This window comes from Aptenodytes patagonicus, chromosome 7 (assembly GCF_965638725.1).
Source record: "Aptenodytes patagonicus chromosome 7, bAptPat1.pri.cur, whole genome shotgun sequence".
Taxonomy (NCBI): Eukaryota; Metazoa; Chordata; class Aves; order Sphenisciformes; family Spheniscidae; genus Aptenodytes; species Aptenodytes patagonicus.
In genome coordinates this window covers 8,089,842-8,234,020 of record NC_134955.1, presented here as the reverse complement: position 1 = coordinate 8,234,020, position 144,179 = coordinate 8,089,842, and the positions used below count along the sequence as shown (strand labels likewise).

Genomic DNA, 144,179 nt, shown 5'->3' with positions numbered 1-144,179 from the left:
GAATTTTTAATTACTCTTAAGTTAATTCTCTTATTTTAATTACTTGTCAAATATTACCTTAATTTTTGTCAGATAGCCTTTTTGGTATAGGTTTGGGTCAGGCAGAAATACAGAGGTGCCAGAACAGAACAAAGCAGGAAGCTGGCTGTGTCTCTTCCCATCCTTTTCTTGAGTGTAGGTTTTGTACACGAGGATAAACACCTGTCACATGGCAGAACTGTAAATATTGCAGAATTTTCTTTCTTAAACCTGGATGGTTTCAAATATCTTACTTTGTTTGAGAAATTCAATGATAAGAGGACTATGTCTTTCTAATGAGACTTCCTTTTAACACCTTTGTTCATCTCCAGAAACACTAGTCCCAAAGTAGCAGACTTTTTTTTTAAATCCAGAGATATAACAGCTTCCTGAAAGGCACGCAGCCTGCAATTAACTTTTTTTCTTTTCTTTAATTTTTTTATGGAAGAATCAAACTTTCTAACATACTCTTGACAGCCTGAGTCATTTGATGGCGGTCCTTCAAGGTAAAAGGGTCATGAAACATCATGGAAAAAGGAGACTTCTTCAAAAACCCCAGACCTTAACCTTTGCTATAACTATACTTCTTTTACTTCCCAAGAAGAAACACTGTGCTTCAAAATGAAATATTTCTATCATATAGTAATAAAGTAGTCTCAAATAGGGAACAGATATAAAATTGCTCATCAGTTCTGTTCTTTTTTAAAGTCTGCATTGGGAAAGATGATTAGTATAAGGTCCATAATAAAAATGATTTAATTTATTTTTTGTACCCTATTCTTTGGTCCAGTCTCTTCTTCCCAAATCAATTTTAAGAGATACTACTTGGGACTTCTGTTTCAGTAATACCCATAATACCAAGAGAATTTGCAAAGATGGACTTAATAGTACAATTATTAGGATCCACCAGATGCCAGCTAAACTAATAATAATGTGTTTGATCTCAAATATCGAACCTTGCAGTAGGTCTAATGCTTAACTGTACCACTGGTAGGAATGAAATCTTGATCCCATTGCCCTGAGTGGGGATTGGCTGCATTGCTCTCAATGCTCAGACTCTTGAGCTAATCATTATAAGCCATGTTGTCTGCTTGCTTTTCAAACATGAGTGTGACAATTATAGAAGTTCTTTTATACAAAGGGAAATGATATAAAGAAAACCTCTATGACAACTATGGCAGCTTACCTGAGTGTGTTAATATAGATATAAAGAACTATTGATAATTGTGTAAAATAATTTTATCCTTTAAATGGAAACTAAGGAGATGAAAAGTATACTAATCTATCATTAAAAGAAAGTGAAACTTCAGAAGAATTTATGACAATTCCCCTAGCTCACTGTAGCCTTGTGGCACTTGTTACGAACATTAATCGGGAAAGGCATAATGGTGGTGTTAACAATAGTCAGGTATGTGGCAAGGTAATTGAGAGAACTGTCTAATCTAATTAGAAAACTGGCAGATGCCATGAGGAACATCTGAAATGTTTATGGGCTAAGCAATGCCAAGGACCTCGACAGTAAGATGAATAGACATACTTAGCGCGGACTGGACACGAGACACTGTAGAGAGTCTAAAAGCAAGGTGGGGAAGCGGTGGTGTCTGAAACATGACTGTCAAAGGGTATGCTTCATTTAGGAAAGATAGAAATTAAAGTGATAGGTGATTTTCTGTGCTAATGAATCTATAAAGTAATACGAAAGAATGTTACATGGTTTGACAGAGAACTGAGAGACTTGTGATGTGGTGAAAAGGTTTAACATTCCACATGAAAATGGGTGAAAAACTGAGAAATTGGTGGTAGGACCCAATTTTAATTCCGTGTGAGAATGATGAGTTTCTTTATCAAGTTGTTACAGAAGAAATAAAAGGTGATACTATGCTATGGTAAGCAGTGAGTACATAATAAGAAGCTGTTCACAGATAAAAGCCTTGGCTTGGTTGATTATTTGATTAATTTCAAATTAAATAGAAATATATCTCAGACTGGTTTTGAAGAAATTACTTAAAGAAATCAAAGTAGAGAGCTATTCAGTGGAGTCACTTGGACTGTAGAATTCAGGACCTGGAGTTGCTCTCTACTTTTGGTTTAAAAAATGTTTGAAATTTGCATCTTAAGCAAGAGGGAATAAACTTGTAAGGAAGGTTTTGAGGTCCAGTTTTGTGATGTTAAGCTGGGTAACCATCTAAAAGATTATTAAGCGTAAAAATCCCACTAGAAATTAGGAAAGAAGCCGATGAACAGATGAAGAGATCTGTCATGGGTAGGAAAACTGTCTGTATGACATGACAAGTGCCAAAGTCAAGATGTCTTAGACTTGGGAAAGAAACTGAATGTAAATCAATGGTAAATAGTTCCTTATCTATATTTTTAAAGAAAAGAAGGTGGTGAGAGAAAGTGGGACTTGCATTTAATGTAAATGAGGTGTAGACTGAGGATAATCTAGTTTTGGCCAAACCAGTTGGAGCTGGGTGGTGGTGGTGGGGTTGTCGAGGAGGCAACACAGTTCTTAATGAGGACAGAAAGTATGAAAATGTAATCTTAGTAAAGCCAAAATAAAATGAAACCTTGGAAAGCATTATATACAAATTTGGCAGGGAGAAAGTAGGAGAGGAAAAAAAAAAAAGAATAAAATGGTATGTGAAACTATGGTTCCTGTAGTTCCTTTTTATTTTTAAAGATCAGTAAAATTGTATATGGTGCCAAAAAACAGGAGAATAAAATTTTTGTTTAAAAAGTTTATGCATGGTGATGAGGGTGGTCCTAGGTAACTGTCTGTGGTTCTAGCTTTAATAGTATTCAGAACTTTAGAAAAGAAATTCAAAGAAGATATTAAGAATAAACAAACAAAAAGTTCTGGGGATTGATTTAAAATGGGATAACACACACTGAATTTACCAAAGATAAATTATACCACATCGCTGATAAATTAAATTCTTCATGTAAAGGATTTTTTTGTTTAATCCTGACTTCAACAAACCATTCTGTAAGGGTCATGTGGGGAAAACCATGAAGGATGGGGTAGAGAGAAATAAGAGAATAACTGTAAGGTAGCTGAAGAAGTCTACAAAAATCTGTTCTAAAAGTAGAAAATTTTGATTGGAAGTAGATTGAATGGAGTTTTTTTTAAAGGCCACCTTTGAATCATTGTTCTATAATAACACTGGAATAAAAAGCAGGTACAGCATAATTGAATTATTGCAAAGCCCCAAATTATGAAGTCATTGTTATTAAAAAATGAACCTCATAAAGAAAGAATTTGGTGACTGAGGATAATGGAAATGGGAAGGCATTTAATACTACAAAGGATGACGCTATGCTTTTAAAAACTAGTCATAAGGATTTCTTTTGCAAGATCTGAGCTAATCAATTGGAAATGACAACAAAAAGAAGAACTTGAATATATTAGCAGATTACAGGATGGGGGTGAGCTACCACTGTGATGCGGGTTGTTGAAAAAAGCAATAGTTTGACACCCCTGGGGAAGTATTCCCAAAAGGGACAGCAAACTGCTAAGGTCATATATGTGACAGTGCTACACGTCATTTAAATTATTGCATGCTGTTCTTGCCCCTGTTTCAGTAATATAGTTCCAATTGAAAGAGGTGTAGGAAAAGGCTGCAAGGATTATCAATGGGATGGAGAACCTCTCTGCTGAGACGAGACTCGGATAGCTTGGTTTGTTTAACCTAGCAAAGTGAAGCTGTAAAAGAGCTTGCTTGCTCTTTACAAGTATGTTAAAGAAGCAAACACCAGACAAAACAGCTGCTTAAGAGAAGGGAGAATATTGGCACAAGAACAAATTGTTTATCACCTGGTCTTAGACGCATACATTTAGGCGGGAAATGAGGAGATCTCTAAGGATTCGACAAGGGAGATGCCAGAAATGCTGTCTGACAGTAGAAATGGGAGAGAGATGCCAAGGTACTGTTAAGACGAAGTATGATTAATTTATAAACCAGATTATATGATGATGTGGCTTGTGATAGCAGGCAATTAATTTTGATTTAGGAGGTTCCTTCATGCCCTGTGTTTGGGATTCATTAAATGGTCTTCCCACCTGCCTCAGAGCGCATGTTGAACGTGATGGCATGGCACTGAGGGAACACCAATGATGTCATTTTCAACGGTGTCATAAAATCAGGGGATATACCAGTTGAGATTGTTAACGACTGTATGACTGTTTTCTTGAGTTCTTTCTCACTGCTTATGACCTTGCTAGTTTCCTGTTTTTATACCTTCCTTCTGTCTCTTGCAGTTTTGCTGTGCCAATATAGGGCAGAATATTTGGCCAATTCGAGCCTTCCTTATAGAGCACTGGAGGGCAAGGAAGAAACCAGACTTCCTCGGCTGAGGAGTAGGTCTGAATTCCCTGACTCTGTTCAGGTTATGAGGTTGCATCCTACAACCCTCCTAAGACCGCTGGCACTGCAGGAGTGGATGTGGGAGTCAGAGGGCAATGACTAAAGTGTTCTTGAGCTTCACCGGTCAATGCAAGGTGGGGCATCCCTTTCGGGAACCACAGCCGGGCAGTTCTGTGGCTCCTTCTGAGACATGCTCAGACTCAAGTCTGGCGTGAAAACTGGTCCCAGAATCAAAAAGCCGTTGTGTTGCCGATTCCTTTTCGCAGTTTTCTTCTGGTAAGCCTTCAGTTTTTCTGCAATCGCTGGGTGAGAGGAACCTGGCTAAGCATTAATTCACTTTGTTGTGCATTAGTAAGCAGTAGCTGCATCCCTGTTCTGAAATATATATGCTTTAATGAATGAAATTACATTTATACATAAACTGAAAAAAGTATGAGTGAACATATCTTACACAAATGACAACTGATATTTTCTTATTGCATTTAGTAAATTAAAAGTGCATATGCTGATGGTAGGGTATTAACACAGATGCTTCAGCCTCAAGAAAAAAAGCCCACGCAGAAATGAGGTATGAAGAATAATCTGGGGGGTTGTTTTGGTTTGGGTTTTTTTAGGAGCTTGAATATTAATAATGAGAATTGGATCTACAGTGGGGTTTGTGAGGTAGGGTAAGTGTTAGATATTGCCTGCAAAAACCCATGCAGCTGGATTGTTTATCAATGTATCTTTGTAAGAAATCTTTAAAATAAGGAACCTATCTACCAGAAAGTCTTTTCATGTTTCTTTCTACAAAATTGTCATGAAGCTTTGACTCTAGATAAGGGAATTATAATGAAATAAAGGAAACATTGTTTAGTTGTCAAAACGAATTTGAAGTGTGACATGTGTGGGAAGAAAGAAACCACAGAAAATTGGATATTGGCTCCTTGAAATTTACGTATGTAATGTGATGACTGTGGATTGTCTAAAAGAATCTAGCCCTTCATGGCTGTAGAATCAATTATTTTATTGACCTTTCTGTTTTTGTTTTAAAGAGTATTAATATTAATGACACATAAACAAATACTGCAAAAAAGCTGAAGAAGTATTTATTTGTAATCAACTTGATATTCACTGTTTCTGCTTTTTTCAAGTTTTATTATCATGCTTGCTCAAATCTCTTAGTAAGTAAAATAGTAGATTTGAACTGAATGTTGTAGAGCGTCCATGAAACAAAACACTTTTTGCATCATAAACAAAATATTGGGTTTACTTAGATGATTAAGATTCGCTTTTATACAAATAAGAACTAGTCGTATGCCCCGCCTGTGAATCAAAACCCAAATATTTTGGTGTAAGAACGACTAGTGCTATTTCTCCTAATTACTGCTCAATAACCTTCACAAGGCTAAATAAACTATGTAATGTTCAAGTATGAAGGAACATACAGAAATATATTCTCTCTCTCACACCCAGAGATTTATATATGAGGAGAGTCAAATGATGAATGAGCATGTTTTAAAACACAGATACGGATTTAAGGCATTGTGCTTATCTTCTAATAGCCAAGCATTTGCATAATCAGAATCGTATCAACTTCACAAGAAATGTATGGAATCCTGAAGTCAGCTTTGACAGCTATAGCACAGGGAGCTACCTCAATTTTTTGTTTTTGATGTGCCTTTATAGAGAATACTAGAGTATGCGATAATGATAGTGCAAATGAGCTTCTGTAAGACAACTTGTTCTCTCAATAATACTGTTCAATTCTGAATAAACCATCAGTAAATTTTTAAGTTTCTTTCGAATTCTCTAAGGCCTTTATAAAATGGTCCAGGAATGTGCATATAATATGTTTATGTTGACAAGGCCAAGAATCTGAAGTGAGGTGGATGAGGGTCTGTGTTATCACAGCGCAGTGACAGAGATGGCTCTGTGAAGCTGAAGACAATATTATCTGATGCTTGGTTTTTTGCCATTTTATGCTCAAAAATTACTCTTGAAAACTAGGAATAGCAGTACTTTCCTTCACAGACACTAGTTAGAAGTAAAATTTTCCTTTTCCAAAAGGGTTCACATGAAAAATTTACTAATACCAACTGATCGATATCGGGGGGGGGGGGGGGAAGGACTGACTATTTGGTGATAGGCAATGTGTCACTGGTTAGCAACTGCTGGAAGCTGGTACCGACTGAAGTAGTCATTCTCTGACGGCTGTTTGATAGTTGTGTAAACCAAGTTTACACAACGGTTGTTCTGTAACCAAGTTTTTTGACGGTTGGACTCGATGATCTTAGAGGTCTTTTCCAACCTTAATGATTCTAAGTTCATACTTTATTCAACTCTTAGTTGACAAATGCCTTGAATTTCAGAAACTACTGTGGTGGTTGTCACCAACTGCAATGCCTTTTTCAGTAATTTTGCACTGAAATTCAAGAATGAATGAATTATAGAGACTTAGATGTTCCTTTGCTCCTAAAGTTGTAGTGGCCCTCCTCTCTACAGCTGAAAACGTCCATAATGGATTTATAAAGACTCATGGAATTTGAGCCTTAGCTCTGTTAGGCTTATGGTAGAGTCTCTTCCTTTGTACTTCTCTGTGCAGTTTTCTTTCTTGTGTTTTCTTAATGTGGGCTTACTGGCCAAAAGGAGATGCTGCATGAGACTCCACGTGGTTGGAGGAGCAGGACCCCAAGTGAGCTGTGGGTCAGGCTGACAGAAGGCCCTGCCTCCAGGCACGGTCCGAGGGAGAAAGGTCTTTCCCTCTGCTGTGCTCGCTCATGAAGAGAAATAATCTGCTGCCTCCTTAGTAATTATAGGACCCAGCACACACGCACCTTCTTCCTATACTATGAGGTGGCTGAAATGTTGAAGAAAAGCTTGAATTCATTTCTTTCAACCAGGCCTATGCCTTATCTGCATGAGGAATGCGAAACTGCGGCTGTAATCCCCTCTCTCCAGGTGTGCATTCATATGAAATGAAACGATTCTATGCAAGTGCATGGCCTCTTCAGGGCTGTGGGGGAAATGCAGGGAACCAGCCAGACAAAAAACCCAGTGCCCTCACAGAAATAACAGAGAACTTACACTAATACTGCGTGAAATGTTTTCAGCAGCAGCAATACTTATATTTAAACAGCAGTTTACAATGTCAGTTCAGCAAATCAAAACTCAGTGAAAGGAAGGGTTTGGTAAAAATTTACTTTTTATTGAATGCATGGTATTTTGAGACAATTAAAAATAATTCAGAACAGAATGCATTACCAGTGAACGAAACCTGTTCAGGAAGACCTACAGTTGCAGTTAGTCTGTGGGTGTGTTTCCCCACATGGCCTTTCACGCATCCCAGCTCTTTTTTCCCTTCCACTCCCTGTGCCTGGATGCGAGAAGTGATTGCAGCCCAGGCTGAGGCAGGCAGAGGCCCCGCTTCTGCTCTCTGTAAAAGCTAAAGTAGTTCCACGTACTTTAATGGTGTCAATCCTGATTTACTGTGGCACAGCTGAGCTTGTAATCTGGCTCTGAAATAATAAATTGATGCACACTTGAGGGAAAAACGGTCCTATGTAAAATCAGGAAAATTCTTTTGTTAAAGAAGGACCGTGAGATTTTTATTTTTGATTTTGTTTTGTTTTGTTTAATCTCTGGTAAAAACTTGAGTTTTTTCTCTGATCAGTTTGTCACATCAGAGTAAAATAGAATATATAGGTAATAATATTTTGGGCTTTGTGAAACTACATGTAAACAGTGTGTTGTTTCTATCAGTGAAATGCATGCCTTTTTCAACATGTCAGGGCACTTCTGATACACTTGTGTTGGCATCATTATACTGTGGTAGGAGGAAGTCATTTATTTATTCCCTTTTGGCATCCATAGGATTTAGAGATGAGACATTGCCCTTCTGGATACATAATCCAATTCTGATGCTTTCGTTTTTTCCAGTAAAACATCAATAATTTGATATGTTTCTATTGTCTGAAGCGGTTTTGTCTTGATGAAAGACATTTTAAGTGGGCAGTGTTTCAGAACAAAATTTCTCTTATGTAGCTTGTCATTATGTGTATAATATGTAAGTAAATCTTATCTATTAAATTAATGAGAATGTGGGGAGAAGGAAATATTTTTGATCAGCGGTAACCAAACTCTGAGAACAGGGAGGAAAAAAGATGTGCAAAAAGCTTCAAAATACAGCGCCGCATTGTTTGCAAAAAGCCTGCTGTTTCCTTTATGTCTAACTGATCCGTGCCAGAAGCCCTCTTGAATTTCTACAAGAATAGAGCTTCAGATCATCTGCATTCAGTGCCAGAGTCATGGCCCTGGAACCGATAATTGCCTCTGACAGGATTTAATTACCTTCTCCAGGACCTTTTCTCTGTTTGATTGGAGACCACCCCCTGCCTCCGATCAAATCAGACAGTAATAACACGCCGCGGCGCCGGAGCCAATCCTGAGCCCGGCCGGCGCGGTGACCTTGCCGAGCCGGAGCCGATTGGCGGTGTCGGCCTTGTCGGCGGTGGCAGGCAGCCGTCACCGGCCGGCCACCGGGAGATAAGAGAGCAGCATTAATGCTAATGGAGTCTGTCAGCGCGCCGGGCCCCGGGTGGCAGTTGGAGCGCGGCAGCGTGGGCAGGCACAAGGGCTGCGGAGCCGCCGCAGGCCCCGGGCGCCCAAACCCGCGGCCGTCTCGGGGGGCCAGTTGCCGTTCAGCGGCAGCCCCGGCAGCCGGCCGGCCGCGTGCGCTCGGCGTGACACGGTCGTTTTCAGGAGAGAGTCTTCCTGCGCTCCCCTCCCGAAACAAGTGGGGTGAATTTCCCGGGGTGAAACCCTCCGGTATTTCGTTACGTAGATGGAGAACGTCGCTACTTGGTATGCATCACCACAGCCCCTGTTTTTAATATTAACTTGACACGTGCAGTCACTATGTTATTTATGGTCATTTTAATGTAGAGTCTAAATGTACCCTTGGCTTTAAGAAAGAAAACTGCATTCCCTCAGCAGTCAGCTTTTGGAGACTTGATGCTTTCGAGGTGAAATAGCAGCAGAATGTAGAGTGTGGTAGTTTTTAGCAAATATTTTCTCGTTCTCAGAAATTAAGCAAAATCTTTTGCCCGCACCTCATTTAGCAGCTGGATGTCTTGACAGCATTACTGCTTTGAGAGTTTAATTGGCCGGACTTCAACCGTAAGGTGTGCGTAGCAGCCAGGAGTCAACAGAGATTCTTCTGGTTTTGTTCAACGTTATATTGATCTTGGTGCAGGTAAAGGGCTTGTCCCTGCTCCAGCGAAGCCACTGGCCGAGCTCCAGGTGGAGCAGGGGTAGGTCCAGGCTTATTTCGTGCTGTATTTGTTGCTTCATCTGTTTTCTCCTCGAAGGGAGATGTAAATGCCATGTAGCGAAATGGAGGGGAGGGGGTGATTTGATGTCATGGTAACTTCTCCAACTATCCGTACAGCTGTACATAAAATCCAGTGCTGCTAGAGGCAATGCATCTCATAGCACCTCAGACGGCAGCGGGGGGATGCTGATGCGATTCTTTTCCTTGCGGCTTCGCTGAGAAGAGCAGCAGTTACCCTGGTGAATGCCTTGCATCCCGGTGTTGTCCCTTCCGATATGAAAGGGCTACCAGTACAAACAGGAAAAAGGATCCCAAACAGTGCTGCGGAAGCAGCATTACCCAAAGAAGCAAAAGCCAGAAGGGTGGGGGCAGCACGTTCAGTTCTGCATTAGATAATCTAGCCCTTTGTGCAAATGCCCTGTCTTCATTTTGCCAGTTACCCTGGTTTTCCCTTTTCCTAAGTTTCCATATATCTGAGGATCCGAGGTGTTTTCATATGCTCCAAACAGGAATTACAGGGACGTAGGGCTCTCCTATCTCAAGGCTAAGAAACTCCCATAGGAAAGTATTGTTTGGTGAAAATAAGTTGTGTTTCTACAAGGCAGCCCGTAACCATGTATGTGTGACTCTGGTCTGACCGAAGGCCAATTTAGTTGGGAGTTATTTCACCCTTCTGTGGATGGCCTGGCAACACAGCTGTCTTCTGAGATGAAGAAATGTTAGAAGGAAAAAGGTGGAGATGCAATTTTTTTCTTTCAAACCTCTGCTAGCATATAGCAAAGTATGCAGACTGCTTGTATAGACTGAGACACCACACAAATGCTCTTAACTGCAGTGCAAAAGCTCTTCCCTTTTCTCAAAGCAAAGTACTGAAAGATCAAAGAGACAGCGAACCGTTCTGAGTGCAGGTGCCTCCGGAAACATGGAGGGAAAATCCACTAACCCCGACTCTGTAAAAGTTTTCATTTCTAGAATGGACAAAACCACTCAATTTTTTCTTATTTCAAATAGTAACAGAATAGAACCGAGTGAGCGTGTGTGTGTGTTGGGGGAGGGCGGGTGGAATCTGAGGCAAGTAGCATTTTATTTTTTTTTCATTTGCCCAGACAGATTCCACTGTGAACATGTAATGGTTTTCACTGAGGCACTGTGTTATTTTAAGGTAAATCTGCTGACTTCAGAATGCATAATCAGTTTCATGATCGTAATAAATTATATCACAGCCATCTCTGGTGGGAAAATGGAAGGAAATGCACAAAGCAAGAGCGCTAGGGCAGCTTGCTGGTTAGGATGCTAGCCTAGAACCATTTCTTTGTTGCTTTTTTAAGCAAATAATTTCAAAAGCATCTAGGTCAATTAAAAGCTCATTTTGAAAGCATTGTAGGCACTTAGAATTTAAGTCTCTCTGAAAGATATTTTTGAAAATGTTGCTGCAGTTCAGTTCCATAGCTATAAATTGGGAATTGCAGCACTTCTTGCAAAGGTGATGTGTGAATGAATATATTTGACAGAAATTGGAACAAAATAGAAGCTCTCTAAGGACCTAGGATAGACAGACAGGCTACATAGGCTGTGGTACTGAAAGCATTTATGCACTAGCAGTCATAGCTTAAGCAGCTCGGGCATCTATTCCCCCTCCTGGCGGGTTGTTCCCAGCTCTTGCGTTTGTTGCCACAACTGTTTGCACGGCGGCACAGTGAACTTGATCAAGGAATAGATCCAGCTGGTAAAAGATAAAATATATGCTGACTACATGGCAACACAAACGTCGGTGCCAGCCAAAACACTGGTTGGCACGTGGGGCGGAACGAAGGCTGGGAGGAAGGAGGATGGGAGCTACTTAAGCAACCTGTCGCTGAATGCAAAATCACAGTCTGTTCTTATTTTCCAAGTGCCTTATATGTTAATCTAGAACAGTAAAGGTTTTGTTCTAATGTGCAAAAAGGATTGACCATGGTCTGATGAGAAAACTTGGAGATTTTTGTCACTGATTTCTATACAAGCAAAACCGGCTCTCTGATTTATACATTAAAAAATAGAAATAAAATAAAACAATATTTGTTAACAATGGCAGTAGCCCATGAAAGAGATAATTTAGGAGTCATACTGTCAAGTATTATATTTTGATTTTTCTGAAGAATTTAATAGAAAACATACAAATGGAACACTGCCTTTAAAAAAGACAGCTATAATTTTTTACAACTTATCTTAGAAGCTTGTATTGTATGTCTGCTACAGTATTACTTTTTTAATTACCACTGCCTAATTGTGAGATAAATCATTGTTGCGTTACCCTTTTATATGTGAGATACAGATACTCATGCTTCAGGTTTGTTTTTCCAGGCTCCAGTGGCGGTATACTAAAGATGAATTTCATCTATTCCATGTGACACAGGTTGTTTAACAGGAAAATGTTTTTATTAGAAGAGCTGGGTTAAGGGTCCATCTGGAACCAATTGAATTCTCTAATGGCCTAACCTTCTATTTCTAGAGGGAGAGAGGACAAAAAGCAGGGAGGAAATTCAGGCTAACAGTGTAGTTCTGCAATTTGAATTTAAAAACTTTCCCGTCTGCTCCCGCCAGCCTCTTGTTCCTGCTCTCTTGCCGTAATTTGCCATGTCCTTAGCTTTGTACGTACAGCTACTTCTATGACTTGCTGTAAATTATACTGTTCAAATAACTGCTGTTAAAAGTCATCATCAAAAAAGGATGGGGGGGAGCACTTAAATAGGACAAATGAGGAAAGAGTAAATTGTGCTATTGGAAAGGAAAGGAGCATGGGTCTACGAGGGAAGCCCAGGAGCTCCTCAAGCCGTTATCCCTTGAGCCAGCCATCACTAAAGCCCATATGCCGTATAACTAGACTCGGTCATAGACTTTGATGATCAGCAGCCCTCTTTAGATTACCGAAGCATTGCTGCGTAGCTCCCAGGACTGCGTGCAAAGGCTTTATCAATATATGAAGTACTATGAAAATGGAAGGCTACGTATTGCAGCCTGATTCAAAGTCCAGTGATGATCCCAGATGTCTTTCCATTATTCCAGGTGGCTTTGCCAGAACCTCTGTGTAGCATTTCCACATCAGATGGGAGGAATTCTGCCCATCATGTGCTACAAATCAGGCAGAGCTAAAAAAAAAACAAAACCACCAAACAAAAGGAGATTTGCATTAACATATCTTTAAAGGACTTTTTCATATCAAAAAGACATTGAGGCAGCACTTGTCCTGATATTGTGTTGTTTATAAACCCAGAACTTACCGAGCTCCCCATTTTGTAAACCTATTCTCACATTCAGGCACAATGTTAAGCAATTTCTTTCTCAAATGCAGACAGCCTATAAGACAGCAAATGATTGCTACTTGTCCAGGACAAAAAGGGCCACAGTACATATATTAATATATGTCGTGGCATTCTGAACTTTTTTGATTGCATTGCTTGTTTAGTTTCAAAGCGAAGTATAAGAGTCATTATTGATATATCACTGTATTTGTATCTCCTGTTTTAGCAGCATAAAATAAGGTCTCTGCCCCAACCACCTTAAAATTTTGTTTGTAAGCGATACAGAAAAAAATTCTCCAAAAAGAAAATACTTTCCCTTTTTGAAGTTGACCGTTGAAAACATTTCATTTCTAAGTCATGTTGTATTATTAACTCATATCAGGGTGGACTGATAGCAAAATGTAGAAAAAGACTATTACATTGTTAATAGAAACAAACAGCTGTGAAGTCTGAAGCTGTGAATTTTGTGTAGCTTGTGTTCCTTAGCACCACATCCCTGGCAGAAACGTTATAGGGTAGAGCATAGCTAGAGGAAATTAATGTAAAGGTGTTGATTGTAAAATATTGGTGAATGTATTTGTGTATGTGTTTGGGGAGGAGATAACTGTGCAGTTCACTCCTAACACCATCTGCTTAAGTGTACTGCACAGTTATTTGAAAAACCTTATAAAAAAACATAAAATCCTGAGTGCAAAGAGCCTAAAAATGCATCTATATTGAGAAACTGTAGCCAATTGATTATTCAGCTGGCAAAATGGAAATTTCAAGTTGCATAGACAGCTAATTGTGGCCTGCCTATGGAATGACAGGTCTATAATTTTTAGTTTTGTGCACATTCAAAGCCAGTCACCTTGACACTTAACAGTCCATTATCTGCCGGCCACCGACCATATGATGATATTCAAAGAGTGACAGGTCTTTTCCATTACGGAATGATAAAATGCACTATGCTTTATTTGGATAAAGCTGTCTTCACAGACAGAACAAACCAGGTGCTTATCTGATCCTTGCATGCAACAATGACATTGGGACACCTTTTACTCCACAGGGCTAACCTTTTTTTTTGTTGTTGTTGTTCTTTTGGGATAAAGATGAGTGAAATGAGTGAAATTGGTATCCCCCGTACTGTTTTCTAGAAGAACAAGTAAGCTGGCATCCATATCTATGATTTCTTTCAGTATTAAATAAGATAGATTGTAGGAAGCATTGTACCCAGGTCATGCAACTACATGATTCATAATCTAGGGAGAAATGTTTATTTTTTAATAAAAAAGATTGTTGTGTTTTCAGCATGAATACAGAGCAAGGTCAGGAAACGTGTCCCAGGATACTTGCTGTCAAATAATAAAAACCAACAAATCACCACAAATCAAGCTGAGACCTAGCATTTAATTCAAACTTAAACAAGAGGCTGGATCTAGCCAGGGACTCTGCTGCACCTTCCCTGGACGTGGTAAATGTGTCTGTGGCTCTGTCCCTGGGCTGCAGCAAGCACACAAGACTGGCAACCATCTCTCTTTGTAAGAAAAACATAGCTCGAACAGCAGACAGTGCTTGGAGCTGGTTCTTTAGGTTAGGGCGTTCCCTGCCTGGGCATCTCTTCAGGGGGCTGTGTAATCCAGGGAGGGCAGGGAAGCAGTGCTTCTGTAACAAAAGCTCAGGCCACAGTAGACAGAGCGGGTCTTTTCCTTGTACCTTGCTGTGCAGGGAAAGCTGTACCTTCGAGCACTACAAACAAATTGAGTACAGGAGCTTGCAGTTTTCAGGAACCTAATGGGAGATGGACCCACGCCAAAGTCATAAACTCTGTTTTGGCCTCAGCACTAGTTTCTGTGCCAAATTGTTCTCAGTGAATTTTATTTATTTATTTCTAAATGTGACTTTTTTAGTTGGGAATTCTGAATGTGCCTTTAGAATAACTATTTTTAAACTGTTTCTGAAGTTTTCACAAGAGTCAGTATTGTTTTTCCTTGCCGGCAGGGCCTGTTTCAGCTCCCAGTGACGTTAGCGCAAAGATGCTCACCGATTCATTGTGTGCTGGAGCAAGTGCTATATGAGTAACCGTGCAGAACTTTGCAAGAGATAAGTTCTATCAACAGCTCATTTTCAAATGATCTTAAAATGATAAAAATCCTGTGAATTACAAATTTACAGAGCAATTTTCTTGAGCATTTAGAGTTAGCAATAGTAACCTTTGCCACTGGAAAAGATGATTTGTGGATTTTCCAAATGATACAGAGCTGCCATTTCAGTGTTAAATGTTATTCTTTTAGCTCCTTGCTTATTCAGTAATGATCTACAATACTTTTGTGATTTTTTTTTTTCCTATAAGAAATGCACTTCATCTGCAAACGTTCGGTCTCCTATGTTCTCATATGTACAGTATATTGCATGTATTTATAGCTCTGGAGAAAAGGCTAATGAAGAGAGCATACTCTGAAGAGAACAGTCATGAGACTTCATTTGTTCCCTACATGCTGCAATAATACTAATACACCTTTTACTCTACAGAATGGCTTGTACTTGGGGAATTGTGTTTCATCCAATTTTCTTGCAAATAATGAACAAGTTCCCCCAGGTTTATTGGCACTATCTTGTGCACACTTTTTTGGTGTAAATTATTTATTCTACTAATTTAACAGCAAACAGTCCTGGATAGTGAGCTTAGTGAGGCAATTTCATACATATTGGTTGTAGGTTAATTATTTAGGGATTGAGATATCTCTGGTAATGCCAAATAAGTACAGACCTAATCAGAGAAAGCAATTGAATGCATCTAGGTTTTCCAAATCTTAGATCATGCAACCATTATTTGATGGTCATTAAGTTTGGTGTGTTATTGCAAAAGAACACAAATGTGTTTTGAGGTAGCCCACAAGTTAACCCTTATAGTTCCTGTCATTTCCCAGGCGATCGACCCTTTGGTCACTATAAGCCAGCTAACCAGAATGTTCAGATCCGCATATCCTGTTATTCTGGAAATGAAGACGGTTAATGGTGTTTTTGGATATGCGTCTCATGGGATAGCTTAACAGTTTGGAGGCTGTTGAAATGCGAATGCTGAAGAATCAACAGATAAATCATATTTAGGACTAAAATAAACATCCCCGGCTGATTTTTTTAAAGGTGGCGTGCAGCCACACAGAGGAGATAGTTTAACTGTTATAATTGTCACTACTTTATTTTTATATAGAGATTTTGGTGCTAGTCATTTGGAAAACATGATACATCTCAAGTCCTATGTATCATCACTATGCAGTGCCAGTTTAATGGGAATGGGTATTGTGTATTTTTTTTTAATTCAATGAGGAAAACATTATTCTTAATTGGTATGAGTTTTTTGCAGCTGACATAAAATAAGTTTAGCAATTCATTGGAGAGAAGTGTAAGCTCTGAGTAGAGCCTGGGAAGACAATGAATGAAAAGCAGCGTGAGGAGAAATCTGTGAGCAATGCTTGGTGTGGATAAAATGTTGACATTAAGGCATAGTTGTTTCCATTCTGTCATCTTTATTTCTGCAACAAAATTACTGCTCTGTGCTGTACTGTGCTCGACTCCTTAAATGGCACTCAAAGCAGCCCTTCGGAAGGGCTAGAAACTCTTTATCTTATGTCCATGTTCTAGCACCTCTTCAGTAGCGGTTGGGGGGGGAGCTGTGTTTTATTTTTGAAGATACCCAATGGAGTAATCTGCTCTGTAGGCTGTTTGTTTTGGTAGGGTTTGTTTTTATTTTCTCTTTATGTTTGTTTTGGTTTGTTGGGTTTTTTTTAAATATGTGTGTAGATCCCTTTTTAAAGTTAAATTTAGAGCAAGTTCCTAAAATGTGCCTTGAAGTTGGAACAGATGGTGGGGAAGATTTGAGATGATCCCTTTTTTCTAAGGCAGTTCATTCCACAGTTTTAGGTCAGCCTTCATGGAAATGCTTGCTCCCTTCCAGATGAGCCCTGCCTTCTTGCTTAAGAATCTGTTTTGCTGGAGGAGTGAGTAGTTCATTGCAAAGCTTTAGGGTTCACAGGCTTTCCAGTATAGAGAGTGGAGGATGTAGTGGTGAAAGCACGAGAGTTTGCATTGTCGAAGGGATGTACTGAAGCATTCTGCACTAATTGGATTTTCTTGAGCACGAAAGCCTTCATGCCAGATGTGTTGCACTGGTAATAGAGATGAATAACTGAAGCCAGATCATTAACAAGCAGGACAGGATGGAGTCACTTAGCAGCAGATTGAAGGAAGCCCCATACATTGCCACATAAGGCCATTCTGCTAGCAAGGATTTCAAGAGTACAGCTAAACATGTTTCCCATTTCACATTCAATTGATCTGAGATGCGTCCTAACAATATATTATTTTTCTCTATTTCACTATGTAAAAGTAAATATAATCCTTCAAGGAGGATGAAAAGCTCGGATGCATCAACTGTTCTCTGGTAGGAAGGCATGCTAATCTGCTAAATTCTCCAGTTGCTGTGGGATTTTTGCATTTCTAAGGGGAGAGCTAATAAAACTCATGATTAGTGGAAGAAGATAAGAGAACCTTGGATAGTGCTTTAATGATGAAGTGCTTCAGGGAAGCAAGGAGGAGACCTGGGGCTAGAGTCTAACGGCCAGCTTCTGAAAAGATGCCCAAAAAGATGGGTGTTAAAGTCTGTCCAAGGTTCTATGTAGCTATGGCGTGGAATAAAGAGATACTTCCAGCCATGAGCTTTGAGATCATTCAGCAACTTGTATTTTATGGAACCACGGAAACTAAAAATTAAAAACATGAAAGGAAGACTGTAATAGTTGGACGAGTATATGAGGAATCTTGGCAAAAGTATGAAATAAAACATATACAGCTGTGTTAAGAAAAATATTTAACTCCATTTTAAATGCCATGAGTTATTAGGATGTGTTAAAAGGCAAAAAGCAGTAGTATGGTTTTCCAGCAAAAATGAAGAAGGAAAGCTGCATCTCACTTAATTGTAAAATGTTTTAATTATAGGACTATGCTGCACTTCTGCTTAGGTGCAGTCCCTGTGCTCTTAAATCCATCAGCTTAGAATTGTGCAATTACATGTGGAAATGGAAACACAGATAATCAAAGGCTTCAGAGTTACACAGGTGAATATAGGAAGGGCTGAACAGGTTAGGTGGAGGATTTGGAGCAATTGGACATGTGCTAGTTCTTGTTATTTTAGAATCTTACTTTGTTAAGAGAAGGTGCCAGTGACAAGTAAGAAAAATGACTTTTTCATAACTCAAGAATTATATGACCTGGTAGGCTGGAAGAAAAGAAAGAATCTCTTAATATTTGGCTTCTGTGGACTGTTCATGCAGTACAGCTATTTTTCCTACAAAGTTGAGAACATGTAAGAAATTGAGCTGTGCAGTGTAATTAGAACTGAGGAATAGCACATCTAATTTTGTGATACTGGTCTGGCCAGTGAGTGAGAGCAACAAATGAAAGACGCAACTTCATAAGACGAATGATTTTCTGTCTGTGATAAACCACTTGTTCATTCAGTACAAGGAAGAAAAATGGATATGGACTTAGAGAGCAGTGATGGATCGGTCTTTAAAAGCCTCCTAGTTTTGGGAAAAAAATTAAATATTTATTTTACTAACCTAGATAGGGACACTTTAACTAGTCCAGTGTTTAAAGTTATGCCTGTATTACACATCTGAGAGTTCTGTAAAGAGCTACCTGAAATAGAGGTAAATGAGCAAGCCAGGTACTGGAAACAATCTGGTTTCTAATAGTAAGGAACTCAACAAGCCTTATTTTATCCTGTTTAAGAAAGCACTGGGTTTGAATTCCTCAGTTTTTCTTCCATGCTTATACATTTTAAATCACCAGTGCAGGATACAGTGAAATTAATGGGTTATGAGGGTGTAATTTTGTTGGTTGTGATGCTGCTTCTGGGTGAGTATTTGGTAAGAAAACCCTGGATCCCACTCTGCCAGGTTCCTTGCTTCTGCTTTGCTGATCTGAGCTGAGACACGCTTGCTGTAATATGACATGAGATCCAGCACTGTATTTCTAGTGACAGATTTCTTCAAGTTCCCCCTTCTCTTCGTGGCATTGACTTGAATTTTTGCAAAAAGGATATTGTAGACAGGCACAGCAGTGAGGATTTTTAATCCTTTTCACAACAAAACTCAGAAACTCAACGTACCTTGTCTGCTAGGCTTTGTGCAGTAGTTGCTTTTTTACTTCTGCTGAGAAGCAGTTCTTAAACAGAGTGCAAACCAGTAAGAATGACTGTACAAAAACTGTGATGCTTTCCATTGCATTACTGAGCTGTTTCCCAGTTTACTTCCTGGCATCTCTAATGGCATGGAGACAAAGCTCACAGCCTGCCTGCATGAAAAGGAGGGCACAGGGCTGATTTGGATACAGCCAGACTGATCAGGGTAACTTGAAATAAGAACACCTGACAGATTCAGGGGTTTCTGGGTGGACTATGGCCTTTAAAAGTCCCAAGAGAATAACACATTGTCTTTCAATGACATGTCTTTCAATGAGTCCTCTCATTTTCACATTGTTCTTTAGTATGAAATGTTAAATGGAGATTCCACCTGCCTGTTCCACAAGTAGGTCAGCATTTGATAACTGCATTAAAATTGGCCTTCCCTAAATCCCCCCTCTCACTGTAATCCTTCCTGTTCCTCTCAGTTTTCCTATGTTCTAATGCTCCATTATGGAGAAAATGTTGAGTCTTTTTTCATATTATTTCCAAACTGTCACCCACAGTAGAGCTGTTTTGTTTTTGTTTTGCATCATGTTTCTTCCCCAAAAGCTTCCAAAGACAGACATCACAGATACGATGCCACATGGGAAAGAAGGGGGGGGGGTTATGCTCGTGCAAAATTCCGTGCCTTTTTCTATTGTTCTGAAAAAAAAACCCCAAACCATTTTGGGCTTGTGAAAATGTCTTAAAGAATATATTCAGAATTGTAAAATATATTTGGTAATTTAATTCTCAAGCCTAACATCCAGTTCATTTTCAATGTGGCCTATCACTTCTGGTGTGACATTACTGAAAACCTTCTGATTAAAGCCAGCTCTCTTATGCATACTTTACCTCTGTGACCTATGAGTAGCTTGAAACCATTTGAACTCCGTCTAAATTGGATCCCCCTGGTTGTAAGTGTTACTGCATGTCAGTTCTATGTCAGTTGGATGGAAATCTTGCTGCAGAGGATGAAAGTTCACAGCTCAGTATTAATCTACTGGGCAAACTACATCTAATGCCTTCAGTTTTCTTGAAATACAGCCTCTGATGACCTCTGACAGGTAAAATACAATATAGGATTTTCTAATATTCATTTTTAGTGTAGATATTTAAAATGTAGCATGTATCATCCTTCTGTACCAAATAAATACTATGAGAGACAAAATTAAGAATAGCGACAAGTGGGTTATTGGACATGGAGACTTTTGTTAATAAAATATGTCCAGGTCCACTACTTCACAATTGTCTTGGTCTCAAAACAGAAAATGCAAATCCTGGCTTCAGTAAAGGGGGCTGTGTGCCGATGAACTGCTGCCTGGGATTCCCTTGATATCTGTTGGATGAGACTTTCAAACTCCTGTGTGAAGAGGAGTTTAACAAAAAAAAAATTCCTGAAGCTGCATGGCTTCTGGAGCAGGCAGCATAAATCATTGAGTGCTGGTGGAGTCTGTCTTTAACTCACAAATAAGAACTTCGAATTTAGCACTAGCTACGCTTTAAAAGAGAACCTGTATAGGTTTGTGCAGCCTAGATGACACCATTATCAACATCCTCTGTTACAGAGTGACACCTTTACTCTGCTCTGTCAGTGTTAGGGAGTCTTAAATTGCAAGTACATATTACCTTTGGGTTTGATTTTGAAGTGACCTTCTTGTACATAAAATTCCAAGCTAAAAAACCCCCAAAACTCTAATAGGTGCAGGTTTGTAAGTCTGCAACTTGATCTCACTTCTGTTTAAAGTAATGGTAAAACTCATACCTCTCTCAGTAGGAGCAAGATTGACTTTTAAATATTTAGTTAGTATCTGAAAGAAAACTGATCCTGCATTCCTTGTAAATCCCAAATTGTCTCTGAAAATAGTGGGATTTGACAGGAGGAAAGAAATCTAAGATAAAGCTCTGGTTTGTGATGGGATGCTGCTGATGCTGGGAGGGATGCTTTTCAGGCACTAGACACGAATCAAATTCATCTTTCTCAAAACCCTGCCCCAGTCCTACTGAGGAGAACTGAAAAAGTGTGCTTGTGCTAGGCCTGAATGGAGCCGTTGGCTCTTCGAGAAGCCTGTGCTTCAGCCCTGTGTTTAAAAGAGAAATTTTAGTTTATAGGGTGTGTACCCAGTCAATAGTATCTTTTGAGCCCTTCCAACTCCTCTTATTCTGTAACTACAGTTTGTCGTTACAAAACATTGCCATTTGATAAGTCAGATAGAATATCTCATCTGATGACTCTCAGCCTGTCATTCCTCTTAGGGAAGTACAAAACAATAGTAATAAATCAGTATTGGTACGGCCAGAGGTATTTTAAGACAGTGGCTATTGGATCAGTTCTTGGACAGTTTAGGAGCATATTTTCCTGTTGTTTCCATTTTTAAACCCAGATTTCTAAAACCCTGAGAGCTTGACTCTTTTTCCTATGAGTCACACAAAGAAATAAATTTTTTATTACATGTGCAGAACCCAGAGTCCAAAACCTTCGAGTTCTCTTCTGTCAGAGGCTCTAACACCTGCTATCAAAAGATACGTATCAAAAGTCGGTGGAGCTCTCTGTGGGTGCAGCGTTCGGGTCACACTGGTCTCTGGGAGACCAGAGCTCGTTCAGGAGCAATGCCACAGAAGTTTTCCATAAGTACACATGCTGTACGTACACATGTTCTAATACAAATATAGAATAACAGCATAGGGACTCTTACAACAATGTAACAAGACCAAAGTAAAAAAAAAAATAAAAAAAGGGAAATTAAGCAGTTTGCGGACTATGGCAATCTTGTGGCTTGTGGGCTTTAATAATTGATTTTCGCTTTGTTAATTTGGCAGTATTGAATGTAGGTAACTAGCATTCCAATCCGACAAATATGTGGAAAAGAGCACACTGATGAAAATCCATCAGAAGATAAGTGAATGTTTCAAAGTAACACGAGTTGCAGAGGGACCTGGACAGGCTGGATCGATGGGCCCAGACCAATTGTATGAGGTTCAACAAGGCCAAGTGCCGGGTCCTGCACTTCGGCCACAACAACCCCATGCAGCGCTACAGGCTTGGGGAAGAGTGGCTGGAAAGCTGCCCGGCAGAAAAGGACCTGGGGGTGCTGGTTGACAGCCAGCTGAACATGAGCCGGCAGTGTGCCCAGGCGGCCAAGAAGGCCAATGGCATCCTGGCCTGTATCAGAAATAGTGTGGCCAGCAGGAGCAGGGAAGTGATCGTGCCCCTGTACTCGGCACTGGTGAGGCCACACCTTGAATACTGTGTTCAGTTTTGGGCCCCTCACTACAAGAAGGACGTCGAGGTGCTGGAGCGTGTCCAGAGAAGGGCAACGAAGGTGGTGAGGGGTCTGGAGAACAAGTCTTCTGAGGAGTGGCTGAGGGAACTGGGGTTGTTTAGCCTGCAGAAAAGGAGGCTGAGGGGAGACCTCATCGCTCTCTACAACTACCTGAAAGGAGGTTGTAGTGAGGTGGGTGTTGGTCTCTTCTCCCAAGTAACAAGTGATAGGACGAGAGGAAATGGCCTCAAGTTGTGCCAGGGGAGGTTTAGATTGGATGTGAGGAAAAATTTCTTCACTGAAAGAGTGGTTAAACATTGGAACAGGCTGCCCAGGGAAGTGGTGGAGTCTCCATCCCTGGAGGTATTTAAAAGACGAGTAGATGAGGCACTTGGGGACATGGTTTAGTGGGTGGTGGTGTTGGGTCAATGGTTGGACTCGATGATCTTAGAGGTCTTTTCCAACCTCAATGATTCTATGATTCTATGATTCTATGAGTGTGCATAGTTAGTCAGATTCTGAACTGAAAGTACTAAAGTGTGGACTGACAGCAGTGATCTCTTCCTTTACAGTTCATTGTCTCACACTATTCATTTTAATAGAGACCCCCAGATATGAAAAAGTAATTTACCCATTGTAGAACTCCCATATGTGGTAAATTTTCTTTTTAAGCTTACAGAGTGCTTTATGATAGGCTAAACTTGAGAGAATAGAAAGAAACAAACAACAGTGGATGAAATAGTATGGTTTAAGAGTTTTTGCATATGAAATAGCTGGCTAAAAATCATGTATACTTAAAAAAAACTTTTATATCAACAGCTAATGTCTCATCTCAAATATAAGGGTCTGATCTCAAGGCAGGGCAGAACATCTGCTCCTCTCAATTTCATCAATTTAGCTAGAAGTGAAGCCAAGGATTTCAGGGGGATGAAGGTGGTTCCGTAGCTTCTGCTCTCTGACCCAACAACATGAAGTATAGCCTTTAGTCTGAAGCTTGGGCAGAAGCTTAAATATACATTTGTCCAGGTTTAGTCTAGATTTTGACCTTCTTAAGGTTAACGGCTTGTTCTAAATGGGAAAGAGTTATTGTCAGACTATTAGTTTATCTCGCATCTGGATAGAGACATCAGCTAATCTGAGGAAGTTTTGTGTCCGGATTTGTTTTGTAGGCTTAACCCCATACTGGATATGCCACCAGACTTGTGGGAAGTCGGGATCGGAACCCCTACTTTTTCCTTTGTCTTTTGCCTTGCCATTTTTGTATTTTCAATTTTTTCCCTTTTCACTTCTCCTTTCCAGAGGTGAGCCATCTCAATGGACGGGTCACTGTGACAACGAGGGTGCCGCAAACAGACACTGTGACTCTGCTTCTCTCTGTCAAAGGCTATGCTGTGTGCAAATCTGAACGCACAACAGGAATCCACGGGAACTCTAGGTGGACAAAAAGGTACCCTGGTTAAATTCTAACTGAGATTTATAAACTGATTTTATAAACTGGTTTTCTTTTAGAAGGCATTTTTTACAATAAGACCACAGTTTTGAATTTGCAGTAATAACATCACAAAAGATGGAATTGTGGTCAATAGGTCTGAGGGGGTGGGGAAAACACTGATAGAAGGCTCCTCAAGTGCGTGATTTGGGTTAACAGTAACTGACAGAGAAAATGACTCTTTAACACACAGGTTTTGAGATCACCTCATGGGAAAAGATGATATCAAAACCCATGGAAATCAGGCCTAGATTAGTTTAGAAACTTGAATGTATTACCAGAAAATCCTCTCAAGATTCCACTTACCCTTTTTCTACTAAGCCTCCTATCTATATATTCCCTAATAGAAAGAAGTCTGCTAGATATTTGTTAGCACAACTTTCTAATTAGGCTTGTTGATAATTAATCTGGATAAATCCATGTGCAGAAACTTCTCATTATCATTCTTTTAAAGCATGATATAGGACCTTCAAGAGATGTTTGTTTATAGATATTTTCCATTTCATGGTTTCTGCTACGTGCATGCCATGGTGAGATTGTGGATATAGTTCAGTTAAATTTCCAAATCAGACTACACTTTAGAGAAATTAGTGCTTGGTATCCACTGCTTGATCTTGGTGATTGCCTTTTGTACATAAAAATGTTGATGTGACTGTAATAGATGTCCTGACATAAATATTTTAATTTACAATAGCACACTTTCTATCATTTCTGGGTTATTTTGTTTTGTTTTGTTGTTTGTTTGGGGTTTTTTTTGTTACTTCCCAGTTCTTGTTCAGCTCTACAAGCACACTGCTAAGTGGCAGGAGGAATAACATATAGCTTGCAGTCCATCATCTGCATTCCCTTTGCATTAGGTGTAACACTGGCATGAAAATCGGAGCCCCTGCTCCAATTTTTCCAGCTGTTTCTGTCTCCCTGTGATCTTTTCATACAAATTTTCTGGCAAGTCTTTGAATATGCAAGCTTATATCCCTTTCTTGAGCATACATAGACACGCTGCTATCTCAAAACATGGGTACAACTGAATAGAATCATTACTGTTTTTTTCAGTAATTTGAGTCTGTTTACTGATGTGGGCAAACCCTCAAAACATACAGTATCTTCTTCCTTTGTCCTCTTGCTCTCAGATTTCTATGTCAGTTTGTTTTGTTTTCATTCAAAATGTATGAATAAAGCAATATCAGGGTCTTTTCACTGCCATCTTCAGGTCTTATTTATAGAGTACTTTGACAGCTTCAGGAATTGTTAACTTTTAGGCAATATATGTCATCTTACTTCTGAGGTTACATTTGTTTTATTTTCCTTAGCAATATTATTGCTTCAAAACTGTAATATGTTTTCTATTTTGGTCTTTTTCTATTGCCCCAAGGGACTTGAGCTATAACTAGGATTTGCATTGGCCACGGTGCTGTTCTTGTTCTGCACATGGTTACGGGTAGACAGACGAGAGTGCCAGGGCCAAACATGGTATTCTATTGGAAGAGCTCGTGCCAAGATTTGGGCTTGAACAATTTGGAGGAGACATGATGTCACTGTCTCTGTAAAGTGAATTTGGACAGGAATGTTGTATTGTATTTTGGGCATGTGTTTCAAAAATAACAATTAAAATAGTATCTTGTACGTTTCCTTAATTTTTGTATTTACTCTCTGGTTTCACAGTCCTCGCCCTGCATTTCTCCTGTCCTAGTGGTATTTCTGTTTCATTATTTTTCAAGCAGAGTTTGATGACACTGATTTAGCAGTTTCTCACAGTTCACTGCTTCAGTTTTCATCAAATTATACTTCTAGTTATACTAGACACTTTCATCATCAATTTCCATATGCCTCAAAGACATGCAGGGACCAGTTTGCCAACACTGAACTCAAATGCTAGACAATAACTGGAATACAGGATTTTTTTTTCTAGGGTGTCTGAGACAAAGCGTGTAGAATCCCTCAGTTCTTAGCAAGTGTTTTCAGCCTGGATGCATTAAAAATCTAGACAATAACTGCTATGGAATATTGATTTTAAAACGTCAAATCAAGGGATAAAAAATTAACTTTAAACAGAGATTATACCGTAAGACCTTATCCATTTCTTTCCAGAAGCCTATCTTACATTAGAGAGCACTGCATGCGAATTCAAGCTTCGCTCTTTCACCACAGAATGGGAGGATTCATAAGCGTCCTGAACTGTATTTCCTGTATGACAGAGTTTGATAATTGTGATAGTTAACACATAATAAAGATTTTGGCTTCAGGCTCTAGGTTTACATGTACCTTCAGATCAGCAGTGTTACTGGGGACATTCAAAGCGACAAGACACCTGAGAATGACTGTGAAAGTCTTTTCCTTCCTTTAGGGAGTCTTGTTCTTAACTTCATGCTCAAATTGGAAAGATCTCCATGTTGGAACGCCTGACCCCTTTAAAGGCTTTCCATTATGTTCATCCTACAATTCCCTACAATTTTCTATAAAGGGACCACACTCCTGACCCAAAGGTAATTTGGAGTCCATAAACTGGAACTAGATGCAGATGTGCTGGAGAGCATGGTTCTTAATGTCTGTCAAAAGCGTAAAGTTAATTATGCAAGGCATGAAGTGAAGCTCTATTTGTTTAGATGTAAAGAGGTTAACTCTGAGTAACTGTTGACAACAGTCATCATCATCAGATGACTTTGCCATTAAATCTGTAGTCTTCAAAAAAAATCTTCAAGATAGCATAGGAGTAATATTCTCCCTTCTGCACCACCATGTAAATTGCTTTACTTGCTCTGTGAGCTAAGATCTATTTCAGTTTTGCAGTTTGCTTTCCATGTGGAATTTTGACTGATGTTGAGAATTTCATACATAACTTTCGGTGCAATAGGGACCTTCTCTCAGGAATAGAGACAAGAATTTTTCCCTGTCTGCAGGAATTTCAGTTCGTGGAGTCTGTCACTTGCAGAATGCATTCAACTATAAACCCACTTCACTGTATCTTCTCTCTAAAGTCGGAAGGACATGGGTAGAGGGAGGGTGTAGACAGGAGGCTGCCTGATATCACTGTGACTTCTCAAAACTCATGGGGGGACAGTTCGTCTTACATCCAGGAACAGAAATGTGGTGTGGACAGAGTCTGCCACAGGATGAGATAATCTATGTGATGAAGAGGGAAGGGAGTTGTTGAATAAGTTAAAGGTCAAGGAGAAGAGGGGTTTGTAATACGCTTTACTGTAGTCCTAAATGCCTGTTTCCTGACAGACCTTCAAGTTTTGGAATTATTTGGTACAATGAGCTTTGAGTGCCTGAACTGCAGCTGAATTAAACTGATGGTTTTCTCATGCATTGGCTTTGATTCAATGCATTGTAGACCGCTTATGTGATAAAATGATCACTTGGGGGGAAAAAGGCACCCACCTTCTCCTAAACAGGTAAATTGATATGCAATAAATAGGATGTTTGAACACCTCACATTACTTCTACAGTTGCGTATTCCCTGCCACAGCTCATTGACCAGAAGGTGACCACCAAAACCCTTTCCTCGTAGTGTGCCCTGAGCCTTCAGTATCTGGGAGTTCCTGCAGTAATGTCTTTGCAATAACTGCTGTGCATCAAACAATACTTGCATCCTTATGTACATACAAAACTGAAGTCACTGTCTGCTCTATTATGAACGAATAAATCACCCATACATCCTTCTCCATTTTGAAAAAAGAATGTTTGGTGGAATATTCAAAACCAAAAAAAAAATTAATAGGAATGGTTTCTTCTCTAGGTACCTTGACTAGCAGTTACACTGGGAGTTTTTAGAAGGGCAAATGATTCACCTACAGCTTTTTTGCATCACTTTTTATTTCTACAGAGAGCAAGTAGGAAAGTTCCAATCAAATATTTCATTTAATTTAATAGGGGCAAGGCAGCAGACAACCATTATCCTGTGACAATGTTCTGGTCCGTCGAATATAAAAAGAATGCCCAGAGGACAAGTAGTGATATTTCCTTCAGTACTCTTACCTGATGCTCTACCAGCATTATAATGACGTGCTCCTCTCTGTCTGCAGATTCTGACAGAAGGCTCAAGTTTCACTTGTTTTGAGAATTGTCCTTTTTCTTCAAAAGCTGGTGCACTTCTATGGAGAGGCCATGGATTCTTCATGAAGATGTAGTGTTTGCTGGAGTGTTGAACAGGTTAGTGTATGGGCCCATGTTTGTAGGGCCATATTCATAACGGGAGAGATTACAAAAATCAAAAGCCAAGAGGCATTTTTTTTTTAAGTTCAGTTTTTAGGATTTAATTAGCTGCTAGTTCCAGTCTGTGATTTTCTTAAGGCAAAGAAGCTCTAAAAGCTCTAAGAGCTAAAAAAAACCCGTTTGTATCTTCAAAATTGGAATCCTGGGTTTTTTCTGTTTGTTCTTTATATCTAATACGGTGTTTTTCTGTTGTTTTCATGTTGTTGGCCAGCATGCATACCAAATGCTCTGTGACTTACAGGCTACAAATGGAGGAAGAGAGCAATGGACAACTTTTAATCTATCCAACTGTATTCTGCAAATTTGGAATGTAGTATCTCCTCAGTGCGGCATGAAGCCTAAACTAATGCAGTTTTCTCCTGTTGTCTTCTGTTTCACAGTTACTGAAGAATTTCTACTTTAATGAAGGGAACAAGCCTGTTAAGATACAGTTTTTTGGCAGGCTCGCAGTGGTCTATATTGAAATATGGTGAGTCCGGTGACTTTCAGTGCAGACTGCTACCAGTGGTTGTCCACTGGATTAAACTCTACTTTCTTAAAATGTTAACAAATCAAAATATGGATTGTCTAGTACTGTACCAGCATGCCCCAGTCTCTGCAGGCTGAAACTGAATTCTGTCTGCAATACAAATGAGAACCCTTGATGCTCTGGTCTTAAATCCAGGAAATACACGTATTAAACCAAACAAACGAAACCCCTCTGATACTGTGTCCAAACTAAAAGATGGTGTGAAACACTGGCCTAACTTTTTCTGAAACTGTAGCATACCCTGTGCCGGTCTGGGTCCTGCACTGCCGACTGTGGCACTCGGTATGTGTGCCGGCATAAGCATTCAAGAGACTGTGCTGTGGACTAGGCTGGGGAAGTGATCTGCCTTAAAACCCTTTTCGCCTTTTTGGAAGGCAGCTTTTTTAAAAACTGCATTTGTTCTTATGTGGTTTGTATCCTTGAAGTATGGGAGCAGAAGTAAGTGGCAGAGGAGCACGGCAGTTGTGGAAACACCCTTGAAGTAGCATTGCTGATCATTTTATACAGTGAGACGTGGCCTTGTAATCAGGTCTTCCCTCCTTCGGTCAGACGATGGAATATTCTTGACCTTACTCTGAGAGTACTTTCAACAAGCAACATGTAGCAGATTGTGGACCACGGTAATGCACTGCATGACGTAGTACATCCTGACCAGGTAGGATCTGTATCAGGACAGTACTGTAACCACAGACCAATGTCATGATATACAGTTTCAAAGATTTTTAGGTTTTTTAAATTCCATTCTGTGTAAAAGATCACTCAAAAAATCTTATTATTGAAGGAATGAGTTCTCAGAGGTGGACTTTAAATGATACTTTCTTGTATTGCTTCACAGATACTTAGGGAAGATTTTTCCCAAAGTAAAGGGCAAAGTGAGATGGGTGTCCATGGTTCACTCTGGACTACCCTATGTGTGTCTCAGAAGTTGTTAGCTCTGTCTTGTGCTTGGCAGAAACCGGAGACAGTGGTACCTATGAAGCGTGTTAGAGATGACATAATAGATTTTGAAGAATGTGTATGCTTTTCGTCATACCGTAGTGTTTCATAATTTTTAACATACATCTGCTGCATCTGTACATTCAATGATACTCGCTTTGGATTTTTAAAAGTGAAAAAACAAAATCCAGCGCAAACTCTGAACATGACTAAGGTTTTATCTGTAACATACACTTTTAACATTATAAATAGGAAGTATTAAAGTAAACAAAAGCTGCTTGTTCACTGTTTTGAATTTCGCCCAACTAGAAAAATCAGTCCTGTGACACTCATAATAAACAGCTTGTTTACTTTTTAAGTTTTCAGATTTATCTCTGAGATCCTCTTGTCAAGTGTGTATTAATAAATACACATTCCAGCCAAAACAAAGAAGTTTTCTTTTTCTGTGCTTACAGACTTGCATTTTGATGCTGCTCATGTGAATTAGAGAAGAAGGGCCACAAAATGCAACTCTTCCTCAGAAAACCCTTTAATCAATTTAAGAAAAATATTTTTTCCTCCTTTTAGCAAGTCCAGGGCCGGCACGTTTCTAAAGTGGGTACATCTTTGGGAAGCATACTGTTCTCGGGGAAACAGAAAACAAATAGTTTGTAAAAAGGAAGTGTTTCACTATGTGCTCTTGACAGAAAATGTTTCAGAGTTTGTCAAGTCATATATTAAAAACAGTGCTCCCTATGACTGTATTACAGCTTGGTGTTGTTGCTGAACATTTAGTATTCTGAAAAAGATGTGAGCTTAGAATCGGGTCCCACTCCGGATTCATATGAGCAAAACCCAAGTACCGCTAACTTTCAGGCCGCATACCTTGCTTTATGTAAGGACTAGTGAATTAGGTAAATGCTTATTTCAGTACTAGGACACTGAGACACTGGGGTAATGTCTGAGTTGTCTCTCACCATACAAGGTATTGGCGAGAAGGTCTTTGAGCGTGCTAATTCCCAGCTCAGTCACCTACCCAGGCTTCCACCCTGTTTCTCCCTCTGTGCTAGAAGCTCATTTTTGCAGTGCTGGGGGCTCTGGGTGTGGTATGAGGACACAAATACAGGAACAGCCCTGCTGCAGCAACTGCAGAGAAGGAATGCAGCAGGTTCAGGATCAAACCCGCTCCTTCTTACCCCCCCCTCCCATGTTTTTATATTTAAGCGGGCAGTGGTACCAATGAAGATATCCTGTCCTCCCTGCGTCCCCAGTTGCTCATCTTGCCCTCTGCCTTGTTCCAGCAGAAGCATTTGTGCGGTTATGAACTGGATCGGATGGGGAGACTGATCCACATCAAACCAGACTGCTTTTTCCCCGGTGCCTGTTGGGCTGGTTTCCCGGGTGGGGTTCCCTGTTCTCACACAAGGGCTAGTGCAGGGACAGAAGTGGGGTAAGCAGGCTGAATGCTGGATTGCCTATTTTACAGCAGTGTCAGAGTAAGTCAGCTAAAAAGATTTGTGAAACTATGGCCTCAGACTCCATTCCAGGCAAAGATTCCCTGGAAATGTTGCTTTGATTTGGTGAGGAGGACGACTCATCTGTGGGCCATTTTGTCTGAAACAGGAATTTTCCTTTGGTGGTTCACGGTGCTTATTAAAAGGGAAAATGACAACAATAAAAAAAAATCAGGCTGAAAGGTCTAATATCACATTTGGAAGAAACTTACACCGTTTAATCTTTTTTTCAGGTTGATTTTTCTTAATTTGCCATGCTTCTAAACAGGACAATCCATCCTAGTGGATTTCTGTCTGGCAATACTGGGGACCCTTCTCATTGTTTTCAGCAACAAAGAAAAACCTGCCTAGTTGCCATGCATATCTGAAGGTTGGCCAGAGTCAAAATTACTTATTTAAAATACGTAGGACACAACTTACAGTTAGGGGCCTGTTAGGAGGTTTTATTTTCTGTCAGCTCGATTATTCTGAATTACTTGGAATTTTTTCCTTTTCTTTTCTTCTTTTTTTTTCTCCCCATTGTAAGTGTACGACTGTGGAAGTCCCCCCCTTCCGTTTGCTGTCTTGAAAATAAAAGAACAAACACCTCTAATCTTTACTTTGTTACTGTTGTGGCTGTTGACACAATTGCTGTGGATTTCGGAAAAAAAAAAGGCCAAAAAAAAAAAAAAGACAACAGCAACCTCCCTGTTTCTACCTCTCCATAGAAAAGCCCCAATTACCCTAAGATGATGTTCAGCCTCAAAGGCTAACCCTACAGTAGTGTTTCTTCATGTTTTTTCTGGTTGCTGAGGTTAGCTTATCTACAGAAGGAGCGCAGCACTGCATTAGTGCCTAACGATGAAAGGTGCGGGAGATGTGAAACACGTTTCGAGGATTTTATTTTTTTAAATTGTTGTTGTTGTTATTTATTTAGGCAGAGGAAGAGCCGAGCAGCGATGCGTGGTGCCGGGCCGGCCGTGTGTAAGGGGTGCGAGCCGGGCGCCTGCCGCGGCCTCCCGGGCGCTGCCCCGCGGCGGCGGGGGGGGGGGGGGGGTCCCGGCGGGCTCCCGGCACTGCCCTCCCCGCTCCCCCGGGGCTGTGGCAGCCGGCACCCCCCTTGACCCCGGCTGGGCGACAGAGCCGCTGCTCCTGCCGGCCTCTCCTGCCGGCTCGGCGGGGGGAGGCTGTGCCGCACTTGGGAAATGCAGCAGCGATTCCTCCCTGCCTGCCTCCCTCCCTCCCTGCCCGGGGGGGTGAAGTGCGAGGCAGCGGGAGGAGCTGTGCGTGTGCGTGTGTGTGTGTGCGAGCAGCGCTCCGTGGCCGCCGTGTTTCCTGGTGCCTGCTCCCTGACCCCAGTGGCAGTCCCGCTCACTGCACCGCGCCCGCCCTCGCCGCCGCCGCCCCGGACCCGGACCCAGACCCGGACCCAGGCCGCCGCCGCCGCCGGGCACCGCCGCGGGGTCGGGCGCAGGCTCTGCCCCGGCCGCGCCCCCGCAGCCCCATGGAGCGGCCCCGCTGCCCGCGCTGAAGGCATCCCCGACTCGCCCGCAGCGGCAGCCGGCGGAGGGAAGGTGAGCGGCCCCGGGCCGGTGTCTGCGTGCCGGGTGGGGGGCCCGGCGGGGGGCAGCGGCGCACAAAGCGGCGGGTTAGAGGTGCCGTGTCATGGACGAGAGCGGGGGGGGGGGGGGAAGGCGGGCAGGAGCTCCGGCGGCGGCGCCGGGGCCAGCCTTCTGCAAACAATAATAAGGATAAAACTGGCCGCCTGCTCTCCCTGCCTCCCCCGGCGTGACCGCCCCGAGCCCGCTGGGTCGGGTCGGGTCGGTGCCGCGGCGGCGGCGCTTCCCCGCAGCCGAGGCGGCTTTTTCGGCGGCGCTGAGCGAGCCTGCCCTGCCCTCCTCCCCCAGGCCGTGCCCCCGCTGCCCTGCGCCGCCGCCGCCTTGCTCCTTGGCCGGGGTGGAGGGGGGGGCGGTTGCAGCGCTGGAAGCGGCCCGGGGGCGGGAGGCGGCGTGTCGGCTGCTGGCTCGGGGTCGGGGCGGGGGGCGCCGCGGCGGGGCCGGGAGGGTAGGCCGGGGAGCATTGTGCTGGCTGGGGCCAGCGGGCGGGCGGCAGCCCCGGCGGGCGCAGCGCCGAGCAGCCGGCGGGGGACGGGGACGCGGCTCCCGCGCGGAGGGACCCGGCGGTGGGTGAGGGGGGGACACGCCGCAAAAGTAAGGAGGGTAAAGCGGGTTGCTTTGCCGTTCCCCGGCGGAGTTTCCCCTCTCCGTTTCGCCGGCGGGAGAACCCGCTTTGAAACCCTGATCCCGGAGGCCTCAAGCACTTGGAAACCTTCCGGGGGTCGGGGCGAGGTGCGGGGGACGGCGCGGTTGGCACTGCCGGAATAAAAAGCGGCGGGCCCCCCCCCCCCGCGCTCTCCCGCGGCTCGCTGTGGAGTTTATTGCATCCCTCCCCCGAGCATCCTCCCCCACCCCCCCCAAACCATTTCGGTTCTGTGGCAGTTGGGGGTGGTGGTGATGTGAACTTTGTGCGCCGTGGCACGTACCGCACAAAAATTGTAGAAATGCCCCCTCGGTGGCAAGCCGGGGCCGGGTGGGGGGGGCCAGGGCAGGGCAGGGGGCGCGGGGCGGGGGCTGCGGCACACGCCGGGACGGGGCCGCGCCGGAGCCATTGGCCACCCAGAGCCATCAATCATCGCGGGGGGGGGGGGGGGGGGAGCCCGGCGCCCCGCGGGGCCGCGGCCGGGGCGGCCCGGGAGCCGGCGGCGGGCGGAGGTGGGGAGCGGCCGGGAGCCCAGGTACCGGGGGTCGGCGGCGGCGGAAGGGGGGGGGGGGAGTCGGGGTCTGCCCCCCCCCAGTGCCTCCGCCTTGGACTTGAAGGGTAGGCTGGAGCCCGGAGTTGCCCGCAAACTGCAGCGCAGCATCGCGGGGGCTGTTGGGGCAGTTGCTAAATGATCCCCGAGGCGCAGGGTAATAAACTGTGAGAAGCTGGGGGTGCGGGGGGGGGGGGCGCCGTCTTTCGGGGGGGTTGTTGCGGCGGCCAGCGCCCGCGCTCCGGGTGGGTGTAACGCGTTTTGTTGCTGTAACGGTGTCGGGATAGCGGCTGTATCAACAGAAGGTGTTGACACGGAATTAACCCCTTCCGTCTCCTGCCTCTCACAATTTTCTTTTACAAGGCGAGACCAGCCGGAAGGCAAATTTCTGAAATTTAGATGAGGAAGGCGTAAATATTTTATTTGGGGGAAATGGGTTTTCGGCGTGCCTCTGTGTGCGTGCGCATACGTAGAGCTTGTGTGTGTGGCTCTCCGCGAAACGTAACGTTACCTTCTAAAATTACTTATCTGTGCGTGTCTTGTGATAGTTTTTTGACGCTGCGGTTGTCCACGGATTTAAAATGAGCTGCGCGTAAGTTTGTGTCAGCCCCTTTGTGAAAGAGAGCCGGTTTGTACCTGTGAACTGGGCAGCTGTATGCGATAGCGCGTCCCCTCTCACTGGCCGTACAAATCCACGCTGGAGAAGGATTGTTGCTCCCAGGGTAACAGCTGTATTTGGGGAAACGTAGCGTGCTAAAAAAAAAAATTCTTCGTTTAGGTTTTTAATATAGTCATTCTTTCTTAAAACTGCCACATACGGCGTGGAAGATGTTGTACGTTGTTTTACTTTACAGATGTGAAAAATAATGCAACTTTTATTGTTTTGTGCTCATCTCCTGTATGTAATCTTCGAAGAGTGATTGCAGTTGGAGAAGGAAGAACGGTAGTGATTCACAGTAGCTTTTTTTATTTTTTTTTTTTAATCTTGGGCCTAAAATAAATGTTTTTAAAGTTTTGAAGTTTTCAGTTCTTTTTTGATATTTTCTTCAGAGAAGTTCACAGTAAAGGTAACAATTCGATGCTTCTGGTAGGTGAGCTGTAGCACTCTGTGGAGCGCTAAATGGAAATTAGAGAATTGATCCAGAAGCCAGCTTCAAATTTTACTTTTTTTCCAGTCTGGCATTTGTTGTTGAATTTCATTGTAAAAGGATGCTTTGTTCGGCTTTGTCTTAAGAATAAATCTCTACACTTAAATTAAGATTAAAGATCGGAACAATGGGAAGCAAGTGCAGCTTATATACTTACAATCTTACTGAAAGTCAACTTTAAAGTACTTAATACAGCTATTCAAGTATTCTCTTATCATTTTTTTTATGCCAGTTAGCTGTAATTTCTTTCTGTAACATAGATTGTTATAAACCCTGTAAAATGCTTATTATCTTTATGTATAATTCACTCTCATGAACAAATTGGATTTTGTTTTCCATGAGTGAACTATAATATGAAATTTAATGTTCTGACCTTTCTTATGCTAGATTACTGAAAATAGTGTGCTTTAGCTTTTCTGAAAGCCCAAGCATATTTTTATTGGTTTAACATGTTGTTTTATACTGTAGCTTTTAATTGCGAAAAAATAACATTAGACGTGTAATTTTCACACTACTTAATTTATGCAGACGCTAAAGTTCTTGCTGTGTAAAGGAAAAACTTAGGTTTTTTTTCCTGGGAGCTTTGATGGCTAGCATTCTTGTTAATGACAGCCATTTCTCTAACAGGAAGATGTTTTCATTTGTATTTACTTTTCAGTGCAGGGCAATTACGCGGCTCTGTGTTGCACACTCTTCGTAGTTCGTATCTCAAAAGAATTACAGTACTTGGAACAGGACTGCAGTTTGAAGCAGGTGTTGTGTTTTACTGTTATGCAAAATAACACTAAAATATAATTGTAAGGGAAATTAAGGAAACAGCTGCAAACTTGGCATGGTAACCACTACATTATGATTCGTGAGCAGTTGTTGCACGCATGTTACATCACGTCTAACACAGCAAAGATTTGGTTTAGTAAAGCTCACCTTGCTGATTTTTACTCCTTATTCTTACAAGAGGGGGTTAGTGCAAAGACCGGACCATAACCTTCGTTACAGAGGTGTACTGTCTCACTAGTGACTCGGTTTTTAAATGGGAACTTCATGGTTTAGTTTCATCATCTTCTCCCCCGCCCCCCCCCCCCCCCCCCAGTGCTAAAGAAGATGAAGGATAGAACCCAATTACTGGAATGAAGGTTGCAGAATGTCTTAACCCAACTAACATATGGAAGCCTACGTAGGCCTGAGGTTGTAAAATAGTAAAATAAATGGCCTATAGCAGGCCATCTGCCATTTGCGGGGCATTTTTATCGTGCTTCATGCCAAACTGGAAACTAGTCTGAAAAATATATTTTGAATACAAATCAAAGATTCCAAATGTTTAACGTTGCACATGGCAAACAGATTTCTGTCTGGGAGCTAAGAGAAGTCCAGGAATATCACACTGGAAAAATACTGCTTAGTTTGATGCCCAGGGCTCAAGTCACTTTCTTCTCTTTCCTATCTCTTTGTCTTCCCCGTAAGCACTGATTTACTTCTGTAAATTACACACCAGGTATGACAAATCCACTATTGCGTGTAGCAACTAAAGGGGGGGATCAACTGATGTAAAGTGTCATGATTTCATGTAAGTCCTTGCAGCTAGGATAGCGTGCCCCAGCTGAGCATCTGCCTCATAAACGGGGCTTTTAAAGAGTTGCTCATCTCGAAAGTATTCTTCGAACATCAGCTGATCAATTTTCATGAAGTCCCTCTGAAAGGAAGGCAGCTGAGGTATCCTCAGTTTATTGATTGTAGAAATTGAAGCTCAGATTCTGTGCAGGGAACTCAACAGAGATCAGGTTTGGGGAGTTTCTGGCTATTGGGGTTATGCTCATGTTATAGAATGCTTCCAGTCTTAATGCAAAATATGTTTAAGTGCACTTTGAAGAAGTGAAAGATAGGGATGCGTAGAGCGGGAAGACCGTATTTCTTTCATCTTATGCAGAATATTTATGCATAAAATCGCACTTAAATCTGTCAGATAAATCATTACTGTCTGGTGATGAATCCAAACCAGCTTCATTGCTAGTGCACTATAACATGGATATTTTGTTAACATTGTCTAGGTACTAGCCTTTCTCTGGACAGATGAATACTTTGATTCAAGGGTATTTGGGTGTACCTTTTGCTATGCAATTGTAAAATTTTCTGCTTTGCATCAGCTTCTCGTAAGTCTCTCAGATGGAACTTACTTTGTAAAGCTAAAACAGGGCCTTGAAGACAAGTGTGTGTATTTGTGGAAAGCCATTTGTCCTTCAGGAAACTGGGTCCACTTGTTAATTTTCATGGTTGCAATTAGCACAAGATGTTATTTTCAATAAGGAATAGTAAATGTGGAATATTTATCTGGAGCTTTCAACACAGATATTCCGCTGCCCCCCCCCCCCCCCCCCCCCCCTCCCGAAGATAAAGCCTTATTTTAAGCATTAATCCTTCGGATGTATTTAATGATGATGGAGTTAAATGATAAGGTAATTAATGAAAAAAATGTGAATAGTAATGCTTGGAGAGTTGGGTGATGGGTACATCGAAAATACAGAAAAAGATCTTTGAACGGCAGTCAGGAGAGGCTAGAGTAATATGTCTGTGTATGTTTACATGTCCTTTGAGTTTATAGCAGCGTGTGCTGGCTTTCTCTCCTGGCAGAGGTCCGTGGAGTTGATGAGGAGCTGCTTGGAGTCGGGAGCCGCCTGGAACACAATGCCCTACCCCGCTCCTGGCCTTGGGAAGTTGTGAGCTGCTCATGTCCATAAGGAGGAAGGATGGCTCATGGAATTCCTTCACAAGGCAAAGTTACCATAACGGTGGATGAATACAGCTCCAACCCAACGCAGGCGTTTACACACTACAACATTAATCAGAGCAGGTTCCAGCCTCCGCATGTGCATATGTGAGTATTCCTGACATTGCCTTTGTGTGTGTCTGCGTGTGTGTCTGCGTGTGCGTTGAAACCGAGAACTGCTGCTGAAGGAGTGGGTTGAAAACTGGAAAAATTGGTTAGTCACATCAGTTAATAGGCAGAATGGTCATCGAATTTCTTACATGGCATGCTCCGTCGTCTCCTGGAGATAACTCTTTCTGCCTGAGGGCAGTGCCACCGACTTCACGAAACTTGCCCCAACGATGTCTAACAGGGTACATTTTCTGAAACTTGTCACTTTACTGATCTCACTTTAACTCGCCTGGGGGACCCATTGCTTTAAAATTTAAGCTCCCTTCCCCCAGCCCTTACACTCAGCTGCGAAATAGGCCTAATTGGGACTAATTGTCCCCCCCATCACTGAATCCTTTGTCCTCCTGGTTGCGAGTGGAACGTGTGCCGCATGCTGCATTCCACTCGCAACCCGCAGCACAAAGGAGTCCGGGGGCTGCCCAGCGGTTCCTCCCAAGAAATACAAATACGGCGTTAAAACCACGTCCCTGGCCCGAGCTTAAACCAACAAAAGCATGGGAAGTGGGGAGCTGAAGGCTTCTTACCTCACCTTGTTATTCCTGGGTATTGTATGACCCGCAGGATCGTTCCGCTGCACAGTACCTGGGCACAATGGTTTGCGTTAAGAGCTAAGTACCAGCTTTAACTCCGAATTTCCTTCCCATTGTTTAGTTAGGTTTGATCTTTATCGGCTATTTCTGTGAAGGTTCTTTTTTCTTGTAACATTAATAGACTGAAAAGCACGTGAAACTAAAACAAAGACGACATCTCTTGACCTCCTGCGTGCCATTGTTAGTCAGGATTTTGAACGATGTCACACTATTGAATTTGATAAGGATTTTGCATAATAAGGGGGGAAAAGTTGTACGGTACTTCATTGCATTTTTGTTATGTAGAAGCCTGCCGGAAGAGTCACAATGTCGGAGTTCAGCACCTTTTAATAGGATTTCACGTGGTTACAATCTTCAGGATGCTGAAGAGTGTCTGTCATGCATGTGACTTTTCAAGGTGGAAAAAGTTTTCATTAATTACATTTGATTTATTACTACAATGATGATGTAACTCTTCTTTTACAAATACTTCCATTTCTTGATTCACTTTTCAGACCTTTTGTCAGCAAGTTTCCATTGCATGTTTTGCACTCCAGGCTGCACTTCTGACTGACATTAAGTACAAATTCTATGTAGAGAATGAATTCAAAACAAACAAATTTAGAAAGCAGTTTCAAAGAACCGCTTCTTATTGACATTAATTTCAGTGGGGGCTGATTTTAGGACCCTCTAAGTGTGGCGTTCAACGTGAAAATTACTCATGCTTTGTTTCAAAAACTCACAAGCATTTATACAGCTACTTCCCTAATAATTTGGGTATCTCTTAAATGATACTGACTTGACAAATGTCTTAAAAGGTATTTTGCTTGTTTGGAGAAATTGTATAATTGAAGTAAATACTGCAACTATAAAGTACAATATAGTGACAGTGTTTTAAAGGATTTTTAACCGAAATACTGCAGCTTTCTTAAAATCAGTAATTTGGTTTCAAGGAAGGGTGTGGCATACTAAAAGGGAGATCAAAATTTAGAAAAATTGGGGGGGGGGATTAGTCTCAGATTTACAATGGAAGCAAAAAAACCAATGTTGCAGTGCAGGAGGTGAGTTCAGGTGTAGGTCTGGATAGCAAATGATGGGTTTTAGAAAACCTGTTGAGGAAAAAATGACAGTTTCCTACCAGCCGTCTCGAGTTGTGGGTGGAGGAGGAAGGCAAGGACGTGAAGATATGACTACGGCTGTGGGTTTGTGTGGTGGCAAGAATGGTAGAGTTATTTCTGGGGAGGAGAGACTAGAGTGTGCGGTAGCTCCAGAGGGGGTCCTTACTTGTCTTCCAAATGTTCTGTAATGGCAGTGTGCATATTTCTGAAAGAGGATGTCATCAAGCAAGAGACCTGAACAGAAAATTGGTAAAAGCAGTATTGACAAAGAAACCGTGATCTTTTTACCCTGTTGTATCTTTGCTAGTGCCACATTGCTGCAGCTGCCAGGATTGTTTGATTTGATTTGGTTTTACAGTCTGCTTTTCTTTTTTGCTATCTTAAAGTAATGCATGCATTTTTTGTTTTTTAAGAGGGAGTTTGAGGAGGTTTTATTCTTCTCTAGTGAAAAATTTATTTAAAAAATCATGGGATGATGAAAAATGAGTAAAGCAACACAGGAACTGAGCGTTACGACATGTCTGTGAATAGCAGGGCAATATATTGCTACAGGGCCCAGCTGCATACCATAAATCAGTGGCTGGGTGCAGCTTAAGGACAATGTTCTTTCCTAAAGGAAATAATTTTTTTTTAAAAGTAATTTCTTTATGGATATGCATCTTCACGTACAAAGGTGAGAACTGGATTCTTTGCGTATACTGAGCCATTTCTGGTTCCAGTATCCTTTGGGCTTGACTCTCACACAGAGCAAATGGAGAGTCTGCGGAATATCGCCAGCGTAAACCTGGTGGCTAAGGCACTGCTGGCATTATGCTGCCTGTTCTGTGGGACGCGTGTCCGGCGCTTTTTCTCCCGCTTTCTTTTTGTGCCTTTCACGTGACAGTGTCATGTAGCTCTATCAGCAGGGATACAGTTCTCTTTTATCATCTTTATATGTATTTTTACACCAGCACTTCTCAGTGAATCCGTTTAAGTGTACTGTCGGGTAAATAACAGTGTATTACTGCTCTCTTTGCTTAGGCTGGCTGTGACAGCAGTTTTGTCGGTTACTTAGGCTCTGCTGTAGTATGACGTTTGAATCAGTTTGTCCAGTCTTTGTATTTTATTTCTCTACTAATTAATGTTTGAACAGGTGTTCTAGAGACGATTTTTACTGTACAATTATTTTGGGTAAAGGGATATCATGTTAAATATTTTGTCATCTTGAAGCAATGCTCCCACCCACAGGTTTCACTCACTCTCTGAAGATGTTACAAAATGTTTATATTTGAATGCTTTGTACAAGTCATGTTTACTTTCAGTTAGTTTTAATTAACTGCATCACCTTAGTTCCCTGCTTTAAAGGGCAGCTGCAAAATAATAACAATTACAATGTGCCTGCCTTTGCTTCTTAATGATTATTGCTATTCTGAAAGTCTTCGTACTTTCCCATGTTTTGTCAGGAATTGTGACTTCAAGAGGCAAATGCTTCTTGCTCCTTTGGTATAGTGCTGCCAAGTATTAAAAGGTTTTTATTTAAAAAAAAAAAAAAGCTTGTAAGTCTCTTTAGACTCTTGAGATGTTCTGCATGAGGCTGTGGTCAGTGGTGCCAGCGATACTGATGAGCAGCAGTGGGATGCAGGATGGGCACTCGCGGAAGGAGCTGGCAGCCCGGGGCAGGTATGCTTTAAGCTGCAGAAGGCTTCATCCTGTGAAACCACAGCCTCAAAGTAGAGAGGATAGAAAAAATTTCTACTATCGTAAGCAAACATTGGGGAAAAAAGTAAAAATTACTAAACTTAGAAGATAATTGAATTCATCAGGTATATTTATCATTTGCTTAGGGTGTTCCCTCTTTTTTTGTAAGACTTCCCCCTCCCGCCCCTTCTTTTAACTGTGCAGCTTTACAGCAGCCACCACAGTGGGTCTTTAAACCATTTTAATTTAACAGGAATTACTTAAGGCTCAGTTTTGTGGAACCTTCCCGTTTCGCCCATTTTTTTTCCTCAGATTAATGGAAAGGAGCTGAGAACAAAATGGGACAAACCCAAATGGAAAATTATTTGCTTAGGTTTTAACCAGAGTGAAAAATCTTCCTGTTTGGGTACAACATCCCATTTACTTTTGGGGAAAAAAAAGGGGAGAGTGAAATAATCTTTGTCTGTCTGTTGTGGAAAATGCCCGTTTTGACAGGCCCAGCTGATGAGGATGAGGGAGTTTTGTGGAGATAAACTAGCTGTAGCCGGAGCTACTGCAGGCTGAGCCTTTTAAGCGTTCATTAGCTTTCCTCCAGTCTCGCCAGAATGGCTTGGTGGCTTGTTTTTAGGACACTTGGAGTACACATTAAAACTCTGGTGTGGTTTAAATTCAGTGGTAGGGGAGTAAGAAAGAGCAGCTTCTGTGCCAGAGCAAAAGTCTTCTAAATGAGTTTATGCATACCTGGAGATACATTGAACAATCTGTAACTATATAATTTTACTGCCTTTTCTGTACTGGAGCAATTCCCCATGTGAATATTCTTCTTATAAAACAAAGAGTATGAATAGAGTTTTATATTAGAAGAACTATATATGTATAGTTGAATAAAGTACTTAAATGTATGAATGTGTGCAAATGTGTATATATAATAATAGTAATACAAAAATATAGCTGTATAATCATAGAAGAAAAAACTTTCAGCTGTGACGAAACCTTAAATTGTTAAAACCCAGAGATCTTAATTACACTACTAACCTTGAGGAATAGGATCTTGCATATTTTTATTTTTTTTCTTGGGGAAACCATCCTGCATTTAATGGGTTTTATAAACTCCCACTGAGATTAGTGGGAAATCATGCATTTGATTTGTAATATTCTCAACTTCTGTTTCATATAAGGTGTGTGATATTTAGGGGGAGGGGGAAAGAGTTGGCGTTAGCAGAATATGGACTCACTTGACATTTACAGAAAGTGGAGTTCATACACGTAATAATATTGGTTGAGAGAATACAGAGATTCGGTCTTAAGCTAGTTAGCTGTACCTAGTGTGACTGGACAGGCTATTTCAGTTGATGATGATGTGATAGAGGACCATAGTTTCGTTGGAAATTGTTGCTCTGTCCATTAATAACACTTCTTACAAAAGCATACTTAGCTCAAGACCACCTAAGTTCCTTTTCACTACTTATTTTTCTAAATAAATCGAAAAAACCAGTACTCTCTGAAACAAGCAAGTCACATTTAAGCTCTAATTGTGAAAACATGAGTGTTGAATGAGTGTAGTTAAAACTTGAGCCTTAGTTTTGGACACAGGGATTTTTACTGGGGTCGTGGCTCACAATCAGTCAGCTTACCTTTGCAATTTTAGTCGCCTTTCCCTCGCTGGTCCCTCAAGTGGCGTGGGTGGCTACTGAAACGCAGCGGTTTACAACCCAGTGAGTTAAGTAAAACAAACCTGTTTTTCTTAAGCCGGCGGCAGCAGCCCTTCAGCAGCTGCCCCGAAGCAGCTGAGCTCTCCCTGCAGCGGCGTGGGGATTCCAGCCCAAAGGCGGGGAGGCCCGACAGCTGTAGGCAAGAATCCTTACAGCTGTCCCAAAGTAAATAGTCCCCACTCAAGAAGAGGGCCATTAACTGATTGCATTTTCTGATTCTCCTGCAATAGAACAATGGAAGCCAAGTGGCAAAGATGCTAATTTTAACTGTCATTAAGAAAACTGTTTTACTGGAGCGTGTGCGTATGTCTGTGTGAGTTTAAATAATGAAAGATTTCTACTGATCTTAATGATTTTAAGTTACTGATTTTGCAAAATCTAGGCATAAAATAAGTTCTAAACTTAAATTTTACATGTAAAATCAGAATAAAAACTTTTTCATGAGGATATGCTTACATTTAAAGCCTTTTGAGGTGCTTGAGTGGAGCATGCTGAAAGTGAAGTGTTCATACTGTGGTGATACAAGGCTCAGGGATTGCAGTTTTGTAATTGAAACTCAGATTTAGGCCCCTTGTATTGTGTTTATGCAATGTAGTCATAATGTGCTAAACTTGCTTGAAAAATTGATTAAGTTTCTGACCTCTCTTTTTTGTCATTGTAAAAAGGAATAATACCAACCTGCCTTTAAAAAAAATGTTCTGACATCCCTGGAAGGCTGATGCTGTAGAAGTGCCAATATTGCTATTATTATAAATGTAGGACAGGTTTGAAATAATTTTTTGTCACCATCGCCCTATTAGTTACTATATTTCCAGATTGCCCTGTCCTCAGATAGAAGGCAGGTCTGGTTTGAATTGGTGATAAAACCCTTTACCCCTAGTGCTGGTGGGAACAGGCTGCCAGAGCAGTCTCCGTACCTATCAAAATCCATCGGTCGGTCCCTCGGTGTGAGGTATGGGCCTGGTGCAGTTACCACTGGTTGTCTGAATGTAAAAAGCTGTGCCTGTAGGTTACTTGCAGGGCTGGAAGGGGGGAGGTTCTTGATACGCAGACTTGAGCTGCTCGCTCCTGCCCCTGTGCCGCACGCGTCGCCACCTCCCCAGTAGTGTTGGCAGAGTCTTTCGTAAGGCTGCTGTATAGATCATGCCGCTGAAATGGTCTAGGTTAAAAATGTCCATTCAGTGGTGCTTTTGTTTTGTTTTGTTTTTTCCGATGAACTACTTTCAGTGATCTCTTTTCTTCGTGTAGCCTCACCAGTAGTGGGTTACGGGGGTGGCCAGCACAGGTGAGAGGGCAGCAAGCTTACGGATCAGCCAACGGGCAAGGCTAGGAGGAGATGGACGTTTCATCACCTTCCTTCTTCATTGACGAAGTCATGCTGTTAGAACAACACCTTGTAGAGTCAGCCTGGCCCCTGTGGTAAACCGAGAGGGAGAAAGAAGGAAAATTGTTTGGTTTTTATGCACATGTATATTAATGTTCTTTTATGCTGTATTAATCATGTAAAGAAGCCTTCGGGTAGCAAGAACCTTAATTGTAAGGCCCCATTTCAGTAGCTGAACACTATAAATGGAAATTTTCATTACATGATCTGATTCTACGTTACAGTATCACCTTTGTAGTTCATTTAGTGGTCAGTCATACTGGGGGACAGTTGACTTACGGTTTCATGTCTATGTGCAATACACAGTGTGTTGTTCTCTTACGGAGGTTGTGTGATGGGATCTGACCAGGAATGCTTTTTGCAGCAGTGGTCCCTACCAGAGTACCTTGTGCTGGAGGGAGGCTGCTCACCAAGGCAGTTCTTTGCTATGAAGTAGTTAGACAAAAAAGATAGATATACATTACAATCAGGATGTTGTACTGTCGCTGGAAGCTTGTAATTTCTTTTTTTAAAATATCAGGGCAGTAGGGATATTGTTGTGGAAGCAGCAGATTCTTGCTTTTGTTTAATGCTTGAAGGGTGAGAGTGTAATCTATCCTGTGAAACAACTTCTAGAGCATAGATTTCCAAACAGGGAGTTAATACTTTATAAAATTTGCAGGCCCCACACTGCAAATCCCATGGTAGAGTTTTTGGCTCATGGTTTTCTCCTTGTGGCAGAATGAGGCTGGTCTTCCCTGCCAGCGGTCATGAGAGAGCATGTTCCCTGTGACACATGGCTATTCCAAGCTCAAGGAAAGTGCTGCACCTACCTACCACACATCTTGTTATTTTATTTTACAAATCCTTGTTTAAATATCTTGTTGGACAAATAAGCAAAAGGAAAGCCCTGTAAACAATGTGGATTTAGGTGTCTTATGTTGTATGTTAAATTACTGTATGCAGCTTACTTACGCTTGGTGCAGGACTATTTCAGAAGTGATCAAGTGTGGAACATCGATTTTTTTGTACTGAATGTTGCGCGATAACTTTTTGAGTTTACATTTCTGATCTTGAGCTACCAGAGGTGGCTTTATTTCCAAGTCAGTTGCCTCGCATGGGTATCTACGGAAACATTCAGAAATGGAGAGCCAGCATGCCTCCTTCCCAAAAGAACACTTGAAGAGTTTTGGGTTTTGAATTCTGTAAAATGTCATGGCATAACTTGAGAAAATAAATGTGCTTAGGTGTAGCAGAAATACGGTGAGGCAGGGAGATTTCTTTAAAACATGCATCTCTTAACAGTGAGCTTGTAAAGTTACTTCTTTGAAGATACAGTAAAGTTTGGTGTCGGGGTTACCTGCATTGCCCCAAGTGATGAGTGCTAGCAGAGAGAGTGGAGTGCCAGTGCTGGGTAGGAAGTCCCCTCACTCTTGCATGGTAAAATCATTCACCTCCTAATTCATGCCAGGTTTTCCCAAGTCCCTAGAAGAGGGTTCCAGCAAGTTGTGAGTTTTGGTCCCTGAAGCAATGGTTTCTTGTTTCCAGTGGTTTGAATCGTACTTGGCATATGCAGTTGTAGTTTCATGGACTTCATCGTGATCGTTTCTGCTTGCAGAAGGCCTGATACTGGCTTTCTGGTCTTTTCTGTAATGTGTACATGCAGAGCGGTGCAAAATAGAGGAAGGAGGTAAGCGTGTCTGCATATATACCTGCATGTATTTCATAGAAGATATTTTGGAAGATATAAAGAGCTTATTGTTTGATGTGATTTGGAAATTCAGGTCTTGCCCATTTACTTTCAGTTTTGATGTGGGCCATTAAGATTGCCATTTTTAGGTCTTACATTGCAGAGGGCAAGTTTTGTGATACTGTGCCTGGTTGTTTTTAATTATAAAATGAGGAAGCTGTGGCCGAAACATGTATGCGTTTAAAACACTGAAGTCAAACCAGTTCTATCCTGTAGCAAATCTTGCTAGACTTCATTTAATGATTTTTATTTTGATGCCTTTTTCAAACAAAAAGACAGCATATGTTAATCTTGTACCCAGTAACATGTACAGTAGCTGGTAACATGCCCAGAGCAGTGCCAAGTGGTTAGAGCAGCAAACCGCAAGTCTGGATTCCAAACAATAAACTTAAGTACCTGGAGTTGCAGTCATTTTATTTCTCTCCTGAAGAGTTGACCATAAAGCTCGGTCTTAACCTCCATAAACCTGGAGATTTCTCCCGGCATATCAGCTGTATGTTATCCTGCTGGATCTGCCGCATGAAGGTTGGCTGAAACAAAATGCTGGTGGATGAGCACTGGTGTTGCATCCTGCTGCTGAAGCTTTCAGGGTGCGGGCAGAGAGGGTGGCTAGAGAGCAAGTCAACCCATAATCCCCAAATACGGACATCCTCTTCATAACTCTGATGGATCAAGCCCATGTTATTTCTTTCTCTTGTCTTGTAGATCAGAACGCTGTCAACAGAGTTCACCTGCGTACTCTCCACTGACAGGGAAATGCTTTCCCCTATTTTTATATGCCCTATTGTATAACGGGCATGTTTTCTAAATTTAAATCATTATGTTGAGGGGAGAGACAAATAAGAAAATCCCAACTCTCTCCTGTTTTTACCAAAAGATTATTTATTTAAATGATTGTGCTGTGTGGTGTCTTGCAAGACGTGTTTTTGTCACAGGCTGTGGATTTCATATTCCCAGACCCTCTCTTCCTTGCATGCTGCTTGACATTAGGGCTACAGAAATTCCACTGGACGTTGACAAGGGAAAAACAGTACTGGAGGCTTCCTCGCAGCAGAGTCCCCACTTACTGTACCGGGCATTAACTTGTATCCAGCACATTAGACTTAAAAGCACACAGCCATTAAGTGTAGCACTCCTTTCCCAGGAGGGCAGCAGATGGAGAGAGAATGGGGGAGGGAAGGAGAAAGGAGTATGATAGAGGGACTTTATCTGATGTATTTGTAAGCCAGGAAACTTGCTATTTACCACGTTTACAATTTCTCTGGTATAAGGAATTGAGTGTAGTGACTGGGAGCATCAGGGTCAGCACATTACTCCTAAATGTTTAGCTATTGTATCAGTTTATGGGAAGGAAGAGGTGCTAGTCCTGTATATCTTCCCTCGTGCTCCTTTTATATAGGGAGCACAAAGAAAAAAAGGTCATTACTTTTTAATTACTCTAGGCTTCTTTGTTTCTTAAAGCACATTCACTTTTGGCCAGCAGTGAGAATGACCAAAGGGTTATTTTCTTTCCTGTGAATGGCGAAGTAGTAGTTTTGGGGAAAATAATTGTTCAGCATTAAAATTTCATGTGGTCCAGCATGTTTAATAAATAGGAGCCCTGTCCTATACTTGTTAAATGCAGTGATTAGTGACACTCTTATTGCTTCCAGTGGGACAGGACCAGTCACTTAGAGATGCCAGATTAAGTGGCTCCGTCAATTTTAAGCTATGATTCTTACAGGGACTTCTTTTCTCTGGTTGTTAACAACGTACATAGAAGTTTATGATAATTAACAGATATTAAAGAAGAGGAAAATTTCATCTTTACGGTTTGTTTATTTTGTAAATTTCAAGTCAGCCAGGCATTCACTTTTCCTCCTGGTAGAAAGGCGTGAATAAATTAAAACTAAATAAATACATAACTATACATTAAAAATTATATGGAACTCAGGTGTAGCCTTTGAAATTACTTGGAAGTTTTTTAAATAAATTGGTTTTGTTTTGATTATATCTCTCTTGGCATTAGTTTGATTTTCCATTATCTTCTGTTTGTTAAACAGTGCTGTTTGCAGCTTTGAAAGGAAGGCATATTTACAAGAACAAATTTTGTTCTGCTATCATTATTATTCTATACCTTGAAAGTTCCCACTTAGGACACCCTCTTTGGGTTACTGAGGGAGAGTTATGACTCGTATTGCAACTTCTTAGATCTTTTGGAGGGTATTTTAATTGTTTGCAGAAAGTTCTTAAGGCAGTTTTTTCTGCTAGAAATGTTGTCAGTCTAATGAGGCTGCACAGATCAAATACTGTATTACGAGTTTCAGACACCCTCTGAGAATTAGAATGATGGTGATAATCCTCTAGGGGTGGTACATGATTTTTTTTTTCTTTTTTTTTCCCCGCACTGTGACCTTTGGCGGTGTTCTGCTCGACTACTTTGCATTGCTGCTTTGTGAGAGTGCCGCTGTGTTAACGGAAGGATCACACGTAGTGTTCCTCTCAGAACCTGATACATCATCTTGGCAACAAAATGAAGACCTTTAACTCTTGGAGTTTTCATCATTTGTTGTTAGTTATCTATTCCCGTAAATTCTATGCCTTCAAGAAAACAGGTTGTTTTTAAAATGTATGTAAGTAGAGTAGAGCCTTCATTTTCTCTGAGTCAGAGGAGAAAGGAAATCCTGGTATTGGTTTCAAGGAATTTAAATGGTCTATGTGTAGAGGGATTTTGCTTTGTTTTCAGGCTCATTCATTTTAGATATCATTAATACAGAGCATATTGACCTGAAAAGAATCCTTGCATTCAGTCTGGATTGTCAAGATGAATATTAATTTAAGTTGAAAATTAACTTTGGATCACCTGTCTTCCTTGACAGTCTGTTCATACCGTCATTGAATACTGTGATACGCAAGAGTAACTATTTTCAGTCAGTATTTCTCTTAGAAAGTTTTTAAGACATCATTCTACAGAATGAGAAGGACCTTTTGTGAATCATTTTATTCAGTACAGAGTTAAAAGGTATAAACTGAAACACGTAGAGTCAGGAAGTTGGTAGAGGTTGTTTGTTTGTTTTTTTTTTAATAAATTAGTTCAAATTAAATGGGGATCTGTAGAAGATTTGGTACAAGAAGTAATTTTCTGGATATCTCTTTATAAAGAGGCAATGCAATTTCTTCAGGGTCCAGACACTTGTCCAATAAAATGCAAGAGGAATGTACTGGAGGTCACTAATACAGAATAAATGGAAGATGAGAAATGGACAAATGATCTCAAATATCCAGAAATAATCAGAGATAAAATGTTGGCCTAAAGTATGGATCTTGGCGCACCTTGCACCTGCAGCTGTATTTCATTTCTTACGATTTTACTGTCTGCATATGTGTTTAAAGGCAATCTTGCTCTAGCATGGAGCGTAGCAGTAATATATGGCACATTATTGCTGCAGCAGTAGTATCAGAGTCTGTCTGTCAGGTTTGTATGTGTTTTATTTTCCTAACAAAAGCTTTTTTAGGTTTTGAGCTTCCAGACTTATGCCTTGTAGTTGTTCACAAGGGAATCTGGCAATGCTGACCAAGAGGTTGTACGTTAACATACTGAGGCAAGGTCATTTGAACCTTTCAGTGCTGTGCCCAGAACCTAGCGGCTTTAAAGGCACACTTTTTTTTTTTATTCTTTACAATTTTTCTTCTGTTGGGCTTAGTGTGCTTGTGAGCAGTGTCAGACAGTGCACTGGGAACAAATTCTCTTTCTCCACGTGTGCACACAGAGCTATTGTAGTTACTGTTAGAGCTTCCCTCATAAGTTCCCCACAAATGACTGTCATCTCTTACCTGTAGGGACTTCACATGGAACCGGGAGGGTAGATTAGTCTCTGCCTCCATTCAAACTAGAGTTTCTTCAGAGAACACCAGTTGCCGTGGTGGTCTTTGTTACATAAACGTCTTTATAGGAACTAAAGCAGAGTCCTTTGTGGTTTTTTTAAGGCACTAAGCAGCTGTCAGGGGGTAGAATTTCTGTTTGTCTAGGGTCAGATTAGACAATGAGCTCTAAATGAAAAATCCGGTATCCTGCTACCTATCCCAAGTCATCTAATCTTAAACAATATACTGTACATTCATAGGGCACCCTACATTTCGTAGGGTGTTCAAAGAATTCATGGATTTTTTCCCCCTCTATTTTCCAAGCAGAAAAAGGCAGAGAACTAAGAGTCAAAATGTTGACTCGCTGATGGTATAACTTAAGTGTATTATGTATCAGCTACAATGGATGGCTGCTGGAGTTGCCATCCCCAGTGTTCTGATTTTAGCACCCTCCTGAAGGCTGTTATCTGCCGAAGGAACAGTTGAATGGCACATGAAAATGTTTCCTGAACTGCCCGAGTTTGCACTTCATATATTACTCTAAATGAAAATCAGCTCTAGTTTACTTGAATACTTTGACTTGAAACAGTGATAGTCAAGAACCATGGTATATGGGTGGTTATATGTGGGAGAAGTATGGAAGAGAGTAAAACCTAGGCTGTCCTTACTTAATTTGTTGCCAAACATGGGTCAGTACCCTGGCTCAGAGTGGGCAATGACACTCGTTAGCAGCAGTGCTCCGAGTACTCACATACCAAAGTTACATTAGGCAGCGTTTAAACAAATGTTTTTAAATGTTTATCTAACTTTTGCAGTCATTTTTGGTCCAGTACTGTAGAGGGGTTGTGTTACTATACATGTGACTACAGATGTGACTACCCATGTTTGAGCATGACAGAGTTGAGGTCTGTGTTCTGTGAACATTACGTGTTTCACCCATTGCCAATTTGCAGTAGTCATACCACAGTATCTCCTAGTTGTAGGAGGCGTTGTGGCTACTGCATTAGTTGCAACTTGAGATTTTAGTGATGTTGGTTCAATGGTTCTTGCAGATCTCATAACTGAAAGGGCTTTTAGAAACAGGTGGATATAGTATTAAAGCAATAACTGCATAAGGCATAGCAAAAAATGTTTTCTATTTGTCTTACTGATGCTGCTGCCTGTGTTTTTGAAATAAAGTCTTCTGATCCGTTACACAGCTACACTTCTGTTTTCTCTGAGGAGCCTTATGACTGTATTTTGGACATGTCTTCTGCCATGTGTAATACAGCTGCCAGTGACCTGGCAGCTTAATCAAGTTAGGAGTTCAACTGTACAAAGAAAAAAGAAACCTTATTCATTAACCCCCACGTATCTTTTGGTAATTAGTAAGGGTGGTATGGGTAATTACAAAAAAGTCTTGAAGGTAAATTGAGACATTTCAGTAGGTGTTTCTCCCCCTGTGAGAATCTGACTTTGCGATGGCGTGGGGGGACACCCGTCCACATGTGCAATTTAAATAGGTCTGGATTCTGCATTATAAATATGCACCGGATGCAGGGGAGAAAACCAGCACGTTCTCTCAGGATGCTGTTAGGGCCAAGCAGAATCTCATTAGGGACAACTTCAAAGATCAGTTCCTCATGTCCATAAAAACAAGTGCAAATTATCTTCTGTGAGCCTGCTGTTAGCAGTTGCACTGTTACATTATGCATGATTCTAGACTGCACATGGTATGAAGAAACTGCACTATGTTTCATTAGTGTTTTTCATTTTTATGCTAAGCCTGGCAACTTTGCTGTTTATTGGTGGTGTTTTGGCTAATATACTATTTGACTTATAATTTCCTGTTACATTAGATGTTAGTAGTGACACAGTGTCTGAAAAGGACTTTTAAGGTTCTACAGTGCTTACGTTTTTACAGAGGAATAGTATATAGACAACTCCCTGTATTGACAGCTTTACTTGCTTTCTCATTCTTCTGCTCCCTGCACTTAGTAAGAAGGTGGCTGCTCCTGACTCTCTTGGAGTGAATCTTGAAGGAGCTTTCTGCGATGCTGCTCTGCAGCACTTGACCTAAATGTTTATGAAAATAGTAAGAGGGTAGAACTTCAGTAACTTGTGCTTTCACTGAGCTACGTATCCCATCATATACATTTGAAAGGCCAGTTTGTAATTGTTGCTGGGGAATGTTTTGAAACGGTGAAGTGCAACCTCTGTGCATGGAAGTTTCGTCACAAGTTTCAGTGGGATCAAGATTTTTGAGTTTAAGTCTTCATTATCCTTGCAGAAACAGTAAGATGCTGTGGAATATTTTCCTAAACTGAGCTATATTGCTAAAAACGGCAAAATATCTTTTTTTAGTTTCTTTTTCCTTGTGGTATTTCTGCCTTTTTTATGTGGCTTAATCACTGATGAAGCCAAGCTAGGAAAGCATTCGCTTGCACACCTAGTCAAGGTTCACCACTGCCTTCAGATGTGATGTTAAACTCCCAAACGGGTCAGCAATCTGATTTGCACTGTGGTTTCACAAAGACCTGCAACCTGGGGCTGCTTTAAGCTGCTCAAACTAACGTCCCTTGTAACATCCACTGTGTTTTGAGAGCTGGTTTAAGCCACTGCTTGTTAAATTTGTAATAACAATGAGTGTGTGAAGCCGTGGTTTTATGAGGGCTTTTTTGCCCCCTGGTTTTTTTTTTGGGTGGTAGTACTGCCAGCTTGAATGGCCCTCACTCCTTTGCTCCGCTGTTCTGTTCTCCCACATGTGTCTGTGTTGTACATGTAACGTAATTGGGAATTCAGAATAATCCCCTGGAATGAGAGGGAGAGAAACTCTGTGTAGCCCAGTTCAGTTCTCCAGTCCCGTTCACCATCTGTCCCTGCAGACAGTTGTACTGGCACAACAGGGGAGACTGCTGAAGCAGGAACCGGCCACAGCGAGAGGGGACTGGGAGCTGCAGAAGCTGGCACTGCTGCTGAAAGGCGAGGCTATCAAACTGTGTACCCGCACTGATTAGTAATGGCCTTGTGTTTCATGTATGGCTGACTTTGCACTTCGTTTGGAGAAGTACTTCATGAGACATAGCTATGAAATTGTTGGTTTATGCGTCTTGTGGTGTCGGATGGTTTAGAGTTCAGCGTGTAGGTGAACTGCAAAGCTAGTATGAACCCACATGAGACTTTCTTGTAATTTCCAAACAAGACGTAAAGAATTACCCACCGTTGCTCAAAGCTACAAGAATAATCTGAGATCATTTCTACATCCTGAAGGGCCTGAGGGCACCTGTGGAGATCAGTGGGAATTTGACTTTCTGCAGGGCCAGAGTAGTGCTTTAAAGCGTGGAGAGTGCTGAGCTGCCAGCTGTCCTGCTGGTGTTGCCACAACGAGTGACGATGCAAGGCACTGGGCGATGCAAGGCACTGGTCGGTGGAAGGATTGAAAAGAAGTACCCCGTTTTGAACTGTAGGATAGTGTCTCTGGACCTTCCCTGGTACTGAGGCCTCTGGGGAGCTGCGGGCAGTCAGCATGGTCCAACTTAAATCTGCACTAATGGGATGGGATGAATGAAGGATGGTCTTTGCCATGTGGAGGCTGGGACAGGATGTTCTTCCCTCCTTGAAAACCCTTAATCCTCATTTAGAGCTCCTACCTGTGGCTCCCCTGGAAGAAAGAGCAGTTAGTCTGAACAGAGGCCAAATCTATTTTAGTGACGTTTGCTAGTATAGTTCTAACGTTAATCATGTTAACAGATCCACCTAATAAGGACACAGATTATGCTGGTAAAAAAGCTTATACCCTTGACAGCAAGCGGCCAGATGGAGAAAAACTATGGAAGCAAAAGTCTTGCTCCTTCCTGGGTTTAGGTTTTTTGTTTTGTTTCATTTCTATCAGATCTTTTACTGTTATAAAAACATTGCAAAAATTATTTTCTCTAACTGACATCACTTTCTAGTGCAGAGTTGTCTGAATTTTAATGAAATTAAAAAATGTTGAATTCTTTACTGTGGAAAACTCCCAGCCACTTCAGCTGCCTTTTAAAATCTAATGAGCCAAAAAGCCTCCTTTAATTTTTTTTTTCTGCTCACCAGGTGTAACAGAGGACAATTTGACTGATCTTTTTTTTCTGTGATTAAAAAAATGAAGAAATCAAAAAAACCCCAAATGGTATATATTTGTTTCTACATGTGTATATGTATGTACATATACATACAGTTGGTGCTTACCTGTTTTCCAGAGAGAATATTTACATGCAGTCATAGCTTTACCATTCTCTGGAAGCTTGCTTCCTTCTGACATTCTCTTGACTTCAGTTTTAAAGCCTGTAAAACCCTGACATGGTTTGTTATTTCGCTAAGGAATGATCAGTTTCATTAGAAGTTCAAGACTGCGTTGGGAGGAAGTCTTCATTTAACATCATTGTTTAGGTCTGGCTCTTTGTCTGACCATAGCAGACAATGTTTGAAGCGGCGATAAGATAAGAAGTGGCAGTGATAGCCATGCTGCAGGGTTACTGGAAGGGCATGAAACAGCGTCTGGCCATTGGACTTTAGAGGTCTGATTCTTAGTTGTAACGGGTGACTGAAATGTTCTTCTCATAGAGTTGGCAGTTAATGTGGCATTCATGTCAGTGTGTCCCTCAGGAAAAAACGAAGTGGTTGTAGGAAAACAAAAAAGAAAAAAGCAAAGTCTGTAAAACCGAGCAGGGCAAAACTCTGTTTTTCATATACAGCATGGTCACTTGCTGCTTTTAAAGTTCAAATAAATACATGAGACCATGTAAGGATCCAGTTTTGTTCAAAGCAGATACAAAAAAAAATGGAGTAACAGAAAAGCATGGATGGTTAGGACTGAGATGTTGGGAAAGAAAGGTGTGAAGAAGGTTGTGAAATACAGCCCCTTAGCACAATAAAGAAACTCCAGTCAGGGCTCTTGTTATCTCAATATATTAAAGTTAATTGCTTTTCTTTTTTTCTTTCTTCATTCATTTTGTTTGTTTGCTTTTAATTTGTCTGTTTAGGAAGCCTGTTTCCCGTCCAAGCCTAATACTGTCTCTAACAAAAGGAGTCATCTAGAAGTCGAACATAGGTTGTGGGATCAAACTGTGTCTGGAAATAGAGAAAACTCTCATTAGACCAAGGAGTTTCTTATTTTTGTCTTAATAGGAAGAAAAAAACAGTTAACATGTAGAAAAATTGCTATGTTGATCCAACATGTAGCTTCTGCTGAAGGAGCAGCCCTCTGCCTTCATTCCTGCCGTGCCTCCGTGCTCCTGTTGCTTCACTTGTGCTCATACTCACCTGCCTGTCTGGTGAGCTGAATTGGCTCCTGGAGGGGCCACACAACTTCCAGGGCTAGTCCACGGCAGCAGTCGCGCCATGAGAAGAGGCAAGGTGGGCACAGGAGACCAGCTAGATCTAGGTCTAGGTCTGCACGGCTGTCCTGTGAATACTCCCTTCTAGGCTGTGATGCCTGAAGTCTTGACTTGTACTGGCTCAAGACACTTGTTAGTGCAGCTGCACTGTGAATGGGATTGGGAAAAGGTTTGGCTAAAAACGTGCATGGAAATGAGGAGTGGTTGGGAGGATGTGACCAGTCACCTGTCTGCAGGCTCCCAGAATAGGTTCTGGGTTAGTGGGAGAGGAAGAAGGCCTTTTTTTCCCTTTTTCCTGACAAGTACCCATGAAACAGCTCATGACTCACCTTTTACACTCCGACTTTTAAGGAGGGCTAAGTCTGTGCTTGTGTATTTTACACTGTTAACCTGCAAATAGTGGCCTTTACCAGATCTGTGAATGGGATGGATGGTGAAGGCAATAATCTTGATAGGCTTCCTGGTATAAGTTGTTATCTCCCATGAGTCAGAGCTTGGTAGGACCCTCACGAGAGACAGAATCACAGGCTGGGAACCATCAGGGAAAATCCAGGAGACAACAAACAGGTCTTCATGGTTAACAGTTTCCTCTGTTTTGCTTAGTGGTGTGAAAAATCACAGCATAGTTTATGCAGTCAACAGCACTTCCCTGCACTTTCTTCAAAATATAAAAGTGGCTGTACATTGTATTATCCTCAGTGTGCAGCTCTGACATCTTGTTAAACTGGTGGCAGGCCGTACTTAATGTCCCAGGGCGGAATTCCCTTTGTACCATACTGCAGTTGTCCCTCCACATATAAGCATGCACTCATCACGCTTGGATTGGAATTGCATTTTTGCCATCAGGCTGGGAACTGAAGAGTGAGTGGCACCTGCCACAAATCAGAGACCTTGTTAAATTCCCGTGAGGTTAGATTCCCTTTGGGTAGTTGGCTTGTCTGAGTCAAGCGCAGCTAGGCATACCCCTGCTTACTGAGGTCTTGGGGCTGATGGTACGTGCACCTGGCAGGTCGCCTCATACTGAGAAATTGTTCAGTGGCAAGTCTGTAATTTGGGCTGTTCTCTGGGCAGGGTTGTTTAGCAAAGGTCAAGGGCGAGTGACTTACTGGATCGTGTTTGGGGGGTGCGTGTGTGCGCACAGAGGGAGAGTGGCTTATAAAGAAGGGTATCGTGACACAGTGAATGTCATTGATCTATATGGAAGTGGTTGTCGGCCACTTTAATTAGCTGTTTTACAAAAAATATACATCTGTGCTTGTTCAGCTAAGTTGTATTTGCTGCTATCTTGGTGACACACTGTAAAGGGTATACAGGTATCAAATCGTAGTAACAGCAAGGTATTACTTCAGTGAGAAATGGTCCTTGGGGAGATTGTGATGCTTCAGACAAGAAAATGTCATTTGTGTGGGCGAGATGAGCACAGCTCTTTGGAACTGCATGGTATTCTCTTCATCAGTTAAAGATGATCATTATTAAAAAAAAGTAATATGCCACTTGACAAAGAGAGAAATAGACATGATCCTTGTTACTATAGGTAATACCAATGGAATTTTTTCTAGCAAGTGCTAGAGATGGTTTCTTATGCAAAAGTAGTCGCTACTGGAAAGCCTCTGAGCGTGTTACCATTTGGTTTCTACAGCAGCTGGCAGACAAAGCCATTCTTGAGGAAAAGTTTAGAGCAGTTGATTTTCCAGAAGGCAGATTGACCAGAGCCTCTTAATTCTAGAAAGAGCCAGTTTTGCCCTTTAGGGGTATAGTCTCAAGTCTTCACAGTCTGCAGAAGATGAAGGAGCTCAGGATTTTATAGGCCAAAGTAAACCAGTAGAGTAGTACTAGATGGAATAATTAATTGCAGAAGGGATTTCTGGAACAGATTGAAGTATCTTGCCAGTTTTGCCCTTAAGAGCAGTATTTGTTATGAAACAGCCTGTAAGTCTTTTCTTGATTGCCAAAAAAGTTTGGAGGGAGGAAGGAGGAGAAAGGTTGCAGGAAATTAAGTCACTTTAGTCAAAGAACTAAGGCTCTTAATGGCTAATTTTGTTTAATATAGATGACTGTTAAAGTATTGGTGTGAACAAAATGGTTTCACTTAGCTCACATTCATGTACCATTACAGTCACTGTGAACTCTGACTTTATTGACTTCAGTAAGCACGAGCACAAGCCCTTCGTGCTGTCCCAACTGGAAATTTCAGTGGCAATGCCAGAATGCAGAAATGTAAAGAAAACTAAAAATCAAATGGATCCAGATGTAAAGGAAGAAATAGTTAAGACAGCTGTTCCCAGGTTTTAACAGTTGGGGGGGGGGGGGGGGGAGGGAGGTGTGTCTTCTTGAGCAATTTACTGAATTAGCCTGTTTCCTTACTTAGAAAATACCCTACTAGTCACAAGCCTGTCAAAGATGCTGGGAAGTTTTAGTTACTATCTTTTACAGAATGTTTAGTAATGATTTTTTGCTGAAAACTCATAGAAACCTATTTTTTTTTAATTTGCAATTCCCCATAGCCTTGCAGAGCTGTTGTGGAATTCTGTCATAGTCTGTCCCTGGAAGGTATCTTCCTGCTCCATAACGACGGGGAAAAGAACTGGCATTTCATTTGCACGCTGAGAAAAATTACTGTGGATGGGTAGGTGGGTGCAATTTTACACATATTCTTAGTCAAAGCAAAAAGGGTTTTGATTTTTTAAAAAAAACAAACAACCCCGAAACAACAACCCACCCAAGTTGGTATGGCTGACGATGAGTGCACCCTGATATTCCATATATTTATGTATTTTGGTTTTGCCAGTTTATCAGTTTTACTGTGAATTTTCAAGTAGCTGAAGCTTTCCTTAAGTGTTTATTATCAGAATACATATTAAAAACATTTAAGTTTCCTTTTAAATACTAAGAGGGGTATGAAGATGAAAACCAAGACTAAATGAGTATCCATATAGGGAAACTGATTCAGATAGTTCCTACAGAAAAGGCTGTTCTGCAGCTGGTACTCTGAAATTCCTCTTGGTGCGGACACTCGTAGTCTCTAGGAAAAGTGCTTAAGCTAAATCAGAAAACAGGACCATGCCTAATAAATAGGCTCCCTGGGGAGTCATCTAGGAAAAGCTATGGTACTTCTAATTCACACAGCCTGTCTTACTTCAGAGTAACGTCCTCATATTCTCAAGCCTGAAGAAACCAAAAGATAAATAAAAACAGCAAAAAAGATTCTTTTGCATAAGAAAAGGTGTGGGGTTGGTTTTTTTTGTTTTGTTTTGTTGTTTGTTTTTTTTTTTTTTAACTCATGGTTTGGGGGGTCTAAGGTATGATTTCTCTGTCTTTAGCTTATTAATGACAAGTTTGGTGGAATTCATCTCTGTGCATGAGACCTTAATGTGCCACTGACTATGTGAGCTTAAATGTTGCCTTATTCAGTTTATGCCTTACCGGCACCCACCACAATAGGATGAATTTCACCCACCTTGGTTATTCCCATCTAAATGTGAAATTATGGTTTCTATTTGTTCTGCTGCAGATAGGATGTTTCATAATTTTTACATGTCTAATGCATTGGTTGAAGTAATGAAATTCCCTCTTTTGTTTTGAACTGTAATCAGTGAGATTGCATTTGCATCGCTTGTAACTGAATCACGTAAGTGAAATAACATTTTATGATACAAAATGAGACGTGGGCAATGTAATGTGGTGCGCCTTGTTTCCCTCCTTCCTGGAGCTTTTCAGGGTGATATTCTTTCTCTAAATTTCAAAGCTACAAAACATTTGCTTTTTGTATTTGGCATAGAAATTACTTTCTGCAGTGCACTTTTGCATCTGCCATGTGAACAAAAATTTTGATAGCATGCAATGTATGGATTTGGAAAGCAGCTAGTTTTCAAAGCTTTCAAGGTCTTGTGTTCTGTTGCATATTAAGTGATTACTAAGTAGGTTTGTACAATTAGCAACAACCTCCGAGTCATATGTGATAATACCTTACTACTGTTCGCATATAGAAACTGCATATTGAGGGGTTTCAGCTTATTTGGCTTTGGCTTTGGAATTGACTTGTAGATAATATTGAAATCAAAATGATTCTGTTGTTGCCTCTTTTCCCCTGCCTTTGTTACTGGCATAGAAGCAAAAGTAAATGCATTTTTAAATTGAGTTTTCTAAAAGTATCCCTGAGGTAGATTTCTATCTTGACTATAATTCATTTTTGGATTTATTTGATTTTTGGGGATACATATTTGGAAATAAATGGTTTAACACAGTAAGAATAATTGCTAACTGCAGAAGTCAGTAACAATTCTGATAAATATGAATGTCCCAGCTGCTCCCACTGAGGACTTTTAAGTCATTAATTTTTATGATAGAAGTATAAGCAAAACAAAAATGTTCTTAGATAACCTATAACACTGTGGTTGCCCACAAACCCTCTGCCTATTAACTACATTATTGATAAAACCTCCTGATCATATATGCAGCAGTGCTTCTCATAATATCGTCTAAACGTGATGTGTGTCAAATAAATGCCATAGACAAGTTATAGTGATGGTGCAACAAAAGTATTAAGTGCTGGGGTTTTTTATCCATAAGATTTTTTTTAATTTTATTTTCTATAAGAAGGCATTGGTGCTGAGTTCAGCAGCCTCGAGCATATAAGTACTCATTGCTTAGGAGAAAGTGTATGAGAACACCAAATAATGAGCGAGATTTGAAAATGAAAATAAAGGGGTGAAGAAAGAGTAAGTCAGAATGAATTGTGCATTTCTAAGGAGGATCTCCAGCTGAAGCTACATTCGTGCAGTGTTCTGCTAGGGCAGACATGAGATTTTATTTCTCCCCCTGCTACAGCTTTATCTACCAAGCTTTTTCTCCCTCAGACTAATGTTTGTATCATGAAATATTGTGGAATGTATACTATTTGACCTGTGGTTTCATTGTCATAAGTTGTTTAATACTGGAGAGAGAGAAAAGAGGGAGAAAGCTATCTGGTATAATCTTTTTAGCTGGGAATGTATTTGGCACAATCTTTTACAAATAAAAGAACCTGCTTTCAGTATCTACGGTACAGCACGCTACAGCCCTCTCCAATTCAGTCACCAAGGAATTGCGGCATTTTGTTGATTGAATCCAGTTCTGTCTGCGACTGGGTTTCATGTTAGACATGTATGTCAGGGAGACGATGTTAGCTGTAATGAAGACAATTGCACTAGAAAGGTAAAGGATAGAAAGATAAAAGTGCAAAATTCTCCCCAGTAGATGCCCGAAATCGTATTTTATGTTTCCGTGTCTCCAGCAAAATTACTATGAAAGGTTGAGAGCATATCTAAGAGCAGAACTTGGTTCTGGTATTTTTTTTCTCTATCTCAAAGAAAATTACGCGAAGTAAATACATATTTTTCTATACATCCTGAGACTGATTCTGATTTCTCACCAGTCTAAATCTAGAATTCAAGTTGAGCTTAAGATGACTGGTGTCAAAATTTGTGGCAATGGAATTACTGGGAGTATAGAAATATTAGGCCAGCTGCGTGACTATATAACATGAAAGTTTACATAATTTCAGTCAACCATTTTAATGTACCGAGCTTTTCAATAATCTCGATGCTGAGTAGGAACCTGTATTTTGGTGTTGGTAGAAGGTAGTTAATAATATCCTCTCTCTATTCCTATTGAAAACAAGGACTTAACTTTAGAAGGAGGGCTAAATTGCTGTCTGTATTTTACCATCTTCCCTGCAGAAAGCTTCTTAAACCTTAAGAGGAGCTAGAGGCTGAAACCTTTGACAAGGGCTGAAATAATTCATATACATGAGACTGAGTGGCAAAAGGCCTTTTAAGACAGCATAGCTGTTATGAAGAGTTTTATTTGGCAGGAAAATAGTGTTAGATGCCCGGATTTTGATGGGAAGCATTTTATTATTAATATCTTCAAAAAGTTTGTTAGAGCGTAGATGCAGTAGAGAATATACACCCTAATGGAGACAGATTATTGTACTGGTTCAGCTCTGCAAATGGATTTTGTAGATAACATACAGTGTCTGCCAGTTTACTTCCTTAAAATAGTATCTGATGCTGCATGAATACTAGGAAATTTCTTTTTATTTGAGTTATATGTTCTGCTCTGCTCACCAATTTCCTACTAACATCAGTGACAATTTCATAGGCATGTTGATGGCACTCTGTGCCCTTAGTAACTTAAAAATGGGAACTGGTGGCATTTGCCCAGCATGAATTGTTCTTCATTTGAACAGGTTTTTTTGACTCAGTTCCATCACCCCTGTGGAAGTCAAATCATAAGGCAGAGCAGCAGAGAGACTCATGACTTCGCACTGTGTTTAGGAGAGGGCTAACACTTTGCTTGCATGGAGATTGAATCGCATCTCATCACTGGAGAGAGTGATACCTTCAGGTCAGAAAGTAAAATGATTGAGAAGGCTAAGTGTGGAGTTTCTTACTTGCACTGTATAGTTAACTTGTCGATTAAAGAAGAACACTTGTATTTCCTGAGCTGCAAGTCAGTGAAATTTCAAGTAGTTACTATACTTTAGACAAATACATATGGGGGGAGAGAGCCAACCTCAGGTGTTTCTCGGCAAACACTCTAGGCTCGATCCTGTGGGGGTCTAAACACGAAGTATTTGTTTCTGAAACATGAAGATAGATTTTAGATTTCATAGCAAATTCTGCAAGATAATCAGTTCTCCTCAGAATTTTGTATGCCTTCAAGTCCGGTTGTCTAGTTGCCTTATTACATAAGAGTTATTGTCTATTGTTGAATTTATCATCTCCCAGAAAAAGTATTGAGTTATGCTTAGGAATTCTGTACATTTTAGGACACTCCAGATTTCATTCTTAATACAAATGGGCATAAGAAATGGAGTATATGCTGCAGTAATTTCTCTTACGCACTTCTTGTTTTGACAGAACCTTATAAGTCCTCTCATTATTTTTTACATCTGTCCCTCTGACCAAAATCATCCTAATTTCTGAGAAAGATGGTATTTTTGATGTGTCAAGTTAGAGCGAAACTAATTAAATTATCCTGGAGATCTGCTTCTATTTGGTTTTGGGTGGGGTTTTGTTTGGGGGTTTTTTTGCATTACAATTTGAAAAACTGTTTTACTATTGAAGCAAGGGCTAAAACCTTCTCTGTGGTTTCTACCCTAGAAATAAGTCCACGCCATTTTATGACTCCTGCAATTGAAATAATTGAAGGGATACCACACATTAGTTTAGCCTCACTCTTGCTGAGATATAAAAACGTGAATTTTTCAAATCTCATTGTCCTTAAATTAAAATTGGATCTAAATTCTCTTCTCTTTGGGGTTTGGGATGCCAGATTATATATATTTAATGAGTCGGTGTTTGTAGAGTTTATAGTAGGGAAATAAAAATGTGCCTTCGGTGTAGAGAGCTTATTGACCTACCTTCCTAGTAGGTGCAGTTTTATCAGCAAATGAGTTCTTTTGGGGTGGGGGGAAGGCATGATTTATAGCAGCCCCCCGACAACAACAACAACAGAGTGTGGGAAAAGTGCTTCTTAATTACTTTTAATTGAAACCATACCAGCATAAAAATGGCAATTTACTGTTTTATTTAAAGAAGAAACTTTTGCCTGGACCTTAGAGTGATGCCGATACTGGTGTTGACACTGTTTTCAGTTCTGTTTTGCTTCTCTAACCTTTGGAAAGCCACTCGTACCCAAATTTTAGAAGGTATTTCATGGACTAAAAAGAAATTTCATCTGCAAAGGGATGTTTAGTAGGATTTTCAAAAGCACTCAAGCAATTCAGTTTCTGAATTCCCATTAATGTCAAAGGAGGTTAGGTACTTCAGAAAAAAGACCGGGTGACTATTTGCCCCCAAAGAACACCACAGAAAATCTGGATTTTACCTCTGTGGTTTTATTACTGACCAGAATCTGGGATTAACAGAGTTTGGATTCTTAATGAGTTGAGGTTTATATCGGGCTGAGAAGATATATTATTAAAAATTCCTTATAAAGGAGGGTTTTCTTAAGTTTGCCCAAATGATGACAGTGGATAATACAGGTCTTTTCTGTTTAAGCTCATAAATCTCACTGGAAGTAAAACAGCTCCAAAACCTGTAATAAAAAGATCCATCATTTCCCTGCAGCTATAATTGTTGGAAACGTTAGCAGTAAGCTGCTGAGTGGTGCATTGAATCCTCCTGTGGGTTTGTAAATGTAATTTATTTTTTTTTCCACATTGCACCAAGACACAATTAATGCAATTTCTGAAATAAATATCAGACCTCTGTTTTACAGTTTCCAGAACTCTTTCTAAGGTTTTGATGGGTGACACGTGTACATGGAGTTTTCCAGAAGAGGTGTGGCTTTCTAGCTGATTTGGGGTAGTCTGTTCTTAGATACGTGTGCTTGTATAAATAAGATCTATCAGTGAGAGCGTTGAAAGGTATTTGAATCCCTTTCTTTTTAGTCAGAGAAGAAAACAGATATTTTCTTGGTGTTTGACCATACTGGAAGATGGAGTCAAGTCAACAAAAGCACTAATATGTATGATTTAAAGAATTAATGGCTGACAGCGGCCAACTAAAGCAATGCCATATTTTGACATTCATTGTGTTTATTGAGAAGAAATGAGTATTTGGCTTTGTGTCATTCAGCATGTGTTGTATCACCAAATCCGCTCTGTGTACGTGCATGTATATATTTTTCTGGCTGGAGATGTCTGGATATCCCTATGATGCGCTGAATTTATGCTGTCAGAATTTGCAGACAGTCCACCTTTCGTTGGAGGGTACAACGCAATCAGATAACCTGCCTGTCCCCTTCATCAAAGTTTTTTTAGTTTCCCTTTCAAAATCAGGAGATCGGTTGTAAATACTGAGAAGTTAATCTATTTGCCAAATCATTTTATAAAGTAGTCACTACAGCTTCAAAAATATTTATAAAAGGCCTGTTTTGTTTGGAATTTTTAAGTTCAAGTTACAAAGCGATAATAATTCTTGACTGACTAGTGCGAGTTTTCAGGCCCCCGGCTCCTTACATAGGAGTGTTAGCGCAGTGGCTCTGGAGGTACGTCTCCTGCGCGACAGCCAGGAGCGAGAGAGATGCGCCGAGCCTTCACGTTGCCTGCATTGGCCCTGGAGGGGCCACCGGTGGGCTCTCTAATAGGAGGCGGGTGTGGGAAAGGAGCTCCTGGAAGGGGAGGCAGAGGTGCCGAGGTGGCCCTGTGGAGATTGCTGACCTGCAGTCGTTTTCTTACCTGGTGCGCTGGCTTTTGCCTTTCCTCCCTGGCGGCAGGCCGTAGGCTGAAGCAGCCATCTCTGGCGTGCTGTTACCGGAGCGTTTGCCCTGCTGGGTTGCCTTCCAGTCCCACCACCCCACCTGGCTTTTTCTCCAGTTTGTTTGCTACCCTGTTGGCTGAGGAAAGCCCATGGTAACCTGTGATGTCTGGCTTTACTCATGGGTACTAGGATTTCTTAAGCAAGAAAACAAAAATGGTTATTGACAGCTGTGTGTGTTATTCTCCTTCACCTCCTCCCCCTTTTCCAGGCACGTACTTTGTTTTCCTTTTTATAAGTTCCTATCACTGGGCCATCTTCCTGTAGAGTCTCATTTAGGGTTGGGATCTACAGCTGTGCTTAGGAAACCAGCATCTACACTGTGTTCAAGGGCAACCATGATGAGATGACTCAAGGAGATAAAGATGCCAGGGCCTGTTGGACTCAGTGAGCTGAGCCAGTTCAGGGAGCAAAGCCAGCTGGTCGGAGCAGCTGGGGAGGCACAGCCGTGCATGCTGGGGCTGTGTCGATCTGAGCATGGGTGGCTGAGCCTGCGGCAAAGGAGAGAGAGCACTGGATAAAACCCCTGGGGCCTGGTGAGTCCTTGGAAAAAACCCAAGGTCTCTGTCACCATCCCAACAGTCTTACACCTTCCCTTAGTGTAATTTGCCTTTTTCTGGATTTTTGTCATCCAAGAGCCTTGGTCTTGACTGTGCGCTGTTAGCTCTGGTGTGTGCCCAGCGATGGGCCTTTCACTGGTGTTTCACTGTGGTGGGTGAGGGGATGCTCTTGCTCTGCCTGGCTGGCCATGGGGTGTCGCAGATGGGCAGCACGCGTGGGAAGGCTGTCCCCATGTGTGCCGTCGCTGCTGTGGCTCTGGCTGCCAGCATCCTGCAGCTGCGGCACATAGGGGAGTTGAAATGTTGGGTGTTACGGGATGGGTCCTGTCACAGTGATAATTGTAAGAAATAAGAGTGCTTCAGTAGAGGAAAAAAGGAAATGCCTGGATCTTCCAAGATGCCTTACAAATTTGGGGAACTGCATCCAGAGCAGCCGTGGGGGATGCAGTTGCAGAGCAACACAGGCACAGAAAGCTTGCTCTCTTGTAGCTTTGGGAGAGTGAAGCAGCTGAAAAGATTTTGAGTAAGTTCTAATGAAGAACAAGGGCACTGTGTCTGCTCCACATTTGGTGCTGGAGTTTTGGCTTTTAATCTGATAATGTATGAAGTCTTCAGTAACGTGTCCGTGTTTGTATCAGCCTGATCAACTAAACCAAATGACACTACATTTTAAGACTTACGTTAACGTTATGAACTGAAGATTTTAAATTCAGATGTTAAATTTTTATTTCAAAATGTAGACACATTTACAATTTGATTTTTGATATAGTCCTTCTGGTCTGTGGCATTAAAAACTGGTTCTAAAATTACGAAGTTGGCTTAATAGTCCTGAGATTTTTTTTTTAAAATAAGAACAATTACACATAATTTATTTTCATTCAATTTCTTGAACATCTGCAGGGCATACAGATGCATTTCATGCATTTTTCTTCAACTGAGAGATCTATTGATATATTTTGAGAAAAATAATTAAGCCACAGGTCTCACATGATCACCCAATTCCAAGACTTGGGACTGGCTCTAAGAGAAATAACAAATATCACAGTATAACAAAGCTGTGAGATTTGGCTACAGTAACAAATACTTTAAGTACCGTAGCAAGGAGTTTTCACAGAAATTCCCGTTATTCTCCTCTCCTGAACTTCCCATGCCAGAGGGAGCATGTGTAGAGGCGGAGGTATGAATTCAAAGAGAGAAAAAGATGAAGATGTAGAAAATACATTGCTTTTGTTTTCCAGTTTCAACAAAATTATCTTTTGTTGCCTTAGCTGAGGAGGGGGAACTAACAGCACTTAGAAACAAGCTTTTTAAAGTGTTTTTGCAGAAAATGTTTGTATTTTAATTCTAAAATAAATATACCAAGCTAACTGGCTCTTTGAAAAAGTATTTGTTTACAAATTTTGAAAATAGGAGTAGCAGGAAGAGTATGAAGGTTTTGCAAGAGGAAGCTAAACTGTAAACAAAACTGACTATTCATAGCAAGTATGAGTAGGTGGTTTTTTAAAAGCTAGTAATATTAGGTATGTTTTTAATATAGAATAGTTACTAGATAGCATGTCTCCAAATGACTCCCAGAACAGTAGAATAAGTGCAACAACACGTACAGATTTTATGTGGTACACAGACTTGAAGTCTGTGCTTAAATGGATCTATAATGAATGCTAATTTAGATGTCGTAAAAAACAAACCCACAAATTCAGTCACAGATAGAACGCAATGGAGAAATTATTAAAGAGATGAAAAGACAGCATACAGTGTGATGAAGTCTGGGAAGGACATGGGCCTGTATGTCATGGGACTGTTCATCTGGTGAGTCTGGGAAAGAGTAAAATTACATGGTCTTCTGCAGTGACCACTGACTTGTTCACCTGTAGCAAAGCTGACAGAAACAGCTTAAAAAGTAGTGGACTGTAAGCAGTAATAGTGCCGGTTTGAGTTGTAGGGTTTGGGGTGGGATGATTCCCAGCATAGGTGCTGCATTCATCAGTGATTTATTCCACTTTAGGAACTGGAAATTCTTCCTGGCTTAATGTTTAAGATTTTTATTTAGTTTTCATGGATAAATTGGTTTCTTGGGAATTGTTCTATAAGGGGGCATTTGGGGTCTGCATATCTCAAAACCCAAGAGAGCAGGGAAGTGAAAAGGCTGTGGGTTCACCTCTCTAAGCACAGGCGTTCCCAGGGACTGGCTAACCCAGCCAGAGCCCTGTATTTTTAGCTTTCAAAGTCACCCATGCAGAATTATCCTTTGGAATCAAACCTTCTATTTCTTTCAGAAAAATGGTGCTTGTGTCTCTTCTGCATTTTCTTTGAAAACAGGATCTCGGTGTAATTCTGCCTGCAGCTATGTCTCTTGGAGGGCTGCACTGCCCTTTCTGTCTCAGAGGTACTTTCCAACACTGCTGATTTAGAAGACATCGTTATGAGTAACTAGCATAAGCTTGGGCTGAAATACACAGCTAATGTGTCTGTTCCATAGCGTGACATCCCAAATCAAGTCCTTTGCCTCTGTGCATGTGAAATTCCCAGTGTTTTCCTCCTCTGTGAGTTTCTGAATTCAGCCCTCCTACCTCGCTCTCAAAATCCCTTTGATAACTTCTGTGTTGCTGGTTGTTGTTTCATTATTTAATCTCAGCTTTTAAACCGTAAAGCCGTGACAAAATTTGCTGTGCAGTGGATGACAGCATACAGCTCCAAGTCCGTGCAGTCCCTGGGAGCAGCACCGGGTGCCAGCAGCCCAGCCAACACCGTGCATGGGCTGCCATGTGCACAGCCGGCAGGGCAAGGGGCAGTGCTTGGCTTGCTTACTTACACGGCCCCACTGTCTTGGAAGTGCCATGGTAACAGTGGTTTTGGAGGAAGATACTGATTAGTGATAGCTGAGCAAGCCAAATCAGAGCCTGGTTTATGTTGTCGTTTGATTCAGCTGCAGCAACGTGCGAGGACCTGTAAATTCGAGGTTTGTACCTGAGGGACTCCTACTCTAAGTGAGAACAACTGGTGGTAAGGGCAGTTTAGTAAAGCCAAGTAATTATCTGATAAACAAGGTCCTTATAGAAGTGTGTGAAGATTACATTGTCCCTTCTGATTTCTAAACCCTTGTCATAAATGCTTTAAATGTGACAGATCTTACATTACTGTCATGATCTTAGAAAGCAGTCATTGCTCAACTGCCTTACCGGATTTCATTCTGGGTCTTACATAAACTTTTGAAAAAACGCCTAAGTGCCTGAGTTTCTAAAGTGCAAGATACCTTAGGGTAGATAAGTACCTATTAATAGCTGTCTGTAAAGGAAGTTAGATGTCCAAAATAATTTACTAACTTAAGGCAAGAAAATCCTCATTCGTTTTGATACTTGGCTATTTTGTTAGATTGTTTTCCATTTCCTGATTGCTGTATTAATCCTAACGTATAAACATTCAAATTATTCTGGAATAACGTTTACTGCATCTTTCCATGAGCATGCTTTTCCAAATGCAGTGATCAAGTAATCTGTAAAGTGTTTCAGTCTGCCAGCTCAAGAAGGCTGAAAAAATTGGTGGTGATGGAGAGTGTCAAAGTTAGCTAGATGCACTGTGTTTTGGAGCAAATGGTAAAGAGTATGTTGAATTTCTTAGGTATGTGCTCTTGATTCAGCAGAGTCTGGTGATGGGCAGGGTTGAAATAATTATTTTATCTCCTGTTGAATTGCAGTGAGGGTCAGATGCATAACTATCGCAGAGCTTTTAGAAATGCCAGTCTATAATCCCCAGATGTTGGGTCGTGAGGTGAGCAGACCACCAGAAGAAGGGATGACGTTCACAGCCCAGGTAGGAGCCTGCTAGCCAGCAGTGCGTCGCCAAAAGCTGTGAAAGGGTAGTGCCTGGCCTGCTGCAGTAGCTGATCTCACAAGTTCAGAGGCCAATCCTCTCATGACGTAGTGAAAAAGAAAAATCTCGCATTACTGTTTGCCATACTGTAGCTGTGGATGAAAAGAAAACTTGAGCCTCTAGGACTGGCAATAACGCCACTTTTATTAAGTTTCTATTGAAGGACTATTTTGAGTAAGATAAATTGATGGGCTGAACACAATAACTTTTAGTATCTCGCTTTCAAATACTTAGTAGGCAAGCACTAGTGAATAAGAGAAGAAATTAAGCTAAGATGTAGAAAAAAGGTTACTTGGCAACATCATAGTGTTTGTGAAGAGGAGAAAGAAGGGTCAGGAACTTAATGAATTTCGATTATAGAATTTTCTGTAAGTCAGTCATTGCATGAATAGAAGAATCCTAAACCAGATTTTGGTGTCATACCCTAATAGGGATTGCCTAAAGCAAAACAGGGTTTGTTTGGAAACAAACTGCAGAGAATAGCAAAAGCATAGCTGCTGTGTACGAACAAAATTGGACTCCCCAGAGGCAGGCAGTGCTGGTCACAGCTCAAGCAGAGACGATCTGAACAAGGTATGTGGTACTGATGAAAGTTAGTGTTAATTTTTTGTGTTGTCTGGGGTAAACATACTTGGAAGTGTGGAAGTGTTGATTTGGAGACCCCCATGTTTACTATGTAACATGCTATTTAAAAAGTTTCAGCTTACCTTCAGTAGTTGGGAGGAAGGCACCAAATACAAAAGCACTATGGCCTATAATTACAGTTCTGCCCAGCTTGCCAGTGTGATTTCAACAGGTAAATGAATTTTCCCCTGTAATAATAACCTTATTAATTTCTGACCCTTGCAGAGAAGAAGAATCCATTGATTGTCAGAGTTCAGATTTTTGCAGTGGATTTCTGTAGCGGTAACCAGTTATATGGCTCAACTAATCGTACCTGGTGCTTTGGGTGGAATAGGAGGTGCAATACCAAAACCAAAAAAAGTTATCTACCAAACTGCCCCTTCCCATGCAGTCCAGCCTGCAGTAAAATCTGTTTTTAAAGTAAAGATCAAATTAAAGTAATCATCATCTTGTAGAGCCTGAATTTTGCAAATTAATTCTGCGGACCATGGCAACCAGATGTGGTGCATTTGGTAAATACAGTTTAATTGGAAATACTTCATTATGGTACCTAGGAAAATGCAGTCTAACAAATAATATCTCCCCCACCCCCACCCCCCCATGCTAAAATCTTACCTGTTAGTAAACATTCTACCAAATCTAAAAGACTCAGTAAAATCTTGATAGTAAGAGCATTCACATGGACATTTTTCCATTGGAGATTGGTACATATCCATATGGAGCTTGATTTCTTGAACCTCTGTAAACTCGCCAGTGTGGGAAGCTGAATTGTTCCCTGGAAGATGCTTTTGGTGTTTCTCACCTATGTAGGGAGCTGAAGTTAAAGACTGGTGGAAGTTTTCACACAGTTCAGTGTGCAGTAAATACTAAATACTAACTTAGTTTACTAAAAGTAGTAAATATAGTTCAGTAAATAAAGGAATACTTCAAAAGTCTATATTTTCTTAGGATATGTGCTTTATTTTCTATTGCTGATCATACATCTCATTACAACTATGGGGATTTAAGAAAAACAGATTCACAGTGATGTGAGCTCGTTACTTGTTTTTCTTTTCATTCAGTGTGGAGAGCAAAACTAATAAAAACTGTTTAATTTTCTTTTTACTTTCAGGCACCGATTTTTGAATGTCTGTTGTGCCAGTTTGTCCCAGTAAGTCTTAGAACAGCATTATTTTGGGTGCTTTAAAATACTTAGAGCTTGGTTTTACCTTTCTGATGATTTGAGATGTAAGCGGACTGTTATTCTGACGTAAGTCCTACATACCTCAAAATTTCTACCTGAAGCTAAGCTCTAACCATGATCAAAGTGGCACATCAATGGAATGGGTTGAAGTTTTGTGGAGCTGGGGTGGGGTTTTCTGTGGTGTTAATCCAGATGCTGCGCTATTCAAATGTTGAGTTAAGTTGAGCAAATCAAGTCACAGTAACTCTGCAGAGAAATAATTGTTATTCCAAAGCAGGCAATGGGTTGCCTTTTGTATTTTAAGTTACTCTGTTACAAATTAGAACTTCTAACCACTAAGTATGCATAAAGCACTTCTCTTCCCTATTATTTTTCTCTGTTCCGCTTAAATTTAGAAAACAAAAACCAAAATGCCTCAAAACCAAACTTCTATGCTGGGTCACATATAGTCGATAAGATCAAATCAACAAATGTAGCTTGCAAGTAACCAATTGAACTAAATTTTTAACATCATTGGCTATAGAAAAAATGTTTTATCTATGGTTGCTTAGTGCTCTACCACATCAGTTCCTGACTTTATAGATTTTGGGAAGATGAGCTCAGGATTTTGTATGAGGGTAAGAAGTTGTCATTAGACGCACTTCTGCAATTTCCAGGCTTCATCAAAGCACTCCTGAATGTCCCTGATTTTGTGTAAACAAATATTCCTGCTGGAATCTGTAGGAGTGCCTGTGCTCTTGAACAAAATCACATGCTAAGCTGCTCAGCTCAAGTGAGAGCCTGTTGCTGGCCCACCTGCGAGACCTGTTATTTAATGGCCCGTGCACTTGTTCATGTATAAGGCAGATGATGGAAAAAATATATCTGAATTCAAAGTCTCTCAAATCCATTTTCTCCATTTTCTCCAATGTTTAAATTAACTTTAGTATCAGAAACTGGCCATATCTTGTGTATCTTTTAATCTTCCTTCCTTACCAGGTGAGTATTTAAGAAGCATTGTGGTCCCCTCTGGATTTTTGGCAGTGTTGCATTACAGAGTGATTTCTTTCAGCATGGTGTGTGTAAATGGATGTGTGTGTGTGCATGCACGCTTATGTAGAGATAGATCTGTGTTGATACCTGAAATAATAGATGGGAGGGCTTTAACCTTGTAACTGTTACGAGATCTTTATGTGTCTGCTTTAGGGTCGACCCTATCCCATATGACACTCCAAAACCAGCGGGCCACACGCGCTTTGTCTGCGTCTCAGACACACACTCCAGAACAGATGGCATCCAGATGCCTTATGGGGACATCCTTCTCCACACGGGCGATTTCACCGAACTGGGACTGCCCTCAGAGGTTAAGAAGTTTAATGACTGGTTAGGTAAGGAATTACTGCGTTTTGGTGACCCCAATTAACCTCTCCTGTCCAAGTGTCAGTCACTGCCTCCTAATTGAATTAGAGCACTTGAAAATCCCCCCCTACCCTTGCTTCACTTGTCCTCGTGTGATGTGCTGTTTCTAGCCTCAGTATGATTCTGTTAATTAAGACAAATTTAGAGACTTTGCTGTATTTCTGCATTATCTTGGGGGGAAAAGATTCTGTCATTCCACAGCAAGGACTATGTAGCCTTCTGTGTGCGCTGAGGGAGTGGTGGCACTTCATATGAATGTATACGGCGTCCTGTTAGCTGACGCTGTGGGGTTTTATGTCCACAGCCAAAACTATTGCTCGCTGTATTTTGGGCTTACCATAACTGAAAGCAGTGCTGAAAGTTACAACATACTTGGAAATTATGAAAGTACTTCTTCCCACAATATAGGATAGCAAAATCAATAATACTGTTTGGAAGAGGAGAATTTTTTGGGGGTGTTATTCACATGATTGCCTCTTTGAGTTAGAGTACTGGCATTTTAAATTTGAACGCAGGCACTCAGTGCCTCTTTGGTAAGAATGCCTTTTGCAGTCTGCTGTAGTTGATAGCAGTGCATTGATAGTGTATTCCTACAGATGCGGGCAATTAAATTGCAACAGCAGAAGACCAAGATGAAGGAGGGGAACTTGTGCAGGATGCTTCTGTTATAAATGCCACTGGTAGGCTGACCGTGTACTGCCGTGTCACCACTTGCATTAGAAACAGTCAGAGGTGAAGGTGACTCAAGCAGCTGATCTTCAAGAATCGTTAGAATGAATTTACAGCATTATGTAAAAACCTTTGAAAGCATAGCTTTGTCATCATGCTTTACCTCCATCACTGCACTCTCTCTTTCCTGCTCTATGATGGCCACATCTCTACATGCGTTTAATACCATCATTTTATTCCATTGGAGTTCCTTGGCTGACCCTTCAAGAGATAAGTAAAGAACATTTGGATTTACAAAAGGAATTTTTAAATAGAAGAGCTTTTATGTTTTCCGTCTTTTCACCCTCCTTTGCATTTTCTCCATACTGTTCTTTTTATCTTCCTTCTGACTGCCTCTGATTTCCATAGCCCAATTTTAAAGAACATTTTTCCTTCTTTTTATTGCTGTGCATGTGGGATTGGGGCTTCCAGATACTGCTGTATTACTGTAATTTAGTTTTATTGTTCTTATTTCTAGAAACCAGCACTAGATTTTATGAGCTCAGAACTATCCTTTTTCTAGGAATGTAATTGCAGGACTAGGAAATAAGAAGTGGTAGGAGAAGTAGGTGGATATGTACATAGGTTGAGGGAAGAGACACAGTAGGAATAATCTTCCTAAACTTTTGAGTTCTTTGTGATAACCTGTAAATTTTAGTGTTGCGAAGGAGGAGGAGTGAGCAAGGTAAGGGCAGTGGGAGGCTGCACAGCTTCACTGGGAGTGGGCGGTGTGGTCCCACCAAGCTTCAGTCCTCGTAGAGAAGCTGGGCAGCACTGCTGTTCAATGAGGTTCAGTAGTTACAGATGTCAGGCAGCTCCAGAAAAGGAATTGCTTTCTGGAGAGAGTAGACCTCCAAAGTCTACCCTGAATGCCATGCTGAGAGCAGTGTCTGGCTACCAAAGTTCCTCCTTGGTCTTTGGGTCATTTCACCAGTATTCTTTTGATATAGCCGGAGCCCATGCCTGGTGCTTGGCATTTGAAAATGCTAACTCAGTCCTGCTGAAAGCCAAAACAAGGAAGCTGCTAGTGTGTTTTCACCCTTTCATGGGGAATCTTACAGTATTGGCAGCCACTTGGCATTCTTTGTATTTAACAGGTGTTTCTTGATGATGTAATTTTATCACATAGATCCTTGGTTTAACATTTGCAACAGAAGAATTATAACCCTTTGGATAGCTTTTGTTCCAGCCTCAATAATTTGCCATGGAGCTTTCTTAGCATATATATCGTTCTTGTAGAAGTCAGTATAGTATTTATCTGAGAAAGCAGGTTTTGCGTTCTTCAGCAGTCGGTGTCATTGAAACTGACTGTGTGGGGACCTACTGGCTTTGGCCTCAGGCTTTCATATTTCAGGTGCAGAGAAAACTTCTTTTGTTATTTCTTTCTTTCTGTCTGTCTGTCTGTCTTTTTTCTCCTTACATGCACAGAGTCTACTTGCATTTTCATATATATGACAATACCAGTTATTAGGTTTCTGGCATAAGGTGAGGCAGCAAATTGATTCCCCTGGGGAATCTTGTCACGTTGGTGAATATTTGCTCCAGTGCTGTCCTCTCCTTATCTGGAATCAAAACACTATGAAGTCAGGCATGCCCTTTTGCCACTTCATTTCAGGCTCCTATCTGCAAAATGGGAGTAAGCACGTTTTACTGTTTACTATGTATATTGTGAAGATTAGTACCTTGAAGGTTGTGAGGTGATAACATGTAATAGTTTGAAAAATACATACCAGTGGCCGGTAGGAACAAGCAGGATTCCTTTTTCTTCTGCCATATAGTGGAAGGCATCTTTTTTCATCATAGTTGGTAGAAACCTTGTTCCAAAGCAATGCACTGAGAACTCCCATCAAACGCAAGGTTCTCCTTATAGAAAGGGGTTTTCAGTCTCTTGTGTGCATGGTTTTCTCCACTGGCAATCGTGTTGTAAAGCAGTAATGAAGACAAGGTATTTGTATCGTTTATACCTTGGGACAGAAGTGAGATCAAAGCTAGGCTTCATTCTATAGCTTATTTTACCTACTCTGTGGTAAAACAACAGGACCTCATCTCCACTAGGATTATATAATGGGATAACCACAACACAATGACTATGCATAATTTTCTCAGCAGTAAAGCCAAGGGAAAAGTTAAAAGATGATTATTCTGAACCCCTGCCTTGCTTGTACTTCACTGGGTGTTACATATGCCAGAGTTATACAGGACTGAAAGCACTTCTGTCAACCCTGAAACTTTATATTTTGTGGGTCTTGCGTCCGTTTGCAACTCTTCGGGTATCTCACCTGAGCAAAATGTTCATCTTGTCCATCCATTTCATTAATGTTTATCCTTCTTCCTCATCTCTGCAGCCAAATCGCGGAACATACTTTCCACGCCCTCTTTCCCGCTCTTCCGAGCTCTCAGCCCTTCCTGCAACTTTTACTAATTCTTATGCTTTTTTCTCTTTGGCTGGTGAATTTTCATTATTGGTTTTGCATGAAAGTCATCTTGGCTCATACATTGAATAACCTCTGTGGTCACTTAGTGATTACATACACTGGCTGAGGTAATGTATTCACTTTTGTTTTGGTGTGAACATGTCCCTGGGGTCTTGTAACTGCTGTAATCACTTGACCTTAGCGACTGTTAAATGCTTTAAACACAGTTATTTTAAATTTATAATTGTTTTCATTAAAATTCTCTTATAGTAACTTAACTGACCTTGCAGTAAACACAGCATTATGTGCTGAGGAAGAATTAAGACGCTATTCTATGCCCAGTGTATTTCTTACTGAATGTTTCAACTTACTGTTATTATCACTGTTCATACTTTTCCCATCCATTCTCATTCAGTCATATATGGGAAATGAAATACAGAAATATCTAATTATAGCTCTGTCCTCATAGTGCAATATTTCCTTTCCTGCGTGATGGGAAGTGATTGAATAACTCAAGAATTGAAGAGAAAGCAAAGATAAATTCAGGCAGATAGATCTTTAATGAGTGACGATATGTTTATTGTGCTCAATTAGTATGGCCTGATCATATCCTCACTTGTGTGAATAATTTGCATCTGGTTTAGTAATTTTTCTCAAATAGCCAGTTTTCTTCTTTTTTGTCTAGTGATTCTCTCTTACTGTGTTCATTTTTGGTTTTGTTTTGTTTTTTTTTTAATGAAAGATTTCAACTTGACTGTTTCATGTCTTTTCTTTCATGTCTTGCTTTTCTTTTGAATGCGTGTTTCTTTTAATTTCTGTGGGATGATGACTTGAGGAACTTTGTGAATGGTTTAGTGACCAAATACATATGGGTTTGTACTGGAACAAATACTTCTTTACCTGTAATATATCCTTGCCTTTAGTATAAACATTGTTGATAGAGCTAAAATAAAAATTCAGCTTTTTTCTGTCGTGTAGTTCCTCCATCATGTGCCTTAAAGTGAGAAGAAAAGAATGATTATACCCATTTAACGTGGAGGTTTTCTTGTTACACTCTGCATATGTGGATGTGGTCCTCAGAAACGTATTGTCAGTTCTTTTAAAGTTCATTTTTGTGTGAAAGTTTAGTTATTGAAAATAGTAGCCTCAGCTTGGAATTGCTGGCTGTTACATGGAATAGAGGACAAAATGGGAAGAGCACTGGAAATGTGCTGTTGCTCTTGGAGGTATGGGCAGACACGTGGTTCCAGTCTACACTTGGATTTCTGCATTAGTACTGTAGAAACTTGAAATTATATTCAAAACTGTAAGGCAGACACCTGCCAAAATAGTGTTTGATCTTGAAGATAGTATAATTTAATCTGAAAAAAATGAACTGTAACAAAATAGTATAATAGCAAGATCAAGCTCTTTTCTTATCACTGTTTAAAAATTCAGGGTTGCATTCCTCTTGTATCCTTTCTCATTCTCTCTGGTCTGGCTCAGTTATTCCCTCATTTTATCTAGGCTTCATCTCCTCTCCAGGCATATTTCATTTAGGGTTTTGTGTGTGTGTTCCTTTTGCTAATGTACACTGAAAACAGTTTCACTGTGACAAAGTATTTGTTCTTGAGAACTTTTGCTTCGTAAAAGAATATTTCTGATGTGAATTATTTTAGCATCTGACATGACAATTTTCTCTAAAACCAAACCAATAAGCTCTCAATGTCTCCAAATTCAGAGGGATATTAGCTCAAAGTATTCTGAACTAATTTAGAACGAGAAGGAAGCTTATGAATATTTTAAAGTAAAATTATGGCAATAAAAACAAATCTCTTCCTATTTTTATAAATTGATTTATTTCTGATTTGTTTTTTTACCATCTGGAGCATATTTTGAACCCTATATTGCTTTGCTTGTTATAGCTAGAATGAATAATTGACTAAACATAAAATACCATTTTGATGAACAAAACTCTTAGCACTTCAAAAAAAATGGCATTCATTGCAAGTGAAGGAAAATGCTGAGGTAGCTTTAATCCTGTACGTATGTATGAGTTGTGCACAGCTGTTCTGGGAGAGAGGGAAACAACTCCCTGGAAAATCTATTAGTCTAATTTTGAAAACATCTATGTCTTCTGTGAGTGGCTCTGGTGAGGAGCTTCTTTAGGGTTCAGACACTGGAATGGGATACACTTATTTTAATAAGAGGTTGAGCTGGCCGCTGAAGACAGTTGACTCTTCTGTCGGTGTTGGCATTCTGCTATCCCTCTGATACTGTTAGGAGTTCCGTGTGATTTGCAGGATCCAGACCATGTTGGCTGCCTATTTCAGAGATGCTCTGAACTGGAGAATAATGGAGACCTGAAGGTGTACTGGCAAGCCTGTACAGACAGTTTTATTGTGTCTACTTGCTTATTAATTCTAGTTGCTAATAGATGCTGAATATTACGGGTTTGGAACGTGTTGATGCAATTTCATTAAAAAAACCCCCAGATTTATACGATGAAATCTAGAGTGGTTTTGTTTTTTTTGGTTTGGGGTTTTTGTTTTTTGGGGTTTTTTTATTTACTTATTTAGTTCTCTGGGTTATGTATCTGTCTCTGTCTTTATGGTAAAGTTTTAAAAAGCTTCTTCCAAGTTTATTTAGATGTTATTGCAGTATCACTACTTAAGAATATTTCCTTTGCTTTTGTTCTAACTTGAACTGTGTTTAATGTCGTGGTTAAATTCTCATTTGTACTTAGTTTTAAATTCCCATATGGCTTGACTAAATTAATCATCAGTGCTCAGCTTTTATTTGCATACGCCTTTTTTAGCTATATTAATACTAACTTTAATTTTTTTCTTCTCAGAGGAATACAAAAATAATTTGAATGTTACATTTTATTGTATTTATAAAATAGTGGGAAAATACAGCCATGTGGATTTTTGGTAATAAGCTGAATAATGTTTTCCTGATGTAGCAATCTACAGTGAAATGTGAAAGCAAAAATGGGGAAAAAAAATTGCAAAATTCTACTTTTGTGCTATGGTTTTTATAGCTGCTTCTTCATACTTATCCTCTGCTCTGAGTCAGATACTAGATGCTTTGTGGAAAACAGAACCCTAGAAGTATAACTTAAAAGGTAAAATAGAAGAAACTGTATAGGAATGAGTGTCAAGATAGTAAAAATTTCCACTGACTAAAGTGGAATTTGTGCATGAGGAGCAGTGTAAGTTTATTCATATCTGATCAGATGTTTGCTGGCAACTTTCCATAAAGAAATTTCACAAGAAACTATTTTTACTATCTGTTAATGGCATACAGAGAAACTTGGAGGGTTTTTTTTCTCAACTGTAGTCACTAATTTACTAGAGCTACAATGTAAAATTCTCTATACAAGTTGTGTACTACCTGCCATGATCAGTCAAACCAAATGTTAAGGTGTTACTTGACAGCCATTAGAAAACTTGGCTCAGGTGAAATGTACTTTCAAAGAGAATAAAGTTCTGTATTGAGTGGCTCTGTATATGTTTAAATCTAACATACTCATTTGGTAGTTTTCAATGAATGAAAGGAGCCAGCGAGCACTGGAAAGTATTGCACAATTCTTGGACAGGACTTTCAATCACAGTAATTGCTCAGTCATTTCTTGGATCTGCTTCCCTGGACTATTGTTGTCTTAAAATGGGGGGATGATCAGGTTTCAAATAAAAAAGATAATCAAAACAAATTTATAAAATAACCAAAATAATTCTTCCTTTCAATTCCTTCTTTCCCACAAATCCACTTTAAAACAGAACAAAGATTTATGGTTGGTGTATTGACCAGGCATGAAACAAGTAATGCCACCCAAATAGAAAGTTTTATAGACGTTGTCATCAGATTCTTCCTCCAGCATTGCTACTGCAGCCGCATATCATAACATGAGAATGATTTCAATGGAAAGCAGTCAAAGTATGTATTCTTTGTACATCATCGATTTATTTTGTCACTTACAAATTAAATCTTGCATCAAAAATACAAAGTGCAAAAATGCCCCTCTCCTAAATTTTCGCATCACGTACACCATATTAACGATATCTAATTAAAATAAGAAGTCTTTCTGTTAGTAGAGCATCACATTCCTGCTTAGAAAGAACAATGGTTTCCGGGTGGAGGAGTTGCTTTGAGCAGAGAGGGGTTGGGGCTGGGGGGAGAAAGCACTGCAGATTTTAGTATAATGTGTAGTGTTCGAAGAAATTTTATTTCATCATAAAGATTAGCAGGCTGTGTAATTCAATTTAAAGCTGGTTGGCAGTGTCCTGTCTATTACAAAGCCTTTTTTTTTTTTTTCCTTTTTCTTTTTTTTCTTCCCCCCAATCACCACCGGTTTGGTGTGTGGTGGGTTTTGTTTTTTTTTTTTAAATGCTGTATGCGACTACAGAACCTAGCAGACAGCAGGAATGATCTTTGGGTTTTGCGCTTCCCACCTCCCTTCCTCTTTTTAGTTCTGCATGTTAGGAAATGCGTGAGATTTCCTTAAACTGAGCTACAAAACGTTATCTCAGTGAAATGCCATCCTGCATTTTTTTGTCTTGCATAAAATGGTATTTTTTTTTGTGGCCAGCCACTGAGAGTGAAGATCTGCTAAAAATGTTGGGGGGGGGGCGGGGGGGGGGGGTGAGGATTGAGGCAAGCTTAAAACTCAAATGTTAGCATTTACTCACACTGTTGTGGACATTACTATGCTGTAGAAAAGCAACATGCAGCACTTTATGTTAATGCAAGACCGGCAGACCTTTATCTTACAGTAATTGCCTATACTAGGGGGTTAATAAATGTTCCAAGAATTACTGACTTCTTTTTTTGTTAAAGAAAGCTAGGTTGTTGCTTCTTGCTGGCTATCACCAGCCTGCGTAGCTTGTTAATTAACCCTCTTGTTGCAGTGGGCTGAAGCTGAGTATTTGTGCTCGGACAAATTCTGCATGCATTTTATGTGTCGGGAACGATGCGTCTTGGCACAAAAGGGCCGCGAAAGAAGGACCGGTGTGACTCCACCTCTCCCATCCACCCCTGTCGTGCCTGTTAGAAGAGCTTGAAATCTTTATTGACTGTATTTAGGGAGTATATTGATTTCAGAGGGCAGGTATGTTCGTGGGTACTCTGGTACCACTGGCGGGGAGAAAAAGGAGAAAAGAACCCCTTCTCCTAGAGCTAAAGGAACTTGCGTTTTCTTTGTCCTGCTTTGTCATCCTGAGCATGACAGTGTGAATAATGGTGCTTGCTCCGTAGGGTGGTTACAAGACCCACAGGCAGTGTCTTCTCTTGGTGACCCTGGTGCAAGGCTGGGAGGACCTGCTCTGCTGCCACATCCCGTGGCACTGGGCTAGTCTCAGTGTTTGGCTCACACGCAGGCCGGTTCATGGTGGCCCTTCCACAGCTTTGGGAACTGAGTTTCTCAGGACTTGAGATCACGTTGAGGCTCAGGTCACTTCAGTGCCTCACTTCACTGAGCTGTTCTGGTCTCTCTTTTCTCAGCCTGCACCCCAGCTGTGAGGTCACGGTTACCAAACCCTCACTTACTGTTGATGGTACATTTAGTAGAGAAGGAACAAAGCAGCACAACAGGGAACAGCAATGTAAGGAGAGAGGCAAGAAGATGCAAAGCCACACAGAATAGAACAAAATAACATCAAACTGGGGGAGGGACAGAGGCTACAAAGAAGAGGGGGACAAATGAGAGCACAGGGATGTAAAGTAGTGGAGATATATCTGCTTTTTCCAGAGCTTCATTTCTTCCCAAGTTAATAAAATTAAGAAATGAGAGCTCAGGAGCACTCTGTACTTTGAATTTCCTGTAACTGTTGATAAGTGAACCTTAAAGACCTCAGAATTACGTACATCTTTTCTAATGAACCAGCATCTTTAATATTACAGGCTGGGCTGGGTATTAGAGTGCAATAGCTCCTTTTTTCCTGAATGCTGCCATTAAATTTTTTTGGTGTAACCAGCCAACACGGAGAGTTTTAGTTTAAAACAGAGCTGCAAAGGATAAAAAAAATACCCATACTTCCTTACTTTTACCTGAGCTGCTCTCCCCCATACGTTACTCTTAAGGCTCCCCACTCCTTAAGCAGCATTTGGTATTTTCCGTCACTACTGAGAGATGAGCAGAAAAGCTGCAAGGCAACCATGAAGTTTCCTGCATTTTTGTGCAGGAGATGTCTCCTGAGCATCGAGGGGAAGGAGTTCGTTCCTTCTGCTCTCCTCTGTCCCTGCTGCAAGCTTTGGTGGTCGCTGGGAATAAAATAATGTAGCCGTAGCCATACTTGTGGTCCTGAGAATAAAGGTCCCGCACTAACGTCCCCTCATAAAACCCCATGTGAAGTAATTCCCAGACTAGCACTGTAGGGAAAGCCATTCGCCATGTGCAGTCTCCTGGTTGTAAATTGTAATCCTGTGCCATTAGCTGGAGTGTGAAAGGCGGGGAGGGATTGCCTGAGCAAGGATGGCTGAGGGGATGCCCCGCTGTGGCAGTCACCCGGGCTGCCCCTGGGGACAGAGGGAAGGAAGAGCCACTGATCTGGTGACTGACAGCTCTGGCTATCTATGTTAAAATGGGTCCTGGCGTTTGAGTGAGTTACTGGAGAGGATGCGTGTACAGTTATAGTGGAAGCAATATAGCCATTCATAAACAAATGCTTCCGTGAAGCCAGCTGTAAAAACAATGATGCTTGCCTTTGAGGTGAAAGGGCAAAACCTTAGCAGAAAGGAGTATAAATAAGAAATAAATTGTTACCTTTGTGTAAGTGACTGAAATAGCTGTTCTCTTAGTGCTTTGTCTTAATGACCGGCTCTGATTAACTATAGTTGTCGCTTTATTCAACAAAACTTAAGGTCTACATAACTTGCCTTTTTATGGCAGTTTTTTCTTTTTTTTTTTTTAAAGTCTAGAAATGATGGCTAAAATGGGTAAGTCAAGAGAGACCCTACTCTGCAGAAAGCACGAGATGAAAAATTGCAAATGGTGCATGCCCCAGCAGTTAACGATAGCGTTTAATTACAGAGAAATATTTATTCATGTACCAGAATCCTCAGTGTACTTCTGTACATGAAAGGAAACTACAGATGCTGCATCATACAGATTTTGCAGCACCTTGTGAAAATGTTACTGTAAATTCAAATGCACAGATACAAGTACCATAAATCTCACATATCCATTTAACTTGGTTTAAAAACATCTCAGTATCTTAGCAGGTTAGGTGCTTGCTATTATCCTTAAAAAGGAGCAGAGACGTCTGCAGCAAAGGGCCTATGTACTTGTAGTAACAAGGATAGAAAAGATAAAGAGTTTCACCTGAATTCCATCACAAATAAAGCACTCAAACTCTTTATATTGCAGAATGGAGTTTACATTACATATACTATTTTTCATTCATCTGTTTTGTCCTTCCTTCTTTGGAAGGACAATTAGGAGGTATTTCAGCATATAGGTTTGCCCACTGAAATTCAAAGAGCAGCGCCTTGGATTTTTAAAAACTTCAGTCTGAACTGTCTGTCATGAAGTCCTGGGATGCTCTAACATAAATAATTTGGTAATTGAAGTTCTGCAAAGCCAGGAGAGGAGGTGGCAAGAAATAGTAGCAGGGGTGAGATTTGGAACTCGGAAATCACTGGCACAGATTTCCATAGTTGCCGCTCTAGACCTTTATCAGGCTTAAGGTTTCCTTCTCTCTTTTATTTTAGTGTTTGGAGTTACTATATATGCTTAAACTTACAAGGAAGGTATCTGAGGCTATGTGCCATTCTACTCGGGCAATTCTAGATGACTAGGGGAAAAAAAACCTGCATAAGAGGAATTCACTTCCTTGTAATAACGTGATACAGCTGGAGTGATTTGGTTGTCTCCTTTAGTAGCTAAGAAACCTCTCTGTGGGCTGGGTTATTAAAAGGAATTTCCTTACAGGGCTCAGGAGATTCCTGGTATTCAAGTTCATCTTGAAAGACTATAATGGAATGTTTAGGTTTATTTAGAATAATAAATTTAAATGTGGGATTCAGAAAAATAATACTGGAGGTTCATAAAGACCTGCCTGAATATTTTTAGTTGACTCTAATTTCTGTTTGTGTTCTCTGTGTACTTTCTCTTTAAAGATTTCAGGAGAGGACTGTGGAGGTAGTTCTGAAATACAGTACATAGTCCTGTCAAATGGCTGTCGGGCTGCTTCTAGAAGTGGAGTTTAGTTCAGGTTTTAGATCTTACCCTTTTCCGACTTAGAAAAGGAAGAAACAGTTCCCAACAATCATCATCATCATCATCATCATCTGAAAATATGTTTAAAAACACCTTTGAATGTCAAACTTGCTTCTTAAATGTTTACAAGTAAAAGCACAAAACATGATCACAGGGTAGAATTTCAAAAGCAGCTAATTACTTTAGCACACTGGACAATGTTACATTCTCACAGTTATTAAAAAGCTCATGTCCTGCTTTTAGACAGCAGTCCATGCTTTTAAAACCTTTGGGATATTTAAAAATACTTTATCTTATTTCTTCTTTTTCCTTTCAGTTTATTTTCCTTGTGATTATTCTTGCTGTCCTTGCTTATTATTTTTTCCCTTATCATTATGGGAATTTACCCACGTTACCTTAGTATTGGTAGTCAGTTAAGTCTGAGCCCCACTATGTTTTGTAGTTTACCAATAATGTACTAAAAATTGTAGTTTCGAAAGGAAGGATTTCAGTTTCATGTATAAAAATTGAGAAGTTACATAAGATATACTGTATTATAGAAAGAAAATCAAAATAGTTATGAGAAGTTTTGTGTTCATGTAATTGAGACTTTTCTTCTCATAAGAAGTGCTCTGATCATCTTCCTGGGATACAGAAAAAAGGAGGCATTTGGAGGGATTTTTTCAGAAGTATTGACTAGCCTTTACCATGCTGTGAGATAGACGGAGGCGTCTGCCTACTGCTTTGTGCACTGTAAGCCTCAAAGACTTTCATTTAAAAATGAGAAAACAAATAATGGGAACAAGTTCAGAGAGGAGAGAAACAGGAGAATCGTTTTTGGTGATTATATGTGTTTCCTGATTGATTTATTTATTTGTTTATCTTAAGATAGGTAGGTAGATATTGGAAGTATCCTGATAGAGATGTGTTTTTTCAGTCCTGTGGACAGAAAAGGAAGTTCCACTGCTCACATAAAGGTCCCTGTCAATAAGGCAGAAAAATTTGGGGCAGAATCTAGATCTGGGTCCTGTATTCATAATTCTCATTTCCTTCAGTAAGTTTTCCTTCAGTAAGTAGTGAAGAATTGATATCCAGACTTGTTTCTCTTTTAAATAAAGATTTTACTTCGTCTGGAGAATCTTGTCCTTAGCATTCGCTGGCCTTTTGCAGTGTGAAAATATATGTACATGAAAATACCAAGACGTTGCCTGTGATAATTATGATTAGCTTAATTACCTTCTGTATAATTGTTTCTCAAGATGACCTCCTTTTTGATGGCTTTTATTCATTTATTTTAGAAAAAAAAGACTTACTTGGAATTGTAAATTACAGAGACAAAAAGGTATGCTATGGGAAGTAGGTCCATATCTGTTTGTGTCAGACAGTGACTGTTGGGTTTTATATTCTTAAGATTCATGGGGAAAAATCATTTAAATTGATACAGTATGTGCGTGCACAAGGTAATATCAACAACCAATATATTATTTCAAAATCTGGTGAGTTTCTTTATAAAGGATTAGGTTATATAGTGTGGGGGGACTCCGAAAAGAAAATAGAATTGTGTATTGATGCCTTTAGAAATATTATTTGAGGGCAATAAAATGTTCCCTGAAATTCCCTCCTGAGTGGAGAAAACGGAGTTTGTTTGCAGTAATTGCATTTTCTAGCATTTGCTTTCGCACTTTCCAATATGAGTTAAGCCAATTGGAACCTGTGATTTCGTTTTGCTTATTGGCAAAAGTACCATGTAAATTGATCTATGATGCATTTATAGAGAATGCTTTGAAAATTTTGAAATAGAGATGGCTTTTTCTTATTAGATTTAGGGAGTATTAGGGTCCGTTTCTATATTTTAGCCTAATGTAATAGTAACCAAAAATGTTCCTTTTCAATTTAGTCTTAATCAAGTTCAAGGAGAACATTTCTACTTAGCCCCACTGGCATTGTGAAGGCAGAGTTTATGTTCCCATTCTCAGCCTTGGCATTCAGATTTCAAGATCTGAGCCATTCAAAACCACACCGAGCTGAAATCAGTCCAAAACTTTTCAGCCCTGCTACATTAAGATCTTGATCGCAAGAGAAAATGTAAAATTCTGTTGGACAAAATATAACATATTTCTATGTATTCACAATATACATGCATTATAGACCTTAAACTACAGGGGGTTAAATGCAAATCTCATTATAAATGTAAATATGGGGTAATTCTGTTTAGAGGAACACCCTTCAGCTCTGCCAGACAAAAGATGTTCTTGCCTGAGAACCTTATATATTTTCCCAAGTGAACACTATTTCACTTGAAGGATCTCTTTGAAAGTGCACACATAGCACCAAAGCAGTCGTGGCAGTCCTTTATGTGTTGCTTTACTATGGGAAAGAGAAGAGTAGCAGGAACTACCATTTCTGCAAGAAGCATTTTTAAAAATGAAAGGGAAAAATAAGGCTATTGCCATTTCCAGGGAGGGTGTTGTTTTCAGAATTTACTGAATTTAAAGGGAAACTTCATAGCTGTCAGCTTTTTTGGTTTTAAGTTGGGTGATTTTTTTTGTCTAGAAAGCTCCATCTTTTAGGTTACATAATTACAAGCCTGAAGAGAAAGCCTTTCCAGGGACTAGCAGAGAAATCTGTGCTGTTACTTCTTCAAATTTCGTAATTTTAAAGTCAATTTGCGGGACTTTTTACACCTAAAGTTGGCAGTGCTGTGAGCTGCAAAATCTGGAGGCTTTTTTGTTTTTGAGGTTAGACTAAACAAAACCTTCAGATTCTGTCTGTTTCAAAACAAATAAATGTCATGTATTAATTGGTAAAACTTCAGTGAAGCTTTCGATGCTTCAAGAAAAAATGTTTCAATAACAGTAGCCCAGTGACATTCAAAACAACTTTGAGATCAAAACCCAACACATGTCATCTCAGAATAATGCTAAGGAAGACATGGAACACTGAAGTGAAACTAAAGATTGTTGCTTATGGTGTGCCACATTTTTTCTTTTAACAGAGAGGAGAAGGATATTAATCACAAACAGTTACATTAGAATAATGTTATGGTTGAGACATAAATACATAAAAGCAAGGAATTGTTACCAATGTCAAAGCATCATTAAATCAGACCCCTAGTTAACTAGGTTCTGCTATATACAGTTCATACTGCACTGGGCGATGTTACGGCCCAGTGTTGTGCAAAATTCACTTTATTTACCTATGGGAGAGAGAACGAGTGGACGCACTTGGTATTAGGTACCGCTGATTCTGCAGTATCAGACTTCTCCTAAGTGCCCATATAGGTTAAGTAGCACCTGTATCTGTGGTCGCTGGGAGAGGACTGTATTTGCTGCAACACCTTGGCGCTGCATAGCTGAGTTATAGGTGCTGAGGCAAGATTCACTCAATACTTCCTTGCTTTCATGGGTTTATGACTCAACCTTGGCATTATTGTAACGTAGTTTTTTGTGTTTAATGTTTCTTAGACTTGGTTTTCCATTGCCAGCATGGAAGAAATCCTAATGCATGAGTTTCAGAGGAGAAGGTAGCAGTCTGAACCTGCTGTGTGGCTCGATCCGCAAGTGTGAGTATTAACGCTAGAGCTGTCAGGCCTTGTGAAAATTAATGAAGCCTGACGGTTACAGAGTGAAAGGTCAGAGGCAGAGCTTGCACTTACCTAACATTTCTGTTTTGTTGTGTCTAACAGCATTTTCAACAAAGGGGAGCTTTAATGTACAAGCTTCAGATTTATCACAGGAATTCAAGGGTCTCAGCCTTTGCTTCTCCCTGTGCTGTGGTCTGATGTTTTCTTTGCATAAAGGCAAAACAGTTAAACTTTCATTCATCTACTCCTCTTGCTGTGTTGCCCATGTGTGTTTTGCCTGTATTTTTCTTTCTCCAAAATTTTCTTTTGGAGGGGGGAAAAAAAAAGGGCAGCATCTGAACCGATGATAGTTTAAAAAGCTGGTGGAATAGTTTTCATCAAGAAGGTTTTGAGAGATCTTGTACTTCTTCAGCTCTTTGTACTTCTTTAGAAGCATGTTCTGGTTTTGTGCATGTTCTGTCTTTTATTTGCCTTCTTTTTTGTTTTTAGTTATTTCATTCTGTAGACTTCTGCAGACATGAAGAGGTAAAATGCATAGAAATACATTTTCAGCCAGTATGTTGGTTGACATCAGATTTAGCTATTCCATTGAGGACTTTTTGTGAAGGCTGTTTGATTAAAACAGCCAGAATATTTTCACAGTCAGTTGGTCAGTCTCATCCTAGAAAAGATGTTTGTTTTTCCTACCCAGTTTTGCATCTCAGTACCTGCAACTGATTGTTTGTGTGAGGAGTCCACCTTATCATTTGAAAGCTCGAGTCTATCTGACCGTACTTACACAGTCTGACTCGTTTGTTGCTGCCAAAGGAGAAATCAGAGCCTTTGAGATATTCTGTCTGTCTTTTAAAAAGCTGAAAGGGGCCTGTGTGTATTGCGATTGTGCTGTAAATGCTGGGAAGAGAGAGTAACTGTGGCCCTGAGATGGAGTGGGCTTTCCACAAGAAACCTCTATGAAGAGTTACAGAGCTGCTGAACACTAGCAGGTTCAGCTGGTTGCCCTTGCCTGCTGCCCGTCAGTGGGCAGCTGCGGCCAGGCAACTGATGGCAACCTGTGCTGCTGTGGGGACTGGAAGTCCATAGGAATGACACAAAATCTGCTCCTTCAGTGTTTATCTCTGGACGTGTATGTGGTTGGTTATAGGTGAATGCTCCATGACCAGTTTTGCATTTTTGAAGCATATATGATATACCATAAATGGGAGATGATTCACTTGCACAGGCATCTCATTTGTACAGATTTTCCCTCTTTTTGAAGGGACTACAATTTGTACTTCAAGGTTTCTCAGCCCATTTCTTAACATATGGCCAAAGGGTCTGTGGGGCTATGCAATGGGCATGAAAACGCTTCACGTTTCATGGAAGTGTTGTGTGGTTTGAATAGTTAATCTGCATATGCATATTCAGAGCTTCACATCAAAAGCACTTGGTGTAGCATTTGTGTGTAAATACAGGTTTCTACCACTATATAAACAGCTAGTATCACATTATTTCTTATTCCCCTACTTACCACTATATAAACAGCTAGTATCACATTATTTCTTATTCCCCTACTTCCCTGTGGGTTTTGTAGGTAACAGTAGTCAAAAAATAATGTGATTTTTCTATTTTTATAGGGACTCAGCAGTTAACATTCATTGCCAGTCAGACTCCTTTTCATGTCTGGCAGCTCTACAGAACTTGGGTTATGTGACTAAATTGTACTCGTATGAAGCATGCCATTAAAAGGGGAACGGTTGTTCAACAGATTAAGGACTCCTACGATCAAGTACTTAAGGTGAACTTAAAAAACCCACTGGAACACCTACTTAGGTAGTTTAAAAAAAACCAACACCCCTTCCCCCCCCCCCCCCCCCCCCCCCCGAGCTTCCCCCCTCATCCTGTGTAATAGGTGTATTAGAAGTCAGTCTGTTGCTCAGCTAACACTTTAAAGTGATGTAAGTGGTTGCAGCCAGCAAAAGAAGTCCTGCCTTACCAGCATTCACAGAGCTTCATTCCTTTTTTGCTACATCAGTTTTCAGCTGGATCAGTTTTCTGATCCACTGCGCTCTGTGGCCACCAAATCCTTGTGTTGGCAAAGAGCCATGGTGGCACAGGAGTGAGGATGAATGCTTGAGGGACAAAGGTACGTGGGACTGTAGCTTGAGGGTTGACTTGTTAAATGAGAAGCCACAGAAATCTTCTGAGACTCCCAGATTAATGTATTTACTATAAACAATTCCAATTTTACAAGTTATTCACAGTTAACGATCTTCGCTTTTATTTGAGCAAGACTGATACTGAGCTTTTGTCTTCCAGAAGAGAAAACTTGTCTGATTGCAATATTTTCTTGATCAGTGATTACACTGTGCCCTTGCTTCTGCTGTTGAGGGCAGACGTTGAAAACATCTTAGCCAAAATAATATAAATATATATTGAAGATACACATGCGCGCATACACACGCACACACTGTGTGTGTATATACACATAAATACATAGGAATTCAAATACTCCAGTATAAGTGACTCTACTTCACAGACTTGATGCCCATATCATTTTTAGTAGCTGTAATTTTAGCTTTTTGATCTCACCTGTTAAACACGTAAGTATTTTTAATTTAAACTCAGTTATTACCCTGGGAGTTGATAACTGGGGTTTCTGAAGTGCTCGTCCCAGCAAACAGATCAAGCTCTTTTCCTAGTTTGGAAAGGGATTCTTCTATCTGTTTTCCAGATTCACAGTATAAATTAGAATGAATAATATTACTGATGCACGATGGAAAATTTAATAGTTAGGAAATTAGACTAATGAAGACCAAATGTAGCTAACAAAAATTTAGTGAAGGAAAATAAGGAAATGCTTTTCAACCTGTGTATTGTACTACAGCATTTCTGTACAGACAGCACAGATGTAGATATGCAGAAATTAATCTGGTCAAGATGAAACTAAAATACCATGGAGTAGGAGATTTTTGTGTGTGACTGTATATGCTTCCATATTAAATGCAGAAGGTCAGCAGATTATAGACAAAGGGCAGGACTGCCAAAAGAAAACACACCAAAATATTTCATAAATTGTATCAGAGAGAATGAATGTTGTGCACTGCCACAGGGCCTTTCAGGAAGAGAAAACCTGAATGCGATGAATAAATAGCTAATCTGATTGCAGGTAATTTATTACTGTGATTAGTGCTATATAGTCTTTCCTCAGGGAAGAGGAAAGAAATGGATGAGGCTTCCTCTTGCTCTGCTCCCCTTTGCTTGGGCCTGGCTTTTGATGTGTTTGCATTTTGATGAGTGGTGTTGGTCATCGCTAGCTCCCGAGCCAGGTCCAGAAAAGGAGAGCAAAATGTGACTGGTTATAAAGTTGGTGAACTAGGTGGGGAGCCTGGTCAGACCTTGGTGCCCATTCTGTGGTAAATATTAAAGTATGTACAGACACGGAGTGAAGTACATCTCTTCTCATTGCTGGATGGGGGACCTGCGTCTGCAGCCACTACATCCATGGCCAGCACTGGTTACGCTCCGGCTCGCAGGCTATGGGTGTGCAGTCCAGCTGAGCTAGAGCTTACAGGTAAGTGTTGACAAACTTTGGTCCCTGTGGGTTTTCTCCTCCAGGGCCCGTTTCACCTTATTCCTCAGTCCTGGTGTTGGTCCTTGGGTGTCATTGGTGGGGCCGTGTCCTGAGCTCCCTGGTTCTCTCCCAGGGCCCCCTGGCTCCCCGGTGCCTCCCTGGCTCTCATGAACTGACCAAGCGGAGCCTCTCCTTAAAATCAACGGCTGTCTTGACACCAATTGCAGTAAATACTATTTGATTTTCCGTACTGTTTTCAGGGGCTCATATAACATGTATAATGTTACATTTATATGTTTTAATAATCACTGATGTCACCATTATTTTCTCTTTTCGTGTCCTGTGTGTCTTCTAATTAAGCCCTCTTTTTCAAGGTGTCAAGAGAAAAAAATGTTGACTTAAAGCAAAACGTTCCAGACTTAATTGGACATAATATTAGCAAAATGTGCTGATTTTCAAATCTACCAAAATACATGGCAGAAAGTGTAAAACCTGAACATTTATCCAGCAAGATGAGAAGTTTCCTCTGCTAAAACTGGCAAATGTTGATAACTTGGCAGAAACCTGAATTTAACTTCTCCATCCTACTTCTCTGAGAATTTAATCACATCTAGCTTATTTTGAGGGATTGATAGTTATGACAAGTGTATCAGATTTCATGCCAGTGGTATCTTTTACGTTTCCTGAGAGAGGAGAAAATAGCCATTTTACCTTGTGCCCAGGAGTCTCAGAAAGCAGGAATTGTAGGTACCTGCCACATTGAGTTTTTAAATAAAAATGAATTGCAGAGCAGCGTGTAGCAGAGATGGGGAAGGGGAGGGAAGAGAGTGAGGCATAAACTGTAGAGCAGCATTTATTGCATCTCCCCCAGTTTTTAATCTAATGCAGCACCGCAGAGAGTTATGAATAGATATGATCTGCATTTTGTTCAGATGTGAGGTGTCTGTGAAGATGTCTGCTTGTTTTTTACAGGGGATTTATAGCTTTTTGTTTTTCCATCCAGAATTAACTAATTTTGCAAAGATGATGTTTATATACATATCTTGTGTAATTCCTGTTTCCGTGCTGTAAATATTGAAAAGCAAAGGGTTCTGACTGGTTCCCCTTAAGTCTTATTTAGGGGAAAGTTAATCTTGTTGTAAATACTTAGAGCTTTACTTTGCAACTTATTTAAAAAAAAAACAAACAAACAAAAAAAACCCCACAAACCCAAACAGTTTTGAAAGTTGAAAGACAAGTTTTAAACTAGCAAAGCCACATCTATTTAGGAGAACTGTATTCACGAGAAATATATAGCGTCCTATTCTGTGTTCCTTGCGGTAGATGTTGGGAGTACCAGAAGTGGAAGATGGACCCATAGATTTCCACATACATTTTGCTGCCTTTATGGGGGGGAAAGGCAAAACCAAAACCAACCTTTTCTAAATGATTATTAGGAATATACACCAAAATGAATGATTTGGTATAAGACTAGGAAATCAGGCTTATGTTGAAGGCAGTAGAAGGGAGATGGGAGTCTGGTTTTAGCTTTGATGCAAACTTACATGTGATTTTTGGCAAGTCACAGTGGGACAGATTTTGTAAAAGAACCTAACTTCTGTGAAGACGCCACAGTATGGGACCATGTTTTTAAGAGAGCTCAGCACCCGGTATGTTTATTTGGAAGATCTGGCACTGGTTGTTGGTACCAAGTGCTTGAAAATCTGTCTCTGAACTCCAAAAATCTGGTTCCATGGGCCTGATCCATGCCTCATTCCAAACAATGGAAATAGTTGCCCTAACTTGAGGTGATCAAGCCCGTACTCTTTCTCTCTGACCCTCAGGGTAAATGAATTAACCACATTTCCTTTTTCCGACCTTATGCCTTACTTGCTTGAATTTCGTGGTTTCTTCTACATGTGTACTTCTTACAGAAATGAGATACTGCCATAAACTGAATAATAATAATAATAATAAAGCGAAAGTCTGTTGCAAGTGACTCAGAGCTTTGGAGAACAGGCTAGGTCTGGGAGTAAATGCCACTTCTTAAATGTTTTGGTTTCCATACGAATTCATCCAAATAATGGCATAATAAAAACCAATAGCACTAGCAGCCTAATTCAGTACCCCATGCCTGGTACCCTCACGACATACTTGTGAGGCATACTGCAGTCTCTTCTCTACCCACCCACTCAGACACCTGAGGTGTCTCACTGCATGTCACTCCTATGGATTAGGACTCAGGACTGCTGACTGACCCAGTCCTGTGAATTAAGCGGTAGGACTCGGAGTCACATCTTAGGCTCATCTAAATCAGCGTGTCATCAGTTGAAAGCGAGGGAGCAGTGGTGGTTTATGCCACCTTTGGAGCTGGTTTGGTGCCTACCAGCTTGTTTTGTTTAATGCTTTTTATTATAACATTGCTTTGTGTGACGTTACTTTACATTTTAACACAGTTTCATTCAGTGGAAGAGAAGCGGCATTAATAACTTTGGCTCAACATGGAGATGCACACATATCTTGGGTATTACATTCTGTCACTGCTAGCTCTCTACTTATTGTGCCAGCAATGCTGGTGTGGGAGGAAAATGTGCTAATTAAGTCCTCTTTTTTGTTATTTCAGGAAACCTACCATATGAATATAAAATAGTGATTGCTGGGAATCATGAACTGACATTTGATAAGGAATTCATGGCAGACCTTGTTAAACAAGATTACTACCGCTTTCCCTCTGTGTCCAAATTGAAACCAGAGGACTTTGACAATGTTCAGTCACTCCTGACAAATAGTATTTACTTACAAGATTCAGAGATAACGGTTAAAGGATTCCGAATATACGGTGCCCCATGGTAAGTCTCAATTTAAACTTTCTTTGCTGTTTATTACTTGAACCACAGCAGGAATCATTCCTGCTGAAAATGCGTGAAGCTGCTTTGTTGCATTGCCCTGCCAGAACAGTATCGAACTTAGCTGTAAACCACTCTGAAACAATTGCCGCTTTTTTTTGTGGTTAAATAGGCTATATTTAGCCATGTGTGTGAAATAAGAGAAAAAGAATTGTAATTATTTCTGTTCTACCTGCTGAATTCACTTAAAAAATTGTGGACTCAATATCCACTCTGTGCTTGTGGATTAACTGCAGTGGTATCTTAGTATGTATTGGGGAAGGAAGCTTCATTATATTGTATATTAGGTATTTATGTCTGCTGTGCTAATAGATTAGTATGGTAGCGTTTAACACCCACACAGCACAAGGTTCAAGGCAGCAGGTGCTTTAAGCGTTATTTCTGATCAGTTCTAGGCATTGTTTTCTCTTGCTTGTAAAGTTGTGATAATGAAATTTCAAGCCAGTTTTGATCTCATTCCACCCCTGTGCTGAGCATATGCAGGAAAAATTGCTGTCCAGTTTTGTACTGAGGAGACTCTTCCTTGTTTTTTCTACATGTTGTTTAATTGCGATGCCTGGTACCTCTCTGCGGAGTCTTGGGTAGCCCTTGTTTTAAATCCTCATGCTAACAGCAGCCACAGTCCTTTGGGGCTGTACCAGAAACCTGAACTTCAGTGATGGTGATAATCATTATGCTACTTGGCATTCTCAATTGTCAGCTGAAGTACATAGATGCTAATTTATGCACACCTATAAGAAGGGTTTATTATAAGCTTATAGCTTGTATTTTTGATGTCAGGCTTGCTTTAAAGGTGAAAGTAGGAGAGGAAGGGGGCAATGGCAGAGGTTGAACCAAAGAATGGGGCAAACCTATACAGACATTAGAAATTTTCCCCTTCATCTCATCTCTAATGACTGACCCGCAGGCCTTGGTGATTCATACACCACCACATATGTTCATGCTTCCGACAGTGCTTTTTTTTTTTGCCCTTTTTTTTTTTTTTTTTTTTTTTGGTCATGTGTACATTAGTGCTGGCTAGGTAAAGGTGATGTAGCTCTGTATCTCACATTCTTGACTTAAGGTATTATTTTTCTTAATTCAAAAGTCATAGCCTTTAGCTAGTAGTGAAAATCAGCCTGACATTGCTTAGCTAAGAAAAAAATACTCTAAATCCTGCAGTATCAGCTAATTGGGAAAGATTATCTTAATTCAGATTAGGAATCATCTCTTAAAGACATGTCAAAGTAGGTTGTTTTTTTTTTAGTATAGCAGCATATAACACACAGAAGACCGGGCACATAACGGCCTTGGGTAGCGTGAGGTGAATTTGAGACTTGCTGCAAGGTAGAGCAGCTGTGTGAGCTGGTTAGCTACTAAGATTAAGATTGTGTTCAACTTCTTTCATATGTATGTCTTAGAGGGCTTGTATTCTGCAGGCATCCAATGATTATGAAGTGTAGACATATTTTCAGATGTATTTGGGGCAGATTTATCTGGACTCTGCTTACTGCAGAGCTGCTGGAGAAATCTGGAGGAGAACGTAGAATCCCAAGTCTGGGGAAAGGTATCTTTGGGGAATAGAGAGCTTGGTATTCTGAAATGGAGAACCGTGTGATATGCCTTTACATTTACATATATATGTACTGGCAAAATGTAGTGATCTTTTTTTCCTTCTTTTGGTTCCCGAATCGATAATGGCAATCTGTTACCCTTTTGTCTCCAGCTGCATTCAGAAGTTCTTTCATTTTGCAGGTATACACACGGATTTAGAACGTTTGTTCTGAAATAGTAAGGGACCCCACATCAAGGAACTGAGTTGTTTTGACTGTAACAAGTGAATGGCATATGTATTCTGACCTAGTCATGGAAGACAAATGTTAGTTATTCCTCCCTATAATCCATTGATAACTGGATTTTTCCAGTTAGTGATCAATGGGAAATAAAGCTAGATTGCTACAAAGGCATGCTGAGCTCCAACCAAGCACAGACTTCTCCTCTCTCTTGAAGGATGTTTCATTTGTGTTCAGCTGTGGAAAAACTGTTGTCAAAGCATGTTTTGAGCAACTGTTGCTGTGGAGTTCAGGCTATCATTTTGAACACAGCTTTTTAGATGAGCTAGTCTATGTTCGGAGGATAGAGGTGGTGTTTTGTTTTTAATAATGGCAGTTCCTGGAAAATGTGAAAATTCTGCTAGTTTCCTACGTTTTAGTTGGTCTTTGAGAGGAAAGAAAAGTCACATCAGATACTGGAAAAATCTGTTCCAAATCTGTTCTGTGCCTGGAAACTGAGACAGAATGATCAGACAAGCCTGTTAGGACTTCTTAATTTTTTTCTCCTTCCCCTCCAATCACATTTCACTCTACTACTATAAATCTTAAGACTACCCCAAAGGAAGAGAATTTGTGGGGGTTTTGTATGTATTTATGGCCTCCTTACCCCAATTAGTTCTGTCACAGAAGTGGAACACTGGTCATTAACCCAGAAGATGGTCCATCCTTAAAATGAGATAAGTTGGCATGTTCAATTTATGTGCATTTTTTGTAAGTATTTCCAGAGGGAAAAAATTCTCATTTGCTGATAAAGCTACTGGTTTTAATTTAAAAAGAGGGATCAAACCAAGAATAACAGCTGTGATTCTGGAGGTTTCAGCCTGTCAGGGGTTTCTAAGAAGTAATTGCCAGAAGACTGGGAAAACTGGCTATAAGTCATCTATCTATTTAGAAAATGTAAATTGCCAACTCAGTGTAACTACAGAAAAGAAATATCAGTCCATATTCATTACATGTTATTACTCATGGTACATCTGAAAGCTTTCTAAAGACCTAAGAGAATTCAAGTAGTGCCTCCTAACTTACAATTTAGTAGAATTTGTATGTAGAAAATAACTTACAATACACAGGAGCATTCATGTGTATTTGCAATTGGAATGTGCAGTGGTGCATATCAACAGCCTCTAAGGAGCAGAAAATTTGAATTTAGCCTGATGGTTCTGAGAGTATTAAATGGCATTAGCTGGAGGGGAGTTGAAAACAGAGTATGGGCCCCTAAAAGGGAAGAGAGCAAGGGTGGGACATGAATCACGCTCGAAGCTCTGCTCATTTTCAGAGGTGGAGAATGTAACTGACATTTTCACACCTTAAATAGGAGATTCTTTGATGTACCTTGAAGGAGCAAAATGGCTGAAGATTTTCCATTTGGTCTATAGATAACAATCCACAAAAACAGTTCCCTCCTTTCTCTTCCTTCTGACTTTGCCCTATGAACCTGGCTTGTTTGATGGGAAAAGAATTGATAGTTTATACTTTATGCAGTCAAAACTCTTAAAGATTCCAATGGAAACATTTTCTCCTTTGGAAATTTGAGATTGAGGCTACTTATTGAACAGGACAAAAAATACAAACATTAATGGAAATATGAATTTTTAAATTTTAAAACTCCCTTTGTGAAGTATATGTAAGCATAACTCATACTGATGTATCTGTAAAAGCATAAGGAGAGACAGTCTGTTTTTACTGCAGCTTCGGGTGCTGAATCTGTATAAGTGAATACATGTAAGTGTTATTTAAATTCAAATGTTATTTTAAAATACGTGTGTTTTTAAAATTATATTTGAAATTGTTTATCCATGCTAAGGACTGATTTTACTATAATGTTATAGATGTTTGAATACAAGTATTCTAGCAATGTCTGTTTTCTAATGAAGCTTTAAAAGCGTTCAAACCACCAGAGAACTGCAGTTAACTGGAGCCAGAATTTGTTTAAACCAACTTTTGACAGAAACAATTGTGCAGGGAGAATATTTTTCTCTGGTTTATTTTGTTCTGCTTTTCAGCTCTACAGGTAGCTTTTTTGGTTTGTTTGAAAGACAAAAATAGTTGAAATGAAAAAGTATTCTGATAAACTCTATTTTGTGTGCCTAGAAATTTATGTAGTTAATTTCATGAGTAACGAGGCAATAGGCTTATTTATGGATTTTAAATTCTGTTCTCCATAAAAATTCCACAAAAAAGTCACAAGCCATAAGTATAAAATAATCTAATAAAGCAATCATTGACATTATTTTTACCTATTAAAATATATGGGCAAATTCCACCCATATCTAGCAGAATGAAAAGTAAAACTGAAGACCCAAGACTTGCAGCATATATATTTGTTTAGATGACTATAGATAGATGAATCTTTTTGAGGGTAGAAAATGTTTAATATAAAAGCTAATTTGATATAAATCAGTGCATTTTAATGGTTAACGGAATCAACTTTATGGAAATAACTGAAAAGCACAAACGTAAAAGATTAAAATTGATTATTTAAATAATGATTGAAATCTGCGATTTGCATCATTGTGATGAAAATCAATTCATCCTGAAAGAAGCAGGGAATAAAGCTCTTCCCTTCTGACAGGAACAGCAGCATTGTTCAGCGATATCCTGCACACTTGTCAAGTTGTAGCTTGTTCAGGTCTCAAGAACAGAAGCACAAAGCTGGCCTCCCAGTTGCGTTTAATGAATACTAGTGGGTTTTTCTTATGTCCAAGAATTTGATCTGTAGGGTGATCCAGAGGTCAAGAACAAACGGCTCACTATCGCTCACCTCTGCGAAGCCAAGGCTTTCATTTGCTTTTTTTAGTAACTCTAGAGGAAGTGCCTTAACTCTTTTTCAGAAGCAAAATTTTAATTGGCATAGATAATGCAGCCTTCAGAAAGCATAGACAGGTTCAGTCATCTCCTTTAAAAGTAATGTTTTGTGCAATTTTTTTCTTCTCTTTTTAGCCCAGTGGAAAATTTGGGGATTTCATCAAGTGGTTCTGCCTAAGTTGAACTTATTTCTGTAACCGTTTCTTTCGCTGCTTCATTTGCAATCATATTTTAATACAAATAGCTCTTAAGTTAGTACATCTCCCGTCTTCTGATCAGTGTTTTCAGACTTGGTGTTTATCCTGTCAGAAAAGCATCAGATGTTGTTTTTTTCTTTTCAATTATAAGTTTTGTAATGCATCATGGATTTTGCTGACAGTCTTCAAGTTCTTGAAATAGCAAGCAAATTAACAGCAGATATTGAGTGTGAGGACTGGAAAACCAATTGGCAACTCACATGATAGGATTCAGATATACTGATGGGTTGGAATGGATCTCATTTCTTTTATTTTCATAGTCTCAGTTGGCAATTAGCTTGTGCCTACAAAAAGGAGCAATAGAAATTGGACTACTCAGCAATAAAGTTCTTCACTGCTCTTTAGCAGTGAGAAAACCGGGGGGAGACTGGACAAGTCTGTAGGTGTTGTACCAGTTTTTCAGGAATTCCGGCGTTTATGCAGTAGAAGTCAGCAACTGAGAAAAATATTGGCAAAGACTGAAGTCTTCTGTCTGTGTGTTAAACAAACACACCACCACTGTAGCATGGTTGTGTTTAAAGGTGCAGGCTTCTGTTTCATTTTTCTTGGCATTTGTCCTTCAAGTCTCTCATTTTATGATCGAAGAATGTATTCCCCCCGGTCTAGAATTGCAGCAGTTTGTTTACATTTTTTGCCTTGTTGGGAGTGTCCCTGATTTTTCTTCAGTCTCTTTGATACCAGATTCACTTCTAAGTCAAAAATTGTCCTGTTTACTTTTAAAAGCTTGCTTTTCCCCCCGCTTTTTTCCCCGCTTTTTGCCCCTCTTTCTTATAAATAGTGGAATGTTTGTAATTTTAAATATATTATCTCATAAGTCACTTAATACTATGATTTTAACCGGTCCTAGTTAATTCTTTGGAGAGCTCTGCATCCTGGCACTGGGGCAAATCATGAAGTCTTAACCTTTCCTTCAGGCTTGACTTCAGCAGGAATAAGAACTTTAGAGCATTCATTACTAGTGTAACGCACAAACTGTGTCTATTTGTGGATGGAAGTCTAGCCAGTTAAAACAGGCATAAAATGGTGGCTCTCCTAACTCTTTTGAATCTTTCCTGGTGTGGGAACAGGGATTTGAACTCCTTCAGAGCAGTACCAAACACATGGTTGTGGAAATCTGCTCTGTGTCTCTAATTCCTGCTCCATTTTCCTGGAGTTTAGTAGGTGCTGTGCAAAACAGCAAAGAGCCAGAATGAGCATGAGCTGTGCTGTTGAGGGGCTAATTATTTATGGTGGCCTCCTGTTCATAGGTTGAAGCGTGGTTGCTCAACAGCGAGGTCATTTTGATACACAAGTTGTGCATACAAAGGGGAGAAGGTAGGTCTTGGCCTGTGTACTGTCAGGAATGTGAAACAGGTGTAGTCCACAGGTGGTTTGCTTCATAGTTCATCTATTCAGGAAAAACAGGAAAAAATTTGGAAGAATTGCTTCAGGTGGAGCTGATGACAAAGCTCACATGATGTGACGGTGATAAAATGCAATAGAACTGGAAGAGGAATTAAGTTTGAAAAACTGTATTTGGATTTAATACAAGAAGTAAGTCAAGTAGCAAGTGACTAGATTTTGTTAGCTCCTAGTGAAGGATAAGATTTCTCATGACTGTCTTCAAGATGATTTGAGTCATATTTATCTAATAGTTATTGGTCAGAATGCTAACTTTACCCTGACGTGTATAAAAAGCTTAAAGTAATTCACAGAGGCTATGAAATAAAGCAAAAATTGCACAGGCACTTCAAATAAGAGAACACCGATTGTGAATCTGAGCACAGACATGAAGGTCAAGAGTGACAGCTACATTCATCAGATTTTCATGAGAATCTGTTCAGTAGAATAGGTCTGGCACCTTACTTCAGAAGTGTTCAACACTCATGGATTCAGTTGAAAACCAATGAGACCGCTGGGTATTCATAACCACCTCTAAAATGTTTAGGTGCTAGTCTATGTTATGGTTTGTGTGCATCTAAAGTATGAGAGTTGCTGACATTCCTGACTCTACTAGTTAAATATCAGAATCTTAATATGGCTGAGAGCTATGTTTGTACACATGCACACAGAGAGAAAGCTTAAGCTGTGGTTTACAAGCAGGAAGGTGTCAAGAGCTTATCATTGTGCCTTCGTAGATGTGGCTGAGTTGCATACACCCTTGCGTAAGTACAGAAGGCCTCACAAGCTGCGATGTCTTGCTACCTCCTCAGATAATTTTGCACAGACAAGGACATTGTTTTGTGGCCTGCGTGCACGGTGTACCTGGGAGAAAGTAATGGGAGTTACCACCTAGTCACTCCATTCTGTCTTCCTCTTCTCTAGCGTTTTAGATAAATGCTAAATACAGTATTCTTTAATACATGTGCTTCACTGCTTGCCTTACAGACTGACATGCATGTCATGCTTGGAAACCCTGTGCCTATGGCTACTTTGACAAAGGAAATAATGCTTCCTGGAAAATGAGCTCATGATGATTTGAAATCATCTGACACATGTGTCATCGTATTTATTTTGCGAGTAATGTTGTGAGTACTTGAGTATTGTATCTGCAGATCTGCCAGTTTGTCTATCCTCTGCTTCTGGAGAGCTCTTGCCTTCTGTTTTGATGCTTCAGCAGTATTTGCTGGATGGGTAGGACTGCCAAAAAAGTTGTGTGGTCTGGTTCTTCAAAAAGCCAGTTTATTTCTGTACATCTGTGAATCAGTGTATCTTACCAACAAAAGCTGATGTTTGCAGCTGCTAACCGTATTGCCCTCTTGAGTAAGGCTTACAAGTTTGTACCCTGAGAATATACTTACGGATTGTGTATCACTGCAAACTTTATATAAAGAAAGCTGTATCTAAGAAGGAAGGATGAATCTTTCAATCTCCTTTTCCTGGCACTGATTTTAATGCATCTTGTTTCCAAAACTGTGAATGTAATGAAAAGAAACTGCAAGAAAGGTGTTCTCTGTAACACCTCTCTTGGTGTTCCATCTGCACTGCTTGGGACGCTTCAATGTCCTGCGTCGCAGGAAGATGGAGGAGAAGGGCAAACTGAGTGCTAATTCAAAAGCTGTAGTCGTAAATTGTTCCTGTTTTTAATATGGGATGTCCCAATACACTGTAATCCCCAGGTTTATGGGCATCTGAATTTGTTTTTTCAGTTCTTAGTAAGTTTGTCTCCCTCTTCTCTTTGTGAATGTAACACACGTTTTTATATTTGTTGAGAAACCTAGAAAATACCATTTTAAGAAAGAATGTTTTCTATTGCCTAACCTGAAGATCCTTTTTTATAAACTCCTAGATTTATAAGGTTCAAGAATGACATTGCTTATGTTCTTGTGTATAGCATTGGAAGAGGTAGAGCTTTTGGGAAAGCTTGGAAAATGTGGAAATAAGTCAAGTATAAATCACTCTAGTAGAGTTCGGTATATTGTTTAATCTCTCTGTATATAAAGAGATACTCTGAAACATAAAGAGTGAAATCTGTCCTTCCTGAAGTTAGGAGGACTTTTTTAGTCCATTCAGGATTTTGGACAGCAGATAGCACATGTTTGATGAAGCACTGGCTGCAACTGGTACCTGCAGTCGTTCTTGAACTCTGAAGCAGGCACAGGCACAGCACTTTGTATTGCCATTGTCTTGACTACATTTTGTTATAGCCACTCAAATTGAATACTTTCAAAAGCAGAATAGTAGTTTTCCTCAGAGGCATGAAAAAGTTCTGTCATTTTCCATATGGCGTTTGTGTAGACACTCCACATCGTGCATGCATAACTTCTAACTGCTGTTGAACATTAGCAAAACTCCAGGTAATGAAAAAATGTACGTTATCTTGCATTTCGTTTCAAAGGGATTTATTTGTAGGACTTTTCTCTGGCTGAGTACCTTTTCCTCATGAGGTGGAATCCTGCTCAGGGCCAGGAAAATCCGCTGCCCAGGATGGCACGGCAGGAGCCGCACACCTCCTCGCAGGGTCAGATGGGGTATGTGGGATCTCTGCTGGGTCTTAGCATCTGCTACCATATTGCAGTGGCAGCAGTGTTTTGAGTAACGGTCATTCATTATGTGCCAATATTGTATTTGCTGATCCATGTATGTATAACTGAAAAGTATAGTTCCTGCAAATTTTATAATCATCTAATATCAACAGAATTTTAAGTGATACTTAAAGTGTGAGATGAAAGTATGCTTTGTTTCCGAGAAATATTTTGTTGTTGTTTCATAAATTTTTGAGTTAAAATACAGGTAAAAATACTCAGAGATGCAGAGGCTGATCGTCCATCTGTAAGCGAGCTGCTTTAGCACAGAACAGCGAGGCCTCACTGTAAGGATGTGCCTTTAGCTGATAATTACTTAGCAGTCAAACTACCTAGAGTGTACACCTTTTCTTATTTATATTCCAGTCCTGTAGCCTTCCCTATTCTCTTGTGCCTTTGTTCTATTAATCTACAAAACAGGGCTCGACTTGTGATTAGTCCTTAGAGGTTGTTTCTATTAATCAGGCTGCAAAACAGGTCTACTTGGATGTTCTGTTGCAAGTGCTTAATGTGCTTTCCTCATCAGTCCATGGCACAGAGCTGCTAGGGTTGGCTTAGATGGCAATGAAATCAGTGATGTGTCTGCTACACTTTCGTTGTGTTTACATCTTGATCGTGTTGCTGTAGGATGGGGAAAATAGAGGAAAATAATTGCAGTCCCATAGAAAATTGCTTAAGTTAGTGACATTTGTGGCTACACGTTGATAGAGAGCTAACCGGCAGCTGCAGGATGGATCCTGTCACAGCAGAACCGCTTGTTAGGTGTGTTTTGAATGAGAAGAACCTGCCCCATCTTTAAACGCGAGGATTATAATTCAAGCTTTGATCGCAAATAGGGGGCTAAGTTTTAAACTCTTTCATAGAATTTTAAAGATAAATCTATGCCCAAAACGTTCAGAGGGTCATTTAAGATACTGTGTATTTTTCTGCAGTAGGTGGAAAGCCAGACAGATTTCTGCTGATGTGTATGTATAACAAAAAATAATTTGAGTTGGTGTAATATACACAAAAAACTGCAAACTGAACTGTTCTGTAACACTTCCATTATTAGAACTTATCGTAAAATTTGAACAACAGATAGCATATGTAGTGAGAGACTAATCTAGTTTTATTATAGAAGATATTACTAACTATAAAAATGTAATGATTTATGCTTCTAATTAAAAACAGTATTTCCTCCCTGTCAGAGGAAAGTATCTATTTTTAAAATGTATCAGAAGAAACAAACCAGACCCCCAGTTATTCTTTCTATATTGTTCCTTTGGTTTTATTTTTTTAAAGTTTTTGTTATGTTGATTATGTATTTCTTTGCCAGCTCAATAAAGTCTGTCACTGAACTAAAGAACGGAGGCTGATGTCTGGAAAAAACCCTGGCCCTGAGGAGTAGGGTTTGTCTCAGCTGCTGTGCTTGCCTCTCACTGTGCTCATGCCCATTTTTTCTGTACATGCCTCAACTTCTCTAGTGCACAAGCTTAAATTTCCAGCCTTCGCAAAACTGGCCCAGTCTTGACTTCCAGTGAAGTCCACACCTGAATTCTTGCTGGCTACACTGAGAACTGGTCCCTTACCGCTTCGTGCCATCGTTCAACCGCTAATTGGAAAGGCTTTGTGCTGCCTCACCCCCAGCTACAAACCGCTTCATTAGGCTGTGGTTTGTCCAGTTTGACCTTTCATGGCCTAAAGAGCAGAGTTAAATGCCAGCGTGACACCTCCCTCCCTCGGCTGATGCAGTGCAGATGTAACGGCTTCGGTTGTGCCTTATCGCTGACGTGATCCTGACACGAATAGCCGAGTGAGCAGCTTACACACACCCAAGTAACCTGTTTCACAGCAATTAGGGAGAAGGGGTTCCCAAATGTGTCGTGCCTTCCAAATTCATCGTGACCACTCTTTATTGTTTTGGTTGAGGAAGAGCTGGGATTCTGGGTTACCACCACCTTCTCCCTGCGGCAAACCTGAGGTGTTGCAGAGGGCTAGCCGTTTGAAGGTCCCATATAGGAAAGCCGTTTTTCAGAGGTTTGCAGACTAGTAATAACAGTCACTTAAACAAACTATGAATAGTTTGTACTGTCCAAGGTGATTTTCTTTCCAATTCTAGCTGTCTTTGGATAATGCTGTTTCAAAGCCACCACTGTGAAATTTTACATATATCGTTCTTGTTAGGAATTCAGAAGAAATAGGCCCCCTAACATGGTTTTCTCTAGTCCCCTTTTGGTCATTCCATTTTCACCAGCTATTTGTAATGGTTTTTTTCTTTTCTTCTTTTTTCCTCCCTCCTTATAATTTCCCCAGTTATCAGAGAAATCACTCTTCCTGCATTGATTCATTTCGACCAGAGTCTGGAAGGCACAGAGAATCAAATTAACTAATATTTTACTTTTGCATGTGATTAATGCTAATGCTTACAAAGAAGAAAATACTTTACTGTGATTTAATTTTCATTCTCCGGTTGATTCCCAGTGATTTAATTTTGCAGAGGGTTGTCTCTCTGCTTATTGTCTCTTATGGAATCATTGAAGTTAGAGATGGAAAAGACCTATTAAGTCGTTCTGCCATCGCAGGATCATCTCTTAGGCTATAGTTTTGAATGTTTTGCCCAGTTTTAATGAATGAAGAAAAGGCGTTTTAGTTAGTTCCTTTCGAGATTGTTCCTTAGTGTAATAGGTGTAACTAACAGGAACTAATATTCTGCTTATATGTTCATTTCATTTTTAAAACAATCCAAATTGTACCATACTTGGTGAGATGAGCCTAACGGTTTCTTGTACCTTTCGTGATGTTCATATTCTTGTATCTTTCAGACCCTGTATCAATTACATTGCATATTCAATCTTGGTAATCCTTCCAGGTTTTTCTCTTTTGCTCTTTCTTATTTCTGGTGAGGTTTTTTAATATTCCTCTGTGTTGTTTTTTGGTTGGTTGGTTTTTTTAAAAAACCTTCAGAAGAGGCTCAGAACCAAACCCCGGTGTTGTGTGTGGATGTCACTAATGTACTGTATGGTTGAGTAGAGATACTTAGCTAGTTGATGTAGTATGGTGACCGTATGTTTCATTGCTTCTGCAGAAAGTCCAGACTTGCATCACAGTGTCTTTTTGATGTCTTGTGATAACATCCATGTGTGTAGCCCAGATAATTTTATTCTTTTTCCCATTCATGTTGCAAGCTCGTACATAATTTGCTGTCAGCTGCTGCCCTTAGGTCTTTTGTTTTAGCTTAACGGCTTTCGGGTTTATTCCTTTCACTGATTATTTATGTTTTTTAATTCTTCTCAGATGTATTAGCCTGCATTTTTTTCAGAAGGGATCCTGTTTTCTTACTTCTGTGTTCTAACCTCCTTTTGCATAATTTCTTTCCCCACTGTCATGTTTATAACACCTCTTGCTATATTGAAATCTGTGAATTTAATTAATGTACTGTTTACCCGCTCTTCCAGATCATTAATAAAGATGTTAAATAAAACTGATCCTGATACCAATCCCTGTGGCAATCCACTAGCACCTCCCTTGTGCTGCTGCAATCTATTTGTTTATAGCCCTTTAGCCACTATTCATCTGTGTGATAGTCCTCACAGGCAAGCCAATTTTAGGTTTTTGGAGAGAGGGATTGTATCACATTTTGCCAAAGCCTGGGATGATACAATCTACTACATTATTTTCATCTACTGACTTGACTGAACTTAATATATTTACAAAAAATAAATGTGATGAAATAGAGGTATGATTTTGGAGCACTTTGAAATCTTAGCAGCTGAGTAGCTGTAATTCTTCTTTCTTAGAGCAATTACACCTCCCCCACCCCCCCACTCCCCCAATTACACTGTAATTTTATTCTGTGCTGAATTTAGACTTACTAGGGGATAATTGTCAGTATCACTCCTTAATTCACGGTGTACAGATCAGCACCATGTTTTTCACTGCTTCTCCAGGATCTGATTTTAAAAACAAAAGTAGTCCAGATAGAATTCTTCTGTTACTATTTCAAGCTTTGAATTGTCTCTTGCTTGTTTGTCAGCAGTCATCATGGGCAGAGCTTTGTTATTTTGTAATTTCTATTTCTATATATATATGTCTATTTGAAATTTCATTCACCTGTTTGCAAAAGCAACAGTAAACTCTTGCCTTAATTTTAAAGGCACACTTTCATACTTGTGAAATTTGTGAGATTTATGTGTGTGCTTAAGTTCACCGTGGGTTTAAGTGCTTTCTTGCTGTGCAGCGTGGGGGTATCATTTGGCTAGTAGCCCACTGAATTTATATTTCATTCAAATTCAAAGATACTTTAAATTGCAGTAGGAAAAATCTTTTTCTTCATGACTTTTTCCATTTACATTATGTGCATCTGTATGAAGTTGAATAACAAGTTGTGTCATCAGCAATTGAATAAAAACAATCTTGGGAAATTTCTGTTTCTTTTATGTATGTTTGGCTTGATTTTACAAGCTCAGTGCAAAAATCGATTTTTACATTATAAAGTGTAGTGTGGAGAGTTTATTTATCACAGCTTGGTTGGAATGGCATGCTGTTCAAATCACAACTGAATCATCATAACCGGGTGACGAAAAGGTATTAAAATATGGGTCACAGCCCTGATTTGTGACTGTGCTAATCCAGAGCTATGGTAACATAAAATCAGAGCACTGTTACCTTTTGGTTGGTTAGGGCTGGGGAGTACTGCAGTCTGAATGAAGAAATCAATCGTGGCGTGCGCGGTGCTCATAAATTGCTGGCCGCTCTGAGCCGGGACTTCTTGCTTCTCCCTGCTGAAGAGGGCAGCTTCTCCAGTGGCACTAAGCAGTGAGATGCTGTATTAAATGACTTGAAACCGAGTGGTTTTGATGTCACCCTGCAAGCATTTAAATCCCACAGAAATTGGGGAGGGGAAGGGAGGCTGGGAGACAACGTAATCTCAGTTCCACAATCAGTAACACTGGGTCTGAGCTCTGCCATATTGCCTGTTAATGCAGACTTCCTCCAAGTCAGCCGGGCTTCTGACTCATTCCCGAGAGCATAAAATAGGGAGCGTGTGCTGACTGCGGGAGGGACACAATTACTCCTGCAGTTGTGCTCCAAATTTTGAACTGGCCAAGTTTATGCTGGGTAAATGCTTTGCATCTTGTTGCTGCAGTGCTTTGGTTTGGGGTTTTGATCGAGTTTTGATCTAGCGCTGGGTACGCTAAAATGGGACTTACTGTCTTGTTGAATGATGACTTCAGAAGAGAATTTCTACTTCAGCAAGATCTGCTAATAATGAATAGTGAGAGATGGAGTGACAGGTTTGGTGTGTATCTTTGCACTTCTGTAAACGTAAGGATGTCCCATTTGAATTAAAGTGCTTTCTGTATAAAGCAGGTAATGGAAAGTAGCCATGATACATTTTTAAACAGCGTTACTTAGCTGGCGTATGTTTTTAGTGTGTTGAACCCTTGAGGAGAAATCCATTAAGAAGTTACTGTGCCCTCCCATCAGAAAGCCATGTGATTTGCGCTTATGCGTGTATGTGAAAGGCAACTTCACATAGGTGACCGCTGTGAAATAATTTTAATTCAGACATATTTCAGAAAGATAAGTGGGTAAGAGGGAGGTAAAATAAATGCATTGGTTTCTTCAGGAGGTGAACTGTTGGGTCATGGGTTCTTGGTGTCGAGGAGAGAGAGTGCTCTGGAAAGGTGTCTGTAGTTTGTGAGAGCTGGTTGCATATGCATGTTAGAAATGCCTTTGAAATTAATAGTTAGCACAGTTACTACACAAGTAGAAGAACACATATCTTCAAGGAGATCTGGTCCTACTGCTTCTTGAACGATACTGTGCTGGTATGTACCACAGTTAATGACTATTTTTAGTTACAGTATTTGATTTATATTAATTGCTGCAGACTGTAGTTATCAGTGGAACTGAATTTTTAAAGTTTGTTTGCAGATCTGCAGACTGCTAGGCAGCTGCTGGACATGCTGACTGTGCTTCCAGTTAGAGAGTCCCAGCTCTGACACTGTCTCACTGTATGAGGAGCAGCAAGTAATTGGTTTCTTTGCCTTAATTTCTTCATCTACAAAATGAGGCTTGTAATATTTATATGCTTTCCTCACTGCTTGCCATTTGGACAGTAGTTTCAGCACGTGAAGCACTGTGAAAGTGCCAAGTATTACTACTGTTAACTTATTTTTAGCAGGATGATCCAGCAAGGTACTGAGCAGATGCAGACTTACTTTCATGAATGATTTCAAAGGAGCCAGTGGGACTGTTGGCCTGCTTGAATGAAGTTTGTGTATTTGCTTAAGTACTTGGCTGGATCATGGCACTGGAAAGCTAAGTAGGTGTCTATTTTTTGCAGGATAAGAAGGGGCGTATTTGAGATACTGTTGAAGTGGAATAGATAGCTGTGTTACTTGAAGTGGGAGCTGATAACATGTGATTTCAGGACACTTGAAGCCCTTCACTCCAAAAAGAGGAAGGTTAATAAAAACTGTGCACTGAATTTACTTCCTGAAATTTCTGTTTGGGATGGTAAATGCATCACTCATTAATAATTAGTTTATTAAGAAAGATTAAAAGAATGCAGACAGGTTTCAGTCTGTACTGCAGTACAATGGAGTCAGAGAAAACCATCTGAAACTGTTTGCTGGAAATACTGTGTTCTCTTGCTGCTATCCGAACCCAGCGATGGGCTGGCAAACGTGCCATTACTATAGAAACCATTCCCCACACTAAGTCTGTACCCGAATGCCTGTTGAGAACTTCTCCCAAGGAAGTGATGAGTTGTCAAAGACCTGGGCAATCCCAGCCCTCCTCTCCCCACCCCAAACTGAGTCCAGCCCATTCATTTTCCACAGAGCTGCTAGGATGTTGCTTATTTTTCCAATAGACCCACCTTGGCACTGAGTATCTGCGGGGAAGATATTTAGACTTCAAAGGAATTTAGACCTTCATTTGAACTTGAGGGTGGGCCACACATAAGCACCTGTGGGAAGAAATGCACCTTTGTACCTCACAAAATAATACTAATATTCATTCCCATCTACTAATAACGACCTCCTGCTCTGTATTTAAAATCAGACTAAAAGTAGAAGATTCAATCTTCAATCAAAGGCACTTCCCAGGTATTTGAGAAGGGAGTCCTGCAGTCCAGGTGGTGAAAACCGACACTTCTTCTTACCTTCTATCAAAAGCGGTGTTGAAATGTAGGGCCTGTTATTGTATATTTATTCAGGCATCAATCACAATCAAGCCTCCTGCTAGTTCATCTGTAAGGGCATTGTAATCCTATTTTTATCAGTTCCTTCCTGTACATCAGACAGTTAAAATAGCATGAGTAGGGGTCAGAAATATCTTAATGGGTTCGGTTCCCAGAGATATCAGTGACCAGAGGAAGAGTTTTGCCGAAATTTCTTCCTGAGCTGATAAGGTAGATAAACAGGGGCAAGGTGCAGAGCGAGGGCATGCTGTGGGAAGTAAAGCATTGGATGGCACTGTAAAGGAGCTGCAGAAAGATTAGGTAGACAGTATTACTTATGGAGAGACCTCAGGAGCAGATGGAAAATAAATGTTACCGTTTGCCAAGTTACCCGTTTGTGAAAGAAAGTGTTTAATTTTTTTCAGGGTGGGCCAGTTTAAGTCTTAAGCGATTTTTTTTGATTAGCTTTACCCTTGTTTTCACTTTTGTGCTTCTTAAAATCTATGAGTGGTTATTTATTTGAAGAAGGCTGATTATTGCTGATTGGCGATGTTTCATTCGTTAACTTTGGATGGTATGCTACTTATTTAAATAACAGCATAGCTTAATATACATTAGAGTCGTTACATTTTTATTTTACATTTTTACACTTTATATTTTTTGTCTATACATTGTAAATTTTTCTGGTTATAAAGTGATGAATTATGCTTTTTAAACTATCTTTTTGTCGTTAATTAAAGCTGTCTTTGGATGCAAATTAGAATTAATTTATGATCGGACACAACGAAGGGTTTAAAATTTGTTCTCTTACCAGAATAAAACTACCTTAGAAATTCTAAATACATAAAGGAGAAAGTAAGTTCATTACAGCAAATTTTATCTTGTGAGACCAAGTATTACCTTTGTCTCAGTTTTTAAACTGAGCTATTGCTCGTGATCAAGCTAGTCTTTCAAGATTGCAGAGATAATGGACCTAGTCTTTCATACTTAGTTTTTAGTCATATATTGCAGGTGGCACCTTTGCTTTTCCAATTCCAAGTCTATTTTATTTTTATTTTTTTTCATTTTAATTAAACATTAATATGAACTACTTGTATGAGCTAAAATAAAAAATATATTATCTTCTCCAAAAGCAGAGACTAATCCTGTAAAAAACCTTTTTCAGCAAACTGTGATTCTCAGAGCTTATTTAGGGACTTCTACCAGTTCAGTGGCTTGACTTTTAACTTCAGGAGCAATTAAACGTTGCTTACTTTTTAGGATATTAATGATTTTAATATATTATTGTAAGTGTAGACTTCATGTGGATAGTTATGGATTGAGGGTAAATGTTAAAAATAATTAGCTGTCCAAAACAGTGATACGGTACTTAATATAAACTAGAATTCATTATGTAAAAACCCAAAATAAAAATCCATGTTAATTAAATCAGAAATACAAGTTTGTCTCCCCACCACCATTTGTTGTTGTGAATCTTTATAATTTCTGCTGCAAGTCTGATAAACTTGCTGAAGAGAACAGAGAAGCCACACATCAAGCTACTTTTCTACTTAGTAGAGTCTTTTTTTCCCCTTATTGTGCTAGGGGTTGCAGCTGCTTATGACACTTGGTTTTATGTTTAGTTACACAGTATGAGAAGTTTATGCTAACAATGTGCTGAAGATTGAGTGGCATTCCACCATGGTTTTATTTTAATTTTAGTTGTTAATTATTCTAATTGTGTATTCCAAAATATCCTTTCCCATGGAAACTTACTTAAAATAAGTTGCACAAGAAAGCAACCAATCAGTAAAGTCAGAAATATTTTTGGAGACTGAATGCCTTTTGCAAGCAATAAGAGTGACGATACCAGCATTCTTCCATCATGAATAGTGAAAACTAGCAACAAATAAGAAGAAGCAATCCCACTCATTGCAAACTAAAACTGCATGCATAGTAAGCTAAACTTCAGTATTTCTGTACTTCTGGAGTTGTGTGATGCTTTCTGGAAGACACCTAACGCAAACTGAGATGAACTTGGTGAACTTCTGTACAGCTGCAACTTCTAGAAAGCTGTAGTGCTCTTCACAAAGTCTGCAGAAGTTTGTGGGGGTAGGTGGTGCTTTTGCTGATGGATTCAATCCATCAGGGCTGATAGCAAGCAAGCATTGCAGGTAAGTCTTCCCCAGGGGTCTCTCGCAGATTTTCTTGTTTGCCTTTTTTGTTTCTGTAATGGAAGTTCATTGTGTTTTTCAGCCTACCTGTCGAAAGCACTGGTCTTTCATACAGAAGCGTCATGCTGAATTGTGCATTAAAAATCTTAATCATAATTTTGTAGCAGCTGACCTTACAACATGAGCAATTAACTCTTACTGTTTGAGGAATAAGCTGTAGTTCAAGAAGAAATTCTGCACAGTTACAATAATCTAGGTTTTTCTTTTGTTGCTGTTCTTAACTACCCTTTCAAGAAATATTAATCATTTCTGGAGGCATGGTACGTGAGTTAATTTAAAAGTTGGTCTGACTTTTTTTTCCTCTTTAAATGACAAGGAGGTAAATATTAGTGTGAGCAAAAGATGTTATTCTAGTTGGAATAAATAGTGGGGGCGGAGGGGGTTGTGACTTTCGTATCACAGCTTTCATGTAATGCTTCTCATTCTAATTATTTTGGACTTTCCTCTCACCCCACTCTGATGGTAATATTTCAGGTGAATTCATTTTACTCCAGGAAAAACTGACAAGAAAGGGCAAACTTGGAAAAGATATAGAAACCACTCGTTCTTATATTCTGTTCCAGAAACTAGATTTTTTCATTAGCGTGGTGATTCTTCATAACAGCCGCCCTTGAGGTAGCCGAGCAGCACAGGGAGCTCCCCAGGCTCCAAACAGAAAATCCCATCTCATGCTGCTGCTCTGTGGCTCCCGGTCAGATACACTGCGCTTGTAACTGTTCAGGATTGAAAAGTTGCTGTTAAAACTTGAAGCAAAGGCGTTTACAGACTGTGGTTTCTGTGCTTGATTTCTCAAATATGCGATGAGGCTGCTGAAAGTAAGCAGAGGAGTCCATCCTGCAAATTTCAGTGTGAAAAATTTCATTTGCTGTAAGCAATAAGTAGTCACCTGGAATTAAATCTTCATACAGTTTAAATCAATGGGGAAACTTCTCCTCGTTTCAGTGGGAGATGAGGTTTCAGTCCCTGTAAATGACTGTCAGATCTGGGATGAGAAGACAGAGGACTGTTGTTCCCCCCAAGACAGACAGGGACTCACTCTGTTTTGATATATTTTGCAGTCAAGCAGAAGTTACTGTATAAACCTTGCGTTTTATGCCTGATATTCTCCAGCTAAAATAAGACATTGTGCTTGTAGAGGCTTTGGTAAACATATGTTTAAAGGTTAAATGGTAGATTATAAAACATAGAAAATGGCAAATCATATTTACCTATGTGCATATATAGCTCTTGTAAGACAGCAGACTGACCTGGGTGGCTTTGGACAAGGAAGTTGATTGCAGTGGCTGTGCAGTATTGATACAGCAGAGAGAAGCACATCTGGATTTTGACAGGACTGGGCTAACAGGTTGCAGTGATTTTTTCAATCTGCTAGTGCCAAAGGAAGCTTTTTTGGCTATGAAGTAGTATCTGATTTTGGTACCATGTTATAAAACATGGCCCTTATTATAAATAAATCTACTGTAGTCATCATAATGAACTATCATAATTATCTCTGATAGTTACCCTATGTGAACTGGTTTTCATAATTTAATATCTTTAAATATGCTAAAAAGTATATCTGTTTCCATGAACAGTGCGAGCAAAAGGCCCTGATAATTAAGTCATTTTCTCTTTGGGAAGAACAGAATTACCATCTAAAATATTTATAGCAACTATCTCAATGACCATATAATGTATCAAGTCCAGTTTGAAATCACCATTTCCTATAGCTTGAGTTCAACAGAAGTTAAAATATCTTTGCATAACACAAGTAGAAGTTAAAAGTGTTATTAGTCTCTATTTTATCATGAAGTTCTATTGTCAAGGATAAAATTCCCAAGTGTACCAAACAGAGAGGGGGGAGGAAGGAGAGCAAAAAAGAGGCACCAGATTTCCAGAGAAATAGAGAATAAAGAAAATGTCTGATTAGTATAGTTCGGGGTAGGAACATAGAAAAGTTGACAGGAAAACTAAGATAACTAGAATTTTTGATGCTGAGCTACCAAAATTGGCATAGTTCAGCTGAGAATCTGTTTTCAAAATCCATGTGGAAAGCACTCAGTCATAAAAGCGTCTTCAGCATCTGCAGAAAGGCTGCATCGGTTCTTTGGAAAACTCACTAGATGCATTTTTAGGCCCTAGATAACTTTTTGACTGTGGTCCTCTGAGTCTGATCCATAGCTTATTGAAGCCAGGAGGATTTTTTCCACTGATCTCAGTAGACTTTAAATTCTGTGCTTGATCCTGAAGTTCTTAGACAACAGATGAGAAAAATTTGAGTACTGTACTTGGAATTCTGCCTGATTAAGGACTGCAGATTTACGTTATGAAATACAGCATACAGGCTGAACCATATCTCCATCTCGATGCCAGCTTTGGCATCTAAATACCTTAGAAAAGTATATTGAAGTCTCGAGGCCTGTAAGAATTTGAAAATGGCTTTTGCTTTATGCCTGCAAAGAATCCTTCATTGCAGCTATAGTCTGAAAAGTTATGTGGGTGCTGTGATTTCCACAGTGTAGATGTTTTCCAATATTTCAGTCTATTATTTTAAGAACTTCCTTACATTGAGCAGGTATCGGTTCATTATGCAGATAAAAAAAAAGATTAGGGATGAAAGCCAGCTCCCTCTGAAATCAGTAGCATTGGCACCTCAGTTCTGTAAAGCCAGGATTTCATTTTAAAAGTTAGTTCAGAAGACAAAAGCCTTCCCAATAAAAGGCATGGCCAATATAGTTTCATATTAGAGGGCTAAATAAATAGAGGACCCTTACAATTCCAACTGCTTTTCAGCTGTACTGTTACTTGTTGGAGATATAAACATAACTATGTGAAACAGTATGTGAAATTCTTCCAGATTTCTTAAAAACTATTAAACTTTCACTAAATAATTTTAATTCTAAAAATAAATTGTTTTCAGTTTTAAATTTTTTCAAATTTAAATTGTGTTTGTGATGCAGTCCGATACTATCATGCTTTAGAAAGGTGGATGGGAAGGATAAGGGAAAGCATCTGATCCACACACCACCTTTATAATAATCCTATTTATAAGGTGGGCTGAAAACAGAGAGCTTTTTAAGTTAAGTTCTGTGGACTTGAAAGCATCAATGCTGAATATTTTATGTGAAGCTTGTCAAGGGCCCTTACTAAAATAGCTTAAAAGCAGTATCACAGTTGCCTTCTTAGAAGCATTGCACACTTTCAAAGAAGAAACATGCTGAAGGGTTTTCAATATTGCCAGAAGTTGGTATATATATTTTTTTAGGTGTCAGATTTTATATGCTGTATATATACATGCAGGCTCATGTGAACAAACGCCTTTCTCACCACGTTTTTGCAGAAGCTTTATTTTATATAATGCATGTTGTTCCTTAAGGTATAGTAAATTTTTTGTTGTTTTTTGGGGGTTTGGAGGTTTGATGTTTTTTTCTGTATTTAAAAGCTGAGAGTTTAAGCTAAGCAAGAGTTCCTCAGCTCCCTTTTTAGTTAAAGGGGATAGAAAGCAGCACCTGCAATCCATCCCAGCTGCTTTAAATATCAGCTTGTGGACAAGTTGAATTACCCTTTGCCAAGGGCTTGTCTCTCTCCGTTGCCTATAGAGGAGCCCAGCAAACTAGCTTGTACCAAACATTTGACTTTTGAATGGCTAAATTTAGCTGACAAGGACTCTAGTACTAATGGACTTGCATTCACTGTACCTAGTTATAACAGGTCATACTTGTTCCTGATGCATTGTAAGAAATAAAGCTACAGCAGGGATAGACTTACTTCAGTAAAGATATCGTGACAGTGATTTAGACACTGAAAAATGTTAAGCATTGTGGAAAACTCATTCCTGATGACAGCCAGCAATAGCTTGTATTTTAAACATTTTGCTCATTCATCTATCTGAATACAAGTTGCAGTTAAGCAATTAGACATTGAAACAGAAAGTTAAATACTGCTCTCCCTTTTAAAAATTCATATTTACAGGCAGAAGTTGAACTGCTCTAACAGTTGATGAACAGAGTTTGATAAGGAGTTGTATGTTTTGATATGCAAGTATGTCAAACTACTTTAACATGCCAAATCATGCTCATTTTCTGTGCACTTTTTTGACTTGATTATAATTGTGTAGCATGTAATATGGTATATCTTGTTCATATATATATGAAAAAATATATATGGAATATATTATGTGTATGTGTGTGTGCGTGTGCATGCGTAGACTTACTGGCCTTGCCTGTAGGGGATGGTGAGGCTATTCCTCTAGTTTTTTGTTTGGTTTTTAAAAGAGTATTTAGTTCACGTCCTCCTCATTTAGGAGACTTTCTGAGGAAGTTTTTTAGCCACTAGAGTATTGAATAAACTGAAGTCACCATCTGCAGTCTTCTGCTTCCCTTCTCCTTTCTTTCTCCGAGCTGTAGCAAAGGAATGGTAAGCTAAGGAAATGGCTCGGGCTGTGGGTCTCCTGGAGATAGGTAATCTGTGTCCCTGGAAGAGGAATGTTTTCAGATGCATCCCACTACTGAGCTCTGAAAATACATCCCCAACATATGGTATATCTCACTTGTATCATCTCAGTCATGGAAGATTCTGATCAGTTGGGGCCTCAGTTGTGTACTGTTAAAGAAAATAGTTGTATAGATTTACATCTTCAGGGGAATCTAGCCAAAATGTGGTGCAGAACCCTATTTTTACCTTACCTCTACTACTCAAAAGTTCATTTCCTAACGCTTATAAGAGAGACCATGATGACCTCTGGGGTTTTTTTACACAGAAGGTATTGTGGTAGTCAGAATGATTTCTTCCGAGGATAAAGGCAGGTGGAGGCTGAATAACAGCTTGTATCAGAGAATGGATGGCAGCAGGGCCTTATAAAGAGGGTAGAATGCGAAGTTTTACAGTGGATGTTGCTAATAGAAATGCACCTTTTCATATCTTCTGCGCTCTCGGAAGCAAAGCAATATCAAAGAGCAGAACAGCGAGAGATGACTTATTGAAAAATAAATCATGGGTGAAATTTTGAACGTTGATTTCAATGAGACCACCATTTCATACACATTGATACGGGTGCTGGATGTTTCTAGACATGTATCAGAAATAGCGTGGCCAGCAGGAGTAGGGAAGTGATCGTGCCCCTGTACTCGGCACTGGTGAGGCCGCACCTCGAATACTGTGTTCAGTTTTGGGCCCCTCACTACAAGAAGGACGTCGAGGTGCTGGAGCGTGTCCAGAGAAGGGCAACGAAGCCAGTGAAGGGTCTGGAGAACAAGTCTTATGAGGAGCGGCTGAGGGAACTGGGACTGTTTAGCCTGGAGAAAAGGAGGCTGAGGGGAGACCTCATCGCTCTCTACAACTACCTGAAAGGAGGTTGTAGCGAGGTGGGTGTCGGTCTCTTCTCCCAAGTAACAAGCGATGGGACGAGAGGAAATGGCCTCAAGTTGCGGCAGGGGAGGTTTAGATTGGATGTGAGGAAAAGTTTCTTTACTGAAAGAGTGGTTAAACATTGGAACAGGCTGCCCAGGGAAGTGGTTGAGTCCCCATCCCTGGAAGTGTTTAAAAGACGTGTAGATGTGGCGCTTAGGACATGGTTTAGTGGGCATGGTGGTGTTGGGTTGACGGTTGGACTCGATGATCTTAGAGGTCTTTTCCAACCTTAATAATGATTCTATGATTCTAGATGGCGGTTGCTGCATAGAAATGCTCACTGCTCCTTTTTTAGCATTGCTCAGTCATTGCCGTGAGTGGCAAGTCTTCCTATCTCATTGAGGTGAGGTAAACAGGAGTGTTAGTCACAGTGAGCAGTTACTCAAACAGAAGAGAGAAAGTAAGCAATATTTAGGTGTTAATTGGTAATATAAACCCATCTATTTTTCTTCTAGTGGTTACCAGCTCTGTGACATGAGCAAGCCTATATGAAGAAGTTGCCTTTTAAAGGCAGAAGGTGATTATTTCATTACAGGAAGAAAAAGAGATTTAGAAAAAAGAAACCCAAATTCAGAGTTTGATCTTGAAGCTGTCCTTAGATCAATTCATTGTAGTTAATAGAAATACTCACATCAGTTAGGGTAATGATAAATGCATGGTCTTCTCACCACTGTCACTGAAAGGAAGTCTTCGCAGATTCTGAAATCCCAGTGAGCAGGAGGCATCATCTTGTACACAAAAGTTTTCTGAAGGATGTTTTTTTAATTTATTTTTTCATTGATACCATCCAAGCCTCAGTCTATTAATACACACAAAATATGTATTATGGCCACATGGCTCAATCTTCTATATTACAGGGGGTTTATTGCTGTCAGTCTCTCATTAACCTTAGTGAGATAACCTGTGGTGGTAAAGTAGAAAAAATACTTGCAAGATGTGGCTCTTGGTGGTGTTTTTTAATAATGTGCGTATGTACGTATGTACATACATACACACCAAGTTTTCTTAACCACTGCTCTATATTTCAGCCTGCATGAAGTCACATTGCAGAGCTTACCTCTGTTACCATCAATACCTGGGAGTGAACCAGGAGCCAGGGGCAAAAGTAAATTTTCACATTTGCCAGGCATGGTTCATTGGAGAAACCAGCTCTGTTGCTTTCTTGTGCCTTTGCTCATCTGTCATTGTGGCAATACATAGTGACATTTCAAACTGCTAGCATGGAAATAAGATAAAAAGTGCTTGGGACAACTGGGAAATTTCATTTAGACAGAATGTCAGACTCTAGTCTCCAGTGAAAATACTGTAGGTCTACCATGTCCAGCTTTGCGATATCATTTGATGTGAAATTAAATCAGAGGCCAGCCATGAACAGGAAAGCAGTTGAGCCTGTTCAGTTTTAGTTTGTCATACAATTCTGGTACTCCTGATCTCTGTTCCTTGCAAGAGTAAGTTACAATGGCTAACCGTTTATAAAGGTGTTTTGAAAGCGTGATTCCCACAGAAACGTCTTTTAATTCCTTGCATTACCTTGAAGTTTGAAAAGTTTAAGTCTTGAAAAACCTTGTTCTGGCCCTCATTGTTCTTCTGGATCGAGTTCATGCTGGCTAACAGTTATTTTGCTTTGCACAGTAACTTAACAGTGATATTTCAGCACAAATAAGGCACCAGCGTGGCTCCTGAATGGGTGAGTTACATGTATTCATAAGCCGTTCCATTCATTTCTCTGACATGGAAAAAAGGGTAGGGCTGCTTTCATCCTGCTGCCAACCTTTTTATCTCTAAAGAATCAAATTTCAGGAAACCTTTCTGCTTAGGTCAAAATTTCAAAGGGACCTTGTAATATTTAAAACGTTCAGCATCTTAATTCTCATAATTTTAAGGGGAATGTTTCTTTTCCCACTGAGAAGACAAAACAAAGCATCCCCCCAAAACAAAATAGAAACCAATGAAAAAACCTAAAGCAAAACACAGGTTTGGAGATGTGGGGGTTAGTAAAAATGTGTTTAGTGTTACTTCACTTCCTACTATTCAGGACAGCGCATTGTTAAAACTGATGCAGTGTTTATACACATTGTGGTTATGGCTATAGTCGGGGCTATTGTTGAAGGATGTTATACAGACATTTATCACGGTATGTCAGTAAATCCATTGTAAAAATGTCCTAGTAGTTAAATGAGGCTTAGATTTAATGAGGCTGTAAGAAAGGACTGTTTTTTAATCATACTGTAAATAAGGTTCCTATAGCAATGTCATTGGGATTAACGTGCAGATTTTATTTTGTTTCAAAATAAGAGCAATATCTCTGTGAAGTTAGGCAAGCAATTTAAAGAATACACTTTTACAAAGCCTTTGAAGAAATAGTTGCTTGGTCATATTCTGACTATACAGTGATAGTAAATGAAGGTGTGACATTATAAAAAATTCAAACCTAACACCACCACCACCCCCCAATAAACTAATAGTACAATCTAGGTAATAAAACCTAACACTAGTAAATTACTGTGTTAATAGCTGAGTAATACATTGCCAATGGCAGAAAAACCCTCTTCAATACTTTTTAAAAAGATACTCAACATAATTCCAAATTTTTGTGTTACTTCACATGCTAATGGTGAACTGACTTTAATACATGTTTTTAACACTGCTGCCACTGAGAAATATAAAACTGAGGCTCATAACCATTAAGATTTTGCCCATCAACGTTTAGTTTTCTTGTAGCTGTGAAAACAGCCATCTAAAGCTCCAAAAGGTAGTCAGTTGGACCACATTTTAGCTTTCTGCATTTATTCTCAATCTGACATTTTCTGTGAAGTATAGGGGGCGTGCCTTATGTTGTTTAAATTGGAAAGTATGAAACTATAAGGGGAAATAAATAGAATTTTAACCATTCAAAAGGACATTGTCAACAGCAGAAGATTAGGAAAGAAAGAGTGTCTTAATTATTCTTCATATGTTTCTTTTACGGTAGGGGCGCATTGTTATCTTTAAAGCTGTAGTTCGATGGTAAAGCTTTACGTGAGTTTTGCCATCAGAGAAGCAGTTCCTGCCCTGAATAACCCGTCCTGAGCCCAGTGCTGCCGTTCTCCAGTCCCTTATTTGTGCTGTTGAAGATTGAAATCCTGTAAAACCAAACAATTGAAAAGATCTTCCAATTTTTTTTAAACATGGGTGATGTCAGTGATCCCATCTCAGTCTCACCAGTACCACTAGAAGGGAGCGGTGCCTGTGGCATGGAGGAGCAGGGAAGGCTCAGGAGAGAGGCAGGAGGTTTTCCAAGTGGTTTTGCTGCCAAAGAAAATAACGTTGTACACTTTAGCGCTCAGCAAACTAAACTCCGGTCAAGATGGGTAACAGATAAACATCTTACCGCAAGTCTCTCTAGTCTTTGTAGATTGAATTGTGCTAGTCCACTCATGAGGGACAGCTGTCCACAGCGCAGAAGGCAAGGCTACCCTGGGCTCCTGCCTTTCCGACACCCTGCTGCGAGCCCCGGGATGGAGCGTGGCTGCCTGGGAGGCTGACTCACCCGAGTGAGGCACAGAACTCAGTTCTGCATCATTTGATTCCAGTTTTAGTATCACTGGCTTTAAGAGGAAGATCCAGACAATGGGAGTATTCTCAGGGAAGGAAAAAAAAAAGATCATTCAGGATGAGGATATTTGGATCCATGGCAGCAGCCGTAAACACAACAGCTTTCCTCTTCCACCAAGAAAAATTCGACTCGGCCAGGGATTTGCATGCCCCGTCAGTGTCCAAGGTTCCCCTTTGGCAGCACGTTTCCTTTCGGCTGCTACATTCTGTGCTTAAACCTTTCCGGGGGCATTGCTAGGGGTGCGATTCTGAGTGCTTTATCCTACAAGAGTAGATTCCTGCAGCTCTCTATTTAGAAGGCTATTTAATGTTAGCTCTCTATTCATTTGGAAATAATGGTGTTGGGGAAAAAAAATTAATTAAAATGGCTTCAGAAAGTAGTTAATTATAAAGCCTACTATGGCCTGAAGTATAAAATACATTGCAGACTGAGAAATCACGTAGGGGTGCATTACTAAAATAATTAATTTAAAATTTTACATATATCACCCACACAGCAAATGCCATGGCTGCTGCTAAAATGAGTCCAGTGCCCTTCAAAAACTGTGAGCATCTCTTATCTCCCACTCACTCCCTTTTAGATACGCTTGTTTTCTTCTTTACTATGGGCATGCACTTTGTGTTAAGAACATCAGTTTTGTGGAAAGGCTTTGGGTGAGAAATGAAATCTTCACCTCATTTATTTTAGCATTAGCATTGTGTTTTGTGGGGCCAGGGTTTAACTCATTGAGTGCCCAGTCTAACACAGGCAAGAGGTGCACAGACCTAACTGCTACCCATGCCATGCCTCCTTCATCTGGTGCAGATCTGCATTGATCTGGATCAGTTAGTGTCAGCTGTTAAACTAGTCTTAGACCATTTACAATCCTGCCAGTTCTCTCAAGGGATAACAGAGATGTAGGGCCACACCGGTGTGCTGGCCTTATACCACCATGGGATCCCATCAAGGCAATCCTTTAAGTTCAGCACTGTTGTACCAAATTTAGGACTTTTCTGTGCTAGTGCCACTGTTTGCCTATATATGTCAAATAAGAGTTAAATACTGCAAAGCCTCACCTTTAAGTGCAGGAAAATAGCTGGTGGGTTTTGATCTTTTGGGGCGGGAGGGTGGTTTGGGGGTTGGTTGTTGGGTTTTGTTGTTGGGTTTTGGGGGTTTTTTTTTGCTTTACTTTTGAAGAAACGAGAACGTGTCCTGTGCAGGTTCTGGTTTTGTGATCGCATCCAAACCGTACCTGCTCTCTGGTAGCTATCAATATGCTGAGATTCTTGCCTCTTGTCAGTCTAATTTCTAGTTGGTGCAGGTTCTTGACATTCAGCGCTTTATCAAACATGGGCTGCTTGGCACCTATTACCACTGATCTCAGCATTGCTAATAAACAGCAACATCAAGGCCATATTTTCTGGTTCCTGTCAGACCACTGCTTTCCTGGGTGAAATAAAAGTCCTATTAACATGCTCCTCCTCATTGGCTCTGACAGTTTGATTAATTAGGCCCCCTCTTTAGATGACCTCTGCACTGACACGACAAGGAGGTGAATATAAAATGAACAGTTTGCCCACATAATGGCCTACTGCAAGTTTCAGATTTTTATCAGATCAGACTGAAGTCCAGGGCCTGTATTAAAGCCTACAGTGTACAGCAATATAAGGCTGTGGGTTATGAACCGCAGGCTTTACAACATGGTTAAAGAATTAAAACCAAACCAATCCTAGCCATCTTGATATATTGACTTCTCCTCTAAGAATTAATCTTTCCTTTACTCTCTTGACCATACAATACAGATCTAATTCGTTTACATTATCAAATAAAATGACCTTTTGTTTTCAACAAATTTTTTTTATTGCCAGAAAATACAGTATGTTAACTCTGTGGTTATTCAGCCTCCCATAAAATACTAATATAAAGCCATTATTCTAGTGCCACTCTATTTAAATGTCAGTCTGCCTTTCTATTATAAACCACCAGTTCATAGGCTTGTAACTCATCAGTAAAAGATTTACTTCAGGTGAGAACTTTGGAATATGAGCTTGCAACTTTTCTTTGGAAGTGTATTTTTTAAAAATATGAGTGTATATGATCTCAAGGGATGAATATGTAATTGTGAACCTATGGCATGGCATTCATAGCACCAGAAACATCTGATTGTGCCAGCATGTTGCTCACTGGACTGTGCCCCTGACTAGGGCTGGTGTTTTGCAGTTCCAGGAGAAGTAGTTTGGTCAGCTGGCTACGCAGAGGTTTTGGAACTACATTGCAATCCAACTAGGAGGCAACTCAGGCTTTTCATAAAACCTGGAGTTTTGCCTGGTGGTTGATGAGAAAGATATCTTCCCTACCTCTTTTTTTGCTGCTGCTTGCTTGCACTTAATTACTTTCCATTAACAATCTCTTGAGGGGAATTAGGTGTTGCATGTTGCCTTGGAGAGATGTGGGGGTCAATATCCTCTCTCCATCAAGGTGAGAACTGGAAAGAGCATGAATAGCATTTTGTTGATCAGGTGGAGCCACTGATACTGAGGTAAAAAAATCTACTACGTTGGTTTCTAATTAAAGTTTTCATGTTAGTTTTTTTCACCAGAAGAGTCAAATTAACTCTCATTTAGTCTGTGGTAATCTGCATCTCCCACAAACCTCTTTGAAGGGACAACATGAAGGTGGGTGAGCCTAAAAGTAAATGTTGTGTAAATTGACCTGCATGTAATCTGAGCTCCTTGTTTAATGATCTTGAAGCCAAAATAAGTGAGTGACCCATGCTTAAACAGATCCTTTTCAATTAAAATAATGCTCCTTTTACCTCTGTGATGCCGAATGCTCTCTACAGTCTTCTAAGCAGCTTCTGCTTCTTTTATGACCCTCATGGTTTTTTTCCTCAGTGTCTCCTGTCTTTTTTGTTGTTGTTGTGTTCATCTGTTGATCACGTAACTGTATTACTTTAATTGATTTGCTAAATTGGCTCATACATAAGACAGTTCCTCCAGGTAATAACCTGAAAATGTTAGCTTATATTACTAGGGTCATGCTTGAGTGCTACAGCAGTTGGAGTTTCATTGGTTTAGGGAGTGCATTGCACCATTTCTTCAAGTTATTTGTTGGATTCCTTGTCACAGGCAGAGCAACAGGGGATAAATGTATTTTTATACATATATGTATATATACACACAGACATGCACATGTTGTATGAATGTAATACTGGGTATAGGATTTTTGTACGTGTGAACTTTGCATACAAGTCTCCTGAGGTTTCCTGAGCTGAGAAGGAGGTATGATATGCATTTGGAGATCCATGATCACCCCTTTCCCCAGATGACTTTTTTTTTTTTTAGTTTCTTGGTTGACAGAATTTGACAAATTATAGCAGTGGTTTTGGATGAAGATTGGACGGGAGTTGCTAACTTTCCCTTCCTGTAGACTCCAAAGTAGGATCACAGTTTTCAGTAAAGGTGAAATTTTGAGTAGGCCAGATGTTAAATTTCTGCACAAAGCAAAGGCTGTAATAAATGAAGAAAATGAAGCAAATCTGCATATCTTTTAAATAAGTGACATTTTCTAAATCTTATAATTAAATAGTAAACCAGTATTATTGCTTAAAGTCCAGCCATGATATTTTACACTATACCTAAATGCCAAATAAGCATGTGTTGTGACCCTGGAAATTCTGTTTTGGCTGTTTTCATCTGGTTAGCGAGGGTAAGTGACTTGACATCCAGCTTCAAGAATAAGCTGAAACGGAAGGTAGCACAGACTTCAAACAAGCAAGAAATGCTGGGAGCATCCTGTGGCCTAATTATAACTAACTGTTTCCATTCTTTTCTGTAAATTTTCAGAAGATTATGTTACCAGTTCTACAAGTAAATATTGTGGGCTATGTGTGCATGGAAGACTAATACATGTGAACCTTGTTTGGTTTTCCTACCAGGCGTTCTGGAAAGTTTCAGTTTCTTCTTGAAGAATGCTAAGCAGCATTTTGAGCAAAACATAAATAAAAATAGTGATGGTATTTATAGATAAACAGTACCATCTGGCAATAGGCAATCTCAGTGTCTGATTTTATATCATTGGAGTAGATAAGGATAATTGACTTATTGTTAAAGACTAATAGTGAAAATCATGGAGGGTGGCATTCTGTGTCTACCATCTGATTCACTTTAAGCAAGTCACTTAGGCACATATTCTGGCAAATTTATTCTTGGTGTAGTCAATCTAGTTCTACACAGTACCTCTATAAACAGTGCTCTATCTAGACTGTTCTGAGGCTAAATTAATTACTACTTGTAAGGTACTTGAAAAGAGTTTTGAAAGCCTTCAAGTTCCTGTGATTGTGATGCGGGTTTGTGCATAGTGGGCTTTTTTGGTTGTTTTTTACTTTTCAGAAACAACAAACTGGTTTGTTAACTCTGGAAATTAGATCAGGAAAAGCAAGGGCAACCCAGACATGCGGAACATAAGGGCACAAAGACCAAAAATCTTCTCTTCTTGATGCTATGTGCTAGAGCATGGAAGTGTGTTATATGGAAAGCTCTAAAGCAGTGCAAAAACGAGCTAAATTTGGCTCTGATGTAAGCCCACTGTTTGACAGACTTTGTAACTCAAGAGTCCTTTTTGGATGCATACTAACCACAGTTTTACTGTGAGAGATTAAAAGTACTGGTGATGGGCTTCATTCCTAAGGTGGCTCAAAACATAGATGTGATATCTAGTAGGTATTCCTGTAAGCATAAAACAGCAAGCCTCTTTTGTTTTCAGAGGATTATCTTCAGAGAACAACAGACTGAGCGAAGTTAACTTTCTTTCAGGTAGCCCAGCTATTGCTTTCTCTTCCATCATCTGTGGCTGGATTTTGCACCATGGCTTGTAGAAATAGTGACATCATCTAGTTCAGTTCCCTCGTTCGTTAGTCAGGATTCAAATAGATGGGCCTGCAAGAGCTGGAGCTGGTACAAGGACTGGTGACGGGTGTATGGGGAGGCTGTGGCCCCTCTGGGCAGCAGTGAACTGGTACATTGGCTTGGTGGCTCTTAGGGAGTCCCCAGCCAAAACTAAGCCTCTGGGGGAAGACTCACCTTTCATGCTGGTGTCATTAAGTTACATACATTAAGAGCAGTACGGGGTGCAGATGTAAAGTTAAGTAAAGGTGCTGAAACACTACATAAAAACATGTATCTAATTCCTCTGGTTTGTGGCTTCAGCATTTATTAATGAATAAGCAATCATGTTCTCTGACCAGCATAGCCTTTCAGATGAACTACAGAGACTCTAGCGATGCGAAAGAATTCTGTTTTAAGTAGCATTCAAAAACATGACATTTCTAGAGGCTGTTTCTTAGGAGCAAGAACCAAATTCACCAACAGGGCAGGCAGGCATAACTACTTTTGAGTGCTTTATTTGTTATACTACCTTATCTCTGGCAACGTTTGTTTCACAATTCACTGAAATGTAGCTTGCTTCTTTTAAAGGTAGCCATCTTCAGTTAGTATTTTCAAAATGCTACTTTTATAAATATATAAAGTATTCAGCAGAGGCTACAGGATGCAATTATATCTGTACAGATTTTGTTTTTTTACATGTCACAGGCACACACACTCCCCAGGTGAATCAAAAATATGTACAAATATGTGTGTGTTGGAGAGGTCTTGACTTCCCTTTTGCTTTTGCTCTACTTTAATTTGTGTTGTCATTGCAGAAGCAGGGCTACTAATAAAACCCTCTTCCAGATCTACCTGGGGTGGAAGCTTTGTCAGTTTACACTTCCTGCATGGATAGTACGAGGCATGTAGAAAATCATTTTAAGATGTAATACAACTAGCGTATTACGATCACGTTTACTAGAAGAAACCAGACATCCAAGCATCATTCTATAACATGCATAGTTGTTGAGCAAAATTGAACCAAAATTTCAGCCAGCTGCTTTTTTTCCTTTTCTTTCCTCTTCCCTCTGGCCTGTCCCTCAGAACAGACATTCGGTTTATGTTGTGGTGAGGTCCTGGGCCGAAGAACTCCTTCCTCTAGATAGATATTTTATGATTCTCTATGTTTCTACAAAGACCACAAAATTCTGCCATAACAGTTTGAGGAGTTCAAGCTCTTTTCAATCCTCCAGCATCCTTTTATACTTCAAGGGTGCATGTACCCTGCAGAGGGATGCAGTATGGGAAAGAAGGGGAGAATGTGTCCACTCTGGAACGAGAAGAGGTTCTGCAAATCAGTCCAGCATGGTACTTCGTAGGCCTGAGGTGCTGCCAGAGTGCTCCGATTGCCATGTGGGGAAACACAGTGTACTTACTGTATGGACCCAGCTGAGGCTGGTGCTAGCTTAGACCAGGTCTATCCTTCAAGCTATCCTCAACCATATGCAGCACAGAAATATGCAAGGTCTAATACTTGCTTCTATTAGTAGGCCTTTGTAATTCTGTTCTTTTTAAAAGTAGAATGAAATTAGCCCTTGAGTCAAGTTTGAATTATTTTCATTTTTTTGGGATATTAAAATATCTCCCAGATCTCATTAAGTAAAGCCCTAAATAAAATAATTGCAATACAGTTAGGGATTGGAAAACCTCAGAAGATTTGGAGGAAATTTCCTCTTTGATGAGCAATTCAGATACTTAAGCAAAGGTTGTCTGAGTCATAAACTTTAAAAATTCATCTACTGCCTTCCTCTCCTTTCCAGTATCCACTGGCTTCCTGGTGTCATCCTCTCCTCTGCTTCATTGTATATTCTTTCCCTCTGTCCTCAGGGAGCCCTGTGCTCTGTGTCCTGCTGTCCTCCGTGTCTTGTGATCCTCCATGACGTTGCTGGCATTTGAACCTCCTGCCTGTCTGCTCCTTTGGCTTCAAGTTTCTTGAACCCTGGCATGTTTTTATGTGTTTCTTTACACAACTTCCTTCTGTTTTCTTTTTTTTTTTAAATACGTCTTCCCCACAGAAGATGAGTTGTGGTCTTAAATGCTGTCTGTGGTGCTCTGGTATTGTAAACACAAAACACATGAACTGAGCAGCTGTTTTACGTTCCTCCTCCAAAACGCATCACTAACCGTTCAAGACACAGGATAGAAGATGCCAGTGGTTGGTACAGGCCATCAGAGAAACCAAACACTGAAAGGTATCCACAGAGGTAGTAGGCTTTAGATTTGGGGACCAGAGCTCAGTTACCTGTCAATAAAAGTTGGGGCAGCCTGGAAGCAGCAAAGGCAGAGATGTGCAGAGAGTGGGAGAGGGAAGAACCGCAAGATGCGTAAGGGAATTCTTTTCACGTACCGTTTTCCAGCCGTATGGATGGCTAAAGCTGCACTTAGTTCTGTATCTGTCCCTGTTTTAGGCGGTAATCTGGTCCAGATCAGCACATCCATGGAACGTGCTGAGTGGCAGCAGTTGAGGTGCTAGCTTTTTCTTTCTTACCACTCAGAGATCCAAGCACGGGTCTCTGTCTGACAGGGGTCTAAGCTAAAACCTCCATTGACCAGTTTGTACAATCTGAGGTAGAAATTGAGAACAGCTTGGTGCAAGGAGTATACCAGGTCACACTAGCTTGTGGTGATGAGGTGGTTGCTGCAGCTTTTCATTGTGGAGGACTGCTTCGTAGAGAAAAGACACTGTGTGGACTCTTTCCCTCCAAACATGGCGGATGTGTGGGGATTGTGTTTCTCAAATGTTTTGTCATTTAGACAACCAGCAAGTGTTCAGAGGTTGTAGTATGTGAGTTGAAAGGGAGAGAAAACCTACCGAAAAAAATTACCAGCAGCTGTTGAGGCTTCAGGTTTTTGTAACATTGTAAAAATAGCAGAACTATGTTGTAGAGACTTCCCGACTTCTGTGTGGGTCAGTAATAAGGAGATACATACAGTAACATAGCTAACATAATCACAGTACTGGTAACCCACTTTTGTGAGAGCTTCAGCTGTTTAAAGATACCGGGTAAGCAAAATCCCATGATGCTTCTTTCGGTTGTGTATTATTGTCCTCGCTTTCTAAATGGGCACTGAGACACAGCAGGTGAATGCTGGTGGGAGTGAAATACAGCTCAGGCCACCAGACTGTGCCTTTTATTGATATCACAACATTACATATAATGAGCACATTTAGGAAATCATTTAGCCTTTAAGATTTCCTGGTTGTTGTTACGTTATGAAAAGGCATTTGAATATTCACTATAAGAAAGAGCTTAACCAAAAAATGCTTTTGTAGCACCGAAGGCAAGTTTCAGAGCCTTTATAGAAGCTCTTATCTTGTAAAATGCGCTTCCTTAATACATTGTGCACTTGCCCTACTCAGCCTTTTGTTTCCATGATTACACACACTCTCCTTCCCCTTCTCCCTCACCCCACGCTACAATCCCTTTTTGTGTATTCCCACTAGGCACACTCTGTCCATTGACTGAATGGAGACGGGCACGTGTGTGCTGCTCTGCCCTGGCAAACATTTGTGCATGGTGTTTGGGGCAGAGGGAGGAGGATTGAAAGGCTTTTCTTTTCTGTGCACAAAGGCCACTTTTTTTTTTTTTACCCTTTTGCATTTGTTCTCTGCTAGTCTGCTGCACTGCTGCAGCTTTGATCTAGGACTGCAATGGATACTTTGGGGATACGTCTGTAGGCTAGTCCTGTAACTAAACAAGTCTAGGAGTGCATATCGGTGTCCTGTCCCACCGTTTTTGTCGTGCTAATGGAACTCTCTCCCTCGTGAGCCAGGTCTGTGTGTTCAATTTGAATGCTGACAAAAATAAAGAGCTATTTCATTATTGTTTTTAGTTGTGTAGAAGTGCTTCCTGCGGCGATGCCTTTTAGACACCCCCTCGCCTGTCGTCCTGTGGAAGGAAACAGACTGAGATTTTTGCCTCCTGTGCACTTTACTCATTGGATTAAGGATGAAATTGAAGCGTTCCTAAAAGACTGGGTAGCCTTAAAAATGAATGAATACACGGGATTAAAAAAAGCACGAGATTATTTTTTCTAATCCTGTTTAGAAGTAACTTGAAATAAATGGATTTACTGGTGGAGGTAAAAGGAAGGTCTCATTGTACATTTACCCTTTGAGTTGTTGAACTCTGAGAATCAGGTAATTAAATTCATGAGCCAGAAAAAGAGATGAAAGTAGGTAGTAGGAGATAACATCCTTTAAAAATGTTAAGTTCCAGAAGGAGTTGAAATTCCTGTATCACCTGGGTGAACTTGCCCATGGCCTTGTGTCTCCTGTTTCCCCGTGTGACGGTGTTGCTTCTGAGGTGTACACACCAAGGAGCGGTTGTGATTTTGTGTCACAAAATAATGCTCCATCACTGTGCTCTTTTTTTTTTTTTTTTTTTTTTAATGTAATAGTAAAATAGTAAAACCATACAAAGTTACTTGGGATAAGGGAGATCCAACCACCTGCTGAAGAGGCAGCTCTCTGCTGTTAAAAGCAGATGGATTTGTGTGTCTTGTCAGGGGGTTCTCCCAGTGCACCTGCAAAAGGATGGTGGATCTTGTCACGAAGCTTAAGATCCCCTCCTTGGTATTATGTCAAGTGATGTCTGCATCTCTTGCAGCACAAGGTGTGAAGATAATACGCAGCCTACTGCATAAGCATTCTTTTAATTGCAGAAAATGTAACTTCCAAAATGCCAGGTGGAGGGGGATCTGTGGGGATTCCTGTGTAGAAATGAAGAACTGAAGAGAGTAATGATGGGCCAGGTGCCTGCCTTTCATGAGGATATTGCCTGTGTCACATCTGGTGCCAGCATAACTGTTATCCCTAAATGATAAGGAAGGTTTGCAGTCAGGGGAGGGCTGAGCTGTCAGGTGAGCCGGGGATCAAGAATTATTGTGATGGTTTGACGGCACGTGAAGGGTGCTGTGAAGTGCGGCGTGGTTCTGACGAGCAGAGGCTCAATTAGGTTCTCCTGGATGCGGGCTGACACGCGGGGCAAGCGGGACCCACATCACACCGTGCATCGGGTATGAGGAAGTGTTCTGGTCCGTCAAACGTAAAATGACAAAATCATTTGTAATCTCTCATTACTAATCCCTGTGGTTTTTATGTCTACGTCTCCCTTGTGGCATTATTCAACAGCTGATTGCTTTCTCTTCTTGCCAGCTACTTAAAAATGAAGTATACTATTAAAGTTTTTAGGAGTTAATGGAAATATTTTACTTAGAACTTCATAGGAAAGAAAAATATGTCAGACTTTAAATATGGTTACTAATGACTAAGTAGCCTTTAGTAATTATTTGCACCTGATTGGCTGCACCCACCTGTGGTAAGTTGCAAAGTTCATTATAGACACTTCTTCCTAGATATGAGGTGGTTTCTCCCAGTAAGTAATCAGCTCAAGAAGATGTTGCAGAAGGCTTTTAACTACATGCACAGGTTTTTTTCCCTCTAAATTATTTAGAAGTTGAGAGCGAATCTATTTAACTCCTATGTATACAGAACAGGGCACTAATAGGAGTGAAATATCCCTGTCCGATATCCCTTGATAGGATCCTACCTACCTACAGTGCAGGCTTTGTGTTTCCCGCACACATTTAAAGTTTGCTGGGGGTAAACAGCTATTCATCAGTCCTCTCACGGGATTCACAGTACATCAACTCCATTTTGTCTGCACTGCAACACAGTGTAGTGCAAACATCGGATGACCTTCCTTGTGATCTCATCTAAACCTGAATCTGTGCCATAAAGCCATTTTTTCTTACTGGTGGTGTTCTGAACATGTCCTGTCTCCTTTTGGCTTTCTGGCGAGGCCTGAACCACCTCAGGGACAAACTCTCGGTTTGCCTAGTCAGGGCACCGTACTCTCATTGAATATGCAGTACACGTTCGTGTTTTAAATGTCTGAAACCTAAATCTGTAATCCAGGTGTTCTTCCAGTCATGCCCTCTCTTCTCCCCGATTTATTAATTTCGTATGAAAATACTTAGTATATTAAAGAAGTACTTGTCCGTCTTTTTTGTGCACATGCTGCATAATGGGGAAGGTTTCTTGAAAGTTTTCTTACAAGTGGATTCCCATGTGGTGCCTGTTAGTCACAGCTAATTGCAGAGGCTGGTGAATGAAGAATATATTGGAGCTCAGGTTCCCCTCCTCCTCCTCCTCCTCCCCCAGTGCTTCAGAAGAAAATAAAATAAAAAACCTGCAGACAAGTCCAGGTTTTTCTGTGGCTGTAGTCTCCAAAGAGCTCCAGAGAGATCACAGATGCGGTTTCACATTTCAGGTTTAACTATGGTGTAATAACTACAGTATTATCTGCAGGAGAAATGCAAGTGCGGAAAGAATCATTAATTGACAGTGAAAAGTTCAACCTACTCGCTGTGTGTTTGTTTTTTTAAGCAGCTGAATGTTTAGCCAAACAGTGTTTTAACTTTCAACTGCAGCCCTGAAGGTTACGGTAATCTTGATACGTTAAAACCTAGGAGCATTCTAGGAAAGGAAATTTAGATTTGTGTTTCAGAAAGGTCAAACATAGAGAAGCAGAAACACTTGTGATTTAGTTAAAGCTGAGACACATGCTTCAGTTTTAATTCAGTTGCGTACAAACCTCCTGTGAGGTATGCTGACCTTACTTTACAACATATGAACTTTTTAAGTGTTTCAGTGGGTGCAGAGTAAGCCAGCAGCGAGAGATGAAGTCTCATTGCTATGCACGTGAGGAACCCATAGCTCACATAAAATGTTTAACTAGCATCTAATTTTCCCATCTTTTGTTAGCGTTCATCCAGCGTCCAGGAAGTCTGCTAGGTTGAACCAGTTCCTCTGTGTGTGTAGTATAAGTATTAGTTCAGTAGGACTACATGGCATATGTCTATTATTTGTTGCTAAGGCACCAGTGACCTTCCTGCTCCTATATTAGCAGCGCCTGCTGTTTTCCCATACTGCCCATTGTCGGGAATTAAGACCATACCTATAACTGGGTATAGTCTTCATTGGTCAAATTATTGTCTCTGGAAAACAAAATACTTTACATCTCTAATTTTTATTTTTTGTAATTAATCTCAGCAGGATATTTCCACTTAAATGCGTATTTGAGGCTGAAAAATGCATAATTTAGAGGGTGCAGGAGGCAGATTACATAATGAAATTATGTAGGACTTACTGATCTCTCTCTTTTTAACAGGTATGCTTTTCTTTAAGGTTGGTCTGTGGTTGTTTTTTCCCCCCCGATTTTTATTTTTTATTTTCAGAACTGCGGTACACAGAAGACTGCAGGAGTAGCTTGAACTCTCAGAAAGATGCCCCCAAATGACTAGGACTAGGACAGGAGTATCCTACCTACAAAATGAAGCAACCCAGTCTAAATCTGTTGCCTGAGCTCTAGGAAACACACACATGGATGTGTGATATTAAAACTCTTTAAAATTAGTACAATACTAACAGCTGTGTAAAAAGTTGTTAGTAACAGGTGTAAATATTAGAGTGTCTCTTCAGAACAATTGCTCTGTGTACCTACCTGATAAGGAAGGGCTTTATTATAATATACCTGCATCAAAATGATTCAATTTGGCCATTATACATTGAAAAAGTACTTCTGGAAGGTCTGCTTTTCATTACTACGTGCCTGGGTTGATGGATAAACCAGTGTCTCAGAACAACGCTATGCTATGATGGTGGAGACTGAGGATCTCCGTTTTCCTTAAGAAATACTAAAATTAATTTTAAATTATAAGATCTATTGAAAAAGTCACTGTGAGGCTAAACATTGTGTGATCAAGACCTCTAGGAGGCTCAGAAGTTCAAAGCCAAGTTATGTGACAATGTTCTGATATTAAAAGAGCTAAAAGGAGCAAGTTTGAGTTTAGTGAAATACCATAGTACAGACAGTGCTTATAACTGCAGCATCATACAGCCTTCCTGTTGAGCTGTTACCCACTAGCTGCCTTGTGCTGTGAGAAATTGACTCTTGCCTCCAAAAACCTTCTGAGATTTTTGCTTTATTTGGTAGGTAACATAAGGAAGGAGTTCTTAAGTTTGAACATCCCCGAACTTTGAAAGAAAGTTTTAGATTTAGACTCTGTTATTTTAACTTTTTTCCCTTCCTCTCTAGTGAGTAAACTCCCCCAGGGCTGAATACTCTTGAAGTACGAAAAGAGCATAGGATATTAATCTAAACTCAAACGTATAGATTAGTGTATGTATGTATTTGAACCAGTTTGTTTTAGAGGCATCCCCTTTAAAAAGGCTGTCTGCAAGTAATCTCTGAAGCACAGAAATTGTTTTAATTCAGAAAAATTGGAGAAGGGAAGAGATTTTTATTTTACGCTGATGCAGTTAATCTTACTTTCCCCCAAAGGACACCGTGGTTTAATGGATGGGGCTTTAACCTACCCAGAGGTCAGTCTTTGCTAGACAAGTGGAACCTTATTCCTGAGGGAATTGATATACTAATGACACATGGACCTCCCCTTGGTAAGTGAAACAAAAGCTGTGTGTGGTTTTTTTGCGTGAGAATTTTACTTTCAAAGTAAGCAAAATTAATAATGCTATAGGCTGTACTGTAATCGTACCCTAACTCAAAACTATGAATTAAAAAGCCTTTTTGGAAGAAGTATTAAGTGATGACTAGGCTTAGCAGGTCTGTTCAGCTTCCAGGTGTTCTCTTAATAAAAACCAAAATTTTTTGTTAAGCTAGGGAAGATGAAATAGGTGACTCCGTAGCCATTATAGTTTGATACTTTATTTAAGAACAATATTCATCTGACAAATGGTTTCCAATCTCATATGATTTTTCAGAGATTGACTAAAACTTTCAAAACATTTTTCCACTACAATGACATGTTTCCTTAAGGTTTTAGAGTACGCAGTCAAGAGTTCAGGAGTATGTAGTCACATATTCTCCTTGATAATGTCCTTGTAAACTTAGAATATGTTAACAGTCGTTTTAAAGATATTAATTGGCTTATAGCAAATTTGTGAAGGAATAAAATTATGTTCTCAGATAACTGTTCCTTACTCGAACTAATAACAGGTGAGCACAAATTATGAATGCGTAATTCGTTTTTTCATTAAGTAGTTAAGTTTTTCATTTAGTTAAATTTTGTTTGCCTTGTGAATGTGAGTAATTCACTGATCCCCATTTTAATTCTGAGTTCTAAACTAAGTTCTGATGGCCTCAGAAAGACTTAAGATGATCATTCAGCAGAGGCAGGAGTACTCAGTTTTGGCATATCTAAAGTCATTAAAGCCCACACTAAAACCATTTGAAAATTCCCACTATTTTTTCCCTGTCCTGTACCCCACAAGATAGTATTGCATATTATTTACTGCTTTTCTTTAAGACACATGTGGCAACCAGTCTAGGACCATATTGTAAATATTTCAGTTGGTTTTACAACAACTGAGCACCTGCCTTTTATAAATATGGATTATCAGGATAAGAAAGTGTGTCAGCCTCTTCTTCATTACCATTATTGTTAGTAGACTGTGATTTTTGTCACGGTTTTAGTAAGCCCTTGAAATCCAAGGGGTCAGATCATGACATGATCACACAAAATCACTGATTTTTGAGATGGTAGCGAATATTAAAAAAAACTTCCCAGAATTGCAAGGTGCTATTATAAAACAGCATTTAAGTGCTACCAGGCTGGCTCAGTGCTCTCATAGAGCTTCTCAGTGACCGTGGAGTCAGGAATTAATGCATGCTTATGTTTTGTACCACAATTAAGTTAAAAGTCAGCAATCTAAGCGGAGCTAAGGAAAAAAAAAAAAAGTCCAGAAAGTTTTTGACCAGTAATGTACTTACGGCTCCTTTTATATCCTGGTTACTCTTTTAATACTACTTAGAGAATGTTCTAAGACTACCTGCAAATTCTCTTTAATCTTACTAGAGGTACCAGCGTGCTGCTTTGATAAAGCAGCGATACACCATCCACTGACGGTGGAGCGCACCGGATATTGAAAACCAACGCTTTGAATAGCACTCTTTTAATCTGTTTGTTTTCCCAAAGAAGCAAAAAACCCCCACAAGCATGTTTATCATGTTTCATGGGTGCTGTTTTAAATGGGTTGCTAATCCATCTGCTCTGAATTGGGTTCATATAGAAATACTGTGATGCTGCAGACACTAATGAGCGCTTTAATTGAGTAAGCGTATTTAAATTTTGGTTTTGATGGAGATAATGAAGTTCCGTTTCAAAAGGTTGGCACCGTATTTTAACTACAGGCACAGATTAGGTGTTAGTACTGTGCCCAAAAGGAGGGGGTCTAGGTCTCAGCCTGCATGATAATATTGACAAAATGCTGCTTTTAAAATTATGTAAATATTAAGGGAGGTAGAGCTGTAACTGGACTCTTCTCTCCAAAATTCAGTCAAGTTCATGTCACAACATGTTTTTACTACCTGGGATAAACTTGGCACAGGGTGTAATTACTATAAAATTAGTAGAACAGTGCTACAGTTGGATGTGGCTCCTGATTTCCCTTTTCCTCCTCCTCATTCATCTTGCCCTGCTGATCCTCATCAGTGCTAGTCCAGGCAGCAGACTTCCGTAATAACCGATGTCAAGTTTTGTGCATTTTCCCATATTATCCGTAGGACTGAGTGGCAACGTAGTCAGTTAGCACTAGCTTGTTGGAAGCTATTTTGCTACATTGCTTGTTGTTGGTGACCGGGGACTCAGAAGTAACCTAACATTTGCAGACAGTGGTCCTCTGGCAGCTGTGGGAGACTGTATTTTAAGTCTTTGGGGTGGCACGAGGTACCAGGTCGTAGATCAGCTGATCTCCCTGAGGTATTTAATTTCTGGAGTAACCACCTAGCTGGCTTGGGAAGCTGACTGCTGTAAGAGTCAGGGGAAAGGGAAGAAAAATCTCCAGCAGTGCCGGGAATAAATGTCCCAGGGTTTTAAGGTGGAAGATGAGTTTAAACGTATAGTTTAAAAAAACAAATCACGTCCAGAAAAATATTAATGCAGATGGAGGGGAGGAAATCTTAAAGAAGACAAAGTGACAGTGAAGCATTTCTTAAAAGCCATTGTGTGCTTTAATGGAGAGGTTATGACTACAGATAATGTAATAAACCTTCCGTGAATTATGACTTCCTGAAAGACTACGTGAAACCTTACCTGAATAGAGAAAATTAATAGTATTGATTGCATTCTGCCTTCAGGTTTTCGAGACTGGGTTCCAAAGGAGCTGCAGAGAGTGGGTTGTGTGGAACTGTTGAACACGGTGCAGAGGCGAGTAAGGCCCAAACTCCATGTCTTTGGTGGGATTCATGAAGGTAAGGAGCAGTGCTATTCCCCTCTTCGATCTCAGGCTGGTTTCAAAGAAGCGCATTTTGATGGCATATTGCAAAGGATGGATAATGGCATATTGGACTAAAGTAGGCAGGGAATTGAGGGGAGCGATTGCATGCACAGCACTTTGTGAATTTATGTCAGAACTAAAACAGTCTGTTTCAGGAACGTGTGCTACATTTAGCCACCTACATCTTTCACTGTGCAAAGGTTGTTCTATACAGGTTATTTGAAAGAATTCAAATTTTGACAAACTTGGTTAGAGAAACAGATGAGATTCATTTTGGCTTGCAAGTGTGGGGAAGATTATCCCCATTATTCCAAGCACAGAAGACAAGAAAGGTGCTAGAGAAAAAAGAAAATCAAAGACAACTTTCTGTCTCAGCTCACCTCCCTCAGCGTATAAGGAAAATCAGAAAGGAGGGCATCTTGACTCAGTCATCAGGGGGAGAGATTGCCAGAACTCACTTCGCATACATTTCTAGAAGCATCCTGTAATACAGTTTGTACTGTGTATGTTACCTTCCAGCAGTCTCATATTTTAGAAGCAGTATTTCCCCACTGTCAGTACCACATCAGGCAGAGTGTGAAGCTTCAGAAACAATAAGCTCAGTTTGTGGCAGTGGAAGAGACTGAGAGATTAAATCCGTTTTGGAGATACTTAAACATTTAATACAATTTTGTAGCTCTTATGTGGCTGAGAGACAAACACTAGGAGTTCTGCCTGAGAGAGAGTGTAAGACTGTGACCCTAGAACTCAAAATTACACATTAAATGCTTTATATTGTCCCCCCCTGGAGGTTTCTCCATTGACTCTAATTAGGTTCTCTATAGGCTTAAATATTTGGAGGACTTCATAAAAGAAAAATAAAAAAGGAGAGCGCTCTCAACTAGTGTTGTTGGTTTTTCTGAAGCCCTTGTGACTTCATGCAATAAGTTTTATGCCTGGTATCTGTAAATAAAGAATTTATAATGGAAATATTGACATGACCCTAAGTATAGTGGCATGAATAGCAGTCTTTGAATGGACCTAGGAAAAGATCGGATATTTTATATAGTATTAATCCTTGCATATTAAGAATAAGTGAATACAGCAAGACTTTCAGCTAAAACATGTAAATTGTCTAAAGCTTTTGTAGGCACATTGGATGATGAAACTTCTAGTTGTAATAGTGTTAAGTAATGGGAGAGGAAGGAAGGTATTTTAATATACAAGATCATTACTATGAGAAAGCACCAAGGAACCACGTGCAGCACCTTACATTTAAATCTCATGGGAAAGGTGGTAGCACATATTAAAAGTGACTGTTCAAATACATTCTTACAAGAATACTAACAAAAAAGTTAAAATCCTGTTTAGTACTTATGCAGAAGACATAAGAACAGCTTGTTTTAGTACAGAAAGGAATAGTCAAGTGTTAAGAGCATTATCTTACAGTGCAATTAGTTCTCATCCAACTCCAGCTGAGATGAACGTGCACCACATTCCATTAAATCAGTGGAGGCTATACACACATTTTGGTGATGCGGGGTTTTTTTCCTGGTTGATAAACAAGAACAACCGCCAACAAGGTTTTTCCCACCATGAGTTGATCTAAATCAAAATTGCCAGTCTAAATAAAGTAATACAGGTGGACAGTGCAGCAATTCTGAAGTGATTATTCTTTCTGATAGACACTGTGGGTAGCTGTATTTATCTTAGCTTTCAGACAGCAGCGATCTGTACTGTATCATAATGGTTTAAAAGAAAAACATTTTTCCCCTGTGGGTTAGTGATGGGAAGTTCTCTTCCTCCATGAAACTCTGATTTTTTTTTTTTTTTTTTCCAAAGTACATTTGGTGCCAAATTCTCCCTAGATTTTTTTCTAGCTGCTTTGTTAGCTTTTTGTCGATGTCAGCTGAAAACAATGGCAAGGCTTTCTCTCACCTTTTGCACTGGTGGAACTGGAGCCCCGATCTCATTATCCTTGAGAGAATGTCTGTAAGAGGAGAGCTTCTGCCTTCTCAGTGTCTCTGTATTTTTGTTATCATTCGTTTTCTCACATCGCATTTGCTGAATGAAGGCTCAGGTGTGACTCAATTCATGGGTTGCTATAGTTTGCTCCGCTTGCCCAAAATTACTAGAGTGCACAACCCTCTGTTACGTCCTATTCCTGTGCAGCAAGTGGGACAGAAGATAGAGGCCAGCAGAGAAACAGCATTGCTGCTGGTTCCTCAGATGCACTCTGAACAAGAGCATCGCTGGCCAGATGTTCAGAACGTTGAGAACAGCCTTCAGCGTTCTCACTGAAACTGATGCCACAGTGTTACTGAGGAGTCAAGTCCTTGACGTGCTGAAAAACCTGTGATTAATATTCCCTTCTTGCTTTTTTATTTGGGAACGAGTTATCAAGATCCCTTTGTAATGAAAAGCAGTCATCTGTTTAACCTTCACCTCAATTTTCTGCTTAAGCTAGAGATCATCCATTGACCTCCAGTGCTCTGCTGTGTATATAGCAGGAGATTCCTTTCCTTAGTCATGATTTTCACTGGTAGATCACATATATATGTGTGTGTGTATGGGGAAAAAAAAATATAAAAAATATATATGTATGTATGTGTATTTTTAACCTGCTAATGAGTTTTTGAGGTCTCACAAGCCAGCGTGAACACCAGCTTGGCAGTCCTATGATGAGGAACTGGATGATAAGGGCTAGCATGGGGAAAGCTTACTGGGTTCAGTTCATTGCCCAGAGAGGGGGTTTCGTAGGTGAAACCAAAGTTACTTCTAAATCTTTTGCTCCTGATTGGTCTTTTTCTTATGACAAACATTACAGGCATGCAAACTACAGCTCGCTAAGTAACTAGAAGTACGTATGTGGTTTTGTCTCTGTTTCTGCTGTATCCAATTGCAACAGAGGATTTTCCATGGGGGGGGGAAGTTTGTACATAAAACAAAAGCATGGGTTCTTATTTCAAATACAGCACATTGTATTTTTTTTCAATCAAGCCTTTGTGGCAGCTTTCAAGAGCTTGTATCATTTTGAAGGGATTAATTTAATTTCATTCCAAAGCATTGATCCCACAACAAGCTTTCAGTGCCGCTGTCCACGGGCAGTATCGTTTGTTTATATTACAGTAAGTGTGACACATTTTCCCTACAGGTTATGGCATTATGACAGACGGTTACACAACGTACATCAATGCTTCAACATGTACAGTCAGCTTTCAACCAACCAACCCTCCAATTATATTTGACCTTCCAACCCCTCAAGGATCATGAAGCACTACTGCACATTTGGAACTGGGGAAGGTCTATAAACTGCCATTTTCTAATTATAAAACTTACAATCTGTTACATGTTTATTTCAAAATTGGGGGGGGGGGGGAGAATTTGGAAGAACCGTGGGGGTTTTGTTTTGGGGTGGGTTTGGGGGGTTTTGTTTGTTTTTGTAAATTGCTGGTACAAAAGAAACAAGAAGAAAAGTTACAGGTTGTGCTTTTTGGAAATGCAGCATTCATTTTAAATTGATAAAGCATTGTGAATTTGTAAAATGAATTTTGTTTTTCAATAAATTTGCCATTGTAAATTGTTATAGTGTTCTCAAAAGGACAGCCAAGCTTTCTTTTAATAAGTGAGAGACCTTATTTTAATATTATATTATAAGCTAAAAAATAGGCAGCATTTAAAAACACCCAAATTTGCACAACTTATGTTATTGTCGGGGTTTTTTAAGTGTCTTCTTTTTCCCTAGGTCTAAATGTTAGCTTTTCATCTCCGTTCATATCAGATTTTTTTAGTAGCACAAACAATATTTTGGGGTCCATTTACCTCTTGATATGTGTGCATGTACTGAAACTTGTTGCTATTAACAGTAGAATGCAGCAAGGGGAAAACAGACTTCTCAGTTGTTTGTCTCTGCCTTCTTTATACGTTGAAGACTGATATAGATAGCCACAGCCTGTATGTGATATCTACCTTTTATTGTTTGTTTTTAAATTATTTTAGCTTTAAAAGACTGGGGGTGAAAGCTGCAAAGAGCAGGTATTTCATGCAGTAAAAAAAAAAATGTAAATGCGGACTCCTTTTAAATATGAATTTATATATATATGTATTTTTTGTGCATTATAACTAAGCTAGGATTTAATATTGCCAGTATAGCATCTGCAAAATTATGCTGTACAGCACATCTAAATTATGAAGGATGTGACACATTTTCCAAGTGCTCAAGGCCTTCAAGAGCCCGAGTTAAATCTTTGTCGTAGTTCAGGCATGTATAGAGTCAAATGGATACAATCAAGCCTAACTAAAATAAGGCTTAGTTGTCCTTTATATTTAAATATTCTTCTTGTCTTTTTATTTCCTTTTTCTTATTTTGCACTGTGTGTAAATGCAATCTCGCTAGCACAAAATATTGTTGCAGATAGTTATTTCTGTTCTACCTGTAAATGCTATTGAGCTTTGTTCTGTTTTATGTTACCTTGTTAATGGAATTTAGAAAAGCAGTTGTTTCTTTAAATTTATTGTGATATTATATCTAGCGGCCTTTATATGCAAATAAAATTGCAAGATTTTTAAATACGTGGTTTAAGGGAATTTTGCATTTTTCTGTGGCATTAACAATGGGGGGGAGCAGCGATAAGGGTAAGAAAGAACTTTTCTATTTCTCAATAAATTTTTATTGCTTACCATTCATAGGACATCAGTTGGGTCGATAAAGCACTCAGACTTTTCCTTCCGTTTCTCTGCCATCCATCTTTCCATTCCTTTTAGACAGAAGAGATTTTTGTCTTCAGATGTTATGATTCAGTGCAACCAAGTTTGCGCAGTTAAGCCTTGTAGGACACTACTCCAGACGACATGAGGAAAAATTGATTAGGCAGTAACCTTTGTACTTCCTCCCTTGGTCATTAGTACTGAGCTGCAGATGCCTTATGCTCATCCTCTATGGGTTAAGAAATGAATAGTCATAGGTGAAATATATCACTTTTTATCTGGATCTCTTCTCAGTTTTGTGGCTACAGCAGGATCCACCACTGGCAAGAGAATTGCAGGGGAGTGTGGTTCAGTGTATGCCAGTAGAATGGCAAACACAACAGGACCTGCTGGTACTGCTGCAATACAGTTAAGTATATAATAACAGAATCTTGTTCAAAAATAGAAGTTACGGCTGTGAAAATCCAGTTTCAAACATGAGACAGTAAGGCATTGTTTTCACGAATCTGCATCTGCAGTAACATGAAACAAGACCTGGAGAGCCACAGAGTATTCCCATTTATCTTAGCAGGTTGTTAACTTTTGACATTATTTTGATACAAAGGTCATAGACAACAAATTCTAGGCTCTTACAGCAGAGTGCTACTTAGAGGACTGCTGCTTGTGTATTTTGATGCAATGCACATTACACGTAACTGTGGAGTTAGGCTGAAATTTTCAGATTTATAAGGACACTATGCCAAAGTTTTCTGGGAAAGAAGCTGCTGTAACTCTTAAATCTAGTTCTTGTTTTGCCTGTGGAATTTCTTGTCAGGTTTCCTTATGGATTAGACAGGCACCCTCACCCTTTAATGATATCTGCCCTGCTTTGCTTGCACTGCTGGTTATTTTATCAATTGTGCCAAAGGGAAAAAAGTCACCAAATATCAGTCCTTCCTTTTGGATGTAGATGCAGGATCTGTCTTGTGGGGTTTCTTCAGCTAGCAATGGGAAGACCTGGGAATTGGTTTTGGCAACCACAGGTGTTTACTGGCAAAGAACATGGCTACATTTAAGATGGCTGTCCTTCCTCAGATAAAGCGTTTTCTTGGAGCACATAGAAATCTTGTATATATAGCGCACCTTAGATCATTCTCTTTCACTGATCTGTTGCTTGTTGTCACTGCATAAGGAGGAAATATCCATCGCCTGGGATACTTTGTAGTGCCATGAACTTCCAGACGTGCAGAGAATAGCCACTGCATCTGGATTGCTTTCCAGCCTTCTGAAGGACCTGGTGCCTCTTCACTAGCTAGGACAGGTACAGTCCATGGCACCAGTCTGTCACTCTCCTCTTCAGGTATCTGCCTCTAGTGAAAACTGGGTTATTCCTAAAGCAAAAATCTTAAGCCAGCAGCTCTGTTCCAGGATTTGAGCAGCCTGAATCCTTCTGGCAGCAGCTGGAGCCAGATGAGTAAAGGCTGGCATAAGTTCAGCCAGGAGTCTGCCTTGGGTAAGACTGGTAGTAAGAAAATACCAGAAGCAATGCCTTGAAGAAGCAAAAGTCTGTACCAGACTCTGCAATAAACTATAAACTGGTGCATGTAGCTGTAGATGTCCTAAAGGTGTGTATCTTTTGGTTTCAACTGTTTGCCATACGGCTTTTTGGCTGTGTGGTGCAGCTGGTGTGTTATCAAGTGATTCTGTACCGGGATATGAGGGCCTGGATTTGTAATGACAGGCTGAGACTCTCTAATTCCATTTAAACAAGCATCAAGGATAGTCGCTGCTTTGTCATCAGTTGATGTTGGTGCTGAATACAGCTGTTAATTTGGAGAAATACCTAATCTTCAGGGGTACTTTCTAAGCGTGCGTTCTCTTGTATTTTTTTTTCTCTCTGGCTCTGTCAGCTTCACCTTGCATACCGCTGGTTGTTCAGCACTGAGCTTGTTCTTCTCCACGGCAGGATTGTTATAATTTTGCTGCCTCTTAATTTTATTCCCTCAATTTTCCTTCACCCTTTCAGAAATTGATCTAGCTTTTTCTCTTCTGGGAAAGCTGTCATTTTGGCTAGCGGCAATTACAAAAAGGCCAGGAAAACATTAGTAGTTTGGCATTTTTTCTTTCTGTACTCTTTAGAGATTTTGAAATGTATATGTGTCTGTCTTTGCTGTCACAGCAGATAATTTTCCTTTGCTGGCTATCAGCCATATCTGACAATCAGGGTAAATGGGATGCAGTATGATTTGAAGAAGTTTGATTTCACAGGGTGGCAGAAGTGTGATGAATCTGCTTCTTTTCAAGGATCCTTCACTACTAAAAGTAGCTTGATATCTGTATGCAGAATAAACCTTGGATAATAAGTCTTTCTCTGGAGTCTGATCCAAGCCCATTGAACTCCCTGGGAGTCTTTCTATTGACTTCAGCTGGCTTTGGATCAGACACCTGGCATCTAT

At 40.1% G+C, this 144,179-nt stretch overlaps 1 protein-coding gene across 2 annotated transcripts; it reads left to right on the top strand.

Annotated features, from left to right (window-relative positions):
• Positions 1 to 32,568: 32,568 nt before the first annotated feature.
• Positions 32,569 to 140,395, top strand: MPPED2 (metallophosphoesterase domain containing 2). 2 transcript variants are annotated; one of them, XM_076343356.1, is made up of 7 exons: positions 32,569 to 32,657; positions 37,666 to 37,909; positions 72,083 to 72,264; positions 93,329 to 93,554; positions 134,105 to 134,220; positions 136,919 to 137,032; positions 140,192 to 140,395. In XM_076343356.1, the coding sequence occupies exons 2-7, from the start codon at positions 37,782 to 37,784 to the stop codon at positions 140,308 to 140,310; spliced, it is 885 nt and encodes a 294-aa protein (XP_076199471.1). In that variant the 5' UTR covers positions 32,569 to 32,657; positions 37,666 to 37,781; the 3' UTR covers positions 140,311 to 140,395. The 2 variants fall into 2 exon arrangements, with proteins under 2 accessions (XP_076199471.1, XP_076199472.1); XM_076343357.1 differs by lacking the exon at positions 32,569 to 32,657 and adding an exon at positions 33,843 to 33,877.
• Positions 140,396 to 144,179: the final 3,784 nt, after the last annotated feature.

Excerpts from the sequence above, each read along its gene's own strand:
- MPPED2 (XM_076343356.1), top strand. The coding sequence starts at position 37,782 with ATGGCTCATGGAATTCCTTCACAAGGCAAAGTTACCATAACGGTGGAT. Across the intron at positions 72,265-93,328 it reads GAAGTTTAATGACTGGTTAG|GAAACCTACCATATGAATAT; the intron begins GTAAGGAATTAC and ends TTGTTATTTCAG. Across the intron at positions 93,555-134,104 it reads CGAATATACGGTGCCCCATG|GACACCGTGGTTTAATGGAT; the intron begins GTAAGTCTCAAT and ends TTTCCCCCAAAG.